Source organism: Dysidea avara, chromosome 9 (genome assembly GCF_963678975.1).
Source record: "Dysidea avara chromosome 9, odDysAvar1.4, whole genome shotgun sequence".
Taxonomy (NCBI): domain Eukaryota; kingdom Metazoa; phylum Porifera; class Demospongiae; order Dictyoceratida; family Dysideidae; genus Dysidea; species Dysidea avara.
Window position 1 is genome coordinate 16,564,585 of NC_089280.1, and position 131,578 is coordinate 16,696,162.

General features: G+C 37.5%; 7 protein-coding genes and 1 long non-coding RNA gene across 18 annotated transcripts; 4 read left to right on the forward strand and 4 right to left on the reverse strand.

The window, feature by feature from the left end:
* Positions 1-3,083: 3,083 nt before the first annotated feature.
* LOC136267524 (uncharacterized) lies at positions 3,084-7,722 on the reverse strand. The gene is made up of 2 exons (XM_066062690.1): positions 5,862-7,722; positions 3,084-5,785 (listed from the first exon to the last, which is right to left on the reverse strand). The coding sequence occupies exons 1-2, from the start codon at positions 7,720-7,722 to the stop codon at positions 3,084-3,086; spliced, it is 4,563 nt and encodes a 1,520-aa protein (XP_065918762.1).
* Positions 7,723-7,738: 16 nt separating this feature from the next.
* Positions 7,739-8,659, reverse strand: LOC136267525 (uncharacterized). Its single transcript, XM_066062691.1, has one exon. The coding sequence runs from the start codon at positions 8,657-8,659 to the stop codon at positions 7,739-7,741; it is 921 nt and encodes a 306-aa protein (XP_065918763.1).
* A 3,240-nt stretch (positions 8,660-11,899) lies between these two features.
* Positions 11,900-12,983, forward strand: LOC136267526 (uncharacterized). Its single transcript, XM_066062692.1, has 2 exons — positions 11,900-12,944; positions 12,976-12,983. The coding sequence occupies exons 1-2, from the start codon at positions 11,900-11,902 to the stop codon at positions 12,981-12,983; spliced, it is 1,053 nt and encodes a 350-aa protein (XP_065918764.1).
* Positions 12,984-13,924: 941 nt separating this feature from the next.
* On the forward strand, positions 13,925-16,800 carry LOC136265705 (sentrin-specific protease 1-like). Its single transcript, XM_066060607.1, has 15 exons — positions 13,925-14,009; positions 14,066-14,400; positions 14,931-15,003; positions 15,056-15,097; positions 15,149-15,318; positions 15,371-15,463; positions 15,522-15,578; positions 15,633-15,743; positions 15,793-15,837; positions 15,889-15,975; positions 16,046-16,114; positions 16,172-16,324; positions 16,384-16,434; positions 16,485-16,532; positions 16,595-16,800. Exons 2-15 carry the CDS (start codon positions 14,278-14,280, stop codon positions 16,649-16,651), a joined length of 1,179 nt encoding a protein of 392 aa, XP_065916679.1. The 5' UTR covers positions 13,925-14,009; positions 14,066-14,277; the 3' UTR covers positions 16,652-16,800.
* A 15,563-nt stretch (positions 16,801-32,363) lies between these two features.
* LOC136265709 (uncharacterized) lies at positions 32,364-60,905 on the forward strand. Its single transcript, XM_066060611.1, has 4 exons — positions 32,364-32,540; positions 44,783-44,848; positions 51,747-52,019; positions 60,685-60,905. Exons 1-4 carry the CDS (start codon positions 32,504-32,506, stop codon positions 60,744-60,746), a joined length of 438 nt encoding a protein of 145 aa, XP_065916683.1. The 5' UTR covers positions 32,364-32,503; the 3' UTR covers positions 60,747-60,905.
* Positions 60,906-66,592: 5,687 nt separating this feature from the next.
* Positions 66,593-69,021, reverse strand: LOC136265712 (uncharacterized). 11 transcript variants are annotated; one of them, XR_010705694.1, is made up of 9 exons: positions 68,626-68,994; positions 68,365-68,571; positions 68,223-68,317; positions 67,925-68,029; positions 67,606-67,874; positions 67,517-67,545; positions 67,334-67,426; positions 66,856-66,920; positions 66,593-66,796 (listed from the first exon to the last, which is right to left on the reverse strand). XR_010705694.1 is itself a non-coding variant. In XM_066060619.1 (9 exons), the coding sequence occupies exons 4-9, from the start codon at positions 67,933-67,935 to the stop codon at positions 66,748-66,750; spliced, it is 312 nt and encodes a 103-aa protein (XP_065916691.1). In that variant the 5' UTR covers positions 67,936-68,029; positions 68,223-68,317; positions 68,365-68,571; positions 68,676-69,017; the 3' UTR covers positions 66,593-66,747. The 11 variants fall into 11 exon arrangements, 10 of the variants coding, with proteins under 10 accessions (XP_065916691.1, XP_065916696.1, XP_065916689.1 ...); XM_066060619.1 differs by having other exon boundaries at positions 67,606-67,670; positions 68,676-69,017; XM_066060624.1 differs by having other exon boundaries at positions 67,334-67,466; positions 67,606-67,670; positions 68,626-69,009.
* A 37,252-nt stretch (positions 69,022-106,273) lies between these two features.
* On the reverse strand, positions 106,274-117,394 carry LOC136265717 (uncharacterized). The gene is made up of 4 exons (XR_010705700.1): positions 117,117-117,394; positions 111,769-111,834; positions 111,288-111,368; positions 106,274-106,464 (listed from the first exon to the last, which is right to left on the reverse strand). It is a non-coding gene; the product is annotated as an uncharacterized lncRNA (long non-coding RNA).
* A 1,736-nt stretch (positions 117,395-119,130) lies between these two features.
* On the forward strand, positions 119,131-120,389 carry LOC136267527 (NLR family CARD domain-containing protein 3-like). Its single transcript, XM_066062693.1, has 2 exons — positions 119,131-119,624; positions 119,801-120,389. Exons 1-2 carry the CDS (start codon positions 119,131-119,133, stop codon positions 120,387-120,389), a joined length of 1,083 nt encoding a protein of 360 aa, XP_065918765.1.
* The last annotated feature ends 11,189 nt before the right edge of the window (positions 120,390-131,578 follow it).

Below are 131,578 nucleotides of genomic sequence, written 5' to 3' on the forward strand. Positions count from 1 at the left end.
CTTAAGGATCAAAAAGAAGAATTAAGAATGATAGAAGATATTCAGGTATTGATAAAACGGCTTAGCAAAAATGGGACAGGCTACATTCCAATGTGTTGCTGCTGGAAAAGGTATCACACCTTTTTACAGCTAATAGAAAACAAAGCAAAGTAGTTCTTTAAACAATGAAACTCCCAGATTGTGCTATAGCTATAGGTTTTTGGCGATTATAAAATTAATTTTGGCAACTATTTTTATACTAGTTTTAGTGAAACAGATATTTGGTGTTTTTTCTTTAAATAGTATGCTTTTGACAAGATAATAATTATGTTTTGGAAAAATATGTGCTATGCTCATGGGCAGAAGTTTCAGTGACAAACCAGTTTCCCAGTATTTGGAGGGTACATAACATGTGTATACACATTATTCCGTATGGAATTACCCAGAGTATACATTACTATTGGGCTGCATCAATATCATGGTGTACTAAGAAGCACAAAGACAAGTATGAATTGCCATAGGTCACATAGTCATTGTGATCGGGAAAAATTTTAAAAGAAAAAATTAGTGTATATAGCAGATTGTTTTGTACTTACTCAATCATTATAAAACACCATGATACACACAATGAATGACGCATTCTTATAGGCATGCATGCATTAAGGTAACAAATTTATTTTGTATGTGTGTACTGTACATGTATTACCATAATTTTCTTTATTTTCATGCAAAAAAATTGTGATAAAAATTTTCGTGTAAAAATATTTTCGTATGATTTACATGAATGACTGCAAGTAGTCCAATCTTATGTAAAAATTTTCTTACAATTTTTGCATACGAAAATTATTTTGCAATGAAAAAAAGCAAATTACAGTAATGTGATTAAGTGACTTCTTTTTATTGGCTGTTGGCATACACAACAGTGGTATCCCCATCCCTTGGACAAATTCAGTGCAATGTAGTTGAGGTCTCAGCTGCAGTACTGTGTATTTTTCTGCAATGCAAGAAGCCTATCATTAGTCAAGTACATGTTTTAGTGATGAACATGCAAATTGATTAACCAATTACAATAACCATCATTAATGAAATCATTGAAATGATAATCTTACACAACAAAAACTACAGAAAGGTGTGCACACCAGAAAGTGTCTACTCAGTGGGCAAATAGCATGATGCAACATGCTGGTCCAGTATAGTTAAATCAAAATTTCTGTCTGGTATATATTTCTCAATGAAATTATATTACAACAAAAATATATATCCCACATGGAGGCAGCATTGAAATTACTTTACATGTGCTTTTGTTATTGTCTTTACTGTGAGCTTAATTTAATTGTTGATGCTGTGTTAAATTGAGAAAAATTTATTACTAAACAGCATTCCACCTAATGCAGCTGTACTGGTAATAAAGATGAAACCTTAAAATGAATGTATAATGTGATATTGAAATAAAATCCATGTCAACTATATGTTACATGGATGATACACAATAAACCAAAGGAACAGCAATAGAATACCAGCGCCATATAGTTTGGCATGTATTTAGACTTTAATAACCACACGATGGTACATTAGTTGTCACTCGGGCCACACACAAACTGAGGTTATATGGAGACAAATTTACCATGGGTTTCTTGCATGTGACATACATGCTATGCATGCATGTGTTTTACAGCAAAATAATTATAATATTTTTGGTGCAGGAATTTAGTTTTAATGCCATCTTCAATGCATTTTAGTTTCAAGAGCTTTAGTTGCAGCTATCCATACGGTACCATTGTAATTGTAATATTTAAGCAGGGAATATGCTGATTTTCAGTGGAGCCCTGAAAACAACATACAGAAATATACACCCAAAACAAATACCATATAGTACTAAATATGATCATTTGGTCTTTTCTGGTCAAAAATAACACTGCTGCACGTATACCCATCATCGACACAATAGATCTTGAAACATTTAAGAACGCTGTAAGTAATATAATATAATATGTGATTGTAATGCTCATTAGCGTGTTGCCCCTAGTGGGCTTTGCTAATTAACAATAATAATAATAATAATAATCTTTGTACGGCAGTGCTGCCAGTGTAGTCGGCCTATTCCAAGAGGGCGGTTCTTCAGAACCCCCTCGCTACGGGCCTGGATCAGTCACAAGCCTACAAGTTCTGCTAGCAAGAAAGACCGGTGGGATTTCATGCAATACGTGGCATTTGAATTTCGCCGAGTGAAGTGAGTGAACATGTCATCCTGTCCGCAGTGTGCTAGGACTGCAACACAAGCCGTGGCTAACGTAACTTGTATTAGCACTAAAATATTAACAATATAGCTCTACCGGACTGTGGATGAATTTGTGGAGTACAGTTGTGGCACGTGCGATGATGCTCGACAAATGAATCATTGATAAAAGATAAGCAATTAATACTGAAGTAGTTACGTAGCTAGTTGTGTGAGCTGTAATAATACAACACCGTATGTTGGCTAGCCCACCATTGGGTCATTAGCCCTTTTTACGATCATGAATGATTTTGAGCGTTTCATGGGGGCATGCCTGCCCCTCCATCACCTTCTGGCTAGCTACGCCCCTGACCACAACAATGAAGTTTGCTTTGATACCTAACTCCTGATCAATTCATTATTAGGGTAACTGTAGGCATACATTCCATGTAGAATGTTACTATAGAAACCTAAACATTTATCTGTTACCATAGAAACCTAACCATACCAAAAAGAAACATTGAAAACACTCAGTATAGTGTTTTCAATAGTCTTGTAATCCATATGTAAAATAGTACAAGGTTATAAGCTCTTTGTTCTTATAACGATATAGCTCAGTAAATATCAGAAAACAGCTGATAATACCTGTAGCTACTATTGTAAAATACACTAAGAATCGTTCTAGGGGCTTCACTACTGGTTCGCGTCTAACACGAGGTTCAACAACTGTTCATCACGCGATGTCAACCAAAAGTACATGTGATACATTACATAATCCCTATAGATATCCTACACTCCCCCCATTGACCAGTTGGTCAATAAGGGATACTGTTCTAAATGAAATAGGTGTTACAATATCAATGCATGTCCTACCATGTGTGCATGTGAGTCAGTCTGTATCGTCACTCATAACAGCTCTAATGAACTCATTAGCCTTCCGTGCTGCAGCTCTCTTTGGCCTGTTTGTGTTAGGTGTACGTACCTGCTGAACTGCCAGATCTGAACCAGTGTTCGGTGTCTCATCAATCCTTCTATCAGTCTCAAGCACATTCATACCAGATTCAGCAGTATCATCTCTATTACAGTCCACTTCCAATGGGTACAAATACTGTAGTGGTCTCCTTAAAATGTTACTGCCAGACTCCCCAGAGGGCAACTGCAACACAGCACCTCTAACTTGGCCATCTCTACTTCTCAATATTTGCTGCACTCTTGCCAATTTCCACAACCCCCTGAGTTTACTATCACTCCGTAGCAGCACAACTTCACCAACCTTCGGCTCTCTATTCTTAACACCACTCTTGTCATAACTATGACACTCCCTCAACTGCAGCAAGTACTCAGTTCTCCACCTTCTCCAAAAGTGGTTGAGAGTACAATTAAGGTGCCTCATTCTTTGGTTCACTGTTTCATGGCACACATCTACTCGAAACTCACTATCCTCGGTTGGTCTTCGGTAATGAACCGCATCTGGCAAGCTCAATAGTCTTCGTCCGGTCATCAAGTGAGAAGGTGTTAATGGCTCTTCAATATCTTCTGTCGATACGTAAGACAATGGTCTGGAATTTAATATCATTTCTACCTCTGTCAGGGCAGTCAGCAGCTCATCATAGGCTAGCTTGGCCTTACCAATTGTCTTCTTCAAGCAACGTTTGGTGGACTTCACCATACGCTCAAATATGCCACCCCACCAGGGGGCTCTCTCCAAGTTGAAAACCCATTCTGTCTTAAGCCCTGTCAAATACTGTTGCACCTCTCGATCATCTATCACCGATCGTACCATCTTGGCTGCTGACTTGAAAGTCTTAGCATTATCCGAAATCATCATCACTGGAAAGCCTCGTCTGGCTGTGAACCTCTTAAAACTTCGAATAAAGGCTTCAGCAGTCATTCGAGGAACTATTTCTAGGTGTACTGCTCTGGTCACACAACAAGTGTACAAGCAGATCCAGACCTTGTTATTTGTGTTGATTCCTTTATCCTTGATGTATAGAGGTCCTGCCAGATCAACACCAGTATATGAGAATGCAGGGGCCTCTCTTACTCTAAAGTCAGGTAGTGGGGATGCTGGCGGTGCTGGCGGTACTGGATATGGCTTACATTCTGTCTTATGACAAACTGTGCAGTTAAGTAGCACTTGTCTAACAAACTGCCTACCTCTGGCAATCCAAAACTTTGACCGTATTTCCGTCAAGGTTTCCTTGACGCCATTGTGGAGTACCCTCTTGTGCGCATTCTCAACCACCAACTGTGTGAAACGGTGCTCCTTGTCCAACAATGCGGGGTACCTCGTGCAGTACGGGACTTGCGCATTGTCAATCCTCCCCTTACACCTCCAAACTCCACTATCTAAGAAGAGGTGGAACTGTTGTTCCCAGGCTCGGAAACTCTTGTGCTGCAGTAAGCTCCCTTGGGATTCCTTCACCCATAGATCTTCAGCTCTCATCAGTTCAGAGGTCGTCAATTCCATTCCATTGTCCATGTTATTTCCCTTCACCTTAAAGAGATTGGCAAACTTGATAACGTAGGCTGTGACCCTTAACAGACGACGCATTTGGCTGAACTTCTCACAATCAACTAACTTCCCAATATTGCACAAGTCCCAAGTGGACGAGTTACATGCGAGATAACAGTGAGTAACTCTCACCTCCTTAGCGCATTCTTCAGGCATACACAGCTCCTCCTCTTCAATAATGAACCTAGTGTCCACAAGCCAATCTGGTCCGTGTCTCCACAGTTTGGATGTCACTAATTCTGTGGGGGCAATTCCCCTTGAAGGGAGGTCTGCAGGATTTTCCTGTCCTGGACAATGCTTCCAATACTCTGACAGTACTAATCTCCTCACTTCGTTTACCCTGTTCTCCACAAATGGCTTCCATTCCTTGGTTGTCCCTCTAATCCAATAAAGTGCTACCTTCGAGTCAGTATAACAACATGGCTCTTGCAACAGAAATTCTGTCGTTAGTGCCGCAGAGATGTTAGATATAAGGTTCGCTAGCAATAATGAAGACAGAAGCTCAAGTCTTGGGATCGATAGTTTGCTAGTTGGCGCCACCCGTGTCTTTGATGCCACAAAATTTGCAACTGTGCCAGCACTTCCTTCTATTCTTAGGTATACAACTGCTGCATAAGCTGCTGATGATGCATCACAAAACCCTTGCAGACTGCAGCGGCTCGAGGCCTTATCTAATAGTGTGAAGTAGCATCTGGGGATTGACGTTGTAATTCCTTGGAATCCTGACACTAGTGCTCTCCATTTATCCAGTAAATGGCCTGACAATGGCACATCCCAGTCTACCTTGCTACTACAGAGTTCTTGGAATAGAATCTTAAAGCGAACAATGACAGGGGACACAAATCCAAGCGGATCATAGAACTTTGCTGTCACACCAACAATGTGCCTCTTCGTTGGCTCTATGGTGCTGATCAATATTGCCAGTTCATTGAGGTCAAATAGTAGTTCATCTTGGACATAATTCCACCGCACTCCTAGGATTTTCTGTTCATTGTCTTGTTGCTCTAGCCTTCCCCCCAAAAGGTGTTTGGTGTAAGTCTTGTCTTCTTCCTTAATTGGTCCGCCTTCTGCATCGACTGTAGAATGACTCTTTCATATTCATTTTCTGTTGTAAGTTTGCCGAATTGGTGATGAACTTTCTGAGGTTAAAGCCTCCCTCTGACAGTATCTGCTTGGATCGTAAATACAGTTCATATGTGTCATCATCACAATCAGCACCAAAACTTACATCATCAACATACACTGACCTTAGAAACCTCTGTACAAATTCTGGGTGGACATCATTGTACTTCTCGAGATGGTGTCTGATGGTAGCATTTAGGAGGAAGGGACTTGATGATACACCGAAAACAACACGACTGAAACGGAAAGTCAGGACCTTGGGTGTTCTCTCACTGACACTATCCACCCACAGAAATCGGAGGGCATCTCTGTCCTTAGGGCAGACCGAAACCATTAAGAACGCCTTTTCAATGTCTGCAACTAGGGCCACCTTGTGAGACCGGAACCGTACAATAATGTCCATGATCTTCTGTCCAAACTTAGGGCCTGTATACAGACAATCATTCAATGCCGGACCGTCGGTTCTGGCTGAAGCATCATATACCACCCTGAGTTTGGTAGTCTCCTTGTCACTCCTAATGACAGCATGATGGGGTAGATAGTGCACTTGATGACTGGGGGCCTTGAGTTCATCCACTGGTTCAATAATTCCCCTACTTAATTGGTCCTTGATAACTGCATCATACTGACACAGTACACTGGGTGTATGTCTCAAACGTTTAAGCAACCCGCCTAACCTCTTTAGTGCAAGTTCATAATGATCTGGTAAAGTTGGGTGAGATTGCTTCCATGGGAGAGAGACCTCATACCTCCCATCTCGAAAGGTAATATCTTTCTGAAAGTCTTGATAAACAGATGGCTCGTTCTGCTTTACTCCGAGTGATTCCAAATCCCAAAACTTCTTAAGGGTACGGTCAAGTTCCTGTAAACTATCATCCACAGTGCACACATCCACTAACAAGGTGTGGGTGGTAACAAGATTCACGGGAGTCGCCGTACATAATAATCCGTGCACTGGACCAGATAACACCCACCCAAGTTTAGTATTAACTGCTACTGGGCCATCTGCTTCGCGAAGGGTCTGTCCAGTAACTAGCTTCCAATAATGATCACACCCAATCAAGATGTCTATCTCCAAGCAATCCTCTTCGGAACAGTGGTCAGCAAGATCCAAGTGTGATAAGTATTGAAAGGTCTTGCTTGCATGTATCACAGGTTGACAGGAAAGAGGCTCACAGATTGAAGGCACTGACAGCAGAGAAACCTCAATCATACTCTCATTCTTCGTGTAAAGTCCAATAGAGACCACATCACATAACTGTCTTTCACCCTTGCTGGAACCAAACGTTTTAATTATCATCGACTCGGCTTGTCTTGGTCTCAGAGACAGAGCTTCCTTTAACTTGTCAGTGATGTACGATCTCTGGCTTCCACTGTCAAAGATTAACCGTACATTCCTTGTGCCTTGTGGGTGATCAGGTCTAAAAACCTGGGCTTTAGCAGTTTGCAACAAGACTGGTGTTTTTAAACTTCCACAATAAAGTGAAGCTGTGTCTGATGTGAAGTTGGATGTTGAATTACCGGAGGGCGGGGCTGTCTGAGGTGCTGGGGGATTTCTTGCCCGGTCATGTGTAGTCAGGCCTGAATCGACAGGGGCTTTAGGTACCCGGTTTATAGGTCGTGATGTTTCAGAGCAGATGCTGACATGGTGTCTGCCATTACAATTGCTACACCTTAAACGTGATCGGCAGTCACGGCTCATATGATACTTCTTCAGGCACACAAAGCACCTGCCTGATCTTCTAAGCACAAGTTTTCGTTCAGCCACGTCTGATACTGTTGAACATGAAGCCGAAGCATGTGATTGGCGACAAAAACAGCAACTAACTATTGAAGGTCCACCTCCTGCCATCAGTGCAGCAGTAGTAGGAGGGGGTGCTCTAACTGGCATCTTGTTAAACTTTGCGTTAGTGCCGGATGCTCTCTCTAGCTTCTATCTCTCCTTCAATAATCCTCATCAATTCATCCAACTCCCACTGTCTGTCCTTCACTTCACGGCTAACAATGAGGCGTAGCTCAGGAGGAAGTTTGTTCATGAGCACAGACGACAAAAGGCTGCCATAAGAATCTGATTCTATACCCAAGGCCTTCAAGCCTCTAACCTGTGCTTCAATTGAGTCATACAACTGACGGAGAGCCTTAATGTTATTCTGTGAAGCGACAGCATCAAGATTTATCAAAGTGTCCATGTGCTTGGCGATTATCTGCTTCTTGTCGCCAAAACGCTTCTGCAGTATAGCAATAGCTCCATCGTAGTTTGTAGCTGTGATTCTCAAACCGGATATTGCCTCAGCTGCTGATCCTTCCACCAAGGAGTTCAAATATGCAAACTTATCGATTGAAGACAAATCCGAATTCTGATGTATTGAGGATTCAAAGGAATCCCAGAACGTGGACCATTTGGTCAAGTCACCATTAAACCTTTTTAATGACAATTTTGGTAACTTAACTCGGGTTGTTGCAGTTGGAAGAGTAGGTGGTGGTGGTGGTGGTGTGACAATGGATGAGTGCCCCCTTACTGGTACTTCCTTTGCTGTAATTGCACTTGTTGCATCAATGATTGCCCTCTGTACCTTCTCTTTAAAGACATCGGCCTGATCAATTTCATTTTCTACATCAGTTTCGTCCACCTCATCAAGAATATCAGCATCAAGCTGTTTCACAGTATCTAGCTTTTCTTCAAGCGCCGCCTTACATTGTTTAAGCTTAGTCAAGGTTGACTCCGGGTTGTCCGGGTGTTCTATCGCATCGAGTACCTGTGTGACCATTCTAGTGGCTGACGCTCGATGGCCTCCACGGATTTTCTTCTTACGAGCTAATTCCGCCATGGCTTCTCACAGCTGTACAATTTATTAATAATCTCTACACACTGTTAATTCCACAATATCAATCACGAAACCAGTAGAATAACTAGAGTTCCAATTGACGCCCACTTTAAATCTAGATAAACGAAAAACAGCACACAAATAACCGTTCGGATGAAAAGAATTTACTCGCCTTCCGGGGTACCGTTCGCCCGGTACCAAGGATTTTGCGTTTCTGGTTAGAAATTTCAACGCCGAGTTCTGGCAGTATCCACTTCAAAGACGTTGAACGGTATCCGTTGGTCGCTGGTTCGCTGGTAAGGTTCGAAGGACCATGTAAAATACACTAAGAATCGTTCTAGGGGCTTCACTACTGGTTCGCGTCTAACACGAGGTTCAACAACTGTTCATCACGCGATGTCAACCAAAAGTACATGTGATACATTACATAATCCCTATAGATATCCTACAACTATTCAGAAAACAGTATGCAATGAATCAAAAATCCAACTAAGTACGTACAATCAATAATAATAATTTACTAAATTTTACTGTATATGAAAACCTTAAGTAATATTAAGTAGTCTATCAAGTGTTGTCACTCTCAGTATTAGCTATCTAAGCAGTTACAGAGCTCTGTGCACTACCAACCAGCTTTTCTGCATGAACATCTACCACCACAGCTCTTACATTTACATTTGACTAGTTCGCTGCAAGCTTTAGCATATGCAGTAGGTATTGCGCTCCACACTGGAACCCAGACATTGCATTCATCAAGTGTCCACCACAGCCTTCTGGAGGTGGGATTTGTTGCATGTACTTTGCTCCATATTTCAGCTTGGTATGCCACTTTTTTGGTATGCTGCAACAGTGTGTTGGGGGTAGTGTCTCCATCATCCTACCCTTGTGGAAAAATAAAGCTTTTCTAGCTTCATTCACACATTGTAGCTCACTTGTTTTGTCATACATTATGTTCTAGCAACTTGAAATGTGGAGAATCAAGATCTATAGTAGATAAAGGATGCAGTGCCACATAGGTGAATCATTATTGAAACAATTCCATGCCTCCTATTCTGATCTCTTACCCTTACCGTAAAACAAAGATGTAGTGTCACAACCTGTGAAACTTTTTGTATGAAAAACTGCTATATAGAGCAATGGACCTCTCTGTACCAAGCTTTTGACATATGGCACTTAATTATGTGATAGTAATTATTAAAATGTTTGTCAGCACCAAAGGCCAAACAGTGCAGTTGGTGTGGCTATTCATAAGAGCTTTGGATAACCAGCCTTGTGTCAGCTTCTATATTGATTGTTAAAAGAGACAAATTCAGACTTTTGGCTGTGGTACTTGGAGGATTGTGACCAAGGTTGTCAAGTGCACCAACAGTAAACGGACAAGTTAGCTGAATCAACAACTCCCTTCTCTCCATATTCCTTACAGACAGCAGTTGTTAACTGGCTTTCTATTTCAAGAACCCTGTCATAGCTTAAACACTTAGACCAAATCATATAGATGATTTACTATCTTTTTAGACCTATATAGTTTCTGTGAATTTTTATCCCAATAATAGAGAGGCAATGGAGGTTGTCTCTCCAATAAAAGACGACACTTAACAGTAGCTGGTGTGTGCTTACTAAAATTAAAAAGGAGTGTTTGTGAGATTATGTGGTTTACCTGTGAATCAGTAGAATCTTGATATTGTGAGTCAACACCATTAAGTATTATGGATTCTAGAGTCTTGAAACAGGATGGCACTGACAGCCAGGTGGGAACTTACCATGAAAGAAAAACTTTTGTACTACCTGTAATGTCTTTTCACACAACCTTGGCAGCTTTAGCCAACAATACCATTTGATCCTGTGTGGTAGCCTGTTTTAACATATCCTGTATCAAGACACACGGTAGTGCGGCCCTATTTTAAGAAGGGGTTCGCTATATTTACTCGACCTGAAGTCCGGAAATGATGTAATGCATAGAAATTAAAGCACTGCGCGTTCTACCAAATACCGTTTTGGCGCGAATCTTGGTGAGGGTTCAGTTTCTCCGTAGAAATGTACCGGTAGAGTGATGGTCTGGCTAGTTCTGGGCCAACTATTACACCGGACTTGTAACGAATCTAGAGGAGACTTTGGAAGTTCACAAGCAACAGACCAAGAGCTGTTTTGGTACGCCGGAGATCGACTGTTAACAAGAAGCCGCTGGATGTGGGTTTATGTTAAATAGCTAACTCTTGTATCTGGTGCCTATATTATCTCATTAGCTGTACAGCATATGTGGTAGTCTCTTAAAATTGAACAGAATTTGTATAGCTTTCCATACACAGTATCATAGGTGTCTTGAGCCAGTGTAGCTAAGCTATAAAATTATTCAGACAAAGCCTAGCTACAGCTACTGGAAATGTCAGTAAAACTGTATGCCAGACAAAGTCTTTACTTTACGGAAGTCATGAATTCAAAACATGCATGCATGGTGCACTTTCAAATGGAACTAGCCATGACATGCATAATGTGATATTTCCTGGACATATCTTTAATGGAGTATTTAGCTATACCAAACTGTAAAATTATATCAAGTACTGTATCAGTAATATATATATGGGTCAAGTACTGTTTTATTAATGGAATGTACCACTATGTACACAGGGGAAATCCTTGGGTATATTCATAGACAGACATTTAGTGAATTCATTGCCAGTTAATTTCATTGTTGCAACCAATGCTACTAATTATTGCAATCAGTCTGACAGACATGCACCACTTACCACTCAACATTTTTCAGATGTATGGAATTTTTAATGCATGGATCCCTGTTACTAATGTGTGTGTTATAAACTGAAGCTAAATAAATAATCAACTGTAGTTAGCATTAAGTTTGGTACGATTTCAAGCAATGAAGAAGTGTAGTAACAGGTTGCAGTATACTGTATAGAGGGAAACTTTGGCAGGGATGAATAGCTGAATTTGGCAACATAAACTTTGACAAAATGTTTAGTTATAAAGATGCTAATCTGAGTATTTGGCGGGTTAAACTTTGGCAGATTTGTAGCAAATTTCCAAATTTGTAAAAGTTTCCCTCCACCAAAGTTTCCCTCTATACGGTAATATACTTCTGATCACTAACCTTTTCATAGTTTCTGTAATAATTATACAGGATCACATTTATTTTGACAGGAATCCACACGAATATTTTGGGAACACACTATCCATGGACAAAAGGTATGCTTTGAGAATACTCCATTTTATGTGTCTGAAATTAGAAAGATGGACTGCCAGTTTGGAAGCCACTATTACAAAGACAAGAGCACTGGCAAAAGAACATGTCTACAGGGAACACGGAAAAGAGGTTGTGCTGCTCACATTGAAGTCCATGTGATTTCCCTGTTTCCAGAATATAAACTGTCCTTTTCTGATGGCATGACTGGAGTGAAGAAGGTGAAAGACATTAAGCAAAAGAAATTGCAGAAACTCAAGAGTAACCTAGCAGAACCCACATCAACTGTGTCCTCAGAAAGTTGTTATTTTGTAGTTTTGCCAAAGGAGGAGGCACACTCTTGTGACATTGATGGTCCAGCTTTATATGGCCAACGAATCCATCCAAAGCTTGTCTCTAAAATCTATGAGCTGGTTGCAGAAGGTATTACGAATGTACAAGAGGTGAAAAATCATCTCAAGTGCTATGTATTGCATGTTTTGTATGTTCATCAAAGACCAGATCTTACAGACAGAGCTTATTTTCCTAACACTAGTGATGTCAGAAATTATGTCTATCTTGCGCAACGTGCATGTCAACTGTCTAAGTTTGACCAGGAAAATTTGAGGCTTAAAATTGAACACTGGAACAAGATAACCCAACTGCATTGTATTTCATTCATAAGTTCTGAATACACCAGCAGCTCATCAGAGAACAATAGCAACCAGACCTTGCTCTTTGTTCACCAGGAGGCTTGGCAGCAAGATTTGCTATCTAAATATGGAAACACAATTTCCTTGATGGATGCTACATACAAAACAACCAAGTATGAAATTGCACTATTTTTTGTCACTGTTAAAACAAATGTAGGATATAGTGTAGTGGCAGACTTTGTGGTGCAATCAGAGTCAAAGGAGAACATTTCAGAAGCCCTCAGTCTGTTGCTTTCTTGGAACCCAAATTGGAATCCACCTTTTTTTGTGACAGATTATTCAGATGCTGAAATTGGTGCAATTGAAGCTATATTTCCAAGCTGCAAAGTGTATATCTGTGATTTCCACAGAGAGCAGTGTTGGGAGAGATGGGTCAAGGATAGGAAACATGGACTTGCATCAAGTGAGGCAGATACTTTGTTGAGTTTCCTCAGAGACATAGCTAACTCGCCATCACCAACATCCCCAGACCTATCAGTTGATTACCATTACCAGAAGCATGTAGACAGCCTGAAGAGTGGAAACATATGGAAAAATAATTTACAGCTACGGGAGTGGTTAGAGAACAAATGGTTGTCATGTCCACAGGTAAGTACACTTGTAAAATGAATCATGAATATAACACTACAAACGTAGTATGGTGCACACAAGCACATGCACATGGACACATACACATACTACACGGATCCATGTATAAACACACATATTTGCTTTTATACTGCAATCAGAGTTTAGGAGAACAGTGTTCTTATACTCATGTACTTATATTGTACTTTAATCATAGCGATGGGCAAGAGCATATCGTGATAGAGATTTCCATGCTGCTGTTAACACCAATAATGGTACTGAAGCTTTGAACAAAGTGTTGAAATATAATTACCTTCCTCACAACAAGAATATGACATTGTCTGCTACTGTTACTCTCATTGTAGAGAAGTTTCTTCCTGACAGCTATCAGAAGTATCTATTCTTGAATTACAAGCAAAATGACATGTATCGTACTTACAAAAGCTTTGTGCCCAGTTACCTACAAGGAAGACCTTGATCTGTTATTTTGCATTGCTTAGAAAGACGCTCTAAAGCCTTAAAGTATATTTCCTCAGATGTAACTGTGCTTGATGAAGCAACAGGCAAGTTTGAAGTTAAAGGTTCCAGTGAAAAACACCATACTGTTTTCTTTGAGGATCCTTCATGCACTTGTCGTGACTGGACAGAATGGAACTTACCATGCAAGCACTTCTTTTGCATATTTGAACTTTATCCACAATGGAACTGGGATCGTCTACCTGACCGATACACCAAGAGTGCATACTTAAGCACCGACCAAGCCGCACTGAACAGCTATTTTTCTCCCAGTGTAGATCAAGACGCTGCATTTCATGACAGTAATGTTGATAGTAGCAATGATGACATCAGTGAACTACCTCCTCCAATGGATGGTTATAATGAAGAGGTACCAGCAAAAAAGGTATGTATCACATAAAATTTATTATATATTTTACTAGGATTCTGCATCATTTACAGACCTATTCCTGTTCACTAAAGAGAGAGAGCGTGCTAGAATTGGTTTAAAAGCCCTGGAAACTTTGACATATTGTTGTGTTAATCCAGATGATTTACATGAAGTAGGAAATAAGATACAAGATATAATCACCTTTTTAAAGGAGAAGCTTCCCAGCTGTGAAGGTTTGATTATTAGGCCAGAGCTAAGGAACACTGTAAGGAAGCAAGCAAGAATGCAAGCACCCAAAGTATGCCAGAAATATCGAAAGCTACCATTGCGGAGTAGACGTGGTCCAGCAGCAAAAGATTGGCGGTATCGCAATAGGGTTGGGATCAAGGCAGACAGTCTTAGAAAGGTACATGTTTTGTTGTAAGGTACGTAAATTGGATCTGTTGCATTGCTGCTTTTCAACTGGGGCTTTTTCAATGCAAAAGTAGTTGCTAATACTCCACCAATGCATATACAGTGTATGGAACCTGATTACTGTTAAAATAACATACACCTACTAATTATTATACTGTAGCACATGGTGGTTTCCGCTATAACATAAAAGTGTGTTAGTAACCTCTGTACAAAGACAAATTCCAATGCACTTCATTGTAACAACTAATGGAGAACTTACAAATTACTTGTTTATAATTTACAAACTTACAGTCAACATGTACTGTAATCATTTATACTAATAGCTTACAGGGTCATAATATACTGAATTTGCTGGCTGGCCACTCTGATGCCAGCTGAAGATCTGGATATCTCTATTATCATTTTTTGTCAGTTTTAGCATTTGAGTTTCAATTTGCTAAAATACATGTTACAGTGCATGTTACCTCAGGACAAATTGGACACTACTGGGTGTATATATGTATTAATAATTTTTTCTTCTAGGCAGCTACAGCTGAACAGATTTTGAAGGATGCAACCAATAGGTTAAGGTTGAAAGTTGATAACAAAGGAGAAGGTAAATAATTTATGTAACTTGTCTATTACTGATGTATGACTATACCATTTAGACGTACCCAATACAAGTGTACCATCCAAACTAAAATCAAGTGGTATGCTCATGTGTTTACTGTGATTGCGTGTACATACATACATTCATGCAGCAACAAGAACAGGAATGAAGAGAAAGCGGTGCGGAGACTGTGATGGATGCCAGGCCGCAAATTGTGGAGAGTGTACCAACTGTTTAGACAAGAAGATATTTGGTGGCCCTGGCATCAAAAAGCAGTGTTGCATGCGCCGCCGCTGTTTGACATTCTTAACCCCATTACAGGTACTAAATTAGTAATAGATCATTGTACATACTTTATACACCTGAAATCTAGCAACTATCACAGAGAATATTGTCCAGCAATGAGAATGTTGAGAAGGAGACAGATGCATATCATGTGGATGATACAGTAGGAGACACTGAGAATGTATGTGATGTCATTGTTATGCACAATCACACATCTGTGTTTTTGCGTATATGGATAGTGGGTGGATGTTATGAAACAAGATTGGTATGTACTGAGTAAGAAGCAGAAAGAAGAGGTTTGCCATTGTAAACAGATGGATGATAATTTATGTACATACTGTATGAACAAGGTTTACAAGATATGGAACAATGCAAAGAAGAAAACACTGACAGTACTACCTAGTGGGCTCTCATTAAATGATGTCTGGTCACTATTTTTAACTCACTGGCTCACAGACAAGGTTTGTAAATATTAGTTTTCAGTATGTGACTATTTTGTTATTCTCACAGGTGATCACAACGTTTTTACAAATTGCCTTGCAAAAGTATTCAAATGTTAGTATGCAATGCAAATGCAACTGAAGGTATTTAGAAGCACTTGTTTAGGATACGAGAAGAACATTTGTCGCATTGACCTTCTTATGCAACAGCCTGAATCGACATTCTGAAGTAACAAGAAGGTGGTACCAAAAGGTATACTACAAATTTTTTTTGATAATTTAATTAAGGGCCTTCTAATGCATTTTTGTATGACTTGCTGTAGGTTAATTTCCAGGAGTACAATGTGTGCTTGTTTCCAGTTCATGTGCACAATAATCACTGGATACTTCTGGTATGCCTATAGAGTACCACTATAACATACAATTAACAAAGATTTAATACCAAATAGGCCTTGCATATTGCTGACAAAGAGCTCTTAGTGTATGATTCACTTGGTCGTACACAGTACAGCTGTGTAGAAGCACTGAAAGGATGGATTTTGGAAAAGAAAGAAATAATAACAGAATGGGATGATGTGAATTTTAGATACATACCTGAAAAGGTTCAGTTCAAGTTAAAGTACTGTACTGCAATAACAGTACTTACTTACTGTATTGTTAGGAAGTGCCACGACAGCAAAATGGTCATGACTGTGGTGTATTTTTATGTGTAGTAAGTGAATACATGACGTATGACATTATTATTTTATGTTTTCTCTATAGTACGCCTTACATGAAATGTTGGGGATTAAGACTTACAACTGTAATGCGGTAAGCTGATATCTTTATTATAGTAATAACAAGATAGTGATGAAGTTAAACACTTTTTTTAGGGTAACTTTAATCATATTAGAGAATGGATGACATGGATGCTGTTTAATACACATTGACAATGAACACTGTATACAACACATGGCATATAGTATGTACATATGTATATTAACTCTATTCTTGTACGAAGCCCATCTTTGAGTTTGAACACACATCATACGTATCTTCACAGTAGTGTTTTTAAAATGCTTGATGGGATTTCTGTAAATAAAAACCATGTTTCAATCACCAGTGCAAAAACTTCACAAGTAAATGACTTAGCCCTGGAGATCCATACAAACTATAAAAATTCACAACTCTTGCAAGCAGGCATGCAGTCCACACACACACATTGACAAAAAAAAATCCCTGAACAGTGTTGTATACAAACCTCACAAACAATTATACTTGCGTGCACTATGCTTATATCTACTGAGTTGCAAGGACTTATAATATAGTACCTCATTAAAAAGTCAGACCAGGAGCCCCATTAATGGACTAGAAATTGACCAATACTAATCCTTGACAATTTTGTAATACGAATACTAATATGTACGTGACTTTGTCTGACAATACCAGCCTTAAGCTTTTCCAGATCTACAACTTTTCACAACTCATAACTTCCCAACCCTTTAATGAATCTACTTGAAACTTAGCCACACTATTGTGGTGACTACTCCACACTGGTCACTGGATGAGGTACTCTTCTTATCATATAAACACCATCCAAACAAATTATCAGACGACAAACAAGACCTGCAGCTACATAATATTATGTACAAAATAAAAATTAAGACACATGATATTGTACTGCAGAGTATATACGACCTGCTGAGTGATAACCTGACCTGTTTGCATAATTTTGTTTTTGAGATAAATGCCATTGATATACATTGGGTAAAAAACGTGTGCTTTTTACACATGTTTTATTCGCTTCAGTAAACCGTGAAAGAAGACCTGAATTGAGATATCTGATATAGAAGTGCCTCTGCAATCAATCCAGTCACCATGGAAAATATGAATGATTTCTGTTTACAGATGTACTGTAGAGAAACCATGCACCGTGCTATCATGAATCAACACCTTGGACTATCATCAGCAAAAAGAAATGGGACACAAAGAAGGACAAACATAAGTCCATGATGTGTGCATTGTATGTACTATGGTATGCCAAAAGGCACGTCTTAGGATGAAATGACGCCGAAAAGTGAGAAAATCAAGTTTGTAGCCTTAGTTGTTATCAAGTTACACTTGCCTGAAGGCAGGCAGGCAGGCAGGCAGGCAGGCAGGCAGGCAGGCAGGCAGTACAAAATTCCATTGAATTATTTTTTTTAATCTCACAATGATCTATTGGAGGCATTTAGGGTAGTACTGAAGGCACTTTTGGGCTTGGTTATAGTTATAATAATACTGCCTAGGTACTAGCATGACATTGTGAAGCTGGTTTTGGGTGATATTGTTGGTCAGAAAAACCCAAAACTCAAAAATTAATATAGGGATCCAAGCGATAAAAAGTAGATCAATGATGGTATTACATACAACATAGCTCTGTGAGAAAATCCCTACATTGGCATGTTATAGCAATAATTTCTTCAATGCCAAAGTAGGTATTTTCCTACAGAGCTTTGTTGCAATACCATCATTCATCTCCCTTTTCACTACTTTTTTATTGCTTGGATCCCTACTTCATCTTCAAATTAATAATCTTTAAATGTACTACTTTTTATAGCTACAGCTATAGTCTATTCACATTTACCTGAGTCCTTGTCTCTTGTTGCATGGGCCAGCTGCCCAAAGATTATGCAAGGGCTATAAACTGACCCAGGTTTAAAGTACTTCACAAGACAAGTTATCATTTGTCAATATATGAAGGCTATAAGACTGGTTTTGTCACATACAAGTACTGATTCAACTCTAGTGTCTATAATACGTATTTCAGTGCCTGTAAATTCTCCAGTTATAGTACCCTGTGCACTTGGCTGCATGGATTACAAGGCTATATCACATGTTTCTGTGCCTGGCTATAGATAAGTATTTCAAACCTTCTGCTATTACTTTAGTTTTACGTCAAACCATTTTTCAAATGCTAAACTTTAACATAAAGCATATACTGCAATGCAATATATCCCATGTGATTTATATTATACCCATAGTCCAGCGATTTTAGCCTACCATTGATTAGCACTCTTGGCAAGAAGGGTAAAACTAATACTCTAGGAAAAATTATGTACAATGTTGGCTGGGAGAAAAAAATTATATGCAATATTGGCTGAGTATGGGAGACAGTGTGGCATTCATGTCCAACTCCCATATACCCTACTACTGTACGTAACCGTAGAAAGGTATAATGTGATGCACACAACACTCGAACATAACATCAATTGTAAGCATACATAACAATGTAGCTAGAAACTGAACTACTCAAGCATCACTGTCACAATGAACTAATCATAGCTTAGAGGCATTTTCACTAGGATATATTCATGAATGGGAATATGCACGTGGTTGCCACTGACAGTATTTAGAATACACTCTCTATAGGGCATATAAGAGTAGGACATCCTACTCAGAACATAATATATTAACTCTTGTAGCTAACTTTAGCTGTGGGGAGTCTGGGGACTTGCCTTTACCAGAGAATTGCCTTTAACCTTTTGGGTGCTACTGCCTTTGTATTAATTGAACACACCACTTAGCGACTTTGATCACAACCCAATACATGCATTGATAAATGGTACAATTTGTTGGGATGTGTGGGGATTTATGGATTTACACCACCATTACTACTGCCTCAGTAAATGGGAAATGTAATTTTCAATGTCCCAAGCCCCCAACTCAAGTGGTTGTATGGGGATTAGATCTGGTACGTTATTAAACTATAAAAACTCACGTCAACAGATCATCTTGTTACAAAGTGAAAACGTCAGATCCGCTATATAGATTTGCGATAGTAGCAGTAGCCAGCCAGGGCCATAGATAGCCACACTGTAAAAACAAAGAACGAGTGAGCGCAAGTAGTAAGAAACGCGCAGTGCCTTACAGTCGTATGCTTTACGTCATTTCCGGACCTCAGATCGTGTGAAAATAGAAAACCCCATTTTAAGAAGCCGGCGCGCAACACCCGTGAGTACATTGACAGGAAGAACGAAAACGCAATTTTCGCACCTCCGTAGCCCTGTGCTGCCTTAATGAAACAAGACGATTTTTGCTGTGGACACTCCTTCCAACTTCAGTACTCCACATTCCAAATTTGAGCGAAGTCGCTTCAAGCGTTCCCGAGATATGCGACTTAAAAAATTGGCTTAGTTTCTTCATTTTCTTCCTCTTTTCGCACACTTACAAAAACCGCTATAAAACGCGAACGCATATCCGATTGCCTTGAAATTTGGCACACAGAAGGGGGGTATAAAGGCGCATCTCTGTACCAACTTTGGCTGGAATCAAGACACACGGTAGTGTGTCGTGCGGCCCAAGAAGCCGGCGCGCAACCCCGTGAGTATATTGACAGGAAGAAAGAAAACGCAATTTTCGCACTTCCGTAGCTCTGTGCTGGCTTGATGAAACAAGACGAATTTTGCTGTGTACATTCCCTCCAACTTCAGTACTCCACATTCCAAATTTGAGCGAAATCGCTTCAGGCATTCCTGAGATATGCGACTTCAAAAATTGGCTTAGTTTCTTCGTTTTTTTTCTTCTTATTTTTCTTCCTCTTTTCGCACACTTACAAAAACTGCTATAAAACGCGAACGCGTTATCCGATTGCCTTGAAATTTGGCACACAGAAGGGGGGTATAAAGGCGCATTTCGGTACCAACTTTGGCTGGAATACGATAAACAGGCAAAGAGTTATGAGCGATTATGCACGAAAAATAACACCAATATGTTGTCACGCCTACAGGGTAAACCGCGTATGGGAAGAAGCTGAAAATCGGTGGGTGAATAGGTTAACTATTGAACCTCAAACCTTTTGTGGTTTGAAAGAAATCGAGCTAAAAACCAGGAAGATACAGCGAAAAAATCAACAGTGTGTAACAATTACGCAATCGAGATTAGCTAATAAAAACGACTGCTTGCCACGCCTACCAGATAAACCGCTTGGGGTAATGCTTTGAAAATTGCTGTACAGATGGAGTTATCATCTTAGAAAGGCTCTTCAATGGTGTAGAAGAATCAGACTTAAGAGTGCTCTGTACAGTCCGCTTATATGGCTTCCCATGAAATTTAATTTGTACTATAACTTACAAATGGTTTTAGCAAATGTCCTGTACTTTTTTACTGGATATAAGCTAACACTAGTACACAGTTTAGTCCAAACCCAACTGCTAAATTTGCTTTAGAACATGAGTTACAGTTTTTCCCTTTATACTAGAACTAGTCCTACAGTTTACACACTAGAACCTTGATACTTTTATGATACACTATGTTAAACAGCACAAACCATTGTGCATTTTTAGTTTTGTCTTTTAGCTTCTCAATCATCACATATTTATCTTTTGGGTTGACAGTCCCAGAAATCCTTGTTCTACTTCTACGTTATTCATCATCTGAACTTGCTATTTCAAAATGGCAAACGCTCTTCTTTGGCAAATTTACTAAAGTAGCTTGTGTGAAAATTTCATGTCTATTGGATTAAAAATGACGGAGTAGTTCTAATTTAAGTGATAGGGTGTAGAATAGCAAAATCCGTGTGCTTGTTGCTATGGGATACCTAATTTACAGGTACTAAAATGCGTCAACATGTCACAGACTAATAATATTTCTTTTAGTGCAAAACAGACTATGTTTTGGGAAGCCTTGTACGAACTGTACAGAGCACCCTTAAAGCCACGGAGTTATAATACGAAATCCAACTTGGTGCAACAAGTGCGAGATCGAGATACTCTAATAGAGCAGTCATCCTAATAGAGCAGTCACCCTGAACAGAATTCAAGAGATCAGTTAGAAATAAGTAACCTGTATAGAGATCAGCTACAAACAAATCACCCTGTAGAGAGTTCAGCTACAAACAATTCACCCTGTTCAGACATCAGTTAGAAGAAGTTTTCTTGTAGAGAGTTCAGTTACAAACAAATCACCCTGTTGAAAGATCAGCTAGAAGAAGTTACCTTGTAGAGAGTTCAGCTACAAAGAAACCATCATGTAGAGAATTCAGCCGAAAACAAATCACGTGTAGAGAGTTCAGCTACAAACAAATCTCCCTGTAGAGAGATCAGCTAGAAGAAGTTTCCTTGTAGAGAGTTCTGCTACAAACAAATCACCCTGTAGAGAGATCAGCTAGAAGAAATCACCTTGTAGAGAGTTCAGCTTCAAAGAAACAATCATGTGAGAGTTCAGGTACAAACAAATTGTCCTGTAGAGAGATCAGCTAGAAGAAGTTACCTTGTAGAGAGTTCAGCTACAAAGAAACCACCATGTAGAGAGTTCAACTACAAACAAATCATCCTGTAGAAAGATCAGCTATAGAAGAAATCACCTTGTAGAGAGTTCAGCTACAAAGAAACCATCATGTAGAGAGTTCAGCTACAAACAAATCGGCCTGTAGAGAGATCAGCTAGAAGAAATTACCTTGTAGAGAGTTCAGCTACAAAGAAACCATCATGTAGAGAGTTCAGCTGCAAACAAATCACCTGTAGAGAGTTCAGCTAGAAGAAATTACCTTGTAGAGAGTTCAGCTACAAAGAAACCATCATGTAGAGAGTTCAGCTGCAAACAAATCATCCTGTAGAGAGTTCAGCTAGAAGAAGTCACCTTTTAGAGAGTTCAGCTACAAAGCAACCACCATGTAAAGAGTTCAGCTACAAAAAAATCAATCACCCTGTAGAAAGATCAGCTAGAAGAAGTTACCTTGTAGAGAGTTCAGCTACAAAGAAACCACCATGTAGAGAGTTCAGCTGCAAATAAATCACCCTGTAGAGAATTCAGCTACAAACAAATCACCCTGTAGAAAGATCAGCTAGAAGAAGTTACCTTGTAGAGAGTTCAGCTGCAAAGAAACCACCATGTAGAGAGTTCAGCTAGAAACAAGTCACCCTGTAGAGAGATCAGATAAAAACAAGTCACCCTGTAGAGAGTTCAGCTAGAAGAAGTCACCTTGTAGAGAGTTCAGCTACAAAGAAACTACCACGTAGAGAGTTCAGCTGCAAAAAAATCACCCTGTAGAGAACTCAGCTACAAACAAATCGCCCTGTAGAAAGATCAGCTAGAAGAAGTTACCTTGGAGAAAGTTCAGCTACAAAGAAACCATTTTGTAAAGAGCTCAGCTGCAAACAAATCACCTGTACAGAATTCAGCTACGAACAAATCACCCTGTAGAGAGATCAGCTATAAAAAGTTACCTTGTAGAGAGTTCAGCTACAAAGAAACCACCATGTAAAGAGTTCAGCTGCAAAGAAATCACCCTGTAGAAAATTATGCCAGAAACAAATTGCCCTGTAGAAAGATCAGTTAGAAGAAGTTACCTTGTAGAGAGTTCAGCTACAAAGAAACCATTCTGTAAAGAGCTCAGCTGCAAACAAATCACCTATACAGAATTCAGCTACAAACACATCACCCTGTAGAGAGATCAGCTAGAAGAAGTTACCTTGTAGATCGTTCAGCTACAAACAATTCACCCTGTAGAGAGAGCAATTAGAAGAAGTCACCTTGTAGAGTGTTCAGTTACAAAGAAACCACCATGGAGATTTCTGTAATCAATATATGTGACCGGATTTGCGAAAAGGGGTCTTCCACACACATCCAATTCCGTAAACGTTGGAGACTATAACTCAGTGTTCAAGTAACATATTAACCTGAAACTTTCACCATGCATTCAGCTATAGTGGTGCTCACCACTGCCCAAATTTCAAGGCAATAGCTCTTTCCAATCTGAAGTTATCAATTATCAAAGTTGGCAAATTGGATGTGTGTGGAAGACCCCTTTTCGCAAATCCGGTCACATATGTATTATATATATAATTTGTACATTTACTGATAAAATATTTAAAGTACATCTACTTCATCTTTTCTTCTTCCTGTGGTAAAGAAAAAAAAACATAGGTTAAAAAAGTACCAAAGCTGGCCATAGGCCGGCTTTGGGGTATACAAATACAAAAAGAAATGAAATCTAATCCAAAACAGCCAAGCTGTAAAAAAAGTGTGCGGCCCTCAGAAAGGCTATGGTGAAAAAAGATGTGAAATCCAAGGTGGCGGCCAAGAAATGGCTGTGATGGTAGGTTAATGGTAAAAATTTTAATAACGACAATTCAGGTGAATTTGGTCTTGGTACAAAATTCACCTGAATCGTTGTTATTAAAATTTTTACCATTAACCTACCATCACAGCCATTTCTTGGCCGCCACCTTGGATTTCACATCTTTTTTCACCATAGCCTTTCTGAGGGCCGCACACTTTTTTTACAGCTTGGCTGTTTTGGATTAGATACGATAAACAGGCAGAGTTATTAGCAATTATTCACGAAAAATAACACCTGAATATGTTGTCACGCCTACAGAGTAAACCGCGTACGGGAAGAAGCTGAAAATCGGTGGGTGAATAGGTTAACTATTGAACCTCAAACCTTTTGTGGTTTGAAAGAAATCGAGCTAAAAATCAGGAAGATAGAACGAAAAAACCAACAGTGTGTAACAATTACGCAATCGAGATTAACTAATAAAAAACGACTACTTTCCACACCCACCAGAAAAACCGCTTGGGTAATGCTTTGATATTCGCTGTACAGATGGAGTATTCATCTTAGAAAGGATCTTCAATGGTGTAGAAGAATCAGACTTGAAGCCACGGAGTTATAACACAAAATCAAACTTGGTGTAGCAAGTGCGAGATCGAGATACTCTAATAGAGCAGTCACTCTAATAGAGCAGTCACCCTGAAAAGAATTCAACAGATCAGCTAGAAACTAGTAACCTGTATAGAGATAAGCTACAAACAATTCACCCTGTAGAGAGATCATCTAGAAGAAGCTATCTTGTAGGGAGTTCAACTACGTAGTTCAGCTAGAAGAACTCACCTTGTAGAGAGCTCAGCTACAAAGAAACCACCACTGTCATGAAACAGGACACCTTTCTTTTATGTTAGTTAAATAATAGTTTCTAACATGATAGCAACACTCATAGCATTGTTCTGAATTATGATTTTAGTGAAAAGATCGAGATACTCTAATAGAGCAGTCAGGTAATATAAACTACTCTAATATAACAGTCACTTAGCTGAAGTGGAAACCCCTTTTCAAAATTCCTGCGTACATCCCTGTGTAGAGTGTTCAGCTACAAACAAATTAACCTGTAGAAAGGTCAGCTAGAAGAAGTCACCTAGTAGAGAGTTCAGCTACTAACTAGTGACCCTGTAGAGACAACAGCTAGAAGAAGTTACCTTGTAGAGAGTTCAGTTACAAACAAATCATCCTGTAGAGAGATCAGCTAGAAGAAGTTACCTTGTAGATAGTTCAGTTACAAACAATTCACCCTGTAGAGAGATCAGCTAGAAGGACTCACTTTGTGGAGTGTTCAGTTACAAAGAAACCACCATGTAGAATTCTGTAATAAATATATGCATTATATATATATGTTATACTTTTGCCTCGCACTATGGCACCCTTTCCTAAATATGTATATCTTTTGGCATATATTTCGAATACAATGATATCTGTAGTATAATATGTTAATACAACATCTCATCTCCCACTTGGAAGCAGTAACAGCAATTTCTAATGTTTTTACAGTAATTCCATGGGATTAGCATGCTCAAGGAGTATGCACATGTGTTGCAGCCTGCAATCTTCTTGAAAATTGGTCCAATATTCCATAGCAACTGTTGCTAGGCAACAAAATTTAAACCTGACCTAGTTATATGCCTTTTGGTGGTTGCTTAGCAACCGTTGCTATGGTGTCAAAAATTTTTTTAGAATTAGTAGTGGTTGTCTAGCGACGGTTGCTAGGCAACAATGTTGTTGCTAGGTAACAGGTATTGGTTACTATGGTACCACAAGTTGTCAAGTCGGACATGCCTAACTGGTAAAACAACTAAACACTCAGTTTTTTTAGCCAATTAGATGCGTATATCAAATGTACAATGATATACTGATTCTATTGGCTAGTTTGCTGTAGTATATCAAAAATATACCACAAGCTGCTATTGGAGTTTTTGTACAGGACATGATATTGATGTTGTATTAGTATAATATGTTAATACAACATCTCGTCCCCCACTTGGAAGTAGTAACAGCAATTTCTACTGTTTTTATACCATTGTTAGTACTGGTAAGTAATTCTTTGTGATTAGCATGCTGAAGGAGTATGCACATGTGTTGCAGCCTGTAATCTTCTTGAAAATTGGTCCAACAATTCATAGCAACTGTTGCTAGGCAACCAAATTTAAACCTGACCTAGTTACATGCTTTTCGGTAGTTGCTTAGCAACCGTTGCTGTGGTGCAAAACCATTTCTAAACTCAGTATCGGTTACCTAGCAACGGTTGCTAGGCAACAATGTTGTTGCTAGGTAACAGGTATTGGTTACTATGGTACCAGTAGTTATCAAGTCGGACATGCCTAACTGATAAAACAACTAAACACTATCAAAAAATTTTAGCCAATCAGATGCGTATATCAAATGTACAAGTGATATACTGATTCTATTGGCTAGTTTGCTGTAGTATATCAAAAATATACCACAAGCTGCTATTGGAGTTTTTGTACAGGACACGATATTGATGTTGTATTAATATATATATATATTAATACCATACCTGTTTCACTGCCCATACAAAAGTCTCAATAGTAGCAGTGAAATTTATCCCGTATTTCACTGACAGCAGTGAAAAAGTTGTAATTGTAATTTCATTGGCTAGAATTTATGTTAACAATGTAGCGCCAATTAGTGTCGACACGTGTTTAGTGTGTTTAGTACATAGTGACAAATTGCGTACATAGCAATGCTAATGCACAGCATGCGTATATGCAGCGAGTATGGTATTAACTGGGAATAGCATGGGTAGCAGTGAAATTTGGGATAAATACCACTCTTGTTGTATTGGAAATGGTAAATTTCACTTGGCTTCGCCTCGTGAAATTTATCCCCATTTCCAATACAACACTCGTGATATTTATCCCAAATTTCACTGCTACCCATGCTATTACTAGTACATATATGATATCTGTAGTATGATATGTTAATACAACATCTCGTCTCCCGCTTGGAAGTAGTAACAGCAATTTCTACTGTTTTTATACCATTGTTAGTACTGGTAAGTAATTCTTTGTGATTAGCATGCTGAAGGAGTATGCACATGTGTTGCAGCCTGTAATCATCTTAAAAATTGGTCCAACAATTCATAGCAACTGTTGCTAGGCAACCAAATTTAAACCTGACATAGTTACATGCTTTTTGGTGGTTGTTTAGCAACCGTTGCTATGGTGCCAAAATCATTTTTAGAATCAGTAGTGGTTGCCTAGCAACGGTTGCACGGTTGCTAGGCAACAATGTTGTTGCTAGGTAACAGGTATTGGTTACTATGGTACCAGTAGTTGTCAAGTCGGACATGCCTAACCGGCAAAACAACCAAACACTATTGAATAAATTTAGCCAATCAGATGCGTATATCAAATGTACAAGTGATATACTGATTGTATTGGCTAGTTTGCTGTAGTATATCAAAAATATACCACAAGTTGCTATTGGAGTTTTTGTACAGGACACGATATTGATGTTGTATTAGTACTAGTAATAGCATGGGTAGCAGTGAAATTTGGGATAAATATCACGAGTGTTGTATTGGAAATTTACCATTTCCAATACAACAAGAGTGGTATTTATCCCAAACTTCACTGCTACCCATGCTATTCCCAGTTAATACCATACTCGCTGCATATACGCATGCTGTGCATTAGCATTGCTATGTACGCAATTTGTCACTATGTACTAAACACACTAAACACGCGTCGACATTAATTGGCGCTACATTGTTAACATAAATTCTAGCCAATGAAATTACAATTACAACTTTTTCACTGCTGTCAGTGAAATACGGGATAAATTTCACTGCTACTATTGAGACTTTTGTATGGGCAGTGAAACAGGTATGGTATTAATATATATATAATTTGTACATTTATTGATAAAATCATAAACATTTAAAGTATTCATCTGCTTCATCTTTTCTTCTTCCTGTGGAAAAGAAAAAAAAGATAGGTTAAAACAGTCCCAAAGCTGGGGTGTATAAATACAAAAAGAAGTGAAATCTAATCCAAAACAGCCAAGCTGTAAAAAAAGAGTGCGGCCCTCAAAAAAGCTATGGTGAAAAAAGATGTGAAATCCAAGGTGGCGGCCAAGAAATGGCTGTGATGGTAGGTTAATGGTAAAAATTTTAATAATTACAATTCAGGTGAATTTTGTGCCAAGACCAAGCGGCACCAAAATTCACCTGAACTGTTGTTATTAAAATTTTTACCATTAACCTACCATCACAGCCATTTCTTGGCCGCCACCTTGGATTTCACATCTTTTTTCACCATAGCTTTTTTTTAGGTCTGCATTCTTTTTTTACAGCTTGGCTGTTTTGGATTAGATTATATATACATTATACCTTGCTAAAAAACCATAATTTTATTATTGCCATTGCTTTGATCTTGTGTTTGTGGGAAATATGCTAGAATTTTCTCCCTAAATCAAACTCTGTTTATCTCCTTCTATACATGTCATATAACTTCTTTCCATACAATTGGTAAGATAAGTAAGACAAGACAGGACCAGCATTGATGGGACTTCACAACTGAAATACTGCTTCCTACAGTACTTTCCTTAGCTTGAATTTGGGATGCTCTCTTTAATTTCTCATTGTTAATTTTACATAACAAGACTTATGCCATGCTGACTAGTTCTTCGGTTGTAATATCATTATTGTTCTTTAGGACAATTGCCAATGTTCACGCACAAGCACTAATATTAGCGAAAAATGAGTTGTATGCAACTGTGGTTCCTGTCTTTTGCTGACAGATGAGCAGGGGTGTGCCTAGGATTTTCCACTGGAAAGTAGATCCAGGATGCAGCGTCAGGGGTGCAAACTCCCAGATCTAATTTTGTAGATTTTCAAATGCCAGTGGTCTGAGTGCTCAACACAGTAAAAACAATCTAGTGAAAGTCACTAGTGAGGTCCTGAAATTCCTAACAAGCTAAGTGCACCCGTGAAACAGGGGCGTAGCTAGCCAGACGGTGGTGGAGGGCAGGCGTCCCCACAACTCGACATCGTTTATAATTGCACAAACGGCTAATGACCCAATCATGGGCTAGCCAACATACGGTGTTGCATTATTACAGCTTATGTAACTAGCTACATAACTACTTCATTACTGATTGCTATCAGTTATCACTTATCAATGGAAATATTTTCATCGAGCATCATCGCACGTGCCACAACTGTACTCCAACAAATTCGCCCACAATCCAGTAGAACTACATTGTGAATATTTTAGTACAAATACAATGTGTCACAGTCACTTACGTTAGCCACAGTCTGTGTTGCAGTCCTAGCACACTGGCATAGTATGACGAGCTCACTCAATTCAGCCGGCGAAATTCAAACGCCATGTATTGGCACGAAATCCCAACTCTATACCTTTCCTGTTAGCAGAATTTGTAAGCTTGTGACGGATCATCTGACTGACTGACAAAGTGAAAAAAATAGACATGTCACTACACTGTACAAAGATCCAGTGTGACTAACTCGGGAAAATAAAGTTGGCCCATTTAACACTTTATCACCTCGTAGGTTTGTAGCATCATTGCATATCACTTCTGAGTTGCGACTCTTGCGAAGTCACTTCGAGCGGGTTACTGTCTTTAGATTCGAAAAATGCACTATCACGTGAGTAGTGTAGGCTAAATGTAGAATTATGTCTAATAGTTTCGTTCGGTGAAGGCATCTCTAGTGTCTATAAGGGGGAACTCGGTCCTGGTATTCGCTTCCTGGCTCTGGGCACGGCGCTAAGTAGGTTGAGTTTACCATTTGTTACCATGTTATTCTCTCGCTCTGCTTCTTGAGTTCTGATCCTTTGATGCGCACTTATTGGAATGCCCGGACGGCGTAAGAAGAGCCGTCGAAAACAACCAGTTGATCTGTCTAATAACGTCGATGTTGCCGATGGAACTATTTTTTTCGTGTTACTTGTTCTACAGACCTTTTCCTTCCTCTTGAACATTTTGTTAAATCTGTTTTCCTTCCTAGTCTATTGGGTCGAACTGTCCCTGGTGATGTTGAGAGAAAGCTATTTGCCTTGCCTGTGCGGCTAGGAGGCCTTGGTGTGTTTGATCCTTCGATTGTTGTGTCACAGCAGCGTTCCTGCTCTGTAGAAGTAAATGCTGGTCTCGTTGGCTTGATTATCTCTCAGGTACATCAACTAGGTGACTGTCTTGATGCACAGGTTCAGTTGCGATCCAAGTTTCACTCTAGGAGCCATCAAGAGCAACTTCAATCTGCCAATCATTTGTTCGATGAACTTCCTCCTAGCATGCGTTCCTCAGTCATGTTGGCTCAGGAGAAGGGTGCATCGAATTGGCTCTCTTGTCTTCCATTGAAGTCGCATAATTTTGTGCTTCATAAAACTGCTTTTCGTGATGCAATTGCGCTTCGCTATCATTGGCTACCATCTGCCTGCCCTACTTCCTGTGCCTGTGGTCACTCTTTTACCATAGAACATGCTCTGTCTTGCTGCATACCGACGTCATGACAAGGAAAAGAGACGTGAATACCAACAACGGGTTCATGAAGTAGAGAATGCCTCATTTACTCCCTTAATTTTTACTACTACTGGTGGAATGGGTGATGCTGCTACTCAGTTTTATAAGAGATTGGCCAACCTTTTGAGTGCAAAGCGCAGTCTTTCCTATGGAATAGTGATGGGATGGCTGAGATATAAATTGAGCTTCTCTTTGTTGAGGTCTGCAATTATGTGCATTCGCGGTGCCATGCAGGTCCAGTTTCAAGGGGGTTTCACGTAGGTACGCGCTGTAGGTAGATCTGCGACCGCGGTCAAAGTCTTGACCGGCCGAAATTTCGCTTTGACCTGTGACTAAGAGCCTTTTTCGACCTTTGACCGATGACTTAGCTACGATATTTCAGCACTTTTCGATTGTGGGTTGGAAGCTTTTACCCTTGACCGTTGAATTGGCACGATTTTGGTGGCTTTGACTTAGACTTTGACCGCGGTCGCAGATCTACCTACAGTGAGTGCCTGTGTGTCACCCCCTTGAGTTTGCGCTGTCCCATTGCTGAGGCACCGATTGCTGTGCAAGTCGCTGAGGCCCATATGTAAGATAATTTGTTTTTGTTTATTATGTACTGTTTTATCTTATGTCATTAATTTGTAAAAAAAAATAATAATAAGGGGAACCCCTGGGGATTCGGGAATACCTTATTTTTAGCGCATCGTTTTATTAATTGTTTGTAATGTGCAAGAAATCATCGTATTATTATCATTACTTTCAAACGAGTTGAATGTTGTGTGCACTCGCGTGGTAGCGCGCACAAACAGTAATTTGGAATGCGTGTCAGTTAGTACTGGAAAGCTTGTGACGGAAGTTAAAAAAACATCACTTAGTGACGGGGGGCAAATGCCTCCCCGTGCCCCCCCTTGGCTACGCCACTGCCGTGAAATAGTGCTGCAGATGCAAGTTTTCACACTAAGCAACTGTAGAATAGTGTTACATGTGATGACTGTTCTATTAGAGTATTCACTGACTGCTCTATTAGAGTATCTCAATCTTTTATAGAAATTATTGTGTTTGAGGAGGGAGGCTGTGCCAGTGTGCCCCCACAGATCATCATTGTAAGATGTAGATTGATGTACTTGTGTTGATACTGTGCTTGCCAACAAATTAAATCAGCAGCAACACACTGGTCTGAGCTTTCTGCTATACTGAAAATTTCAGGAGGGGCTTCCTGAAACCCCTGGAACCCCCCTCAGCACGCCCCTGGATTAGACACATACTCCAATCCATATTTAAAACTTTAGTTCTACTACATTTGTTTATTTAACATAATGTCAACATACAGATAGGCTATTTACTTTAGAAAGTATTCAAAATCTCAATCCCACAAATAAAAGGTAGTTGTCAATGGTAACCATTTGTGTTGTCAATGACAACCATATGTGTGGCTGCTTTACTACAGTCATTATGTTATTATAATGTTGATACTATGATGAGAAAACACATGGGAACACATGTAGCTATGACGAGTGGTGACTAAATAAACGTTTGCTTGGTTTTATATATTAAGTGCTATTGCACTAGGGACCTGTGAGAAGGCTAGGCCTGTAAATACAGGGAGTGAGAAACATGTTTTGTTACATCAAGTACATTAAATACACAAATAATTGGGAAGCCATATTGTGTAATCTGGTTCTATCAATTGAAAGGTGATAGGGTAGACTACATTTGGAGAAAGCTTGGTGCTTTTGTCCGGAATGTCCACATACAATCAAAATTTACAGCCCTATTGCAATACCTCAAAAATTCTTGAATCTCTTATAATCATATACCCAATAACATCACCACATGCCAGTTTGGTGGATTCCTGCCTGGCAGGTCCACCACCCAACAACTCTTATTGCATTTAAACTTTACGCGACATTTATCAGCTTATGAAATAAACTACCATTCATTGATCTCAGAATATTATGGGAAGGGGGTGGGAGGTACTGTATAAGGAATTCAGGGGATCAATTTGGGGAATGTACCCGGGAATGTACCTCATTACTCAGCGTCATCAATATTATGCAGCCTACGCGGACGTCACGGGACGTCACATAGTTTAGTGCCATAAACAGGAAAGGATCGTATGTCACTGTGTTCATCATCGCGAGGGTGAATCATCTGTCTTATCCAAGGTCCTATCAGGCGGAGAAATATCCTAAGTTAGCCGTGATTTTCACGAAGCAATGAAATGGCTGAAGAAGAAAGTGCCAATCGCTCCAAATCTGGTAAGCAAGCTGGTGAGCTGAGTCATAGATAGTATGGTTAAGCATAGCTTTCGATTAGTTCTATCATAGCTATTATCTTACTGACATTGAGTCAGTACTGTAGTACGGTTTTATCATGACAAGTTCAACACTGAGAATCAAGACTCACGTGCACGAAGCCGTCCGTCACTGGCGTCAGTGACACACTTTATATGCTTATGTTATGGTAACTAGCTACTATCAAGGACATTTGCTACAATAATTTGTTCATGGCAAAAATACCAGCTGGAACATGTCCAATACACTTCGATTAGAGATTTCCAACGTATCAAAATTTCACGTATATTTTTGCTAATCAAATTACACACCTTCAACAAACGTTTGATGAGCTACTGTCATAGTATGTTGTAGTCAAAGCTTCATACTTCGTAATGAATTTTACTGAATTAAATTTCATGCAGTATTTATTTAAATACGCGAAATCAAACTTGGAGAAAAAAAATTTCCTCATAGGAAGCCCATACAAAAATAATCGTATGCAGAATTCTACGAGAGTTTACGGCACCATTTATAGTCAAAAGTTGTCGAGTTCTCTGTGAGTTTCTGTGGCCGGTGAAGCTGAAAGAAGTGACCCTGGGCAAAGTAGATAATAAAATTATGCTGATTTCAAATTTACCATTGGTGAAAAGATGTTTTCCGGTGGTTCACGACGAAAATACACCTTGTAAAAAGATATACCACCATCTAGGACTGTTCAGAATCCTGCGTAACAACCACCCTGGAATTCAAGGCATCCATCAGCATCAATCCAAGTGTACGTAGTTCAAAAGTGAGCAGTGTTTTATGTTGTGCGGAATTGCTTTATAGCATGCATGGATAACTTCTGAGAAAACAGTGTTTAGCATGTAATACAAACCTTGTAAGGCTTTACAACCACCTGTTGAGATACACTGATGTACCTACTCCTGTTATTGTCAATTAATTGTGGCTACAATGACTGTGTTTTTGGTTAGAGGCAGTTTATTATTGCTCTTGATTATGTAGTGATGTCATCATAATTATTTAATAATTACCATCCTCCATACTTTTATGTGGCAAGTAAAGGAAAGTGATATCCAAAAAAATGCAACCTTACAATAATATTGAATGTTACTGATTGTATATGTTGCAATATGATTGTCATGTTTTATAAAGTAGTTGTTAGCTGTGACCTGTGATGCCGAAGTTCACTCTGTTATGCAATATCACTTGTTAATTATCTCTGAATACATGTGGTGTATGTGTGTATTATTAATTCTGCACAGAACATGCAAAATCAAACATATTACTTTTATTTTTTATTAATGCTTTACAGCACAAGTGCTGAAGGTCTGTAGCACACCTGGTCCTACAGCCTGCTCAAAGACTTTAGCTACACAAGGTGTATTACGTTTGGTCATTCTACAGAGGAGTGGTCATTCTTGAGAGGTTTTACCTAATTCATGCATTGTACTACACTAAGTGGTTTTGTGATGAAAATTTCATGTCATTAGGAGTTTCATATTCAACTTTATGACTCTTATGATATTGTACTTGGTGCCATATAATGTACAGAAAATCCCTGAAAATGCCGTATTCAAAAATCACCGATCTATCAACTTCTTTTGCTAGTACTTCTTGATAAGAACCATCAATTGAGGTGCGGTTTGCATTGAAATGATTCTAAAAGATAGCACAATATTTGCCATATCAAAGAATGTAAGGAATGTAAATATTTTAATTTGGTTGGAAATCCCTACTTTAATTGAAAAACCATTAAAAATTTAACATAACTCTGTTTCTGGTCCTCAGTACAGCACAGAGAGCTTACAAAATATATGGCTACTTAGTTCATTGTTAATTAAGAGTTGTTCAGTCTCTTTTAGTTTACAAATAGCACACAAATACAGACTCGTCATGGTTTCCTTTGAAGATAAACAGCTTGAAGGTGATGATGAAACCACTAAGTAGTAGTGAATATAGGATGGATGCTCTACATGGATTTGAGGTTTAAGTAATTAGTCAAATGTTGGAACCACTAGTATCACACTCCTTTACGCCTTCGGCGCTTATAAGCTCCTGTTATTGTGTACCGCCTACCTCAAGTCTGTTTAGTAGAAATTCATTACAATACAGCTAGCAGTATGGACATACTGTAAACATGTCATATACACTTAATGTTATAATATCTATATCTACAATGACATCACAGCTGCTATAGTGTGGGAAGTCTACAGATGTATATATGCTGAAAAATATTGTTTGGCTGTGACAACAGTTTAGTAAATCCGAAGTAGTTACCATGCAGTGCAGATCCATGTACACGATACTGGGGGAGAGTGTCTAACTAGTGTACATTCAGCAAAGGCACTGCTGCAATATCACCTCAGGCTACTTTTAGAAGAAAGGATATCAACCCCAATCACCACCTATTAACAATTCCTTGTCATCAGTAGAATCAGGCTAGAGGTGTACATATGAACTTGCAGTAGTATGTTTGTACAGACCATACTTGCAGTTAGACATTCTCCCCATACAAATATTATGAGCTCTTGTTTAACATTCTATTCTTGTATATACTAGGTACTTTAGTAGGTCACAGTGGCTAGTCTCACATAGCCAGACCACTCTTGCTTTGTCACGGTGCCTCGCACAAAACACAAAATCAATTAAAAATCATAGTACAATTTAAATAAAATAATTAATTGAAAAAGGATAGGGCTTCAGTGATAAAAACTAGTGAAGCAAGAGGACCACAAAGGAGTAGGCATGGCCCACAAAATAACATCACCCAATAACCAGCCTCAATTTTCCTGATGATGATGAGGCAGTATTGGTTAGGTAAAATAAACCCAAAAAAGCTTTCAGATTGACCAAAACGCTTTCAACAAGTTGCTATGATTTTTTTTTAAATTATTTAATGGAATTTTCTACTGACTGCCTGAATTTACTGTCTGACTGCCTGATGCCGAAGCATAACTCGATAACGGCTAAGGTTACGGGCTTGATTTTTTCACTGTATGACGTTGCTTTGGCACGAGAGGTGCCTTTTGGCATACCACAGTATGTACAATGCATTTTTCATGGACTTACCAGTGTCCTCCTTTGTGTCCCATTCATCTTTGCTGACAGCAAAAAGTGTTGATTTGGCGGTAGCACATGATGGCTTCCCATCATAATGGAAATCGTCCGTATTTTTCATAGTGGCTATTTTGATTGCAGAGGTGCTTTTTGAACAGTTCTTGATTTGTACTGCTGTGTAGCGGGTTAAACATAGCCGACAACGAAGCATAATGGATACTTCACTTTTCAGACAATAATTGATATAACTGGGGCGCACAGCACCATTTCTTTCTTTCGGGGATTGCAAAAGTGCTTTTCAAACAGTTCTTGATTCAAAATGCTGTGTAACATACAGGTTGAACATAGCTGACAATGAAGCATAATGGATACTTCACTTTTCAGATGATAATTGTGACCTAATTTTAGAAAACCGTCAATATACACACATTTATCAAAATCCGTTTCATTGGTTTTTTGCTGTCTACAAGGACAGAGGAATGGATTGGCTAAGTTTCAGCTTCATAAGATAAGCAGTGTGGCAAATACAGCAGCAGGGGCATAGCCAGAACCTGGGCCCAGGCCCGGGCATCAATAATTCGAGATACTCTAGTAGAGCAGTCAGATCGAGATAAATCAGTCTCAGTATTCAGAGAAGCAGTGTAGCAAGCTACGTATGTAGTTATAAATAAGGAGGTGAAGTTGGTGGAGGGGAGAAGATCAATGGCGTAGCCAGGAGGAGGGATCGGGTCGGACGAACCCCCCCCTTTCAGAGGCAGAATCTTTTAAACCTAAAAATCACATCAAGTCTTATACAGCCCTGGAGCTGTCTGGTAGCTACTTGCACACTAGCGTTCCTCTTTACTACTCTTGAGGGTCGCATTGCATTAATGCTGAACAAATTATCGAAACCTATTGCATCACATGATCAGTAGCGCATGTGATGCATGGTGGAAATGGCGAAAGATTGTTGATTGGTTGAGACAGACACATTACAAGGGAGCAGCTGCGATAAACTTGAGTGGTCGTGTTATACATGTGTCAGGTGAGCACAGACTGTGAATAGATGATGTATATATATTTATCTGATGAATGGTTTGTTTATTTCACATGTTGCGGGCACGTGATGTCTCAAATACATTGGAGTACAAGCCAAGTCTCAAGTTACTGACCATCAACAGGAGGGCCGACTGAGAATACCCGGAAGGAAGTATTGACAACTAAGTGACTCGGAGTGTGGAGGATTCCCATGTGCTAAAAAATTTGATATTGGCTGTCATGGTTTGGAAGTGAAGATTAAGTATTATAGCTACAATAGGTTTATAGTTTCTATAAGCTGCATAAACAGCAGTGTGTAGATTTTAGCTAGTTAGATGCACAAACGGCACCTTTTAATGTTACTGCCTAAGGGCACATTTTGTGTATGCATCATTTTTGTTCAGACGTGGTCTAAGGGGAAGCACCCAAGACTTCCCCCCAAGAACATTCCACTCGACTTTCTTTTGTAAGCTAGGCCCTGGCATCACCAAAAGTCTGGCTACGCCCCTGTACAGCAGTAGACACCTGGACGAGCGAATAAATCAATATGTACAGAAGACATCGAGAAAATAATCTACAGGCATTTACATAAACCACCATAACTTACTGATACAACAGGGTACAGAGTTGAATCTTTGCTCATTGTATTCGCCATTAATTTGTACACCCACCAAGGTATAGTTTTTTCCAAAGATATTCTTCTGTGATCTGGAAGGAAGGCAAGAAAAAAGAAAAATCATCGGAAATTCTTTCGTCACCACAGCATAAACAAACGTCCGTAACTCAGAAACCCACCTGTGTATGAAGATGAAACATAGATTTTTGAACTTCCTATGAATAGGGGAACACGATGCCCAGGATTTATCCACTGGTCAGGAGTGTCAATTCACCAACCAGCAAGGCAATAAAAACTTGCGTAATTTTTCCTGAAGCTTGCGTTTTTTTACCCACTGTTTTTGAATGCGTTTTATTACAAAAGTACTATTGTGCATATATCGATGGTTTTCTAAAATTAGATCACAATTGATATAGCTGGGGCGCACGGTGCCATTTTAGACGCAGTATATGTGGGTTCACCAGTCATAATAATTATTTACAAAAAGTTACCAAACAACTACACAGAAATATTTGGAATTTTCAACTAGAGTAGGGACCATAGCACATCAATAAAAGGTATTGAAACAAGCTGGAGTAATGCGCGACATTAAATCATAGTAAAACAATAAGAAGTGTTATATCCCTACTGTGTTCAAGATACCATAATGGAAATGCACAGTAGGGATATAACATTTCTTGTTGTTTTACTGTAGAAGACAAAAGCATGCACTTTACAATTATACACTGTACAAGAAAGATGACAAATAAATTAATTTATTTTGTGTTTAGATTGAGATACTCTAATAGAACAGTCACAATTCTAATGTTATCAATTGATACTACTTAGCCTATTTTAACTTAGTACACTTAGCCTATTACTTAGCCTATTTTAACAGGTAAAGTGCACACTTTTTTAGCTAAATAGTTATCAAAATACTCTCAAACTAAGGAGGTATAATTTTAAAAATAATTTCTTAGAAGATATCCAACTAGAGTTTTAGAAAATGTATACCCTTCATTCATCCAGCTATACCAAACAAAATTTTATAATATGTGTACTAGAGCTCCATTCTTCTGTTCTTAGTGGAATAAAAACTGTTTTATTATAAAACTCCTATTTAAATACATCCTCTAAGGAAAGTGTCGATATGGAATTAATGCCTTGGTATAGTATCCTTGCATAAAGAAAGTAACTGTGTACTTGAAGATAAAAAGAAAGGCAAAGCGCAGAAGGCAGATACTCATCAGAACCAGAGAAGATACATGCCACCTGTGAGTTTGCTACTGTGGCATGAAGTGGTGGCCATGCACCACTTCATTCTTTAACTTGCAACTGTGGTCAGGCAAGCAGGCAGGCTGACCAAAAACCTGGTTTTGGTGATTATTCTTTAATTCAGTATTTGGCTTTTAATCCTGGATTTGATGCTAGATGCACCAATACTCTTCCTTAAAGGTGCCAGCATAGGACCGTAGGCTACTCATTCTCATACCTCCAGCAACTTGAATTATTATTCAGGGCTTGGTGTTAACGAATTTTAACAAGTCTGTTTGTTAAGCTGCTTGTGTAACTTATAGTGATTGCTTCACCAGAGTTATCACCTTGAAGATTTTGTTTGCACAACATTTCTGAGCTTAATATTGTATTTAAGCAACATAACAGATTACTGTGCTCATTGTGCAACACAAGTGGCCAGCTGCAGACCCTTTTACAGAGGCACTTATAATTTCTAATTGAAATGAACATCATGGTAGTTTTTATATGCAGTCCATACAGTTGCATCAGTGTATAAAGTTTATTACTCACTGTTTTTTGTTTGAAGAATTGACAAAGCACATCCCACATCTTCGTAGGGGTTTGGAATCTCATCAGCATCAGCGTGAATCTTTGATCGATGCTGACTAAAAAGCCTTGCTCTTGTAGTCTTCAATTCCTGGTTAGCAGTACCAGTTGCAAATTCCCATTGTCCTGCTGCATCCAGCGCATGATGTACTTGAAACTTTCACACCAGCAAGGTCCTTTCATTGAGCTGTGGAATATTTGCAAATATCCTCTCATGAGAACTAGCCATGTTTCTCCAGTACACCCCTTCTAGGGGCCAATACACAGTTGTTTGCTAAGCAATACAAAGCTTCAGTCTTTACACTGTCACTGGGATCCTTACAAGGCTGATGCACAGATCAAGCACTCTTTTTCATGCTATTACTGGGCTGGTTCATTCAGTGACTGGGCCTATAACCTGCTAGAGAATACAGAATACCTGAGCAACACACAAAACAAGGTGATTTGTTATTGAATGAAAGATTCAGTAACATATACAGAATTTACAGTACAATTACAAGAATGTCCTAGAATGTGTGGGGTAAACTGCAATTGTTACAATATAAATTAAGTATTATATTACAATAAACAACTATACGTAATCATTTATTACAACATTTACAACTGTAGCTTTTCTTTTCACCGATTGTGATATTCAATGGGCTGAATGCAAATGAATTTTCCTATAGCAGTTCTGTTGCTTTGTCATACTGTCTTTTTTTCTTTTGACATTGAATTCCTCTACTATTTTCAATCTGGTTTCAAAAGTTTGCTGGGGGGATTGGTAACTTGTGTCCTAGTTTTCATGAATGCAACTTTTTTACTAGACTATAGTGGCCTCCTTCTGTTGGTGTGTTGCACCATACCAGTATTGCCAGATTTATGTCCATGTTGTCTTTGGGCACCTTTTCATCATTTTTTTGTTTGCAATTTTCACTGCTGAATCAGCCTTGTAATTGCTTTGGCTGTGATATGGGGAGCTAGTATGCAATTTATTTCCCACTGTTTAACAAGGTCTTCATATTGTTGAGCTCTGAATTGTGGTTCATTGTCAGTGATTATACCGTTTCAGGTATGCCATACTGAGCCTTGGTAGATTTTGTAATGGTATCACTTGATGTGTCATTGTGTCAGTTACTATATCTAGTTTCCAAAAATTACTGAAATAGTAGATGGTGATGAAGTATGATGTTCCTGCAAATGTAAAGAAGTCTTTTGCCACATTAGCCCATGGTGTAATTGATATTTCTGGTGACATTTTGTTGTTTTAGCTGCATGATCATTTCATATGAAGCATCAGCTAGGTGCAAAAATTTTCTTTGCCATATCAAGCCAGAATATGACATCTTTTGCTTGTCTTACACAGGCTTCTGGCCCTTGGTGACTCAAGTACATTCTTTGCAGTGCAAGAGAGCACATACTTTTAGGGAGTACGACTTTTTGTTTCTTTAAAAATAATGTTATTGTTGACTACCAGTTCATCTCTGTAAGGTCAATAAGTTCTAATGGAGAGTTGTAAATCCTGCTTGAGTTCTGGTCATCCATTGTGAATGACTTTAGTAAGCTTCTTGAGTGTGTCATCATCCTTAAGGGTAGCTTCTCTGAGGCTAGCTAGTCCATTCTTACTGAGCCTCACATGCTTAGCTAGATTGATTTCTTCTTGTACAGCCTGCTTTCCTGAAAATTATAATCTGCTCTGTCTGTTTTCAGCCATGAAAATACTAATTGAATTATTCACATGCAAGCACAATAACAAGGCACTCTTTTGTGCATAATTCTGTTCAGCCTTCATTAACAAGTGTGATACTAACAGGTTGTCCATGTTGTAGAAGTGTGGCCCCCAAGCCCTTTTCTGAAGCATCACATTGTATTGTAACTTCATCATTCACATCATGAAACTTCCATGATTCAGTCACACATTTGGTCATGCCTACAGGTCAGTAGACTAGTATCACATCAAATGACATCTGTGATAACCTCCATTCCATGTAGACCCTGTAGGTCTGTGTGCATTCTCCTTTGAAATTCTTCAAGAGCAAACGATATGCCAAATGGGATGTGCAGGTAAAAGTAGCAATCAAATGGGGTCCAGAATGTTGTTAGGTAAGAGCTGTCATCATCCAACCAGACCTGGTGGAAGCCATGTTTGACTTTTAACACCATAAATACCCTTTGAAAATATGAGAAGGAGCTCTTCAAGTATGGGGATTTGGTACTTTGTACATTTAATTGCCCTGTTTGGGTCCTTGGGGTCTAAACACAGTTGAAACTTGCCAACATCATAATTGCCACCATGATACTAGTCCAAGAGGTTGGCTATTCTACCTTTGTCATTGTACCTTGTTCAGTAAGCTCTGTTAATTTTTGCTTCAAAGGCTTTTTCACTGCCACTCCTTCATTACATTGCAAGTTGCTTTAGTTTCTAATTAAGAATCAATGGTTGAGAGTCCCAGCTCATGTATAAAGCATAGTGGCACAAAGAATTCCCCTTTGTAATCGTGTTTGACAACTCCCACTTGTTCAATAGCAAAGAGTTCATCCTCACTCGCTGACACTTCAGATGGCAATTCCTGTACTACAGATATAGGCTTGACACCTACTTTTCCTTGCAAACAGACAGTATGGAAATGACTGGCCTTTTCACACTGGTGGCAAGTCTTCCCATAGGGTGGACAGTTTGTTCTGTCTAGTTCCTGTTTTCATCCACAGTACTTGCGGGTTGGTTGGGTTTCTTGTATTTGGTAGCACTCTGTTTTAGATTCACTGCATTTATGGGAATTGGGTTGCCTTCACTGCCAATGTCTTTCAGTTATTCCTGTGTTGCTTCACTGATTTCAGCGCTTCTAATGCTTTTTAAGAGTGCAGTCTTTTTTCGGAATAGGTGAGCTATTACATCTTGGTCACAGCAGCCTAAGACAAGGCGACCATGCAGCATCTCATCATTCAAGTTTCCTAATTGCATGATTGTGTCAAGTGTCGTAGATTAATTATATACTGTTCCACAGTCTTGCTTTGCTGTTGCTGGGCCAAGCAAAACAAGTATCATTTATACAAGATGTTCCAGGTAGAAATCAAATATTTCTCTAACTTTTCAAGAATTTTATAGTTTTTTCTTGTCTTCTATGGTAAGTTCTAGGTGCGAAAGGATTTGTCTGCACTCTCTTCCCATCACTGTCTTCAATGTAGTATGTCATCTTTGGTGGTTAGTTGTGTATTGTGGCAAAGTAATTGTAAGCTTCTATGGATGCTTTCTGATTCACTACAACATTTCTGGTGCAGACCCTAAGGTCAGAGGGAGGACATTGACAGTTTGCCTACTCTACTTTGTAGTCTTAGAATCACTTTACTCCTGACACCATGTTTCACATGTTCATATTTCTAATTAAAAGTACAACTGCATTAGTATAGAGCAGCTAAGCAACAAATTTTGATGAAATCGTTCACTTTGTGATAAAAGCACCAAAATTTCTGCGGAAGTTGAGTAAGGTATTCGAGATATGGTGCCACATCAAATCATTGCCTTAGGACATGTTTGGAAACTTTTAAACTGGGTTATAAGGTCATTTCTAGCTGGTCAGGAAACCATACAATGTATTCCAAATCTTTGTTTTTACTTAAATAGCTGGAATGTATTTCAAATTTACAAGTGCAATCAGAAAATCTTGGTAAAATAAACTGAGCGATAAATGGTTTAATCCTAACAAATTGGTTTCCTATTTTAGGAACTCACTTTTTGAAGTACATTGTTTGGGTTATCTGAATCTTCTATTACAGCTTATTGTAACAAAGCTGACCTAACTTCAGCAGTAGCACCTACTTTACTGAGTTTATTGTTATTGTACATGTAAACATTAATTAATGTAGTCACCTGATGATGTAACTTAGTCATCTGATGTTGTAATATAGTCACCTGATGTTCTGGTATAAGAAGGTGTATGCTGTTTTAAATCATTGGAGTCTTTAATCATGATGACAACCAAAGCTTGGGGTCAACCTTAATCATCGGAATGGATATGTAACAAAGCTGACCTAACTTTAGCAGTAGCACCTGACTTTACTATTGTACATGTAAACATTAATTAATGTAGTCACCTGATGATGTAACTTAGTCATCTGATGTTGTAATATAGTCATCTGATGTTCTGGTATAAAAAGGTGTATGCTGTTTTAAATCATTAGAGTCTTTAATCATTGAGTCTTGAAGTAGTTCTGTCGTGATAAGCTCTGCAGACGTGTTTGAGGCTTACTGGGCAGGCGAAAACCCTTACATTATCAATATTTTTGCAATTTTTAGAAATATTTTGGCCACATCTCATTTTGAGGTGGGACTCTTACCCCTAGCCCCTCCTTTCTACCACCTATGTTGGTACTAATCTACTAGAAGGGTGTCTGTATAGCTACTATTTCATGTTACAGTACAGTGCACCATCTCCTTGCATGCCTATTCTTTTCTGCCTGATAGATGGCTCTGTTCTTGATCTTCCCCTACAAATCACAAGGAAATGATCTGGTGATACACAATAGAAACACTTGGCAGTAACATATGTGACTGATCAGTCACTAAGAGACTTGAAAATGCTGCTATTCATTTATGCTCTCAAAGGTGGCCAGAGCTCCATCAAGGCCATAGACTGTTTGTATGTAAGCAGCCAAAAAAAGCAGACCACTTATCTTTTACTCTGACTGATTTTGACAGTGAAATTTTATTAAATGATAAGACTGATTTTCCTGAACTGTTAAGTCACATACCATCTTTTCTACCAGTTAAATGAGTAATAGTTGTAGCATGGGCATAAGGGATTTGCCTGACACATATGCCCAAAGCTGAGGGCTGCGGGCATACACATCAGGGAATCCCAAGTGCCCATGTTACAGCTAATATGTAACACTTCTGTTGCAGGTTAATAGCCTGCACCAGGTGAGTAATCAACCATGCCAATACAAGTGTAACCACTGGTTTCATTTTTATATTCATGCCTGAAAGATTTGATTATGGTTAACATTGTAGCTACGTTTGTTGTAATGAACGAATGAGTCCTAGGGATATCACGGAGTTTGGCGAACCATAGGGAATTTACAAGTGTTTAAATGCTATTGAGTTGTTTAAAGTGTATACTAAAGGCCTAAAGGGATAAGCTTTGTTGTATATAGAATGGTTAACTATAATGTGTGTGCAGTCTGTATTCAGAAATGCGTTGAAATGCTTGTGAATGTGCTACAAGACTAGTTCTCACCTTTAATTAGCATTTCCCAACCTGTAGAATGGTGACGCCTCCATCTGAATGTTTCTTGTAGTAAGACTCCAATTCGTGATAGTAGTCACATGAGCATTAATTTATTTCCATATTCAATTTCAGTCTGAGCCTTTATAAAACAAACAGGGTGGTACCACTATACCTCATCTACATCAAGGCTATGCTTGCTTTGATGAAAGTGGCTTGCTCTTTTGAAGTGCAACCACTTTCCCATGATACATTTCAAATGTTCACCAGTATACATTGAGATGTATTCCTGTGAAGAGGTGTACGTGGCAAATGTGTCCTCTGGAATTCCTGTGATATGAGGTGTGAAAGTGGTTTACATTCATATCAAGAACTTATGTTGTATCATCCTTGTGGTTCATTAGGCATGATCTTAATGGGTTCATTTTGGTCTAAACTATACGTTTCTTATAGAATTTGTATTGATTCAAACAAACATTTTTGCATGTGAATTGTTTCATCCCTTACAGCCAAACCAAAAGTCACAACAATGGTGTTGGTGGAGGGTGCAGTACTGATTGATAAAATCAAGAACAGTGAGTAACTTGTGTAAAATGACAATGGGAGAATTTTAGCACTGAAAGTATATACCTGTGTTCCAAGCTACCCAAACTGTGAAACAGGGTGTGGAAAAGGCCATGGTTTTCAGCTTAAATAATTATGAAATTTAAAAAGCTGTTTTGATATGGGTATCCTTTTTTTATCGGCGAATCCCAAAGCCGCTGCATTTAGAGCTTGCATTTGTGTTTGTCTTCTCTTCTACAGAAATGTAGTGGTTGCCTACACTTGTTTGTATAGTCAACACTAGGGTTGGGAGATACCGAATTTGTGACATGTGATTATATTGCATGAGTCATTTAATGTGATTATTGCAATATTGCATGTGAAAATTGAAACACAACCACATACCGTATATGCTGAATAATTGGCGGTTAAAATGTTTGGCGAAAAGATGGAAAATTACAATTGGCGCCACTTTAATTTGGCGATACGGGAGACACATGAAGTGGAATCGTGTGGCATACAAGGTTACTATTTCTAAGGCAATATTTGGATTCCCAGTGTTGGCGATTTATTTGCCTGTTAACTGTAAGATAACTTGTACACCCGTATGACAGCACGAAGACTTGGCGGCCTCTGACACTGCTTCTCTTTCAGCTATTCCAAGTATTCAGACTTAAGTCTTAAGTCTTTGCGCTGTCGACTAGTTCACATAAATGCCCCACTTTGAAGTGAAATGCTTCACTGCATTTGTTGGACTGTTTTCAGCAGCATATTTGGCCCTGTTGTCAGGCTCTTTGCGGCATGTACGAGTTGTATTTCCTGCACTGGCGAGCACCTTTCTCTGTTGCAGATTGCAGTACATTAGTAACTTCCTTGTTGGCTGCTTCCATTTCTTTTCTCAAAATTACTGAAGTTCCTGTACTATCAGGTAACTTATCTTTAAGCTTAAAGAAGTAATAGCGCCATTCTGCATGAATCAATAAGAATATAAGCAAGTCATTAATATGGCGGGAATAAAATTTGGTGGTCACTCCAAATACCGCCAAATCACCAAAATGAAAGCATAGCCAATTATTCTGCATATACAGTAGTTTAAAAAGTCCACATGAGTGCTTGTTTTCACTGAGAATTAGTTTGCAAACATAATTTCTTTGCTAACAAGTCAACCAATTGACATAGTTAGCAATAGTATGCACAAAATGTATTAAATATGAGGTCTAGAAGAGACACAAATTAGATGATATATGCAATAAATATCACAAAATGTGACAATATTGTGAAGGCAAAATACACATGATAATGACATTATGAGCACTTGCTTAGGTGATATTGGTGATTTATTTAAATATTGCCCAACCCTAGTCAACAGACTGTATCACTGCTTTCTATGCTTACCACTACAGTAATCCCATTCTACTACCACCCAACTTTGATTAAATGTCAGGCGTCGGTCGGACCATTCAAAAATAAATTCCCAGTCTCAAACAAAGGCCCTATTCGTTTACAGGCTAATCCAAAAATGTTTGGAAAGATAAAAAACCCGGGATTTTATCCAAGAAAATGCAGTACTCTCTAGAGTTAATGGTCGAGTACTCACGAATACTAGCTACGTACATGTAGTCATACCCATGTGACATGTTTTATACTGACTTTAAGCAGTTTACAGCTTTTTCAAGTAACAACAATGATACATACACTGTATTAAAGTAATGATGTTGGTGTTCCTGACAAGAAATTATACCAATCAAACTCTATGACCTTCATTGTGTCACTCCCCAATGGCAAATTCATCATGTGAGCTGGGTCATTTGATCTTAACAAGTACTTGAGTACCAATTTTACTATCCAAGTACCAAAATCCTTAATGAGTACTCGAATATACTTGCAGTATTTGTTTCAGCCCTACCTAATTTGATGCCATTTTATAATCAGTATTTCAGTCCAGCAAACAAGCCTATCCCATGCGCCACTGTGTAAAACAACTAAATATAGTGGGTTCGCATTCACCTGATCCCTTGTTTCTTATTAATCGCTGTGAAATCCTTTAATTGCCAGATATTTATATCAAAAAGTGCTTTGATACATGCAAGAACATGTGAGTTATGAGGCTTAAAGAGTACCATGTACATTTAGTATGAACAATTCAGGTACGCATACTTGTTTACAACATGAAAATGTGCTTGTTTCAACTGTTGGACACATGTTCATCTCTTCTAATATTACTGTTTTGGGCTGGGGCTCAGGTGAACATGAACCCTACCTGTAGCATACCAGCACTACTGTGGCTTTTCAGATAAACAGTCTAGCCTCAAGCCTTTATAAATTCATTACTAGTTATGTAGGCATTCATTATTCATCTGCTTTCTTCGGTTAGCAATCCATTGCATCTCCATACAATGTCATACCAATATCAGTCTCTTAATTGTTACTGCTCAGCAATATTTTCAGTGCTTGAAGCAGTGGATGGAGTCAGTGTAGGATCACATCCTGTAGTTGCGAGGCTGTTGAAGGGTGCTTTTCATCGAACACCACCCAAACCTAGATATTCATCCTGTTGGGATGTAGGTACAGTAATTAACTACCTCAAGAGTTTGGATAACAATGAGGGACTGACCCTTGGGCAACTAACACTTAAGACTGTGATGTTGTTAGCCTTGACTAGACCTTCTCGATCAGCTGACCTATCCAATCTGAATATTCAAGGAAGGTCTTATCGGTCAGATGGGGTGACATTCCAGCCAACTCATTTAGCAGAGCAGAACAGGTCATCTACGCACATACCAGATTTTTTCTTTCCATGCTTCAAGGATGACCCTATATTATGCCCAGTGGTGACACTAAAGGCTTACGAAGAGTGTACCAAGGAATTTAGAGATTTTCAATCATCTACACCAAAAACTTGTTTGTTTCTCTCTTGGATTAGGAAGCACAACCCAGTGACCTCCTCTACAATTGCCAGGTGGCTTAAGGAGACCATGAAGGATGCTGGGATAGATATTAGCATCTTCAACTCACACTCTGTACGTGGAGCTGCCTGCTCTAAAGCAGCTGGAGCAGGTGTTACAACTAAGCAGATACTAGAGGCTGCGGACTGGTCCTCAGAAGGCACCTTCCAGAAGTTTTATCATAGGAATTTGGATAGGGATGACAAAACTAACAAGTGTTTTGGCATCCCATGGTGCTTCAAACCATACACATGTTGATATGAAACAGAGCCTTCCGAAATGTAATTTATGAATGTCTCAAGGCACGAAGTGCCTGCATGCTATTTGGAATTACATAAGGAAGGTGAAGTTGAAATATCAACATGTCCCTCCCACCTCACCCTGTTTTATTTTTTAGTTGATGTGTTCTCCTAGGTTAATTACAACACCTGCACAACTGCATGCCAGCAGAAAATTGATGCTGAGTAGGTCGATCACTAAGATTTCAATCAAAGAACTACAAAGAAGCCGATGAGATCTGACAACGTGGCCCTTTTATAGGGGAACAGTCATGTTATGTCATTTATTTTTATTTTGTCACATGTACTTTCTTCAAAATGGCTGTCATTGTGCCAAATACATGTTGATATTTCAACTTCACCTTCCTCATGTAATTCCAAATAGCATGCTGGCACTTCATGCCTTGAGCCATTCGTAAAATACAGAGTAATCCGGACAAGTCTTTAGGGAGCATGTATAAAATTTTTGTGGTGCCTGATTATCTGGGTAGTGTAGTAGGGGCCACACACCATAGGTAACCCATGCTCAATAACATCACTTCTGTTGCTACTATACTGATCATACTGTATCTGGTTCACATGGTACCATAACCCATCTTGCTCCACCACTTGGTCTAGTCTCGTGCATTAAAACTGATTATTTAAAATTTTTAGAAACCCCTTAAATAAGGACACCTCCATATAAAGGACATATTTCATTTCCCCAATGGTGTCCGTCTTAGAGGGATTCCACTGTATATATAAACTACATGTAGCTAGACATATAAAGTAAACAAACTAGCTATTAAAAAAACTTAAAAGGAAATAGGGATTGATATAATATACATGCTACAAAAAATGAGGAAACAGGTTCAAAAATGTTACAGCTGAAATGAGAAATGATCCAGCAATAAAAAGTAAGGAAACAAGATTAGACAACTACTTACTAAAATGAGACACACTTAATGCCTACTTTCGGCTAGCATCTTAAAATGAGACCATCAAATCAGCCAAAATTAAAGTGTGTTTCATTTTAGCAAGTAGTTGTCTAATCTTGTTTCCTTACTTTTTATTGCTGGATTGTTTCTCATTTCAGCTGTAACGTTTTTGAGCTTGTTTTCTTACGTTTTGTAGCATGTATGTTATATTTAATCCAAAACAGCCAAGCTGTAAAAAAAGAGTGCGGCCCTCAGAAAGGCTATGGTGAAAAAAGATGTGAAATCCAAGGTGGCGGCCAAGAAATGGCTGTGATGGTAGGTTAATGGTAAAAATTTTAATAACAACAATTCAGGTGAATTTGGTGCCGCTTGGTCTTGGCACAAAATTCACCTGAGTTGTCGTTATTAAAATTTTTACCATTAACCTACCATCACAGCCATTTCTTGGCCGCCACCTTGGATTTCACTTTTTTTTTCACCATAGCCTTTCTGAGGGCTGCACTCTTTTTTTACAGCTTGGCTGTTTTGGATTAGATTTCACTTCTTTTTGTATTTGTATACCCCAAAGCCGGCCTATGGCCGGCTTTAGGGCTTTTTAACCTATCATTTTTTCTTTACCACAGGAAGAAGAAAAGATGAAGCAGGGTGATTTCTTTGTAGCTGAACTCTCTACAAAGTGATCCTTCTAGCTGATCTCTCCACCGGATTACTTGTTTGTAGCTGAACTCTCTATAGGGTGATTTGTTTGCAGCTGAACTCTCTACAAGGTAACTTCTTCTAGCTGATCTTTCTACTGGGCGATTATTTTGTTTGTAGTTGAATTCTCTACAGGGCGATTTGTTTGCAGCTGAACTCTCTACATGGTAATTTTTTTGTAGCTGAACTCTCTACAATGTGACTTCTTCTAGCTGAACTCTCTACAGGGTGACTTGTTTCTAGCTGACTTCTCTACAGGGTGACTTGTTTCTAGCTGAACTCTCTACAGGTGATTTGTTTGCAGCTGAACTCTCTTACATGGTGGTTTCTTTGTAGCTGAACTCTCTACTACAAGGTGACTTCTTCTAGCTGATCTCTCTACAGGATGACTTGTTTCTAACTGAACTCTCTACAGGGTGATCTGTTCATAGCGGAACTTTCTACTGGGTAATTTGTTTGCAGCTGAACTCTCTACAAGGTAACTTCTTCTAGCTGATCTCTCTACAGGGCAATTTGTTTGTAACTGAATTCTCTACAGGGTGATTTGTTTGCAGCTGAACTCTCTACATGATGGTTTCTTTGTAGCTGAACTCTCTATTAGGTACCTTCTTCTAGCTGATCTGACTACAGGGTGACTTGTTTGTAGCTGAATTCCCTACAGAATAACTTGCAATGTAATATAATTGAGTAAATTATAAATGCAGCTGAATGCTTTATTAGGGTGACTGTTCTATTAGAGTATCTCGATCTTGCATTTGCTACATGTAGTTACCTTTCGGAGTGGTTTGTAATCTGATTCTTCTGTACTACTGCAAGTACTTTCTATGATGATTATTCCAGCTACATACTGATTTTCAGCTTGTTGCTCTAAGCGGTTTACCTGGTAGACACGAAAACTAATAGTTTTTTTTATTCATAAAAATCAATCGCGTAATTTTGACACAGGTTGGGTTTTGTGTCATATCTCCATGGTCTTTATCCCGATTCCTTTCAAACCACAAAAAGGCACTCCTACGATGGCTGCTCCATTTACATATCAATTTTCAACTGATTCCTCCAAGGGGTTTACCCTGTAGGAGTAACAGACCTTCGACCTTATTTTACGCAAATAATCGGTAATAACTCTGTGAATGTTCATCGGATTCCTACCAAAGTTGTTACGGAGATCTGCCTTAATGAGCCCTTTAAGTGTGCCAAATTTCATCCCAATCCGAGCACGTATTCGTGTTTTATGGCAGATTTTGCGAAGTGTGTGAAATGAAGATGAAGAAAAAAACGAAGAAAGTAAAATGAAATTTTGTTCACTCGTATCTCGGAAATGGCCGGAGCAATTTTCTTCAAATTTGGTATGTAGACTCCCCTAACTGGCCGGCACTTCTCCAGCAAATTTATTTCCAATCGGATTAGGATCACAGAGCTATATAGGTGTGAAAATTGCGTTTTCTTTCTTCCTGTTAATATACTCACGCCGGCTTCTTGGGCCTCACGACACACTACTGTGTGTCTTGATCAATCCCTACTCCCTTTTAAATTAAATTTTTTTTAAATAGCTAGTGTATATATTGCATTTATTTATTTTTATTTCTGAACAGTATATGACTGACACAGAAACAGATGTGTGTAGCTGCCATATATTGCAACTTACATAGCTATGATCAAGCATAATATCTTCTTATGATTGTATATTATGTGTTGATATGTGCAACTTTGTGACTTTATTGTGTGGAATGTTTCCACTTAAACCAGTTGTAAAGCACATCTTTACAATTACAAAATGTTGCTTTTTAATATTGTTAGCCATGCTAGAATTAAACTTATCAGTTGGGTGGTTGGTTGGCCATTAGAAAGTTCCATTTGAAACCCATTAAAAGCGTTTCAGGTTGCTCTGAAGACAAGTTTATGCTTGACCAACACTACCACAACTTGTTGTTAATTACAGAAATAAGGAATACAAGGCCAGTTTTTAGTTGATTTTTTTTCTTCGGGGGGGGGGACCTTCATAAACTCTATTTATAGCAATAGTGTTGTGGTACTCAGTCTTGTCTCACTAGTTGCTACAGTAGTTTCTGTCATGTGTATTTGTGTAACCTTTAGAGAATGATACTCCGACTATGAGAGACCTCAACAGATATGTTGCTAAAAAGTATGCCTTAGAATGGGAGGAGATTGGACTAGAATTGGGATTGGAACTTTGTGTGCTTAAAATTATTGCAAAGGACAATCCTCAGCAGAGTGTGGCTTGTTGTCGAGAAACTCTGGACAAGTGGTTGAAATCAACTCCCAGTGCTACATGGAGAACATTAGAAATTGCTCTGACTAATGTAAGACGGCTAAATCTTCAGCTTGATCCAGTTGATGATTTGTATGGTGAGAAACTTATATGCAAACAAGCCTATTACAAATTTCATATGCCTACAGGAAGATTTTGACTGGGGTTTAATTCTTCCACAGGTGTAAGAAAAATTAGCAATTTTACGAGCTATTAGGATCATTACAAATATAAATGCTTAAACAAGAGTATCGTACTACTTGAAGTGCAAATTTAATTCCTACTTTTGCCCGTATAAGTAACAACAAACCAACATGGCAAAAGAGTAAATTTTCCTTCAGGTGATACCACCCCTTGTTAAAGCACTTGCTATTGTAGTGATCCCTACTAGGTGTAAAATTGATTTTTCATTACACTTGTGTTGTTCACTCGGTTAATTTTTTGTAACACAATTTGAACTAAAATATAATAGACTTAAAATAAGTATAATGCCACGTAAAGGAAAGAATGACACTGGACTCTACAACCATATGTGTGCCCCTGTAATAATTTTATGTAGTTTTTTACTGTTCTGCTTGTTACACTTGGAAAACAATATGAATAAGTAGCCTAGCTACTGTAGTCTTTGATTGTTAAAGGCATGATCATTTTCTCTTTCGTATGTAATAGACAGCACAAAACCGTTGTACAAATCAGTACCTTGCACTGTCAGTGGAATGATCATGAAATGGGGACACAAAGGGGGACAAAACACATTTTACCTATATATCAGTATGCCAGTATGCCAAAAGACACTGGTTGAGCTGAAATGACACCTAACAGTGAAAGATCAAGCCCTCAATTTTAGCCAGTATAGAGTTATGTTTGTTTGAAGGAAGGAAACTACTAAAAGCAATATATAGCCATGCAGATACCAGGAAGTGAGTTGGTAAGTCAATTGTCTGAAGTCAATACGAAATTTCAATAAACTTCGTATCGGAAATGTTTCAATTTACACTAAAAGAAGTAACTTTTAGGCTTGAATATGCTGTACCTAACCAATATTGTCATGAAGGTATCATGAGACTGGTTTCTTTCTGGTTAATATTTTTTGTAGGAAGGTATAATTCTGTATGATTACTACTATACTGAATTACCGTACTGCATAATTTGTAGAGTCGATCCACAATATGCTAGTGTATTAAAATTTTTAAAATGAAAGCAGTGAAATAAGATAATGGTATTGCAACATGGTTATGTGACAAAATCCGTACATTGGAATGTTATTTCAATAATAAAGTAAAGATTTTCCGAGGGGTCCGACACTCTTGAAATCTTGTATGTTTCGTCAGAAATCACATTTGAAATCATGAAATCAGACACTCAAAAGAAATCAGAAATCACACTTTTTGAAAACAACAGTCGTAAAACTCCATATATTTCCGTAAATTACTTATGCATTTGAATGATGCGATATTATTAATTGGAACATAACAGAAGTGATTTAAGGCCCGAATCACTTGATCTGGCACTGGTTCGTCTGCCAATCTCTTGAACTTTACAGCCCAAGCTGAGTCCACTAATGGTCAAAAGCTTCCATCACTGGAGCCACACGAGTGATCTGAGAGTTTATCTCGGAATCTATTCAGTGTTAACTAGCAATTTAGGCTCTACTCGCAGCCATAAGTGACAATACATGACTGCATGGATTAATGATGAAACGGGTAAACCATGTAGAAGGGCTGCAAACTATAAGCACACTTTTGCAAAGAAAGTAGTTCCACACCACACACAAGTGACATTTTAAACTGTTAGTATCTAGGGAGTTTTCTTGGGTCATCCCAGGATGTAATTTGTGTTTGTTAACTTATCAGGTGTTGTACCCTTATATGTATTCCATGCTTTATTTAATTCATGAACTGCTGAGTGGTTGCTCAGTGTACAGGAATTCTGATCCAGCCCTACTATCAGCATTGGGCGCTGCCTAGGGAAGACTGGACTGGTGATCCAGTGGTGACTAGCTAAACAAGCATTAGCTTCAGCACAAATAATCGTGCAGCTTGTCTATAAACCATGTATGTCAGTAGGTACTGGTTAGTAACTAGCTACTAGGTGTAACTTTTCATCACATATTATGGTTCTGCTTGTTCAGCTGACCCACTAAACATCTTTGCACAACTCGCAAGCAAACATTTTATATAAAACAATCCCAGCATGCATGCACAATGAAGACCATGCATGGATGTGTCCAGATCAGTCAACTGTATACTTAAGTGTTTCCTGTCACTGTGGTTGTTAGTCAATATGAAATGAGATCAGGTTTGTTAACAGCAAGCCATTCCAGTTTTCAATACCATTGTGAAGGAAGGGATGTGCACGTCACTGATGTTAGCAGAGATATTGTTTATGTCAACTTTCAGGTGTGATTTAATCTATTGTGTATTATCAAACTGGTAGGTAATACATACAAGTAGCTGTCTTTCAGCATATAAGTCAGCTTTATGCAGATTAACTACATCACATATTGATCAGATGAGGTATGCATTCTTATTTCTTACTCAGTGTAATAGCTATTTGTGAATATACAATCATTGTGCTGTATGAGGTTTATAAGTTCTGCTAAATTTTGCAGGTATATTCATTGCTGGCAATGCATCATACTGGTTTGCATTATATTATCTGAAGAACTGATAACGCAGGATGGTTGGAGCTAACAGTGTATAGCACATAAATTTTGCGGAGAACAATTACCTAATCATTACTGATTGAATCCAAGTCAATCTACCTACCAAAGATACTGTTTTAAAATTCACCATGACTCAGTGATAAAAGTGTAACTGAAATCATGTGGACCCACAGATGACATGCAACCATGTAATGGTAACCAATTCCAATATACTTAATTAATTACAAGTATCACCATCAGCTACTTTTATATTATATTACTGGGCATGCCGATATGCCAAGGAGTGAGTAATGCTCCAAGGAAAAAAAATTACACAAGATAACAACAGTACTGCTTTATTGTGTCTACCGGTAAAGACAATGGCTATACCATTTTTACTTTACAGCACAAGTATGTAGTAGCTGTATGCTAATGCTTTCTGACTCAATCACTGAAGTTGGCAGTCGATGACAGCTCTTAGAAAGAAGGAATGCCGGTTGAAGTGGAAAGGGTAGTGGTGTCCAGCTGAGCATTGTGTGGCTAAGAGGATAATGGTATTGATAGGCCAGATAAGTTGTGGATTGCCTCGTAAAAAATCTCGTTAAAATGCTAGCTTACTATAACCAGGCCAGTGCGGCATTCCTTGATCCACGCCCACCCTTGTTAGAATATAACTTATGCACGAAGGCTTCTAGCAAATTAAATCCATTTTTAGACAGCCTCTTTACACTGTTAGCTTGCCTGTTAATCACCAGCACTACCGTACGACCACAACCCCACGAACCATCACCGCTACTGGTGCCTGGAATCATCTCAGCCAGCCGGCTATGGCCCCAGCATCTTTGCTTCCCAACTAGACTCTAGTGAAGATATAACTTTTACCATCCAGTTTACTGGTGACGAAAATTCTGAACCTGTTCTAGCTCCATGAGAGTCAACCATGGTGAAATCACGGAAATCACGAAATCAAAATTGAAATCACAATTGAAATCACAATTGAAATCATGAAATCACAAATGAAATCATTGATTTCAGAGAAATCACTGTGATTTCAAAATCTCGTACACCCTTCGAGAAAGTGGCGGACCCCCCGAGATTTTCCCATGTAGCTATGTTGTAATACCATCGTTCATCTATCTCGTTTTTGCTACTTTTTATTGCTTGGTCCCTATAGTATATTTCATTTTAAAACTGATACACTTGTTGCTATATTATCAGAGTGGCTGACTGTTCTATTAGAATATTGTACAGTACACGTGTACATGGCTGTGGTACTGCTGTATTAGAGTATCTTGCTCTTGCTGCTGATGTTGAGTGAGCTGTGCTTTAGGGAAGACCCTGGTCATTGACTACGTATGTAGTGTCAGTCACTCAAAGTACCATTATTATCAATCACAATGATACAATGAATGTCATAGCTAGTAATTACGTTGACTTTCTCTTCGTGGGTGCTTTCCTGCTGGCAAACCAGTTCTTCAGTTATGCAGCCCTTATTTTGGCTAGGTCTTCCACAAGGCTCTCCATCTTAGCAATTCTTGTTACATACACATGCTCTTCCAATGGTAGTTTTTAGTTGTACTTGCATATACACACAAATTTGAGTGATAGATGTATGCCATTTTGCTTAATGTTTTGAACTCTCTTGCAACATAGGTGTACCAGGAAGCATGTACATAACTGTGAAACCAGTGCAAGCTTTTTTCAATAAGTACATTTTACAGCATTGCCGTGAGTGATATATGGATATTAAAGCATGAGGTGCACAGCCAAGATACTAATGAAGCATGAGATGAAGCTGACTGCTTTATTAGGATCAAGGCCAAGCGTCAAGTGTTTTATTATTCATGTAGCATAAACAAAACGGTGCTTTAAAGTATTTATTGAATGTTCTAAGCTCACTACACATAATACACTAGTGTTTTAGATGACTATCCTGTTAATCAGTGTAGTAATTGTAAAGCTGATTACTAAAGTCTGGTATAATGCTGGCCTGCCAGCTGTCCTGAGTGTTGTTGATAACAAACCGCTGATGCCTATGTTTTGATTACTGTCATAACTGTGCTTCATTAAGCTTTGAAGTTTCATACAGTTGGTGGGCAATAAAGTACAGTTCACACCTCCACTGTACTTATGGAAAATAGGTACACTTTTTTTGTTTGATGTCGCCCACTCAAAATTCTATATCACAGTATGAAGCGTACACAGTTGTGAAGTGGTCATAATGTTGTTTTCTGTAGTGAAGCTGGTTATTGTTATGTGCAGCAGCAATTGTATAACTTTCTTCTTTGTGGTAATAGTATATGCAATGTACAGTAGTGGCTAAATTATGTTTGTATTTTCTTGCATATGCATGCATTCTGTTCTTCAAGTAGTGCAGCTGTAGGGTCTGCTTCACATTATTAAGCATTGCAAGGCTTCAATAAACCATTAAAGATTTGTGTTGGTGGATCTTAGGGTTTTCTAAGGGAATAGATCACATTGGAACTGAAGGGGATTTTATGGCTTATAACAGCCGGCTCAATTACCTCATGAATATTTCACAAACTGTCAGGATAAATAAAACCAATAGAAGTAAGTAATTGTAGCTATTTTATTATCTATGTATTTGTGGTGTACGGCTGTACGAATGATTATACAGCTAAAGAAATGGTTCTTTGGTAGCTGAATAAACAGTCGGGAAGCTGTTGACCAAGGTGAAATATCTAGATGGACTGCAAGAGCTAAATTCAACTGCCTTCAACACTTTTAGTGGACTGAGACAGCCTAACAATTATAATATGTCCACAAAGCTAAATTTAGTCGTCTAAAATAGTTAGTGCTCATAAATTATATCCCTGTGTAGCTGACTATAGCCATAAGTTTATGTGTGATAGAAAACAATTTACAATACCCAGCATCTGGCTCAAAAAAGGCTGAAGTTATTGCCACAGGGCCACAAGCACTTTGACAAAACATGTAGATGAAATTTAAAAATTTGGATTGTGCATCACCAAGCAACAACAGTATCACTTATAAATATCGCAATACAATATTGTATCACAATATTTTATCATACAGTATGGTAGCACTGTATAATAGGGATCATGCAGAACTGGGCTTTTACAGCCCAAAATATCATCCTAAAATCAGCCTCAGTTTCCCTTCATGACAACTTGGCGGGATTGGTTAGGCTCAGCCAACCCCAAAAACGTCTTCAAATTAACCCCAAACCCTTCCAAAAAGTTTCTATGGAATTTTAAAAATTTTCTATTTAACAATTTTATTCTGACTAACTGATGCCTTCAGCCAAGTATAACTCGACAATGGATATAGCTACGGGCTTAATTTCTTAACTGTTCAACATCACTTCATCCCGAGATGTGCCTTTTCACCAACCGCAGTATGTACAATGCACGCATCATGAACTTTCCTTTGTACCCAGTTCTTTTTGCTGACATGCAACACAAGGTGTTCACTTATATACGATAGTGCATTAGTGTGCTAATAATTTTAGTATGCACTGCTGGACTTCTGTGCTGGCCGCCACATTTGTTTCTTGTGTGTTTGAGTTCAACTGATTGTTCCAGATGATGGGTGGAGGATAAGAACTCACTCTTAGCAAAAAAGTAGAACAGGCACGTGCTGATTAGTCGGCACGGTTTAATCGCTTGCGTTTCTTAATACACTGCTTTGCTGTACATGTAAGTTCTTTGTTCTAAGGTATTTAATTGTTTGTTTCTCCCGTGTTGGTGTTCAACTAACTGCTACAAATGATGAGTGGAGGATAAGAACTCAGTTTTAGCTACGTAGAACAGGCACGTGTATTCGGGTGGCCTGCATATCAAAGTTATGGATTTTTTCAAACCCCTTCTAGGTATTTGTCCCGTTAGTCAATGATTTTTGCTTAGGTTCCTTGGCTCGTGGTAAACACTTCATACAGGCTTTGCCTCCAGCATTCACCCTCCAGTGTCTAACTGGTAAAGCAAATTTAAAAAAAAACAATTTGTTAGCACAGTTTAATCGCTTGTGTTTCTCATTAACGAACTGCTTTGCTGCCCATGTAAGTTGTACTAAGGTGTTCATTCTACGAACACTGTTGTTTGTTTCTCGTGTGTTTGAGTCCAACTGACAGTTCCAGATGACGGGTGGATAATAACCCGTTCTTAGCAAAGTAGAACAGGCATGTACTGATTAGTCTTGTGTGTCTGAGTTCAACTAACTGTTCCAGATGAAGCCAGGGTGGATAAAAACCCATTTTTAGCTAAGCAGAACAGAGACGTGTTGATTAGTTGGCACTGTTTCGTGCTGCTTTACTGTGTAAATTCTTTGTACTAAGCTATTTCATTCTGTGAACACTGATGTACTGGCCTGTATGCCCAGCTTGTTACAATTGAGATTGGTTGCTCAGGGCATACACCTGCAATGCTGACCAACCTACGTATCTTGTGCATGCAAGTTACCATTAAGCCATTGTTTAATCAAGCTGCCAGAATTGTAATATCCTGCTCATACTGACAGAATTTTCAGTGCTCGCTCCTCAGATCTGTGGGATCTGTAAGATCTAATTAATTTAACGTGATAATTGATGTATGTGTGTGTTTTGTTTCTTTTGTGTGTGTGTTTACCTTGCCAGGGCTCCAGCTGCTTTAAAACTTGGTACCCTTGCATCTAGGTCGCTTATTTATTTCCTGTACACTTGTCTTAAACCATATAAGACATATAAATCAATTAAATCAGTTGTTGTAGGATATCAGTACACCAATCTATGTGCAAAATTACAGTTTATGTTCAACAAAAAAATTGATGGTGTCTTCTTTGATTGTCTTCTCATAGCTACATCAATTCATCTTTATGAAACGAAGTAGTTATGTAGATTGGTCACCAGTTCTATTTAAAAAACAGAAACAAGTATAAAAAAATTAGGAATTTTAAATTAGAGTAGGGATCAACTAGAATATAGTGAAACAAGCTTGAGTTGGTATATTATGACAGCAAATTACTGTAACACAAAAATAAGTGAACAAGTACACAGAAAAATTTGGAATTTTCAACTAGAGTAGGGACCATAGCACATCGATAAAAAGTACTGAAACAAGTTGGAGTAGTGCACAATATTAAATCACAGTGAAACAATAAAAAGTGTTACATCCCTACTGTGCATTTCCATTATGGTATCTTGAGCACAGTAGGGACATAACACTTCTTATTGTTTTACTGTGAATTAATATCATGCACTACTTAGCTTGTTTCAGTACTTTTTATCGATGTGCTATGGTCCCTACTCTAGTTAAAAATTACAATTTTTCTGTGTACCTGTTAGATAACTTTTTTTGTAAATAATTATTATGACTGGTGAACCCACGCATACTGCATCTGAAATGACTCCGCACGCCCCAGCTATCGTCTGAAAGTATAGTATCATTGTCAGCTATGTTCAATGCGTTACACTGCATTTCAAATCAAGAACTGTTCGAAAAGCACCTCTGCAATCCGTGCATACCGAAAGAAAGAAATGGTGCCGCTTACCCCAATTATATCAATTATCATCTGAAAAGTGAAGTATCCATTACACTTCTTTGTCAGTTACACGGCAGTACGAATCAAGTACTGTTTGAAAAGCACCTTTGCAATCATAATAGCCACTATGAAAAATATGGATGGTTTCCATTTCGAAGGGAAGCCATCATGTACTACCGCCAAATTGACACTTTTCGCTGTCAGCAAAGATGAATGGGACACAAAGGAGGACACTGGTAAGTCCATGAAGAATGCACTGTATGTACTGTGGTATGCCAAAAGGCACCTGTCAGGCCGAAGCAACGTCGAACAGTGAAAAAATCAAGCCCATAGCCTTAGCCGTTATCGAGTTACGAGGCATCAGTCAGTTACTCAGTTACTCAGTCAGTCAGTAGAAAATTCTGTTAAATAATTTTTTTAAATTCCGTAGCAACTTGTTGAACGTGTTTCAGGTCGATCTGAAAACTTAGTTTTACCTAACCAATACTACCTCATAGTCATCAGGGAAAATTGAGGCTGAATTTTGGGTGATGTTATCCTGTGGGCCACGCCTACTCCTTTGTGGTCCCTACTACACAGTACTATCGTACTGTATGATATCCTACTGTGCATTTCAATTACAGACACTCCACAGCACAGTATGGATATTCACTGCTTTTGGTGTTACAGTAATTTGCTGTTGTAATATACCAATTCAAACTTGTTTCAATACTTTTTATTGGTGCACTATATTCTAGTTGATCCCTATTCTAGCTTAAAATTCCTGATTTTACTTGTATAATTTATGTGTAGTATATTATGATGAGTTTGTAATGTTTTTTCATAAAAATTACGAGTTACTGAAGTTATTAGTAGGTGAGGCTACAGAGTAATAAGAGTATATAAGATCATACAAATGAACTACCTCCAAACAATGTGGTTATAATGATACAAAACATTCAAAATAAAGAATACAATAATGATACCTAGTCATGTCCTAGTGGGAGGTTGTGTGAAATATACTGAATATGTGTTTTGATGCAGTCATTGGAAGCCTTGCTCTCTTCTTTGTCACGCACTACCAGCAGCTGAGAACACTTTCTATGAAGAAACACCAGGCACCGAACCATTCTGACTAGTTAAGCTAGTAATGAATACTGGCACAATATACTATTCTACAGTGGACCAGGATCCAAGTCAGTTGTTTCTTTATCTTGATTGTGGCTCACTTTTGACAGTTTGAATACTACTCAATTGCTTTCTGTTAGGCCATGAGATACCTGCAAACAATGAAGCTACTGGACCAGATTTTGACTTTTTGGAGCTACGTAGGTGCACTTACATTTTCTTCATTGTCATCGGGATGAAGGGGTTTGAATTGTGGATCCAAAAATGCAATAATTTTATTAATAGCAGGAAATATATATATATCTTGAAAGTTCTCCAACATAGTTTCTTTAATTTTTTTCAGGTTTGTGTTGTCATCTTCGTTAACTTTCAAGTCACCTCACAAACTTGGCACAAGAGTGGGCTAGTCATGCAAATTGTTGGGTATTTCGAGCCACTCATATCATTAATGATTTCTTCAAATGGCTTCAGTATAGCCACAAGATCCTCTAAAAGATTCCATTCGAACCCATTAGGAAATAGAGAACAAACAACTTTGTCTGCTTTCAAGTAACACTCTATACACACAGCTGGCTGTTGTTCCTTGACACATTGGAACATATACTAGACATTGGGTGGCCTGCAGTTCAAATCCTGGAGTAGGAGGCATTTTTTCCCTTTCTTTGGCCCTTTTCTGTTTCACTTTATTGTTAGCTAGGTTAAGTAATCATTTAAAGTCTCCAGTTCTTGTTAGGTCCAAAGGCTGCAGCACATGTTGCTGTTAGACCTTCAGCGCTGGTTACTATAAAGTGCTAATAATAATAATAATAATAATACAGGATGGAGTTCCATCGGGTGTCACATTGCTGTATCAGCTCATGCTGTGGTGATTCCAAAAGAACTTGTTTATCGTATAGTAAATAAGTCTCCTTCATAGACCTTTTGAAATGTTCAAACAATTTCTTAACTCTTCCTAGAAGCCATGCAACTGAGATAAGTTGAATTTGGTTTATTCACATTTGACTGTAAAGTGTATCCAACACAGCCTAAGTGGTGTAATTCCATGCTGTCAACAATAACATTTCTTATGTTTTGGGCATTGTCTGTAGTTGCAGCACCATAGATTCTATATCTAATGCCCCATAGGTTTAGCACTTCTTCAAATTCATTTGCTAAATTCTCTGCATTATGTGCCACAGAGACTTCCTGTGTAGTGATACAGTGATGAGGAATCTTCCTATTAGTATAATTGTAATGGAGATGTACACTTGACAGTGACACCCTGTCCACAAATCTGAATAATTATATTCAGCTGCATCTACTGTACCAACATCATGGAGTGTATCTTTTACTTACTGTGCTTTCTCATATTTTCTTGGAATAGCCATACAGTGGAACTCGGACCCCACTTATCCAGATTCTCGGTTAATCGAACTATAGAAATGACTGCTCTATTAGAGTAGTGACTATTCTATTAGGGTAGTTGAAAATATATAATAAGAATAATATTTTAAAATATCTACCAATGTTCTTTATGCTATTTTATACACAGTTTCAGAGGTTCCACACAGGTTTGTTTTGTGTTTTGCATGTAAAACATTTTGTGATGGCAAGCTGGTCTTCATCACAACTGGCAGCAGCTGCTTTAGAGGTGATTTTAGCAGATCCTTACTTCACACTGCAACATTCAGTGAATTGTCCAGGATGCTTTTACTCCAGGTGATAAGTTAAATTCATTGTAAAGGATGATGTCATATTTGCAAAGAGTGCACTTTACCCGTGCTTTGTTCACTATTGCACCAGCTTCATTTGTCAGGAACCCGGAATGCTTCCAAACTTTGCTCCTTGCTCTAGGAAGTGGCTTTAGACATTCAATACAGTTGCTCATACTGCTACTACTCATGATGCTGTTGAGGGATTCCATATCACTCAGCTAGTGTTCCATTATCACATTAAAATATTAAATTTATGCAATGTGCATGCATAGTTATACATGCACAGCATATTAGTATCATGATAGTTAAATATATTGCACACCCCTGGTGCTCAAGTCTTTGTGCTTGTGCATAGCTTTTCCTAATTAACTCCAACCATTCAAGGGGCTTGTGGTCTGTTTCAAGGGTAAAACTTGTCCTTATTTATGTAATAGTGCCTTAGCTTCTTCTGGCCCACACAATGGCCAAGCACCTCTGTACTTTCTCTCAGCAGCAGCAGTCAGTACAGTACCACATGAAGTCGAGTGCACAGTACTCAAACCATGTTTAGAGGTATCTGTTGTCATTACAAAGGTGTTAGACTTCTAGAGCTGTGAACCTGATAACCAACGCAAAACTAGCTGCCAATAACTGGCAGTTAACTGGGTGTTGTTGTAAAACATGTAAGTGCTGGTAATCCTTCCACCATTCCAGTGGCTTCCCCTTCATTCTAGTATCTGCTGTAACTTGTGATCTGGTAAGCCTAATAACTGCCATTTTTCTTGTAGGAGAAGACAAGATTTGTTAAAATATTCCACTACCTTTTTAACTATGGCTAGAACTGTGTGCTCTTCTGATAATGCAAAAGCCTTTTGTACAGACAAGTTCAATGTGTGGCCAGCTCAAGGTAAGTTAAGTATCCTGAGGTCATCTTTCAATGACTGTTTAATGTTACTTCCATTATCTATTACAAGGGCTACAACATCTTTGTCTAGTTGAATGCACCACTCAGACAGAACACCAGTGATTGCTTCACTAGTATGGGTATGATTATGCTTATCTGGCAATGTTGGCACTGTAACTGATTATTGAACATCTCAACTTCTCAGTAACAAAATGCACTATGAGTGAAAATAGCCGTCACCAGCCCTTGATGTCCACATATCATTGGTAAGTTCCACACACTGCTGTCCACTCAGTGATCCTTGAACTGAGTTCTCTAGTTTACACTACTTCTGGTCAATTAAATTCAATACAGTTCTTCTACATGGGATGATGAAACAAGGTTTTGCTATATCCATCAGGCTTATAAACACAGCCCTGTCTACAACACTCACTGACCTTAAATCTCTAGAGACAAACTTCACCGCAGCATTGGTTTGCTCAAGCCGAATTCTGTGGTAACCTTTTCACACCAGACGCTTGAACAAAATTATCCAATGTAGGCTGGTTGTCATCAGTTTCATATAATTCCTCATACTCTTTTCTATGATGATTTGTTTGCAAATGATTCTTTAAGTTCATAGTGCCACCACCATGAGCAGGTTTTTGAGCACAAAGCATGCAGGTAACACACTTCTCTGTCTCAGTGGGCACCACTTCTATTCCTTTCAACACTGAAATACTTCCACACTGCTAACTTCTGTCAGGAAGAGTACACAGCTGCTGTAAGTCTAGTGCTGGACTACTTATTTTTGTTTGATTAATTTTCCACTACAAAATGTGCATGTACACCAAAGAATAACCAGTTAAACTAGTTTATTAACTGGTTACTGGTTAATTGCAATTTATTTATTAACCGGTCAATAACCAGTTTTCACAGCACTACAGACCTTCTAGAGACAGGTGCAGAGAGGATGAAAAGTAGCCAACTCCATGAATGATTTAAATTCCTTCTGAGAGCCAATCAATTATCACCTGAGTCTTCTCTGCATTAGGTTTCATGCCATCACCAGTGTAGACAAATCCAAGCTGAGTTGTTGAGCTCATTCCAAAGTAGCATTTGCAGCTGCTGTGGTTAACTTCTGCTGACTGAAGTTGACCCAGGACATGTTGCAGGTGGTCAATGTGCTAATATAAAGTATCAGAAAATATGATGCAGCCATCTACAGTACGTGATTGTGTATAAACGCATGCAATTCTTAGAGTCTTTCAAGACTTCATCTAGTCCACCTTGGAATGTCTGAGTCACTCCACTTACCCATAAGGCATCACAGTAAATTCCCACAGACCATAACCAGGGCCTGGACAGAAGGCTGTCTTCTGAGAACTGCCAATATGCATGGACTTTAGAGATCAACCTTAAAAATTATTTTCATTCTAGTAAATTTCTGCTGGAGCCCATCTGCCCATTGCACAGGTAGGAGTCTTTTTTACTTACTTTATTAAGGTGAACAAAACCGTTGCTCTTCAGAACATACGTGGCTGAAACACGCCATGGACTATTGCTTAGTCTTATGATCTCTTCTTTTTCCATCTCGTATACTTAGTTGTGTACTTGTTCAGTGTAGTGAAAAAGGAATGGAATGCGATGGTAACTTCACTGGTGGGCTTCACCTATATCCATCACATGTCTAGCAACATCTGTCTTGCCAAGTTGACATCTAAACAAGACTTCATGATCCTTCAGCATCAACTCCAGAGTCAGGTGATAGGTTTTTGACATGTCATGCAGTGTCAACTTAAAAACCCTGTTGTATTAGACAGGGCACAGCCGTTATCAAGAAACTAGCATGTTTGTCTGTATGTTAAGCCTTTCAGACTGGACACAAGAGTTCTTACAGTAAAATGTGCTTTTGCCATAGTCCAGCAACACATCATACTTAAGGAAGTCACATCCTAGTATCACAGGAGTTATTAGGTCGTTGTCAACAATGAAGTTTTTACGTGTGTCCAGGCCATTATCAAGACTCACGGTAGTGAGTCGCGCGGCCAAGAAACTACAAAGCGCACGCCCAATTAAAAGACGCGCGGCTACTACTGTGAGTTATTTACGTGTAGGGCCGGTTTCACAATATTAGCCCTAGATTATGCAACATCTCTCAATAGATTTGTATTGCGTTACGTGATAAAAAAATCTTTAGGAGTCGTCATCATCATAGTTTTCTTGCGACCTCGCTAAAATAAAAAAGTAACCATCGCAAAATAAAAAATAGGCGCATTTCACTTTATTTCTCTACCCTATGTTACAACTACTGTCACGTTATACCAGTCAACATAGCCGTGTTTATATAGTCCATCTAGCACTGACATTATCCAATCCTGGTTTGCCTATACGCGTATTTTCTTCAATCAAACCTCTATTCCCTACAATAACTTTTAAAGACACGACGTGGACACAAACTCTAATGCCTGATAAACAAGTTGTGATAGCGTGCTGAACCGTAAGTTCCCTAGGGATGGAGTTTTAAGCAAAAATCTTTTAAATTCGATTTAGTGCCACACCCCATGCGAGCGTATATAAATCGCCAGTTGTCTTATGGTGTGAAGAACAAAATCACTAGCGAAGGTGCTTTAAGCATACTCTTCAATTGTCTATTTACATGTAATTTTTAATAGATTAACCACAAAGGCTGGTAAGGTGAATACAAGGCTTTAGGGGTTACCACCTCTATGTATAGTGTGTACCATGTAGCTTGTGTTGTGGCTTTCGTTAAGTATTATGCACACACAAATGGTGCAACAAAATTTTGTAATGGATTGCTCGGATGTGCATGGTTCGTGGTGTTGTGACTCGAATGAGGTTCGTGGTTTGCCAGTGACCATGTATGAGTTGGGGTTGTTCCACACAACTTACACAATATTCAAATTTCATGATGGCCATGAAAATTTCTTGCCATATGGTAAACATACAACAATGTGTAACAACGTTAATCAACATCACATCAAGACTTGACTAAAAATAGTTCAAACAATAGTGATGATTTCTTGTATGTCAGCATGACGATACTGAAACCTGTAAAAGAATAAGCAGGTACTGAAGTTAACCTTAAATTAAACACTCATGCAACTGACCTGGAACATCGGTTGCAACACCAAAAACACTTGTTTCGATATCTGATGACACAATCCAGCAGGCACTGAATTAAAAGAGAATGTACAAAAAATTAATATGCCGGGCTGTATCAATAATAGCATGGATAATCAAAATGAACAAAAATTATATCCCGTGAATGAATAACATAACTGTTGGGTAAGCATGTCAAACCTGAACATTAGGACATTAGTCAAACAAAAGTACGCTATCACAACTTGGTCATAATACAATGTTTGTAACACTGGACTTCACACTGGTTGCCCAAAAAAATTGTGCCATTCCAGGACAAAAGCATAATTATGAAACAAATAGTTACTACAACACAGAAGACTTACTGTTGCACTGTCTACACTGATATACCATAATTTAAAAACATAACAGGTGGGCATTAAATACAATACACTTAACATCTAGGTACTAGGAAAAAATCACTAACATCACAACATGTAAGCTGACCTGGAAATTAACACCCTTGATGCTACTACAGTCTACACTGGATATTTGTATGAACCCATCAACACTATGCCCGATACATCTGAGTAGACTGACCTGCAAATTCACATCACTAGTATACAGTGATAATTGATAACTACAAAAACAACAATTGTAATAATACAATTCTTCTGTACGTCAACTGACCTGAAATTCATGACACTCGATACCGAGACCTGTAAAAGAATAAGCAGGCACTGAAGTCAACCTTAAATTAAACACACATGCAAACTGACCTGGAACATCGGTCGCAACACCAAAGACACCTGTTTTGATATCTGACAAAACAATCCAGCAGGCACTGAATTAAAAAGAGAATGTACAAAAAATCAATATGCCAGGCTGTACCAATAAAGGATGGATAATCAAAATGAACTAAAAAATATATATCCCATATGCAGGTTAAGTGAGTAACATAACTGTTGGGTAAGCATGTAAACCAGAACATTAGGTCATTAGTCAAACAAAAGTACGCTATCACAAACTGGTCACTGATAATTGATAGCTACTAAAAGAACAATTGTAATAATACAATTCCTCTGAACGGTAACTGACCTGAAATTCATGACACCTGTATCTTTGTTCTTGCGTGGTCTCAACTTACATATGTACCATGATCACATTCAACTGCTAGTGGATAAACCAGTATGACCAGATGGCCTGCAAAAACCAACAAGCAGGTGTTAAATACAATACACCTAAAGCCTGGAATATGAAAAATATAAAATATCATATAAGCATTATTCCACACTGATATAGTAATAGATTATAGGATGTTGTGGAACTTGCCTAAACGTGTAAACTTGAACAAGAGGACAACTGCATAATCTGGACACTTGGAATTGTCCAATACCTGATGAACAAGTTGGTACTAATGACATTCACTTCAACATTTTATCCCAGCTGGTGAATCTCTTGTAACTGAGTAAAAAGGTTTTTATTTTCCACCTGTAACCAAAGTTCTACATTCTGTGGTTGAGTGTACATAAACTGACCTAGAAAATCAGTACGCCATAGGGGTATGGAAATGGTTCCTTTCCTTCTGTTGTGACATTACTTACAGCTGACTGGTAAATGATCATCGATGTCCCCGTGGACCCCAACAATGAGTATATCAATAACTTCACAAGTTGGAATGAATTTCCTTTCAACATGTGGTGGAATGAATTTCCTTTCAACATCTGGTGGACAGGTCAAAAACCCTATCGCACAAACACGGTGAATCAGTGTGTGGCGATATGACATGTTGCACAAACTTCACTCCTCGTTTCGTTAGCATTCAAGACCGGCATATGTCATAGAGTACCTCAGTATTCTTGACTCTTACTTCTTCAAGCGTTGCTCAAGCGATGTAGTTTCTCACGAGGGGCTCGAGTTTCTCATTAAAGTCGAGCCGATTAAAGCACGCCTCACCATCCAATTACATTCTTAAACCATTCAATTTAAAACCACGTATCACGAGTGTCCGCTTAAGGTAATTAGGGACTTTTCACGAGATTTCCCCTAAATAGATCACGTGTTAGTTGTCAATCCGGTGGATTCTGGTGGTATACATGGTTCAACAATGCGGTAAGTGTACTTTAATATAGTATAAGCTGTCAATAATTGTTTGTGCACTGCTAAACTAAGTCATTTTTGTGTGATAAGCATGCTTGAGGAAGGGTCTGGGGGACGAGACTAATGTTTTTACAACAGTTGATGATGGCCAGGCAAAGAACTGCGAGAAGAACTACTGTGATAGTGTGATATAGGGAAAAATTCCACCCCTATAGCTAGGGGCATTAACTAGCATTATCTACAACTACTGTATTATGTTGCCGATATGTACATCCGGGCCAAGAATAAAGGTGAAAGTGGTAGTAAGGCTCAATCCTATTATTCTGCTGAACAGGCAAGGGAGTCTGGGACTCTGGGGACATGCTCCCAGGAAAGTATAAGTACTACAACTTTTTTGTTTTAATTGCTTCAAGTATAAAAATTTCAGTCAAAAGGTGATGATCAAGGCTCTGGTCTTATGCACTGGTTGGAGTGGGAGTTTGTAAAAGACGGAATAAGGAATAGCGGAATAACGGAATAACTCGCATCACAACGAACGGGCATTTATATGGCTTATGCAATGTTAGGGTGATGAGCCTTATCCGCAATTACGTCACAAAGCAAAAATGGCGAAAAGTGTGGGGGCCTTTTGTACAGAGAGCCATTGGGAAGAAACCAAAAGCAGACCGTAGGATTGCTCGAGAAGTACGAAAATGCGTGTCCCTACATAGTAAGATAGGTAATAAGCCTCACCAGAGTTTTCTCATGCTTTCTTCATGTGGAACATCTCGAAATGTTATCCCTTCCATACAAAGTATCCCACTTGGCCCCCACACTTTTCGCCATTTTTGCGTTATTTTCGCGTTGTGACGTAATTGCGGATAAGGCTCATTGTACTGTTACAGCTGTGAACTCATCCTTCGTAGATATCCTTACAATGTTAGGGCGATTGCGTGTACTGTTACAGTTGTGAACTACACTGCTTCGTCGATCATAGCCGTCCTAGCGAAGTGATTAATATATGCTCTTACTACTACTGTATGTAGCTAAGTATCATTGCGCTAGCACAGCTAGAATATACAGTAGTTAGCTATTAGTTTCGTTTTAAGTCTTCATCCTTCCAGTGGAGGGATGAAACGAAACGGCTGTCACACCCCCTTTTGCTTGCGACATTGGTACCATACTTTACATACAGTAGTGGCTAGTAAGAGCTATAATCAAATGTAATTTTGCACTTCGTAAGTGGGTACTGTATGTTAAGTATGGTACCAACGTCATGAGCAAAGGGGGCATGGCAGTCGTTTCGTTTCATCCCTCCACTGGAAGGATGAAGACTCGAAAACGAAACTAATAGCTAACTATTGTATATTCTAGCTTAGTTACATACAGTAGTAGTAAGAGCGTATAGTAATCATTTGGCAGGTTATATAGAGCCGGTACCGGTTACACTGTTTTGCCGGCTATTTTTCCGGCAGTGGAGGGTATAATACTTAGAATGTTACGTGCATTAAAAAAAAACTTGTACAAAAAACCTAAGAAAGCGAAAAAAAAAGTTGTCTAAGCGAGGGTTCGAACCCGGGCATCCGTACTCATAAGCAATGTTTGTAACGATTATACCACCGGTGCTGCAGCTAGTCATATTATTTAGTTTCTACGTTATAAACATCCGACTGAAGTGACTTCTATATATAACAAGAGTGAAGAAGAAACCAAAGCTGAACCCTAGCCTACCCCTAACGCTAAGGAACTACTTTTCGCATCCCCTAAAGTTGAATGCTCGGGGCAACCTACTAGACGCGTGCCCTAAAGTTGAATGCTCGGGGCAACCTACTAGTGCCGGCACAATAGCCGTTAGTGTTTGCAAACCGGTACCGGCTTCGTAATCATTTCGCTAGGACATCTATATGAGTGACGAAGCAGTGTAGTTCACAGCTGTAACAGTACACGCAATCACCCTACATTGTAAGGATATCTACGAAGGATGAGTTCACAGCTGTAACAGTACAATCACCATAACATTGCATAAGCCATATAAATGCCCGTTCGTTGTGATGCGAGTTATTCCGTTATTCCGCTATTCCTTATTCCGTCTTTTACAAACTCCCGGTTGGAGTGGTTGCATCAATACTGCACTGTGACATCCTTGAGGGGTTAGTGCTGGCATTGTCCATGGCAATACTATTCCATCTCCCCAAGTCTTGATGATTGAGTCCTCCATTCCTTTCTCTGCTGCTCCAATCCTGAAGTTGTGACTACAGTCAAAAGGTGACGATCGAGGCTCTGGTCTTGCATCTATACTGTACTGCAACACCCTTGAGGGGTTAGTACTGGCATTGTCCATCGCAATACTGTTCCATCTCCCATATACAAGTCTTGATGGTTGAGTCCTCTATTCCTTTCTCTGCTGCTCTAATCCTGAAGTTGTGACCAAAATATTAAAAAATGGTTATAACATGATAAATTATTATGATGATAACAATTACAAATGTATTTATAGCTGTGTAGCAACTGTGAACTAGTTAGGCACTTGCAAGTTTAATTAGGTGTCTGAAGCATTTAACATGCACAGATATGAGATTATATTCGTCACATGCAGGCAGTAAAGATAGATTAACTCTAATAGAACAGTCATACTACACTGTAAATTCATACTTCCGAATTTACGGTGTTATGAAACAATCATTATTATGTTTGGATTTTACTGACTCTCCAAGACAATATTCTGCATTAATGTTAATTGCTCATTTCCAAAAAAAATTACCTTTTAAACCAAATGTAGAGTCTATCACTGACAAAAATGAGTGATATCCACCCCAAAAACACCTTCGCTGTAAAAAAGGCGCGCCCAAGAAACTACAAGTGCCTGGAACCCAATGTAAAAAAACAAAAAGAAAAAACAGCTCAGCTAAAGTGAAAAGTAACTGGTAACTTAAAGAGCTGATATCTGAAGCGGCCAAGAATACAATTACTAAAGTTTAATCCATGCAAGAACACCTTGGCTATAATACAGGTGTGTACATGAAAGCAACTGGCAACTGAAATGGCTGATATCTGAAGCGGCCAAGAATGAATGGTCATATACAACTAATCCAAAAATTTAACACTGAACCTTTATAATTCAGCTGTGTTCTATATTCACTCTTGCTGCATCGTAAAGTAATTTCTTTTAACTCTAATTGGCTGGTAATTTGGCCGCCTTTTTTTGCTCTATTATACTGACTATTAAAAAAGGCGGCCAAATTACCAGCCAATTAGAGTTAAAAGAAATTACTTTACGATGCAGCAAGAGTGAATATAGAACACAGCTGAATTATAAAGGTTCAGTGTTAAATTTTTGGATTAGTTGTATATGACCATTCATTCTTGGCCGCTTCAGATATCAGCCATTTCAGTTGCCAGTTGCTTTCATGTACACACCTGTATTATAGCCAAGGTGTTCTTGCATGGATTAAACTTTAGTAATTGTATTCTTGGCCGCTTCAGATATCAGCTTTTTAAGTTACCAGTTACTTTTCACTTTAGCTGAGCTGTTTTTTTCTTTTTGTTTTTTTACATTGGGTTCCAGGCACTTGTAGTTTCTTGGGCGCGCCTTTTTTACAGCGAAGGTGTTTTTGGGGTGGTATTATTTACTTGTGCTGTATAGTCCCAACTAGGGAGAGACTGCTTCAATCTGCATTAATCAGTTTAATGGATATAACTGGCTGTAATTGGAACAGACCACAGAACATGATGCTCCCAAGTTTAATAAAATGTCAGTACAATTCTCATTGATACTCTTAGTTATGTATGTTGTTTTCCTTGATATGGTTGGTGTTGAGATGACAAGTGTGTGTTCAACGATATGAACATTGTAGCGTATGAACAGGGATCCCTCCCTGCTTGGGAAGGGGAAGAGCCTTATTGGCTATTTCCCTGTTGTATGCAATTCTTGCCTCTCCTCCCAAGTTAAAGCATTTCACTTGTGATGTAACAAATGACCTGCAATTTCTGCCAATGTGTCCAGGTTGTCCACAGTTACAGCACACTCTACTGGCAGCATTGGGTGGTTGATTGACACTTAGTGAAGCAAGGTGTTGAGACATGTACATGTACTGTGGTTTCAGTAAAGTTGATGTGCATAAAAATATGTTTAAACCTAGCAATAATAGGCTATGTACCTAGTCATTAGACTAAAATGACTAATGACACATGCACGTGTGCATGGCCACACACATGGCTGTGACTTTGTCCGCGTGTGCAAGGTGCATGGGTTTTGATTATCTGTGTGTGGCATTTTATCCACACTGAAAAATGCATAGTTACCATGTGTAAAATGCCATGCATGTGTGAAGTTGTATAAGTGGACTGTACTGTATTAGATCAAAGCAAGCTAGGGTTGCATCCCGCCATACTTAAGTTGTTTCAATCGGTATCAGTAACTTGTGGTGGCACTTATTGACACTGACAGTCTGTGTCAATCTATTGCATACAAAAAAATCCAAGTCTCAACCTCAAATTACTAGTTATAAGTATTGGGGTTTAACATTTGCTCAGCAAATTTCATTGAGCCTGACAGTTGAAGAGCAGCATAAGTCCAATCATACAAGTATAAGAAAAAATTTGGAATTTTAAATTAGATTAGGGACAGTGTATAATGCTGCAATAAAAATTACTGAAACAAGCTGGATCGGAGTAGTAACGTAATGTCCAAATACTGTAAAACAATAAGAAGTGAATATCTCTACTGTGCTACACTCAATGCATAGTAGGGATATTCACTTCTTATTGTTTTACAGTATTTGGACATTACGTACTACTCTGATCCAGCTTGTTTCAGTACTTTTTATTGCAGCATTATACACTGTCCCTAATCTAATTTAAAATTCCAAATTTTTTCTTATACTTGCATGAGAAGTTTTTTTGCAAGCTCATGCATGACCACTAAGTATCTGCTGAGTTACTCACAGCACTATTATACTAGATTATGACATATACAATAACAACTGATCAGTGGGCGTGGCTCTACATAAGCCTGCAGACAATAATGGAGATGGATTCATGCATACCTACGGACTGATGAATGGGCGTGGCTACCATATGTCTACAGATAGTAATTTACGTAAGTGGGCGTGGATTCGTGCATACCTACACACTGATGAATGGATATGGCTACCATGTCTACAGACTGTAATTTACGTAAGGGGGTGTGGTTCACGAAAGAAGCAGAGCTACGCTATGACATGTAGTAACACGTCCACTTTTAATTTAGCACGTGGGTCAGACCCGAATAATCTATAAAGCAGGACCTGGATGACCCGACTCGGTTTAACACTGTTACTAAACAAAGACTTACACATTACTATATAGTTCGCTATGAGTTGCTGTCTCTGATCAATATCAACAGCAAGTCACGTACGCGTGTGTTTTTGGTGCAACCGGCGACCATGTGTATTCAAATAGTTTGATGCAATATACACTGGTATAGAAGCCGTACTATAGTCTATTAACACTCAGCGGTAGAACCTTGACTGATGGCCATGGTAAAGAAGGATAAAAGGTAAGACAATAGCGCAAGCATTGTATGCTTATCAATATACCAAAGGTTTTTTCTTAAGCAAACTAGAAACGTTTCTGCAAAAAAATTAGGGCTGTAGCTACTTTTCCGCTACACTTGACTGAAGGCATCAGGCAGGCGGGCGGGCGGGCGGGCAGACAGGCAGGCAGGCAGTAGAACATTCTGTTTAATTTTTTTTTCTCAAAATTCTGTAGCAACTTGATGCAAACGTTTCGGGTCAATCTGAAGACACTTTTGGGCTTGGTTTTACCCAACCAATACTGTCATGTCATCGTGAGGAAAAATCGTGGCAGGTTATTATATCATGGATTGCCCCCACACCTTCGATGTCCCTAATATACAGTACTATCGTACTGTATGATGCTGTGCACTTATCCCTTTTCTCTGTTCATGTAAGTAGTCAGCGTATTTCAAAAAGATTAGTTTAAAATGTCAAGAAATTCAAGTATCGTTCCTTCAACAAAACTTTTGGGTAGTTACATATCAAGACTCACAGTAGTGAGGCGCGCGGCCAAGAAACTACAAAGCGCACGCCCAATTAAAAGACATGCGGCCACTACTGTGAGTTATTTATGTGTAGGGACGGTTTTGCAATATTAGCCCTGGATTATGCAACATCTCTCAATAGGTTTGTATTGCGTTACGTAATAAAAAAATCTTTTTTCGTAGTAGTAGTTTTCTTGTGACCAGTATTAAACGTGTATTTAGACATAGTTCACTTTATTTCTCAACCTTGTGTTACACCTAGCGTCACCTTATACCAGTCAACTTACCCGTGTTTGTACAGTCCATCTAGCACTGACATTATCTAATCCTGGTTTGTTCATACGCGTATTTTCTTCAATCAAACTTCTAATCCGTACAATAACTTTTAAAGACACAATGTGGACGAAAGCCCTAATGTCTGATAAACAAGTTGTAAAAGCGTGTAGAACTGTCACAGGAAAAAAGTGACATTTCTGGAACAAAAATCAGCATGGAAATGTACAGCAAATGTAACTGTTGAATTTACTATATCAAACCTGGGGTAAACCTGTATACCATAAATGTCACATGTTGTGACATTTCCTAAACACATTGGAAATTTCATGTGTCTGGGCATTTCCTCTGCCAAAAATTTGACGTGTCGTTAGATTTCCTGCATGTATTCAGAAATTTGACATTTTCATGAAATTTCCAAAGTGTTTTTAGTCAACTTGTCTTTTTAGTCAAGTTTTTCAAGGACACATGGCATGTAGTGAAATTTTAGTCCAAGATTGTCACTCAGCTGCTGTCATACTTGACTACTGCAACACTTTACAGATTAGGATAAGGTCTCTGTGTAACCTTTGTATTTGGAAATGCAATATAATTATATGGTACATTATAGAGGCCAAGGACACATCATGTAAATTTCAAGAAATGTCATATTTACTAGACATTTCCTCCATTAACAGGAAATGTGATAACCCAAACCCACAATGAAATAATACCTTGGTAATATAGGTATCTTATACATTTTGCAAACTCTATTAGAGTAGGTAAGTTAGCTAGTTGTAATGTACTAATACTGTCTGTTCCTTGCCATTTAGGAAATGTCCATAAATGGAAATGTCATGTGTCCTGAACTGGTGGAGAGGGTAATGCACACTGGCACCATACTGTCCCCCATCCATACTGTGTTTAGGAAATGTGTTGACACATGAGTGCAGGAAATGTCAAGAAATTTATGAAAATTTGATCTTTCCTGTATTTCAGAAGTGTCAGTAAATTTCATATATCCTGCATTAGGAAATGTCAAGAAATACCATCAATCTTGCTATTAGGAAATGTCATGGAAATTTTGCCCTATGCTACTTCAGGAAATGTCAAGGAAATGTGCAAATTTCATGAAGACCGGAAATGTAAAGAAATATGGAATTTCTGGGGATTTCCAAATACCTGAAATGCAGCTTTTCTTCCTGTGTGTAAGTTCCCCTAGGGAAGGCGTTTTAAGCAGAAATCTTTTAAACTCCATTTAGTGCAAACAAGGTGTGGAAGTGTAAAGAACGTACAATCACTAGAGAAGGTGTTCCAAGCATAATTCTTGTTGCCACACCACACATGGTGTATTAAAATTGTTTCATAAAACTTCTGGTGGTGCTCAAACCAGCTTGTTACATAGCATTACCCACCCTAACACCAAGTAGTCACTCCCATTGTGGTTTTCATCATGCATGTCACTTAATACACATGTTACATGACAAAATATATTAAATTAATTGTTTGTGACATTAACAATAAAATGGGATAGTTACATAACCAGTTTAGTCCCATCACAACTGTACGCCCCATCCTGGAAATTCAGAAGATTATAATCAACTAAGATATGCTAAGATCTTACCAGGCCAGATGAATCTCATCGTCCATGTACACTTGACAATTGAGAACCAAAGAACACACATAACATTATAAAATTCCTCTGTCTATAAACTTACTTCCTGAATCTTGATCTTAGTTGCCAAGTTACGTATGTACCACTGCTAGTGAGAGAACCACATGTCATGACCAAGTACCCTGTACCTGTAAAATCGACAGGCGGGAATTAAATACAATACAGCTAAAAATCTGTCACGTTTTATGCAAATGACAGATTTGGGGACCTGAAAAGTCATCACACCCTTGAGGTAATACAAAATTTCTTAGTGTACACAGAATGACCTGGAGATCCACAGCGTCCTTGATGTTACTACAGTCCACGCACACTTGACAATTGAGAACTACAAAAAGCACACGTGTACATAACATTATAAAATTCCTCTGGAGATAAACTGACCCAAACCTTGATCTTAGTTGTCAAGTTATGAATGTACCACAACTGCTAGTGAGAGAACCGCATGCTATGACAAATCACCGCAAGCAGGCATTAAATACAATACACCTAAAATCTATGTCACTTATATCTTTACAAATGACACATTTTGGGACCTGGAAATTCATGACACCCTTGATGTCATTACACTCTACGTAAACTGATAATACAACACACCCAAAATCTATGTCACTTTTACACAAATAACACATTTGAAGTTGGCAGGGCAGTGACCTTACTAGTTACTACACATGTACAGTGTCCTGATTAGACAGGTTTCACTGTATATAATATTTAGTTATTTAGACCAGTATGCAATGTGGATTAAGTATTATTTTGTACAAGCATCGTACATTAGCTTACTTCTTTCACCTACACTTCCAGGACTTCTATAGAGTGACAATAATGAAAGTTATTTGGTCTGTACGAGTACACCTTCCATCCATGAGATAATTCCAAGCTGGATTGTACTGGTATTTGCTGCTACTCAAGTTGGTACCATCATAACTAGGTCTCAATGAATTTGCACTAGTCAGTGCAGACATCTGACACCAACCACATAAACGCGGTTAATCAGTGTGAGGCGATGGGGCACTTTACATATACTAGCCTCATCTTTCTTCACTTCTCCTTTCGTTACTGAACCTTCACTCCTCGTTTCATCACTGAATCTCCACTCCTCTTTTCATTACTGAACCTCCACGAGGAGCTGGGTACATCATTCTCGACTCTTTAATATCCATTCGACTTCTTCAAGCGGTGTAGCTACATATATTAAAGTATGTTTCACCACTCCATTGAAATCCAGTTACAATATGACAAATGTTTATCATTCGTACTTCCCTCTCAAGACATGGACTTCCATCAATAATTAATGTAAACCGCGTATCACGTGTGTTCACTTGAGGTGTTACAGGGACTTTCCAAGAAATTTCCCCTATAGGTCACGTGCTAGACATGGACATAGATTATATATAATCTATGACATGGACCACCATCAATAATAGTATGAATCGCGTATCATGTGTGTTAACTTTTCACTTGAATTGTTACTGCCAGGGACTTTCCAAGAGATTTCCCCTAAATAGGTCAAGTGATAATTGTCAGTCAGGTGGAACTTATTTATTTCCAGTAATGCACCATGGAGCTTGTGTTGTGGCTTTCATTAATCATTATGCACATATCATGGTGCAACAAAATTTGTAATGGATTCACAAGATTAAGTGAGACCTGTAAAAGAACAAGCAGGCACTGAACTTAACCTAAAATTAAACACACATTCTGAAACATTGGTCGCAACACCAAAGACACTTCCTTGGATATCTGACGACACAATGCAATCTAGCAGCTAGGCACTGAATTAGAGAATGTACAAAAAGTCAATATTCCAGGCTGGTAGATCCTCATGGCTTAACTATGGAGTGACATGTGTAATTAATGAGCACTAAACAGAATGTACAACACAATTTTCTTTTCTGCAAGACTTTTTAACACGTAGTAAGGGCAATACCAGCTCACCTACAAGAGCATTTCAAGAAATGTGATATTAACTTGTTTACATCAAGTACAACCAATATATGGTGCATGCATGAACATGCACGTACAGTGTTTGCACCTTTTGTGTGTGTCTTGTACCTGTATAATGTAAGCATATGTATGTAGTGAAATAAAAACAATAGTATGATGTATGTGATCTTTTTTAAAAACCTCAGCAAAGCATCTTGCTCTATGAGTGGCAAACCAAGTTTATAAGTTGTCCTCAGGACACAGTGGCCGTAGCAGTTTTATTCATTGAAAAGTACAGATTGATTGATATACTCTAATAGAACAGTCATCAAACAACATAGCTGAATATCTACATCTCTGTCTGAAAACACTCCCAGATCCCAGATGCAATCTCAGAGTTGCTATTTCAAGATGGTTACATTCCCCAAGATCACCTAGAAAAACATGCTTTGCAAATAAGTGCTTTACACACATCTTTGATAACCCTCACTCTAGCTATTACTTGGCCTGATCAGTAAATTGCAGTAATTTCCACTGGATCTTGTCCTAATAAAAATTAACAGCTACTATAGGATTGTATGTTATATGCTCACCACTTATCAGCAGATTTGTTCTTGGTTGCAACACCTCTACAAGGCAGAATTCATCATACACCCCTATGACTTCAACATCGAGTCTATAAATTATATAACTGACAAAAATTAGTGATAACACCTTTGCTGTAAAAAAAAGCACGTCCAAGAAACTACAAGTATCTGTAATCCCATATAAGCTCAGCTGTTGAAATAGACTCCATGAAATGAACTTGTAACTGAAAGAGCTGATATCTGGAGCGGCCAAGAATCAATGTTACTACAACTGACTATGATTACCAAAGATTTACCAAGTCCATGCAAGAATATCTTGGCTGTAAAATAGGCAAATAAAATTAACTGGCAACTAAAACTATTACAGCTGATATCTGAAGTGGCCAAGAATAAAAGTTGAGTTGATACAACTAACCACAATTATTAACTTGCAACATTAAATCTTGATCATTCAACTGTGTTGTAGAAATCCACCCTTGCTACATCCTAAATTAATTCTTTGTAACTCTAATTGTCTGGTAATTTGGCCGCCTTTTTCAATAGTCAATGTAAAGAAAAAAAGGTGGCCAAATTACCAGCCAATTAGAGTTACAAATAATTAATTTAGGATGTAGCAAGGGTGGATTTCTAGAACACAGTTGAATGATCAATATTTAATACTGCAAGTTAATAATTGTAGTTAGTTGTATCAACTCAACTTTTGTTCTTGGCCACTTCAGATATCAGCTGTAACAGTTTCAGTTGCCAGTTAATTTTATTTGCCTGTTTTACAGCCAAGGTATTCTTGCATGGACTTGGTAAATCTTTGGTAATCATAGTCAGTTGTAGTAACATTGATTCTTGGCTGCTCCAGATATCAGCTCTTTCAGTTACCAGTTCATTTCATGGAGTCTTTTTTAACAGCTGAACTTACATGGGATTACAGATACTTGTAGTTTCTTGGACGCGCTTTTGTTTATAGCAAAGGTGTTTTTGAAGGGATTACTATTACAAAATACACTATTCAAGCATAATGTGCTGTGGACTTATGCGATTCTTCATGTGACTAGCTCATTGTTTGTGGGATAACTATTGAGTGCAGTGAAGCTTTTCTAAGCTATGTAATTGTTAATCTGTTAAATAAAATTAATTATACAAAAGAACAAGGGCTTTTATCATCGTCATTGAAGCCATTCGTCTTCACATTGCACTGCTACTGCCAAAGTAACATATTGGGCTGAGTTGTCAGAATGCATTTATTAATTCATGGATGGAATTACACAAGTTATTGCAATTTGTAGTATATACTGCTAGAAATATTTCAAGCTCTTTATTCAAATGTTTGACACTTTATGTATGACCATTCAAAGTTTTCACCATGCATTTCCTATGGGGAAGCAATAAAAGTCTGTTATGACCCTTTCACAAACTTGTAATGAACTATGCACATGTCTGCTCTTCACACTTTTACTGTATTGTTTAGTTGGCTGAAAAATCCGCTTTTCTTTTAAACTGTTTTCTTAGGGCTCAGCCCACATGTACATACTATAAGCTGTGGTTATCTAGCTACATGGGTAAATATACATGGCACACATATATCACAAAGAGGTATGTAGCTATAATTAGCCCTTTGAATATTTTACAGGCTGGCGCTTATGAATTTATTGTTGAGTAAATTAGCCAGATTATGATGAAAATTAACTAAACCTACTATTGCAAATTTGATGGTGGTTTGTACCCTATAGTCTTGCTTATGTTACATTTGGTACTGTGATTATCATTTCCATTGATGTTCCTTTAGTAGTTTATACTAGTTGGAACTCTATAAACATGCCACCAGTGTGTCTGTTATTTCAACATTGTGTGATACATCATTTAGCTTTCAACTGCATGTGATCAGAATGGTAGATAAAAAATTACTTTCCAATGTTAGTGCTTGTGTGAATACTAGACTTGATGTCATGTCAGATACATGACAACTCATATTTTAAAATAGTTTAGTGGTGACAGTTTTTTGAATTCCATTTATTTTGAGGGATTCCTACTATTGAGTACTATCTTACTTACCCAGCTCTTTGAGCAGTTTTTAACTATTCATATAACTGTATTTTCAACAGAAACTGTACTAGATATGGGAGAAAAGAATCTGACACTAAGTTCTAAGAGGCGTAGTGTATTTGATCTAGTACTAGATGAGCTACACAAAGATTATATGGAGAAAAGAGAGGTTAATCAAGATGATGAGTGGCCACCTAACCAGCCTAGAACTATAGTTAATGTTGCTTTAATACACTACAAAGGTAGACGAACTCAACAAGAGTTAATTGAAATATGTAGTCGCTACAAAGTTGGCACTGATGCTGTAGACGAATTGGCAGGTGAATTGTCTGGGAAACATGACAGTGCCAAAAAGGCTGCAAGCTCTATAGTGTCTCAAACTTCACATTCCAGAATAACAAAAACTATTGGTGATATATTTGCAATTGACCTTGCACAAGATGTTGCTAAATCATCAGGGAACCCACCCAAATGTATTTTGGTAGAAGGTGCACCTGGAATTGGAAAGACTGTATTGGCCAAAGAAATAGCTTACCTTTGGGCTCAAAAGAGGCTACTAGAAGATGTAGCTATTCTACTTTTATTGTTCCTCCGGGATCCCCAGCTACAGGCAGTCCAATCTAAGACCCAACTAGTCCAGTACATGCTCAATACAATTAACTTAGCCCTTAATGATGAGCAGATAGAAAAATTCATTGCAAAGTTGGAGTGCCTACAAGTATGTGTAGTAATGGATGGTTATGATGAGTATCCTGCGAATGTGTATGGAAAGCCGTTTATTGCAAAACTCATTAGAGGTAAAATCTTTCGTCATGCCATTGTGGTTGTTACCTCACGACCAACTGCTACTATACACTTGCACGACGTTGTTGACCGAAGGATTGAAATCTTAGGGTTTGCTCAAAAAGAACGTGACGAGTACATTAAAAGTTTATTGAAAGATTCAGTAGATAAACAAGAACAATTAAAAGTCTACCTCAAGTATCATCCCATTATTAATGGTTTAATATATGTTCCACTTCATTTAGCAGTGCTTCTTTTCCTGTTTAAATTTCAAAACATATTACCTGAAACGCTTACAGAAATGAATGAGTCATTTATTCTACATACAATTTATCGAAATATGAAAAAGTGTGGGTTACTTCCACCTAGTTGCATAGATACAGCACGCGCAGTTGGTAGTTTAGAAAGCCTACCTAAAGATATTTTCACTATTGTATACAAATTGTCAGAAATGGCTTATGGAGGAATGCAAAACAATCAACTCGTCTTTTCATACAATGAAATTAGAAACTATTGTCCTGAAATTAATAGTATACTAGGTGGTATTAATGGGTTTGGATTGTTGCAAGTTGTTCAACACTTTCCACAGAAAGGACCAGGAGAAACTGCTTCTTTTAACTTTTTACATTATACCATGCAAGAATTTTTGGCTGCTTTTTACATAACTAAGCTTTGTCCTAAGCAGCAGCTGGCATTGCTAAAAGATACTTTTTGGGAAGGTAGATACAATTTCATGTGGATGATGTATGTTGGGCTTAATGGAGTATCATCAGAAGCATTTACTCAATTTTTGTACAGGACTCAGTTTAAAAGGGACAGGTCACTGGCACAACATATAGTGATAGATAAATCAAAATGCTTACATTTATTCCAATGTTTCATGGAAGCAAAGAGTACAAAAGTGCCTGAACAAATTTCTTCCCTATTTGAGAACGATGAAATTAGTTTTCGTGGTATTGAAAGATTGCATCCTCAACACATTTCATCACTATTATCGTACATTTCCAAGTATGATGTGCAAGTGCAGGTACTAGACTTTAGAAATTGCCATATCGGTGATATTGGCATGAGTATATTAGAGCAGTTTTTTATTCTACATCCTTTCAAAGCATCAAATTTAAAGAAAATTGACCTCTTTGGTAATGATTCTGTTCTTATGAGTAACGTCTACCATTCTATATATAAGCACAAAGATCATAAGAAACTAGACTGGTCATCCCTTGGAAGAGTAGATATTCAGGAGATTATAACTTTTCTATTAAATAACACTTTAATTGAATCACTGAATATATCTGGTAATCATTTAAAAGATATAGGGGCCAAACAAGTGGCTAATGTTTTGTGTAACAGCTGTAGATTAGTAGAACTTGATATTTCAAACAACAACATTAGCATTGCTGGTGCAGTTGATATTAGTGAATCTGTTAAATGCAATCCTAAACTTCAGTACTTAATAATATCATGGAATATGCACTATATAAATACAAAACTTACATCTCTTGATTTTTCCAACACACACTTCAAAGATGATGGGGCACGAATAGTAGCTAATATTTTATGCCACAATAGAACAGTGACCAGTCTTGACTTATCAAATAATGAACTGACAGATGATTGTGCAGTGTACATGAGTGAGTGTCTTAAGAACAACTGTTCATTACTAAAAATAAATTTATCTAAAAATGTCATTTCTAGCAAGGGATTAGTAACATTGACATCTGCTTTGCACCTTAATCAAAGTTTGAGAAGCTTTAATGTTTCACACAACATTATATGTGATGACGGAGCAGCAACAATTGGTGAGTGTCTCAAAAGTAGTAGGTCATTACAAAATCTTGATTTGTCAGAAAATGAAGTCACCAGTAAAGGAATTTTCAATATTATAAAAAATGTTCAATTTAAATCTTCCTTGCAATCACTTGATGTATCTTACAACAATGTTTCTCTGTCTGGGCTGATAATGATCACTAGTGTTTTTAAAGCACTACCACACATCTTTACTCTCTATATTTCATTTAATAGAATAAGTTTTGACAATGAAAACTATGTCATTACAGCCAGTGAATTTTGTTTCAATAATAATGCTGCTTGCAACCTTTCAAAAATTGCTGCTACTAAAAGGACTATAAGCATTTCAAACAGAAGAGGAAACTACACAGCAGAAGTTGTTAGTTGCTGTCTTAAAGAAGTTTGCATTGTTAAGTCTCTCAATTTATCACATCGTGGCATTTCTTGTGAAGGAATAAGGAAATTAACTGATGTAATGAATACAAGTAAAATGATGTTAAAAGAGTTAGATATTTCAAACAACTACATATCTGATGATGGAGCTATAGGTGTCAGTGAGTATCTCAGAAACAGCAACTCAATTCAAATTATTGATATGTCAAGAAATGAGCTGACTTGTATTGGGGCTAAATTAATTGGTGATGCCATTGTAGAGAGCAAAACACTACAGAAACTTGACATTTCACACAACAAAATATTGGATGAAGGAGTGGTAGCTATTAGTGAACACATCAGGAAAGATGGTTCATTAAGAGAATTAAGGATATCATGGCATAACTACCATCTCTTTTTAGATAGGACTGTTTACTCATTCAGTGTATTTGAGACAAACTTTGGTGACACTGGTGCAATGCTTATATCATCATTTTTGTGTTGTAGTTCTACCATTATTAACCTTGTGATTTCACAAGTTAATTTATCTGATAAAGGAGCTGTGTGCATTGGTGAATTCCTCAAAAGAAACAGTGTAATTCAATACCTTGATGTGTCAAGAAATAAGTTTACTTGTAATGGAATTAGAATCCTTTGTAATGGCATAAAAGTAAACAGAACATTGCAAACACTTGACATTTCACACAACAGCATATCTGATGATGGTGTAATAGCAATTAGTAAGTGTGTCAAGGATTTTATCACATTACAAAAGCTCAGCTTTTCATGGAACAACATACATATTGTCTTAAATGCTGCAGTAAAGTCATGGAATTTCTGTAAAATAGGCTTTGGTAATGCTGTAGTAATTCTAATATCTTCATTTTTATATCGCAATATTGCAATAACATATCTTGATGTTTCACACAACAGCATATCTGATGATGGAGTTGTGGCTATCAGTCAGTGTCTTAAACACAATAATACCCTTAAAACCTTTGACATTTCTAAGAATAAGATCACAAGTGATGGAATTTGTAAGCTGTTTTATGGTATTGAAGTAATCAAAGCACTACAAACGCTTGATATTTCATATAACTGTTACAATATATCTGAAGATAATGTAGGATCGATCAGTAAGTGTCTTACAAACAACAAAACATTGCAAAAACTGACTATACAAGTCAATGAAGTAACATTTGTCCTAAATGCTGCAGTACAATCACTCAAAATTTCCAACATGGGCTACGATGACATTGTAACTATTCTTGTATCATCACTATTGTATGGCAACACCACACTGATGAATCTTGACATTTCAGACATCAACATATCTGATGTTGGAGCCACAGCTATCTGTGAATGTCTTAGGAACAACAAAATGCTTAAAAATCTCAACTTATCAGTATATAAAATAACTAGTGTTGGAGGAGAAAGAGTTGGTGAAGCAATTCAGGCAAATTCATCATTAAAACAGCTTGATATTTCATGGAATGAAATTGATAGTGATGGCATACTTACTATGATTAAGGGTATCAAGAAGAATGATGCTTTCAAACTAAGCATTTTGTGGAGTGATCATCACATTGTTCTTGATGGTACAGTTCAGTCATGGAAAATGTCAAATAAGGGCTATGGTGACACTGGAGCAATTCTTATATCAGCTTTTTTACAAAACAACACTACAGTGCAAATATTAGATCTGTCTTATAATGATATATCTGATAATGGGGCTGAAGCAATCAATGAGTGTATTAGGAATAATTATTCATTACAAGAAATCCACATGTCAGGAAATTGTATTACTAGTATAGGAATTAATGGAATTCTTGATGGGGTGCAGTACAATGTTTCTGTAAATTTACTGAATTTTACATTTAATAACATTTCCATATCTGGACTGAAATCGATCGCTAACAGGTACAATACACTTAAGCACAAACCCAAACTTCATATATCATTTAATGCAATTGATAATTGCAATGAAGATGCAGGTTATGTAGTTAATACTACAGTATTGTGTTTAACTGATGAGGTTGATTGTGATCTTTCAAAAATTGATAATTTTAGTAAAACAATTTTTGACATAACACCTTTAAGCGGAGACAAAAAAGCAGCATTTGTTAGTTGTTGTCTTATAGATAACACCACTGTGAAGAATCTTGATTTATCATATCATGACATCACCTGTAAGGGAGTAAGGAAGATTACTGATGCATTGGTATTAAATATGTTTGTAGAAACAATAGATCTGTCACACAACAATGTACTTGATGATGGAGCAATAGCTATCAGTGAGTGTCTTAAAAAGAATTCGGTGCTCAAAAGTCTTAATATGTCAGACAATAAGATAACTAGTAATGGCATAATGGCTTTGAGTAAGTGTCTTGAACATAACACCACACTCCAAAATATCAACATATCACATAATAAGATTACTAATAATGGAGCAAAGGGAATTCTTAAAACCATTGAAATAAACTTGACAGTACAGTCCCTTGATATTTCGTATAACAATATTACTGATGATGACATAATAGCTATCAGTGAGTGTCTCAAGAAAAGCAACATTTTACAGAAACTGATCATATCATGGAATGCCCATCACATTGTTCTTGATGGTACAGTTCAGTCATGGGATATGTCCAATAAGCACTATGGTGACACTGGAGCTATTCTCATATCAGCTTTTTTGCAAAACAACACTTCAGTGCAAATACTGGATATGTCACATAACAATGTATATGATGATGGAGCTGTAGCTATCAGTGAGTGTCTTAAAAGGAATACTGTGCTCAAAAGTCTTAGCATGTCAGAAAATATGATAACTAGTGTTGGAGCAGAACAGATTGGTAAAGCCATTCAAATAAATTCAACACTACAACAACTTAATATTTCTTGTAATAGGATAACTGATGATGGCATAATAGCTATGAGTAAGTGTCTCAAGAAGAACAATATTTTACAGAAACTGATAATATCATGGAATAACAAGCACATTGCTCTTAATGGTACAGTTCAGTCATGGGATATGTCCAATAAGCACTATGGTGACACTGGAGCAATTCTTATATCAGCTTTTTTACAAAACAACACTACAGTGCAAATATTGAATCTGTCACATAATGATATATCTAATGATGGAGCTATAGCTATCAGTGAGTGTCTTAAAAAGAATACCATGCTCAAAAATCTTAAAATGTCAGGAAACAAGATAACTAGTGTTGGAGCAGGAGAGATTGGCAAATCCATTCAAATAAATTCAACACTACAACAGCTTAATATTTCTTATAATAACGTTACTGATGATGGCATAATAGCTATGAGTAAGTGTCTTAAGAATAACAATATTTTACAGAAACTGATCATATCATGGAATGAATCATGGAGTGATCATCACATTGTTCTTGATGGTACAGTTCAGTCATCAAATATGTCCAATAAGCACTATGGTGACACTGGAACAATTCTTATATCAGCTTTTTTACAAAACAACACTTCAGTGCAAATACTGAATCTGTCCTATAATGACATATCTGATGATGGAGCTGTAGCTATCAGTGAGTGTCTTAAAAGGAATAATGTGCTCAAAAATCTTAACATGTCAGAAAATAAGATAACTAGTGTTGGAGCAGAATGCATTGGTAAAGCTATTCAAACAAATTCAACACTACAACAAATTAATATTTCTTATAATAAGATAACTAATGATGGCATAATAGCTATCAGTGAGTTTCTTAGACATAGCACCACACTTCAAAATCTCAACATATCAAATAATAAGATTACTAATAATGGAGCAATAAGAATTGTTGTAGCCACTGTAACAAACTTGACAGTACAGTGCCTTGATATGTCTTACAACAATATTACTGATGATGGCATAATAGCTATCAGTAAGTGTCTCAAGAAGAACAGTATTTTACTGAAACTGATTATATCATGTAACAACAATCACATTGTTCTTGATGGTACAGTTCAGTCATGGGATATGTCCAATAAACACTATGGTGACACTGGAGCAATTCTTATATCAGCTTTTTTACAAAACAACACTACAGTGCAAATATTGGATCTGTCCTATAATGACATATCTGATGTTGGGGCTATAGCAATCAATGAGTGTATTAGGAATAATTATTCATTACGAGAAATTCACATGTCAGGAAATTGTATTACTAGTATAGGAATTAGTGGATTTCTTGGTGGAATTAATTCTGTAAATTTACTAAATTTTACATTTAATAACATTTCCATATCTGGACTAAAATTGATCATTAACAGTTACAATGCACTTAAGCACAAGCCCAAACTTCATATTTCATTTAACATGATTGATAATTGCAATGAAGATGCAGGTTGTGTAGTTAATACTACAATATTGTGTTTAACTGATGAAGCTGATTGTGATCTTTCAAAAATTGATAATTTTAGTAAAACAATTTTTGACATAGCACATTTAAGTGGAGATGAAAAAGCAACATTTGTTAGTTGTTGTCTTAAAGATAACACCACTGTGAAGCATCTTGATTTATCACATCATGGCATCACCCGTAAGGGAGTAAGGAAGATTGCTGATGCATTAGTAGTAAATATGTTTGTAGAAACAATAGATCTGTCACGCAACGATATATCTAATGATGGAGCTATAGCTATCAGTGAGTGTCTTAAAAGGAATAATGTGCTCAAAAATCTTAACATGTCAGAAAATATGATAACTAGTGTTGGAGCAGAACAGATTGGTGAAGCCATTCAAACAAGTTCAACACTACAACAATTTAATATTTCTTGTAATAAGATAACTGATAATGGCATAATAGCTATCAGTGCATGTCTCAAGAAGAACAATAGTTTACAGAATCTGATCATATCATGGAATAACAAGCACATTGCTCTTAATGGTACAGTTCAGTCATGGAATATGTCCAATAAGCACTATGGTGACACTGGAGCAATTCTTATATCAGCTTTTTTACAAAACAACACTTCAGTGCAAATATTGAATCTGTCATGTAATGATATATCTAATGATGGAGCTATAGCTATCAGTGAGTGTCTTAAAAAGAATACCATGCTCAAAAATCTTAAAATGTCAGGAAACAAGATAACTAGTGTTGGAGCAGGAGAGATTGGCAAATCCATTCAAATAAATTCAACACTACAACAGCTTAATATTTCTTGTAATAACGTTACTGATGATGGCATAATAGCTATGAGTAAGTGTCTTAAGAATAACAATATTTTACAGAAACTGATCATATCATGGAATGAATCATGGAATGATCATCACATTGTTCTTGATGGTACAGTTCAGTCATGGAATATGTCCAATAAGCACTATGGTGACACTGGAGCAATTCTTATATCAGCTTTTTTACAAAACAACACTTCAGTGCAAATATTGAATCTGTCACATAATGATATATCTAATGATGGAGCTATAGCTATCAGTGAGTGTCTTAAAAGGAATAATGTGCTCAAAAATCTTAACATGTCAGAAAATAAGATAACTAGTGTTGGAGCAGAATGCATTGGTAAAGCTATTCAAACAAATTCAACACTACAACAAATTAATATTTCTTATAATAAGATAGCTAATGATGGCATAATAGCTATCAGTGAGTTTCTTAGACATAGCACCACACTTCAAAATCTCAACATATCATGTAATAAGATTACTAATAATGGAGCAATAAGAATTGTTGTAGCCACTGTGACAAACTTGACAGTACAGTGCCTTGATATGTCTTACAACAATATTACTGATGATGGCATAATAGCTATCAGTAAGTGTCTCAAGAAGAACAGTATTTTACAGAAACTGATCATATCATGGAATGAATCATGGAATGATCATCACATTGTTCTTGATGGTACAGTTCAGTCATGGGATATGTCCAATAAACACTATGGTGACACTGGAGCAATTCTTATATCAGCTTTTTTACAAAACAACACTACAGTGCAAATATTGGATCTATCTTATAATGATATATCTGATGTTGGAGCTATAGCAATCAATGAGTGTATTAGGAATAATTATTCATTACGAGAAATTAACATGTCAGGAAATTGTATTACTAGTACAGCAATTAGTGGATTTATTGATGGAATGCAATGTAATGTTTCTGTAAATTTACTAAATTTTACATTTAATAACATTTCCATATCTGGACTAAAATTGATTGCCAACAGTTACAATACACTTAAGCACAAGCCCAAACTTCATATTTCATTTAATGCTATTGATAATTCCAATAAAGTTGGAGGTTATGTATTTAACACTACAGTGTGGTGTTTAACTGATATGGCTGATTGTAATTTTTCAGAAATTGATAATTTTAGTGAAACAACTTTAGACATGGTGCATTTAAGTAGAGATGAAAAAGCAGCATTTGTTAGTTGTTGCCTTATAGATAACACCACTGTGAAGCATCTTGATTTATCACATCATGACATCACCTGTAAGAGAGTAAGGAAGATTGCTGATGCATTAGTAGTAAATATGTTTGTAGAAACAATAGATCTGTCACACAACAATATATGTGATGATGGAGCTATAGCTATCAGTGAGTGTCTTAAAAGGAATTCAGTGCTCAAAAGTCTTAACATATCAAAAAATACGATAACTAGTGCTGGAGCAGAACAGATTGGTAAAGCCATTCAAATAAATTCAACACTACAACAACTTAATATTTCTTGTAATAGGATAACTGATGATGGCATAATAGCTATGAGTAAGTGTCTTAAGAAAAACAATAGTTTACAGAAACTGATCATATCATGGAATGAATCATGGAATGATCATCACATTGTTCTTAATGGTACAGTTCAGTTATGGAATATGCCCAATAAGTACTATGGTGACACTGGAGCGATTCTTATATCAGCTTTTTTACAAAACAACACTTCAGTGCAAATATTGAATCTGTCACATAATGATATATCTAATGATGGAGCTATAGCTATCAGTGAGTGTCTGAAAAAGAATACCATACTCAAAAATCTTAAAATGTCAGGAAACAAGATAACTAGTGTTGGAGCAGGAGAGATTGGCAAATCCATTCAAATAAATTCAACACTACAACAGCTTAATATTTCTTATAATAACGTTACTGATGATGGCATAATAGCTATGAGTAAGTGTCTTAAGAATAACAATATTTTACAGAAACTGATCATATCATGCAATAGATCATGGAATAACAAGCGCATTGTTCTTGATGGTACAGTTCAGTCATGGAAAATGTCCAATAAGTACTATGGTGACACTGGAGCAATTCTTATATCAGCTTTTTTACAAAACAACACTTCAGTGCAAATATTGAATCTGTCATGTAATGATATATCTAATGATGGAGCTATAGCTATCAGTGAGTGTCTTAAAAAGAATACCATGCTCAAAAATCTTAAAATGTCAGGAAACAAGATAACTAGTGTTGGAGCAGGAGAGATTGGCAAATCCATTCAAATAAATTCAACACTACAACAGCTTAATATTTCTTATAATAACGTTACTGATGATGGCATAATAGCTATGAGTAAGTGTCTTAAGAATAACAATATTTTACAGAAACTGGTCATATCATGTAACAACAATCACATTGTTCTTGATGGTACAGTTCAGTCATGGGATATGTCCAATAAATACTATGGTGACACTGGAGCAATTCTTATATCAGCTTTTTTACAAAACAACACTACAGTGCAAATATTGGATCTATCTTATAATGATATATCTGATGTTGGAGCTATAGCAATCAATGAGTGTATTAGGAATAATTATTCATTACGAGAAATTAACATGTCAGGAAATTGTATTACTAGTACAGCAATTAGTGGATTTATTGATGGAATGCAATGTAATGTTTCTGTAAATTTACTAAATTTTACATTTAATAACATTTCCATATCTGGACTAAAATTGATTGCCAACAGTTACAATACACTTAAGCACAAGCCCAAACTTCATATTTCATTTAATGCTATTGATAAATCCAATAAAGTTGGAGGTTATGTATTTAACACTACAGTGTTGTGTTTAACTGATATGGCTGATTGTAATTTTTCAGAAATTGATAATTTTAGTGAAACGACTTTAGACATGGTGCATTTAAGTAGAGATGAAAAAGCAGCATTTGTTAGTTGTTGCCTTATAGATAACACCACTGTGAAGCATCTTGATTTATCATATCATGACATCACCTGTAAGAGAGTAAGGAAGATTGCTGATGCATTAGTAGTAAATATGTTTGTAGAAACAATAGATCTGTCACACAACAATATATGTGATGATGGAGCTATAGCTATCAGTGAGTGTCTTAAAAGGAATTCAGTGCTCAAAAGTCTTAACATATCAAAAAATACGATAACTAGTGCTGGAGCAGAACAGATTGGTAAAGCCATTCAAATAAATTCAACACTACAACAACTTAATATTTCTTGTAATAGGATAACTGATGATGGTATAATAGCTATGAGTAAGTGTCTTAAGAAGAACAATAGTTTACAGAAACTGATCATATCATGGAATGAATCATGGAATGATCATCACATTGTTCTTAATGGTACAGTTCAGTCATGGAATATGTCCAATAAGCACTATGGTGACACTGGAGCAATTCTTATATCAGCTTTTTTACAAAACAACACTTCAGTGCAAATATTGAATCTGTCACATAATGATATATCTAATGATGGAGCTATAGCTATCAGTGAGTGTCTTAAAAAGAATACCATGCTCAAAAATCTTAAAATGTCAGGAAACAAGATAACTAGTGTTGGAGCAGGAGAGATTGGCAAATCCATTCAAATAAATTCAACACTACAACAGCTTAATATTTCTTATAATAACGTTACTGATGATGGCATAATAGCTATGAGTAAGTGTCTTAAGAATAACAATATTTTACAGAAACTGGTCATATCATGGGAGCATAACTTTATATGGAATAGCAAAGACATTTATATTGTTCTTAATGGTACAGTTCACTCATGGGATATGTCCAATAAGCACTTTGGTGACAGTGGAGCAATTCTCATATCAGCTTTTTTACAAAACAACACTTCAGTGCAAATACTGGATCTGTCACATAACAATATATCTGATGATGGAGCTATAACTATCAGTGAGTGTCTTAAACATAACACCACACTTCAAAATCTCAATGTATCACATAATAAGATTACTAATAACGGAACAATAAGAATTGTCAAGGCCATTGAAACAAACTTGACAGTACAGTGCCTTGATATTTCATATAACAACATAACTGATGATGGTATAGTAGCTATCAGTGAGTTTCTTAAACATAACACCACACTTCAAAATCTCAACTTAACATATAATGAAATTACTAATGATGGCGCAATAAGAATTGTTGAAGCCATTGAAACAAACTTTACTGTACAGTGCCTTGATATGCCATATAACAACATTACTGATGATGATATAATAGCTATCAGTGAGTTTCTTAAACATAACACCACACTTCAAAATCTCAACTTAACATATAATGAAATTACTAATGATGGTGCAATAAGAATTGTTGAAGCCATTGAAACAAACTTGACAGTACAGTGCCTTGATATGTCATACAACAATATTACTGATTATGGCATAAGAGCTATCAGTGAGTGTCTCAAGAAGAACAATATTTTACAGAAACTGATCATATCATGGAATGAATCATGGAATGATCATCACATTGTTCTTGATGGTACAGTTCAGTCATGGAATATGTCCAATAAACACTATGGTGACACTGGAGCAATTCTTATATCAGCTTTTTTACAAAACAACACTACAGTGCAAATATTGGATCTGTCTTATAATGACATATCTGATGTTGGTGCTATAGCAATCAACAAGTGTATTAGGAATAATGATTCATTACGAGAAATTCACATGTCGGGAAATTGTATTACTAGTATAGGAATTAGTGGATTTCTTGGTGGAATTGAATGGAAAGTTTCTGTAAAATTTACAGCACAAGCCCTAACTTCAAATTTCATTTAACATGATTGATAATTGCAATGAAGATGCAGGTTGTGTAGTTAATTATGGGGTGCCGTTTGTATCAAAATTATAACAATATAATAAGTATAAAAAACTAGGTTATATGTGTTTGCTGTACATGGTTTATATATATGTACATTTTCATAAATAAATAATGACTCTTTTTAAATAAATATTTTACATTATTTAATATATAATGCTCAAATGACAAGATAATGACTAGCATCTTCTCTATTATGTGCCATTTGTTGTCCTGTTACACATTTTGGCACAAAACCTGAACTTTTAAATGCCATTTGTATCAAAATTTAGGTTTTTAATTACATTGCCAAAAAAGAAATGGAAATAATTTTCCTTGATATTGTTTACCCAAAAATGTGCAAGATTTCTATAGTACTTTTCATTATTTATTAAACCATGAACATTATTTGTTAAACCATGAACATTATTTGTTAAACCATTAAATTCTTTACTTAATGTACATTAGTATACCGTTAATCTTAACAAACCCTGCAATCAACATCTACAACAGGTTATACAGGGTTACACGAGGCTACACAGAGTTACATAAGGCTACATTGGGTTACATTAAAGCTACAAAGATTTATGATACTACACATGGTTACATGCGGCTACACTGGGTTACATTAAGCTACACTGGGTTACAGGATACTGCACAAGGTTGCATGAGGCTACACTGAGGCATTACAAAGGCTACACTGGGTTACATGAGGCTATACACAAGCTTACATGAAGCTACACAGAGTTCCTGAGGCTACACAAGGTTACATAAGGTTATACGCAGTGTTACATAAGGATACATTGGTTTACATGAAATTACACAAAGTTACATTGAGATAATTATATGAGGCTACACAATGTTATATGAGGCTACACAATGTTACATGAGGCTACACTGGATGATATATATGAAGCTACACAGGGTTACATGAGGGTACACTGGATTACATGAGGCTACAATGGGTCACATGAGGCTACAATGGGTCACATGAGGCTAAACTGTACTACATGAGGCTGCACAAATTTACATAAGGATACATAGGGTTACATGAGGCTTCACAGAAGTTATACATAGGGTTACATGAAGCTACACAGGCTTACACGATGTTACATAGAGCTACAAAGAGTTACATGAGGCTACACGGAGTTACATGAAGCTATAAATTGGGTTACTTGAGGCTACACTTGGTAACATGAGGCTACACAAGGTTGCATGAGACTGACATGAACAGTTACATGAGGCTACAAAGGGATAATTATATGAGGCTCCACTAGATTACATGAGGCTACACAGAGTTACATGAGGCTACATTGGATTACATAAGGCTACACTAGGTTACATGAGGCTACACCAAGTTACATGAGCTGCACAGAGTTGCATGATACTACATTGGAGCCTCATGTAACCTTTTGTAAACCCAATGTCGCATCATGTAACCCAATGTCTCCTCGTGTAACATTTGTCTAGCCTCATGTAACCTAGTGTTTCCTCATGTAACCCAATGTAGCCTCATGTAACTCTGTACAGCCTCATGTAACCCTTTGTAGCCTCCTGTAACCCTGTGTATTGCCCTGTGTAACCCTATGTAGCCTCATGTAACCCTGTGTATTGCCTCATGCAATTCTGTGTAGCCTCGTGTAACACTTTGTAGCCTCATGCCTCATGTAACCCAATGTAGCCTCATGTAACTTCCATGAGGCTGCACAGAGTTACATGAGGCTACACAGAGTTACATGAGGCTGCACAGAATTACATAAGGGTACAAAGGGTTACATGAGGCTATACAGAGTTACATGAGGCTACAAAGGGTTACATGAGGCTACACAGAACTACACGGGGCTACATTGGGTTACATTTGGTTACATGAAGCTAGACATGGTATGGTTACATGAGAAGACATTGGGTTACATGAGGCTACACAGAGTTACATGAGGCAATACACAGGGTTACATGAGCTGCATGGTATTACATTGGAGGCTACACAGCCTCATGTAACCTTTTGTAAACCTAATGTAGCATCATGTACTTCTGTGCAGCCTCATGTAACCCTTTGTAGGCTCATGTAACTCAGTATAGCCTCATTTAACCCTGTTTAGCCTCCTGTGTATTGCCTCATGTAACCCTGTGCAGCCTCATGTAACCCTGTCTATTGCCTCATGTAACTCTGTGTAGCCTTATGTAACCCAATGTCTCCTCATGTGATCATACCATGTCTAGCTTCATGTAACCAAAAGTAGCCTCATGTAACTCAATGTAGCCTTGTGTAATTCTGTACAGCCTCATGTAACCCTTTGTAACCTCATGTAACCCTTTGTAGTCTTATGTAACTCTGTGCAGCCTCATGTAAGTTACATGAGGCTACATGACGCATGAGGCTACAAAGTGTTACACGAGGCTACACAGAGTTACATGAGGCTACGAAGGGTTACATGAGGCTGCACAGAGTTACATGAGGCAATACACAGGGTTACATGAGACTATACAGAGTTACATGAGGCAATACACAGGAGGCTACACAGGGTTAAATGAGGCTACACTGAGTTACATGAGGCAATACACAGGGTTACATGAGACTATACAGAGTTACATGAGGCAATACACAGGAGGCTACACAGAGTTACATGAGGCTACGGAGGGTTACATGAGGCTGCACAGAGTTACATGAGGCAATACACAGGGTTACATGAGACTATACAGAGTTACATGAGGTAATACACAGGAGGCTACACAGGGTTAAATGAGGCTACACTGAGTTACATGAGGGCTAGACAGGGTTACATGAGGCTGCACAGAGTTACATGAGACTACATTGGATTACATGACACTACATTGGGTTACTTGAGGCTAGACATGATATAGTTATATGAGGAGAAATTGGGTTACATGAGGCTACAAAGGGTTACATGAGGCTGTACAGAGTTACATGAGGCTACATTGGGTTACATGAGGCAACACTAGGTTTCATGAGGCTAGACAAGGTTACATAAGGAGACACTGGGTTACATGAGGCTACACAGAGTTACAGTACATGTGACTACACAGGATTACATAAGGATACATAAAGTTACAGGAGGATACATCTGGTTACATTAGCTTTACATAAGGGTACACAAAGTTGCATGAGGCTATACACAGAGTTACATAAGGATACATTGGGTTACATGCTTGAGGCTACACAGAGTTCTATGAGGCTACCAAAGTTACATGAGACTACACTGGGTTACAACAGGTCAAACAGAGGATAATATCTATTGTCTGGAAGAACCACAGGATTACAACAGGCTACACAAAAGGTTACAACTATATGTATTAGTATTACTACTACTACCTTCGCAGTGTCAAGCACTAAAGGTTGACGGTCTTTGAATTAACTATCTTAATAAATAGAACGCTTGAGAATTTGCGAACAGCTCAGGTTACACAGGCTTCACAGGGTTACATGAGGTTACAATGAGCTACACAAGGCTGCATTGGGTTACATGAGGATGACTACACTGAGGCTACAGGAGTACAAAGGGTTACAACAAGCTATGCAGGTTTACAACATGCTATACTTGGCTACTACACTGAGGATATACGCAAGGTTGCACCAGACTACACAGGGGTTCATGAGGATAAGCCTGTTAAATGAAGCTACACTTGGTTGCAAGTGGATCTGTGGATACACCTAGGTAATAGTGGATCATGATACACTGGGCTACAAGTGCACATTACTACACAGTCACTTCTATAGAGGATACACTGGGTTATGTCAACTGAGTTACAACAGGGTTTCACATCGATACACAGTAGGTATACTTTGTTACATGAGAATACACTGGGATACAAATGGATGTACTGGGTTACAAAATGGATACTTGGGTGTATACATACAATCAGTATTTTTCCTATAATACAGTGCTGTAATTCACAATAAACTTGTGCTAGTCTCCATTTAACTGGGTTTTTAGCACAACTATATAGATAGAAATGGCTTTGTTTCTTCCATATGCTCTAAGTTGTAAGGCTTTAGCAGGTTACTAAACAAGTACATAATAAGAATACAGATTTATCTTTATGTACCCTTGCTACACTAGTGGGAAAGGTTTAGTTACTCTAATAGACCAGTTACACAGTCTATTCATGATCAACCTCAACTCTATAGCTGCTCTTCACTTAATTTTTGATTTGGTTATTCCCCTCAACATGTATCTATCACAAAACTTCAATGTGAATAATAGTCATGTGAAAGCAGCAATAAGATATTTAGTAAATTGTTTAGTAAAAAGGTGAAAAATTTATCATAAATGTTAAGCCCAAATATGAGTAAGGCAAATTACAGTACACAACAATACACAAGAAAGTTTATGTAGTATATGTGGAATCACATCAACCATTAGGTATTTGTAACTTTAAATTTATAACCACAACCCTTGATAAATTTACTCAACTTTTTTAGACTTTAAAGAACCCCTAAAGCTCATTTAAATATTTAAAGCTGAAACACAGTTTAATACACTATATACACAATCTCCTGCATATCTGTAACCAGGTGTAACCCTGTGTAGCCTCATGTATGTAACTGAGTGTATATATCCCATGTAACCCAGTGTATATAGCCTCATGTAACCCTGTGTAGCCTCATGTAACCCTGTGTAGCTTCATGTAACACTGTGTAGCTTCATGTAACCCAGTTCATCCTCATGTAACCATTTAACCCGTTGTATCATCATGTAACCCTCATGTAGCTTCATATGTGATTGAAAATGGATCTTCCACACACATCCAATACTATGAACTGTGAAGATCACATATAAGCCTGAACTTCTTGCCAACCATTAATCCATGCTGGGTTTCTACTGAGCAAAATTCAAGTAACTAGCTTTTTCTCAGCTGAAGTTATAAATTGTCAAAGTTGGTAACTGGATGTGTGTGGAATACCTCTTTCGCAAATCTGATCACATATGTGACCGGATGTGCGAAAAGGAGTCTTCCACACACATCCAATTCTCTGAACTTGAGAGCTATGTTGGTACTCACTACTGACCAAATTTCAAGTCAATATCTTTTTCCAATTTTATAAGTTATTAATTGTCAAAGTTAGTAAATTGGATGTGTGTGGAATACCCCTTTTCACAAATCCGGTCACATATAACCAGGAACTCCGTGTATAACAATAGCCTCTTATATCCTCATGTAACCCAGTGTAATGCTGTGTAGCTTCATGTAACCATGTTGTAACCCTGTGTAGCCTAATGTGTATATCAACATGTAACCCAGTTTAACCTTCAATGTAACCTGTGTTGCAATCCTTTGTAGCCTCCTAGCCGAATGTAATGCAATATATTCTCATGTAACTCTGTGTAGCCTCATGTAACCCTATGTAGCCCCATGTAATCCTATGTATCCTCATGTAAAGCTGTATATAACCCCTCATGTAATTTGGTGAAGCCTCGTGTAACCTGTATAATTATTCCTTTGTACCCTAATGTAACTTCATGTAGCCCTGTGTAGCCTCATGTAACCAAGTGTAGCCTCATGTAACCCTTTGCATTGCCTCATGTAACTGTGTAGTCTCATGTAACCCTGTGTATTGCCTCATGTAACTCTTTGTAGCCCCATGTAACTCTGTGCAACCTCATGTAACCCTTTGTAGCCTCATGTAGCCTCATGCAACCCAATGTAGCTCTGTGCAGCCTCATGTAACCCTTTTTAGCCTCATGCCTCATGTAACCCAATGTAGCCTCATGTAACTTACATGAGGCTACATTGGATTGCATGAGGCTACATGAGGCTACAAAGGGTTACATGAGGCTGCACAGAATTACATGAGGCTACATTGGGTTACATGAGGCTAGACATGATATGGTTACATAAGGAGACATTGGGTTACATTAGGGTACACAGCGTTATATGAGGCAATACACAGGGTTACACGAGGGCTAAATGAGGCTACACTGAGTTACATGAGCCTACAAAGAGTTACAAGAGGCTGCACAGAGTTACCTGACGCTACATTGGGTTTAAAAAAGGTTACGTGAGGCTGCGTAGCCTCATGTAACCCAATGTAACATCATGTAACTCTGTGCAGCTCATTTAACCCTTTGTAGCCTCATGTAACTATGTCAGTCTCATGCAACCTTGTGTAGCCTCTGTATAACCTCGTGTAACCTTATGTAGCCTCATGTAACCTAGTGTAGCCTCATGTAACCCTTTGTAGCCTCATGTAACTCTGTCAGTCTCATATGCAACCTTGTGTAGCCTCATGTAACTCTGTGTAGTGTCATGTAACCTCAAGTAACCCAATGTATAACCTTGTGTAACTCTGTGTAGCCTCATGTAACCCTTTGTAGCCTCATGTAACCCTGTGTAGTTTCATGTAACCCTATGTATAACCTCTGAGTAACCTCATGTAATCCTATGTATCCTTATGTAAATTTGTGTAGCCTCATGTAGCACAGTTTAGGTTCATGCAACCCAGTGTAGCCTCATGTAACTCAGTGTAGCCTCATGTAACTTGGTGTAACCTCATGTAACCCAATACGGTGTAATGTTGTGTAGCCTCATGTAACTCTGTTTAGCCCCATGTAACCCAATGTATCCCTATATACAAGCCTCATGTAACCTTATGTAGCCTCATGTAACTCTGTGTACCCTCATATATATAATAATCCAGTGTAGCATCATGCAAAACTGTGTAGCCTCATATAATTATCCCAATATAAATTTGTGTAGCTCCATGTAACCCAATGTATCCTCATGTAACCCTGCGTATAACCTCATGTAACCTTGTGTAGCCTCAGGTAACTCTGAGTAGCCTCAGATAACTCTGTGTAGCTTCATGTAAGCTTGTGTAGCCTCATGTAATCCTCATGTAACCCAGTGTAGCCTCATGTAACCCTGTAAAGCCTCATGTATCGTAGCCTCATGCAACCTTGTGCAGTATCATGTAACCCAGTGTAGCCACATGTAACCATGTGTAGCATCATGTAATTCTTTGTAGCTTTAATGTAACCCAGTGTAGCCTTATGTAACTCTGTGTAGCCTCATGTAATCTTGTGTAGCCTGTTGTAGATGTTGATTGCAAGGTTTGTTAAGATTAACAGTATACTAATGTACATTAAGTAAAGAATTTAATGGTTTAACAAATAATGTTCATGGTTTAATAAATAATGAAAAGTACTATAGAAATCTTGCACATTTTTGGGTAAACAATATCAAGGAAAATTATTTCCATTTCTATTTTTGGCAATGTAATTAAAAACCTAAATTTTGATACAAATGGCATTTCAAAGTTCAGGTTTTGTGCCAAAATGTGTAACAGGACAACAAATGGCACATAATAGAGAAGATACTTGTCATTGTCTTGTCATTTGAGCATTATATATTAAATAATGTAAATTATTTATTTAAAAAGAGTCATTATTTATCTATGAAAATGTACATATGTGACCAGATTTTACAGAACCGATCCAAATCGCACATCACGCAAAATCAAACTAACACCACCAGTGGATAGCTACACTATCGTACTACAAGTTTTGACCCTCAGCACTACTCAAACTACACGAGGCTGGTTTTTACACACGTCTTTTCTGGGTGGTGTGGAGTGCTCATATGGCGGTTTCAGGCCTTGTGAAGGACCTGGCTTGGCAAGAGTCAGTGGTTTACTGGTGGACAGCCTTATAATGTTGGCCAGACGTGTTCTCTGTTGATTTTGCTACATATCAGCCACTAAGGAGCCAGCACAGCCCTGTAATCTCGTGTCTGGACTCCAATCGTGGTCTGCCTCCATTTTGAGGTCTATCTCTTGCCCTCCCATATCAAAACATATGTATGGGATTTGTCAAATCAAGCATTTTCAGGTGGTCAACATTAAAAGTTTTCAAAACACTGGGTTAAACCCTTAAAAATTAATAATTATGCATTAATTAAATTTAATATCAGTTTAATATCTTTTTTGAAACCTCAACTTGGTAAAACAAGCTGATTATAAAATCTCATCATTCCCTGTCATTCGTTGTCCAATGCAAAATACATGTATTTTACACTACATACAAAAACACTAATTTACAACCTTTAGCTAACTCACAAAATCTCTACAGCACACCATACAATAAAAGAAAGCCCTTGAATTTCTCTATCCAATTCCGACCGTACAAATGGGAAAATGTCACCATAGCGACAGTTATTTACTGTTGATGATGACATAATACGCGCTCCATACGTTAACCCATTGGAAAATTTAATGAACGCCATTATGCAGCGAGAAGCCCCTCGCGAAATTAAAACTAAAATCACGTGCATGCATGAATACGTAATAGTAAATCGCGCGCGAACCATTTGTTTAAAGTCCGTCTGACGATGGAGAATCACCTGAAATCTCACTCAGGGGATGAAACCGATGAGTGTACAACGGAAGAAGATCAGACAAAGGACGGAAAGGTTGATCAAGTTAGTTTACCTGGTCATTAGGCACATCATTCGTGTTCGTGCATAGTTAACTAAATTCATAAGATTAATCATTAACAATTGGCTGGAAGATGCAGTAGGGAATATATAATCTATGATATAGCATAGCTTAAAACATGGCTAGTTTGTAAGTACCATAGCCAAGTAACCTATGGCTTGAAGGCTACATACTTGCAAGCTTGCATACTTGTAGTTACATGCAAACTACAGATGTAAGCTTTAATATTAAGTTGTCAAGTGATGCTCACTATGCAAGATACAACCGTACTATATAACACACATAGGTGGAACAATCACAGCATACGTGCTCCAGATGTACAAAGTCCTTCAGAAGGAAGTACCGTCTGAATAAACATCTTTAAACAGTCCATGGAATAGACAGTGATGAATGTACAAGAAACTTTCGTTGTCCTTTCAGCTGTGGAATAAAGAATTATAGAACAAACAAGGAGCTGATAAGTCACTGTGAAGAAGTTCATGATCATTCACTAGGTAGATAGATATACAGTAATGCTGAGTATTGCAGCACTTTTGTGGTGATTATTATTTTATTTATTATGGTGGTGTCACTGTTCTAGGTTATACACATGCACCTGGTTATTTTAACGTGTATCCTAATAATTATATGACACACACCCTCATATTATTCACATGCAGAGAAGAAGAGTTTGAAGTTTACTACTAGCAGGCAGGGTTTCATGCATGGAAAGAAAAGGAAGAAGAGGCATCTAATACATCTTACGTCAAGAAGCAACAAACATACCATCCACAATCTGAAGGTAAAGTGCATAACATGGACATGTGCTATACATGCACACCTACATGACATTAACACAATATTCTGTATCATTGCTACAGCAATCAAGGAATGCTTCTTTTATATTTGCTGTCGAAACGGAAAATATGAGAACACCAAACCTAGGAGTACTAGCAAAAAAGATTTAATCAGAAGAACAGCAGAAAGACAAACAACACATGTCTTTCACGTATGTATGTGGACAACTTTTGTGATGGTCATGTGGAAGTGGAGTATATTCCAGCTCATACTGGGCACACCCTTTTCCATAAAAGTGAGCTACAAAACTACCATTACCAGCTAGCTCAAAAGAAGAAGTGGCAATGAAACTAAGCCTTGGAGTAAATCCAACTCGAATTTTAAGTGGTATGCATTATGTTACTATTACATGCAGTGGAGTCTCTCTTAACAAACTCTCTGAATAGAGGACACAATACAAAAACTCTCCATTATATGGACAACAATTTTGGTACAAACAGGTCCGTCTCCATACATTCAACCTCTGCAGCAGCTCTGTTACAGAGAGCATATTCTAAGCAAGATGACCTGAGCCAACATGTAAAATAGTATAATTATTATGTATAAGTGATCACTGTATAAGATCGCTTGCTTGGATAAATAAACATACGTAGTTTAGAAGGGTGCATCACTATGACACAAATTTACTGCATTTATATATTGGATATATATTTCACCTATAAGTACTGTATAGAGTACAATATTCATGAGAAATAGTGGAAAGCTCACTGTTTATTTTAGATATTCGAGCAGGAGTTGGAGACAGGACCAATCGTGAGACATTTGACAGTGATGTCAAAAGGAAACACTTTTTAAGCAAAATAGATACTAACAATATACAAATAAAAGTCAAAGATTTTGGGATCAAATGGCATGAAGATGATGCTACCTCTGTCAATGTCATGGTGCAAGAGCTCACAGAAGAACCATTTAACCCTGTCCTCATTTACAAACCTCAGGGTATGAAAGAGACTCAGTATCCAATGGTACCAGAAGGTACATTTATGTTGGTACTTCAAACTCAATTCCAGATGAAACTTTACAGACAGCATGCCTCAACCATCTTGTGCATTGATTCTACACACGGTACAAATCAGTACAGATTTAAATTGATCACTTGTGTTGTACCAGATGACCATGGTAAAGGTATGTATGTCACAGCATCAAAATGATACTACTTATCACATGTAGGTCAACCTGTTGCATGGTGTTTATCAGATCATGAATCAAGTGAAGTCATCGAAGCATTTTTGAGTAGCATCAAAGCAAGATCACCATCTACCGTCATAAATGTCATGATGACTGATGATGGTAATTTCAAACCACACACACACATTATCAAAATTAATATTTCAGATAATACCGGTTGGTCAGCCGCACGAACTGTGTATGGTGACATTAGACATTTGCTGTGCCACTGGCATGTTGATAGGTAAGATGAACCACATATGTGACACTAGCATCCATACAGAGTATGCCAGCAAAGTGACCTTTAAGGGCAAGTACACAAAGGTAACAGTGACAACAAGCCTTAAACTTTTCTGCCTATTAATTTAAAAAAAATATTATTATGGCTTCACAGCACAAGTACTGAAGGTCTGTAGGACACCTGGTCCTACAGCCTGTTTAAAGTTGCTGCAGAAAGTATGTTTGAAAAGGTGGAGAAAAACATTGTCACGGTGTACTTTTTGTCTTTGCATGATACATGTGGGAGGAAGTGTAAATGCGTGTAGGTGGTCAAGTTCTTATGAACAACCATAACATATGTATGTATACAGTTTTAATGATTTTCACGTTGGTTGTTTACAAATTCTTAAGTTCTCAAAAATTATCTACAAAATGCACACACACATATCACATGAACACACACGCGCACGCATGCACCACACACACACACATACAAACACACACATAATTATGCATGAAAACACAACACACACATACTACACACACACACAGCGCACAAACTTGATTGGCAGTGATAACAAAAGTGGCGCCTGAATAAGTTGGTCACCTATAAACTTCTCACTTTAGACATTTAAAATTGGCCTTTATAAAGAAGTGGCCTTTCTATGTAGTTGGCCAGTTTCCAGTATTATTTTCATAGTAATACGTACGTTGTAATCCACAATATCCAATGTTCATTGATTATCCTCAGAACATGAAATCCTTCTTCATGATAATTAATAGATCACAACAGGTCTATTATACAGGTTCTACTTTTATTGTACAGGGCATGGAAGGACAAACTCAGAGCAGTGTCACCATGTAATCAGAAGGAGCTCTATCAAACTTTGTGCATTTTGCAATCAGAAATGGATATAAATACATTTCAAACTAGGGCAGCTCAATTCGTAAAAGTTTGGTTATCACAAGAGCCAAACTTTGTGAAATATTTCACTGAAAATTATCTGAGCAGAGCAGGTAATTAAACAATTCAAGAAAATTGCTGCTACATGTTCTTGCTGATATTATACAGAAAAGTGGGCAAAATGCTATCGTCACTTTAAACATGGAGACACAGATACTAACATGTACCTAGAGAGGTATGTATATAAAAGATACATACATACTGTCATACATAATAATATTATTATGTTGTACAGTTTTCACAACCAGCTGAAGACCACATAACTGAACGGAAAAGTCAACCGTAGAGTGGATTTTCTTATCCATCACCTCTTGCAATATGAGAAGGACGCATTTTTTCATTATAAAATGAATCGGTTGCTACCACCAGCATTACACAAGAAAGTGAAGCAGGAGATGAATCATCATCAGCGAGGTCTTATGATACCTGCAGCAAAAGTGAAGGTTTGTATATGTATTAACAACTATGTACATATACAATAGCACAGTGAGAAGTTACTAAGTACACATACAGCAACATAATTATGTAGTATGTACAGTGTAATACTATTAAATAACTTGATGCTAACATACAGGTGAACCCAATAACTACTATCATTACATTACAATTCAACACTGTATTAGAGAATACACTAAATAAAATTTTTAGAGGGAGAATTTGACGAATTGCTATACAATTATTGTTAAATTCTCTGTTATTACATTATATAGTATCACAAGTAATCGTCTGCACGAATTTGGGATTGTGCATTATCAAATGAGTCTTGTTTTAGTGCTTTTGATTGAGGCTCTACTAATGTATTAAAGGTTTCAGGTACTGTATGTACCACAGCCGGCCAAAAGTCTATTCAGTAATTCTTTTGCAAAAATAAATAGTGTGTGTTCTTGTATGTTTGTCCACAGCACTGCCACAATCCTAGACATTTATGGCCATGCAAGTAAAAAAATGCACATTAAAGCAACTAGTACATGTGAGAAATGAAGGCTGTTTAAATACTGTAGTAACCGGGCTGGCCAGCTTTAGTGGTGTGATATAACAACCACACAACAACACATCTTGTACCACACCCATTCTGTGTTGAAAAAAGATCCCTTGTACACACAAAAAGAAGAGCAGGGTCAGGGTTTTGTCATACAAAAAAATCTGAAAACACAATAGACAACCATACAACAGTTTGTTGTTTTTCTGTTCTTTTAAGATTGCAAAAGTAGTTTTTGCTAATTCACAGAGCTACATACCAGTCTTCTGGTACAACTTAGAGGTTATCTAATATCCTTACCTGCTCAACTACATGGGACCACAATACAGGTTAAGTGTCACCCAAGGTTACTACATATATGAATATATCAGCAGAACTAAATTATGGTATATTAATGCTCTTTGTTTCAACACTGCATGCTGCAAGCAGCTGTCAAGAGCATCAAGTTGTACTCTAGACTTCAAAACACAGGGTTCTATTAGCAACACAAGTGGTAATTCACTGAAATAAATGAACACGGAAATGCATTGATGTTACATATATGCATAGTAACAGGGCCAGGCCTTCATCTAGGAAATTACTGTCGGGGGGGGGGGACAATAGTTTTAGCAGAGTAAGGGGCGACAGTGTAAAGATCCATGTCCCTTATTGCTACACATGTGACATCTACAATGCCCTGGGAAAATTATTTTAGACTCTGGTGCATTCTCAGGTACGTACTTGAAAATGAGCAGAAGTAATTTCAGGTTATTACTGTTCCTGATGCATTCTCAGGTACTTAGCTATACTGTAACTGACTAAATGCACATGTCCTGTATTTCATTCATTATTACAATTGTTGATAATTATTGCTGATGTACACCGAGACTTTCGTTAAAACTTGCATTCTCCTCTCCTCCTAAATAAATTCATGCCCAGAGTGTTATAGTTTTTCTTATATCATAAAGGAAGAAAATCCATCCCTTCTGGAGGAAATTGAGTGTGGCGCTCAACTAGACATTGGGTGGCCTGCAGTTCAAATTTGCAGTAGGAAGGATTTTATCCTTTTTTGGCCCATTTTCTGTTTTGCCTTATTAGCTGTGTTAAATACATATGTTTATGTTGCAGTTTTTAATTCGTGTTTACTAAGTTAGGTATGTAACTTGAAGGCTGCAGCACAAGTTGCTGTCAGACCTTCAGTGCTGGACATGGTAAAGCAGTAATAATAATAGTTTATAAAACCTTTATTATTTTAGGAAGTGGACAGTGGTATATGTGGCATGTTGAAAGCATATCAGGGAGTACCCCAGAGGAATATACTATTACGCTATGCCAAAATGATCCTTGTGAAGAGTGTTCATCAAATCAGATGATTTGTACAGCAAAGGAATGTAGCTGCCTCTGTATTCATATGTACAAATGTGACAACAGATGCTACAATTATAACAATGGCCACATCTGTAGGCACATCCACTGTGTGCATTCTATTCAACGTAAGAAACAGCAAGAGCAAACAGAATCAGCAGTTCCAGAAATTCCAGAAGAGCAATATGACAGAATTGAGGATGAAGAAAATGGAAGCATAGCTTATACAGAGTTGGCAGCTTATGCAGAGTCAGTAGCTGATCCCCAGAGAGGTGCATAGTGTACATAGATACTGTATACGTACATATTTTTGAGGTATGTAATTTTTGTGGGTTGACAAATTTCAGCAATTTTATTTTCATGGATACTCATTCTTCACTGAGGCTTTTAGCATAGGGGCTAATCTTGATAATATTTTCGAGCCCTGCCCTTCTATGTTGTTCTTAGTTTGTAATGCTGTGAAACAGGCTAACCATACTGGTTTTAGGGTGGTGTTTTTAGCTGGAAAAGCCCGGTTCTTTGTGGTCCCTAATATACAGTACTACCGTGCTGTATGATGATTAATTTTGTGTCTGAAAACACTCAATTACTGAATAGTAAAGTTGTCAATTTCAACTATAGCCTCGATTTCCATTTATGACAGCTTGGCAGCATTGGTTAGGCACAGCCAAGCTCAAAAATGTCTTCAGACCAACTCCAAACTCTTTCAAAAGTTTTTATGGAATTTTAACTTTTTCTATTTAACAAAATTTTACGTTGATTGAATAATGAACTGATTCCAGCCAAACATAACTCAACAATGGATAAGGCTACAGGCTTGATTTGTTCACTGTTTGATGTCGCTTCATCCCGAGATGTGCCTTTCACCAAGTGCAGTACGTACAATGCATGCATCATGGACTTGCCTTTAAAATGCTGACAACAGTTTGCGATAGCATTATGCGGCTTCCTTGTGGCTGTGTTGGTGCCTGTATTTTTCCGTAGTGCCCCCAAAATCAACATAATTACACAACAGTGTGTCATGACACATAGTTATCATTATCAACAATCAGCTTTGTTTATGAAGTCAAGTACTGCTTAGGATAGAAGCTGGTTAAACTACACCTATATGCTTAGGATATGATTGTTATCATCACCTCAGCCTCAGCCTGAAGCTTTGATGATAACAAGGACATCCTACTCATGTTGGGGTTTAACTGTAATGTATTGTACTCTTATTCTACAGACTATTCAATTCAATTCCAAACATTCAACACCCTACAAAAGGATTTGCAGTCTTATGTTAATAGCACCAACAGCAAAATTCTGCCACACCTAGATCACATCAATGCACTTCTACATCAAGCCATATCAACATGTATTGCTGCTACCAAAGTCACAAAGCCACCAGAGCCTATAAGGAAAAAGGAGAATTTACCACCAGGAAAGTGTTTGGAGCATCAACGGAGATTTATTAAGACAACAAAATTACCCGGTAGGAAAAGGAATGGGAATGTTTTAAGGTACGTAAGACATAATTAATAAAGGGTATACAGTGGAGCCTCTCTTCTGAATTACAGACACAGCCTAAAAAACCTCTCATAATACAAGTCTGCTCAATACGTATTACTTCTGAAAGAGGAAATCCTGCAAAGAGTCTAACTTGGTCCCCAAGTGTCCATTATGGAGAGTTCCACTGTATATGTACTGTATGACAGAAAAGTTTAATGGGACGAAAATTTTACAAATCCATACTCATCAGCTTTGATGAATTAAAAGTTATCGAAATCATAAATCTACATAAGTTAACACATACTTCTAAAGGCACTTATGGATGTTTGACGAATTTATCAATTTTGTCAAAATGTCATGTCTTACGGTACACTATTAGATTACCAAGAGCTAATATGTTAAGGAGAGTATCTACCTTGTATAGTCCTGTAGAAGATGTTTGTGCAAAACTTTAAACAGCTTCCTTTCTGCGTAACATAGACTGGTTACTATAGTTTCACATTTAACTGCAAAGATCATCTCAGACACAAAAGCACGCATCAATTCAACTGGGCCTAGTAAAGACATGACTTATAACCTGAAGGATAACTCCATAAAAAGTGTGTCTAATAAATCAATAATAGAGAGCGGAATACTGCCCAAAATTTTTGACTTTGCATGTCATTACGTTAACAAGCAAAACCTGCATTTGAGCATTCTGAAATTGAAAGAGTGCTAGTCTATTGTATATTCTTTAGTGGTGTGCAAATATTGTTGTGATAATTGTATTGATATCTTGTGAGCATAAATCATACATTCTTACGTATCTCAAAACAACGTTACAATTGAAGCATTTTTTTGGTTTAATTATTTCAACTACATGCTGTGATTTACTTACAAGATTTGTTTTGGTATGGCAAGTAGGATTAATAAATTAACAGTAAACCATACATCTTATCATTTGGCAGCTGAACTACGTAATTGCAATAAGGAAACAAACAAATACTACAAGTTTATGAAAATAAGCTTTGTCATCTTTTACAGCACAACATGGCGATAGATACCATATACATATGAATCTTGAAGGTATATATATACATACAAATTTTGCAGATCAACAGATTTTATTATTTTGTGGACCATTTGATTGTCTTCACTCAGGCTACCTGTATTATATAGCATGTGCATAGCTAATCTTAATTTTCAAGGATGAAAAATTTGCAGACAGTTAAGTAACTACAAAAAAAAGTGTCCTTCAAAATTTTGTAGGTATACGGTACTCTCCCATATATACATACGTATATTGCTTATGTGATTGGTGTAGGCATGCTGGTGCTGAAGAGAAAGAGAAAATTTTAGACAAGCTTACCAACAGTCAGATTGAGGTATGTATGCATACAGTGTATGTACAGCTATGCATGACTAATGGTGAATTACATAAGGATATGATACTCACCACTGATCAACGCAGCTATCAGGTCATGTGTACATACACTCCTTCAATGAAAGTGCTGATACAGTACTTTCGTATGATTTCCTGGAATGAAGAATAAGATGACCATTTAGTGCAGAATGTAGACAAAACTAGACATCACAAAAGGCACGTTCCACCTGTTATTGTGGTGTAAAATGGTGGCCATGTGCTGCTTTGTTTGGCCTCTAACCTTGACAAAATGATAGGTCTCAACATTTTTTTAAATTCTACATCTAGATGCCTGTAAGTGTTCTCTTGTTTTAATGGTATATTTCATATTGAATAGAGTCATTTTCATCACGTACAAATTTTCTATGATGGTTTTTAGATGCACCGTTTTTAGCGGTGCACATTATTTTAAGGGGGAACCCTACTAAACAGCACTTAGTCTACCATAATGTTTGATATACGTACTTACAGTGGTGTTGAAGCATGCACACTTACACGTAATACTGCCACTCACCAATTTTATGAGTGCAAATAGCAGTGACTTCTATGCAACTTGCAATATCCTAGGGTTATTTGCTACCTAGAGTATATATGCTACTATGAACAAATCAGTACATGTAAGCAATGTACTCATGATAAACTATATAGTACCTTTAAATTACACACACAATATGCTTACATTGAGCTGATATCTGAGAATATAGAAGCATTTTTGCTCCCTGGCTATCAATTACTGAAAAGTAGCTGTTACACACTATTACAACGAATGGTACAAAATGCAATCAGTCCACTTATGAAAGAAATACAGTTTAATCTCTATATAATGGACACCTTGGGACCACCCAGATTTCTGGTCACTTTGTGTGTAATATAGAGGGTTACCTCTTTCCAACCTGTTGGGACCAAAATTTCTATCCTTATTATGGAGGTGTTTTCTAATGTGTAATACATAATTAACTATTACAAACTGTGATGACCAGCACAAGAAGCAATTGACATGTTACCCACAAATACATGGAAGAAATGAGACAAAGAGGAAACGTAAATCTATGATACTGTATTGTTGTATAGCTGATGCGGTAGACAACAATGCACATCCCAAACTTAAATTGTTAACCATAGTTGAGTTATACTTGGCTGGATGTGTCTGTTAGTCATTAAATGTTTCGCTGGAAGAAACATTGTCTCAGGTTGCTCTGATACGTCAAAGGGCTTGATTATACCTAACTAGTACTGCACAGTAATTGTGAAGAACTGATTTTGCAAGTTTAGTTTATAAAATGGTGTCCAATACACAGCGCTACAGCGTACTGAAATACTTTAAGAGAGTGATTAGTGAGACATACTTTGAGCTGTGGTATTATTCATTCAACATTTGAGGTATCAGCTTAATGTGAATATAACTTTTGAGATACTCACACTACACGCACAATGTAATTTATATCAAAGGAATTAAATGCTGGTGAAGAAATGACAGAACAACAAGTAGAAGTCACAGGATTGTCCCAAGTTACTGAATCTCAAACAGAAGATGACTCAGCTCCACCATCACCAGCTCAAGTACCAACAGGTATAAATACACGAGGTGTCATGATGCAGAATTATAATTATACATATATATGCAAATACCAAATATTTCAGATAATAATCAGGATGCCAACATGAAGATCACCCCCATAACTAAGCAAACTGACAAGAGTACCACTGAGAATGCTGTCAAGAAGATCACAACAGGTATTTATTGGATACAAAATGATTCCATTGTTAATTTTCCAATAGGCCACAAACGAGCTAGATGTGGGGAATGTGCTGGTTGCACTGCTGCAAACTGTAAAATATGTAAATACTGTCATGACAGTACAAAATTTGGTGGACCTGGCAAGCTTAAGAAGGTATGCATCCAACGCGCATGTACAAATATGCAAACAACAATTAGTCAGACCCACAAAAACAATGAAGTGGACCAACCAAAGAAACCAGGTTACATATTATGTAAACAGAGCAGTCACCCACACATGTATACATTCATTTAGCAATAAAACCTGACATAGGGAGTAGTAAATATTCAAGCATGGATGTTATGAAGGTACTGTATGCACACGATTTATATCTTACTGTCTGCTATGATTTAAGTGTGTAGAAAATGTGTTCTCCGTTTCCAACCTTCCTGAAGCCACCTGGCTCAATGTACCAGACATGGTCATACCAGATGATATGGTTAAGCCTATGTCAGCAAACTGCTCTGCTACTGGTTATGCCATTTTAAAGCCATTTCTCAGTTCACAAGGCAGGGAAATTGACAGGGTTCTGGGAGATGGCAATTGTCTGTTTAGGGCTCTCTCTAAATCACTAACTGGTGTTGAAGACTACCATCCACATTTAAGGAAGGCCATGAGTGAATTTGAAGCTGACAATAAGTTATTATTTAAACCTCTCCATGAAGCAATTTACCAGAATAATTTCAACAGCCACCTTAAGAACATAAAAAAGCAGTACATTTGGGGAACCAGTACTGAAATTATCGTAGCAACAACTTTGCTGGAAATGGACATCTACGTGGCAAGTGATACTTACAAAACCGGTGTGCCTACGTGGCTCTTGTATAAACCATGACCATTGTCCTTGCATATCAGGAAGTTTGGCTCAAAAACGGAAGTTTGAGGCCAGCTGCAGGTGATAAGTCTAATTATAATCAAAGCAATTTAGCAGCTGCAATTATTTTTACTTGTTATATTTCATTGATTAAAGACTTTACTGTTGCTATTTTTCCACTTTTGTAGGTTTTGAGAGATTTCTACTTAAAGGAGTCATCACAGACTGTCTATGTTACGTATAGTGTATTCATGACAGGTGTAATGGAACATTAGAATTTTAGTACGCATACAGAACTTCTTTAATAAAATTGTTTTAAAGCTCTGTATTACTTCTAAGGAGTTATTTATAGTTAAAGACTTGCTGTGCGTTACTACTCAGACCTAGCCAGACGGAGTCCATGCCAAATCGAAGCAATAATCTCGCTCAGAATCACGCACATATTTAACCTCCAACTTTGCCATTGTTTTGACGAGTGATAGTTTACGCTACATGTGCTCACTATGGCTTGTTGGAATCGCTCAAGAATAAGCTAAAAGAATCTAGCAGCGAATCCGGGATAATCCAAGCATGTCACGAGATATGAATGAATTTATTGGAATAATCAAAATGCCCATTGGAAATGTATTGCAGATGATTGTGTTCTTTTATTGTGAAAATGACGAGCGGAGTTTTCATGTACTGAGCTTCACTTGATACCATCCTGTTCGTCAAGAGTTGCTCTTTCTCATGGTACTTGCGAATCTGAAATTCGTCTTTTGAGTGAAAAGATATGTGAGTACAAAGTGTCAGTACAATAGAAACTGTGCAACTTATAGTGAACAAATCGGTGCAGCTGGACCAAATCTCCGCAAACTTCTTGATATGGCTACTGAATCCCAACACAGTATCATACTTATGCACCTATCAATGTTTTGCCCCACTACTATGAACACGGGCAGAAGTGGGGGCTAGGCGGGGATTACTGGGGAATCGACCTCAAACCTTGCCCCAGGTGGTGGTGTATTTGATGCTACGAGGGCACGTAGCGGGTGTTTCGTGGTCTTTTACTGGGAGATAAGTGGGGGATTCGACATCAAAATAGCCCCAGGTAGTGGGGATAAGAATTTTTAAATGTTCAAATCCCCACCTATCCCCCACCTCTTCCCGTGTTCATAGTAGTGGGGCAAAACGTTGATATGCGCATTACATAAACACAAAATCTCGCACAAATCGACTGTCAACACAACTGGATATAGATAACTCACATGTCATCCATTCATTTCGACGCTGTAAAGCCCTTGAAAGGATGCAACCTTACTAGACCCACGCTGGAAGGGACTGAGAGTAGTGTTTCTAGTATTTTGTATGCTCAAATGCAGTACTGTATTTCGAAATAAGTATTAATAAATGTACACGTGATACAGGTTTTAATTTTGCGGCGAGGGGCTTCTCGCTGCATAATGGCGTTCAAATTGAACTATCTCGGAGGGAAAATCCCAATTTACAAGTTGTTATCCTCAACCAAATTCGCTAAATTTGGTATCATACTACGCAGCGAAGGATGCTTAATAAGACTCCGACCGTACAAATTGTTAAACAGGTTAGTTTACAAAGATATGCTTAAAAACACTTGTTTTTATGGGCATTATGAACATTATTATTATTATTATTACTAGGACCGCGTCACATATAACCAAGTACATACACCAACGTGACAGCTCCCCGGTGAGGCTATTAGGTGGTGAATGCATTATCCCCAAATCAACTCAATATGTCACAGTAGTGACAGATATAACACAATAGTGGCATCGTAACTAAAGGCCACCAGTAGCTAAGTGCCAGTACATCATTGGTGTGGTATAAATGGCACAGTGATGTGTACAAAGTATATGTATACAAAACATACAGGAGAGAACTATACATTATTGCAGTATTGTATGCAGCAATACATTATAGGCAACATCACCATGCAGATAAAAATTATTAGCCAATATACAGCAATGCATATCAACATCAACTAGAGCTAAGTAAGGTTCATCAGTGATGTAGCAATGGCACAGTGATGGGTGACACACTATAGTTATGCATACACAACTTGCAGGAGATAGCTACTCAATGCTGTAGGCGTATGCAAGCCAGATGAACCAGATAAAGGAAGACAGCCAAGCCACTAGAGCCTAGTAGCTACGCATATCAAAAAAGGCCAATGAGGATTGTCAACTGAACTACTCAGAGCAAAATCTTTGCACAGAACAAAGTTTTAGCCTCAATTCTTGTGATATATCCACCAAAACAGCCCAATGTCCATCTTGAATCCTTGTTGGCAGCCTCACATTGGTCAAACTAAATGTATGAATTTGTCATGAAAATTTTTGTAATGCCCGCTGTTCTTTTCCCAATGGAAATACATGTATTTACGCTAAATTTAGAAAACGCAAAAAAGCGTCCATTAGAATTCATAATTTGCCCGACACACCATACATGAAAATAAAGCCCATGAATTTATCTAATCAATGCAACCCGAACTTTTATTGTAGCGCTTTTATAGAGGCAGTTATTCACTGTTGATTCCGCCATCAAACACGCTCCATACATTTTTCCCATACAAAAAACCATTACCACAGCACGCAAACCCCAAAAAGGCGGCGCTTAATAACCAGCCAAATTAGTTAAACTTGGTATCATTCTACGTGTTGAATCACACTGATTACGAATCCACCCGAACTTTTTTTGTAACAGGCTATTTTACAAAGATGTGACAGAAAATGTGTGAAAAAACTGTGTTTTTTCACTACATTATTTCGTACCTGGATGCGTATTTTTGCTGTTTAAGGCCCTCCCTTCTCTTATTCCTTGGTCGTGTCTTAAAACTTTATATATCACAAGATGCGGAATTTATCAAGGAGTCTGATGAACAAAACCTTATCTCCGTAAATTGAAGTATGCGGAAGTTATGGCGTATTGTATAAAACACGGTATTATTTTCCGTAATTTAAATTCGTAAAATGTTTAAATGTATTGTTAATGCGTCATATTTATTGATATGGCCAGGTGAAGGCAAAAAAGATTAAGCACGTATTGAATTGCCTGACACCAACACAAAGAAAGTTCGCCATGCCAGCTGCACAAGACAAAATTGTTTACTTGTATTTTATATGTAACTGTAAGCTTATTGTAAAGAGCGTGGCATATGTCAGTTTAATGCCTTTCTAGTATTGTTTATTTACGTGAATGAATCCACTGGCAGCTGGCATGGAGACTTGAGATGTTACAAACATAAAAACTTACTTGTAATCTTCTTGTTTACACAAGTGGCTTCTGGCTCTCCTGCACGGGCATCACTAATCTTCTTCGCGCAATACGTGAGTAATTAAGCAAGGGTGTGGTACTGGGCGTTATATAGAATTACACGTATGGTCAAGTCATCAGCACAAACAAGAGCGACGATTATACGTTTGTGCCTTCATTCATAGGCGAATCTATCCCCGGTTAGTTCATGTCTCTAGGCCTCGTAGTTTTCTCAAACATTAATTATTAATTATTTATTTATTTATGACGTAATTTTAACCGCGTTTCGTATTATTCTTAGTACTTGGTTATATAATTAATACTTTACAATACAGCAGCGGCGGAGGAAGTAGTTGATATGAGGGGGGGTTCCGCTGAGCTGACCCAGACATATTTCTATAGTTTGGTAAGGTGAGACCAAAAAAAAAAAAAAAAGGTCACAACCAACTGACAAGAGGTCTCCACCTCACCAGCTACCATTTCCAGCTGATAAACTACATAAAAATCCTTACATAGCTCGCTACACACTGACTACTTTATTAGAGTGACTGCTCTATTAGAGTATCTCGATCTTTATCACGGTTTTCAGCCCCACTCCAAGAAAGATCAGTAATTTCGGTGTGATATCATTCTGAGGGGGGGCTTTAGCCCCCCCCCCTTTCCGCCGCCTATGCAATACAGTAAACGTATTGAGGGTCAACCAACAACCTGTGTTGGCAGCCCGAAAAAGTTAAAACTTAATTTACTTAATTACAAAACTAAAGTACCGAGAAATTGCTAGATAAACCTACGTTATAACAATTACTACATCTGCAACAAAAATGATACGTACAAGGATTGTCAGCTGAAAAATGAAGTGTGAAGTGTTGATGTAGATACTTGTAGATGTTGACTTTAATGACTGATAGTGGCTGGCTTAGATCGATGGATGGTAATTTATTCCACAGTCTTGATATTCTGTTGAAATAGAAGTTCCTGGTGTAATTGTTAGAAGTGTAGACATGGTTGAGTTTATTATTAGAGGATGATCTGGTGTTTGCAGTGCTATAGTATGTTCACGTTGAGCTGAATCCTGAAAAACAGCTAAAAATTAAAAGTGGATTTTTTCTCAACAGAGTTAACATTTCAGCCAATCAGATGATTATTGGTAACAACAAAGGTGTCAACAACAGACACGTACAGTTTGGCTCCATTACAAGTTCGGGAAAGGGCTGTAATGGCCACTGTATTTATATGGCTTCCCCATAGGAAATGTATTGTGAAAATTTTGATTGGCCGTAAATATTATGTCAAACATTTGAACAAAAAGATTTTGAAATATTTTTAGCGGGTCAAGCAGTTCATGTTTCCTTCTTCTTGAAACATGAACACGTAAATTTCGCGGTACAAGGCTCCTTTTTAGCTTCCCCTTCGTTACTACATACAAAATTTACGCATGAATCGAATCGCCTTTCATCAAGGAGTCCGATAAACCAAACCTCTTGTCTGTCAACCAGAGTACGCGGAAGTTATGGCGCTTTGTTGAAAAGATGGTGTTATTTTATATGAAACGGGCGTGACCCATTCGGAAATCCGGAATATCTTACGCAAGTTTTGATATGCCCCGCCACCCCCCAGCCTCCACCCCTTTGTGAGCACTCGTGATACTACTTCGCTCGTCCAACTGCTCAGATTTTCTATCTTATTTGGCGGGAAACTGTACAAGCAGCTACAAGTACTGCAAGTGGCTCGAAAGGTAACAGATTGATGCATCTTTTGTGTAAATTTCATACGCGTGCTTGCTATCCTTGGAGAGTTATGCTGGCTTCAATTCTTGAAAACCGTTTATCTCGGAACTTCTAATGTGCGATTTGGATCGTTTTTCCAAAATCCAGTCACATATATGTACAGCAAGCATATATAACCTAGTCTTTTATACTTATTATATTGTTATAATTTTGATACGAACGGCACCCCATAACTACATAATAACTATCAGTAAGTGCCTTTTAAGGGTACAGTTCAGTCATGGGATATGTCCAATATACATTATGGTGACACTGGAGCAATTCTTATATCAGCTTTTTTACAAAACAATGTTTCATCCACAGTGCAGACTTTAAATCTTTCATTAAATGACATATCTATTGATGGAGCTATAGCTATCAGTGAGTGTCTTACACAGAACAGTACAATTCGATATCTAAATTTGTCAGAGAATAATATCACTAATCTTGGAGGAATAACCATTTTGAGAGCCACTAAACCTAATTTATTTTTGCAAGTTTTAAACCTTTCAAGTAATGACATATCTGATGATGGAGCTTTAGGTATCAGTGAGTACCTCAAATACAATCACACATTACAGGAACTTGACATGTCAGGAAATTGCATTACTCGTAAAGGAATCGTGATGATCCTTGATACTTTTCAAACCAATTATTCTATAAATGTGTTAAAGTTTTTACATAATGTCATTTCCAAATTTGGAATGATAATGATTGCTGACCATTATGATTTCCTTAATCAGTAAGTCAAGTCATTAGATCTAAGTCCCTGAAATTAGGTTAGGTAATCCTAAGGCTGCAGCACATGTTGCTGTCAGACCTTCAGTGCTGGTCACTGTAAAGTGCTAATAAAAAAAAAATTAAATACAAACCTGAGCTTCATATTTCATTTAATGAGATCGACTATTTTAACACTAGTACAGGTTATGCTATTAATAGCACTGCGATGCATGTAGCTGATGGTAATTGGTCAACACTTACAAGACAAACTTTAGATATATCAAATAAAAGTGAAGTTTACAAAGCAGAAATTATTAGTTGTTGTCTAACAGATAACTATGCATTTAATTTCTCACACTATGATTTGACTTTTAAGAGAGTGTGGAAGATTTTTGATTCCTTAAATATGAACATGTCATTATCACTGAACCGTTCACACAACTTATTTGGTGATGGAGCTACTACTATCAGTAAAAACCTTGAAAATACGGATTCTGATACAAATCTTGATATATCACAAAATAAAATTAATATCAGAGCATCAAAAATTGATATATTTTATATCAGTGGATTAGAAATTGGTGTAGCCATTAAGGAAGACTTAATAAAATTACGACAAATGATTATTGCGTATATTAAAGTTTATGGTGATGACGTTATAGTACTACTCAGTGAGTGTCTTAAGAAGATCAATACTTTAAAGAAACTGTGCATTACATGGTGTACCGGACACATTGTTCTTGATGGTACAGTTCAGTCATGGAATATGTCCAGTAAACACTACTGATGCATATGGTGACACTGAAGTTATTCTTATATCAGCTTTTTTAACCAACAATGCAACTACACTACACACACATGCACATACACCTTAATAGCAGACAGTACAAGCATTGGATCTTTCATGGAATGACTTATCTAATGATGGAGCTATAGCAATTAGTCAGTCCCTAAGGAAAAATAGTACTTTACAAAACCTTGACATGAAAGCAAATGATATTACTAGTAGAGGAATCATTAGCATATTAGAAACCATTCAAATTAAATCCACTGTGATAGAAGTAAACTTTATACATAATATGACTCCTAAATCAAAGCTGATTATGATTGCTTACATTTATAGTATTCTTAAATACAAGCCTACAGTATATATTTCATTTGGAGTATTAATGTATGACACTGATAGAGATGAAAGTTATATTAAAGTTTCCATAATGTGTTTGGAAAATGAAGCTGCTAGCAATCTATTTAAACTTAAGGTTTACAGCAAAAAGGCATCATTTTGCATATCACACAAAAGTGGAGATTACAAAGTAGAAATTATCAATTGTAACTTTAAAGGAAACTTTTCAATCACACATCTTGATTTATCACATCTTGGTATATCCTGTAAAGGAGTGAAGAGGTTGTTAAATGCATTACAAGTAAATGTGTCATTAAAAACACTATTTCTCTCACACAACAACATATCCGATGATGGAGCTATAGCTATTAGTGAATATCTTAAAGGCAATAGTGTACTTATAAGTCTTAACATGTCTTATAATAAGGTAACTAGTGTTGGAACGAAAGTAGTTGGTGAAGCCATTCAAGCTAATTCAACACTATGGTTGCTTGATATTTCACACAATGCAATTACTGTTGTTGGCATAAAAGCATTCATTGAGTGTCTTAAGAATAATAGCTCTTTACAGAAACTGAGTATATCATGGTTACATTTTTGCCTTATTTGCTGGTATTTCCAGATCCATCACGTTTTCCTTGATGCTACTGTTCCTTTGCCCTGTAAACATTACAGTGACATTGAAGTAATCCTTATATCTGCTTTTTTACACAAAACACCTCATTACTAACAATGAACTTTTCATACAATGACATAATTGGAGATGCCACAGTAGCTACCAGCACCAGTGCACACCTAATCAATGATACACTCCAAAGCTTTAAGTTACTGATTACTCGTGCTCTAGCAGTAAGAGACAGAAAGGTGATTAACATTACCACCATCAACTCAGCATCACTACCTTTGAGGACTAGAATGTCTGATGATGGAGGTAAACTGGCTGGCCAATGATATATTATATATTAATATTGGGACAACTCCACTTGGTGAATTGGTTAATGAAACCTTGTTAATGACACAGCTTGATGTTGCGTGTGATAAAATTTTTGATGATATCATAATGGCTGTCAGTGAATATTTTCAGTATAATAGTACTTTACAGAAACTGGGCATATCATGGAGTGACAATCACCTTCTTCTTGATACTACAGTTTCATTATCTAGTAAGTCCAATAGTGATACCAGAAAAATTGTCATGTCAGCCTTGCTACAAAACAATAACACATCACTGTCATTGAATCTTTTCTCTAATAACATGTGGAAAGGTCAATCTTATTCTATCGGTGAATGTCTTAATGGAGATGTGCTTCAATGTCTCAATGTATTGGAAAACAAGATTACTCTTGTTCAAGTAATAAAAACAGGAGAAACCATAGAAGTGAAAGCATCGTTATCATTATCAACATCATTATTGGTGACATGTGATCATGTTAAGCAACAATTATGATACGTGCACGAATTAAAAAGCATTTCTTTTAATGTACTTGTAATGCTTTCAATATTGGACTCTCTAAGATTGAATTACTGATGTCTTGTGATATCGATGTCTCAGGTTTTATTGACTGTGAAACAAATGGATCTTGTAAAGCCATTAAAAATTCTTCCTCATTGTTTAGGGTTGCAAATAGATCTGTGAAAAAACAATCAAATAATTGGAGATATACTCACAGAAAACAACAGCAAACTACTCACAGAAAACAACAGTGGTTTGCTAAGTATAAACACTGAAGCAGCCAACACATTCTATGCTGTAAATATACCATCCCTTTTCTTCATTGTCAAATTAGACTGAGACAATTGTAAACTGTTATGAATTCCTATTTTTTGGTATGTAAATATCATTCATATTTGGTAATATATAGTAATTTGTGTGTGTGTAATATGTATGGAGTTATGCAAGTAGATAGCTAGCTGGCAGTGTGAAATATATATATCGTATAGCATTACACCTCACACCTTATTCAGCATCTATATCAACACTTCTCTATAGAAGTGATCAGATTGCAAGCCAATTGTAACAGGTATGTCTGTTTTCTGTACCTTGCTTTATTAGATTAAACCATTGTGGTAGCTGGTAAAATACTTCTGAAACAAACCATGAATTTAGTTTGTCACCTTCACCATGATATAAATAACTGTAGACCTAGACAGCCATGTTGGCACTGGCTAATGACACCATTCCCACACATCTATGAAGCCTCAAAACAACTTTATAAACTGTCACTCCATTCCATGGCTTATTAAGACTTTGAATGTTTTGCTCACGCCCTGATAGGAGCTCTCTCTTTCTATGCTGTTGTTGAACACTTAGGTACTTGTAATAAAATTAATGGTGTCTTCTATACTAGTATAGCATTAACATCATTTCTTGGCCATCACCTTTGATTTCAGTCTTTTTTTCACCCAGGCTTTAAAAGCCACACCATAATTTACAGCATCTGTGGATTTCACTTTTTGTATATACAGTGGTCCCTCCATTATTCGAACTCATTGGGCCTTCAGATAATTGAAAAATTCGGATAATCAAAACCCATTCATTTATATACAGAGCCTTGCTCAATTACTCTAATAGAATGCACACCTTATAAAATATAAAATACTCTAATAGAGCAATCATCGCTACAGTTTGGATGACTGAAAGTTCGGTTAATCAATGGCCGGATAATCGGAGGACCACTGTGTTGTAAATACCCTCAAAGTAGCGATTTCCAACCTACCAATTTTTCACACATATTTTTGCTACTTAAATTATACACCTTCAATAAACGTTTCACAAGCTGCCGTTCCAGTAAATGGTAGCCAATGCTTCGTACTTTGTATTGCACTTTACTGGATTAAAATCCATGCGGTATTTATTGAAATACAGCAAATCAAAGTTTGAGAAATAAAAATCCCCATAGGAAGCCCATACAAATAATTGCGTACGTAATTCTAATTGGAAGAATGTGGCACCTGTGATGGTCGAAGTTTCCGAGTGTTTCCGCGTGAATCTGCTGCTGATGAGGACGAAGAAAGTGGTTCTGGGCAAACCGTATATGCTGATTTCGATTTTTCCATGTGTTTTTTGATTGGAGGACGAGTTGGAGGACGATTGATGTTGGATTACGGGTGGAAATATGGCCCTTTTAAAGGTAAATCGCCATCTAACACTGCTCAGAATTCAGCATTACAATCACCCTTGGCTTCAAGGCATCCCCCTGCATCGATGCAAGTATAGTTTGAAGGTGAGCAGTTTGTTGTCTTGCGCGGAATTGCAAAATAAGGTTCAAGGTTGAGCATAATCTTTTCAAAAGTGGAGACTGGCATGTGATACCAACCTTACATGGCTTCACACGTACCTGTTGTTATATTCTGGTGTGTTTACTGCTGTTTTGATCCATTTTATAGCAGCTTCAGTGATTGTAATTTTGATCAGAAACTATTTATAATTTCTCTTTGTAGTACAGTGATGTCATTGTGTTATATAATAATTATCATCCTTAGTGCTTACAATGTGACAAATAAAGCTGAGCAGTGTCCAAACAAATCTATTTTTAAAAATAATGTTGCTCTTACATTGTGTTATCTAATTGTTATGTTTCCGAAGTACGTGTTAATTGCGACTTGTGATGCCAGTACTTGCCATTTATAAAATATTACCGATTTTTCTAGTTAGTTATCCTTGAAAATGCATTAAGTACCTGTGTATATATATTTAGTATTACATAATACACAGTTTTATTTATGCATCACTTGCTTTATTCATGTAATATTCTGAGTGGTCAGTCTACAAAGAAGTGGTCACTTTTGAGAGGTTTTACTTACTTCATATGCTGTTCTTCATAAAATAGATATGTGGTGAAAATTTCTTGTCGTTATTAGTTTTCTATCTAGATTTATGACACTTTGTATATTGTGTTTGGTGCCATGCAATATACATAAAAAGCATTGAAATGCTGTACACAAAAATCATCACACTGTAAACTTCTTTTCCTTATATCTTTTGATAGGAAACACTGATTGAGGTGGGGTTTGCACTAAAATGACCCTGACAAAATGCACAATATTGTTCATACCAATGAATGTATGGAATGTTAATTATTTAGTTTAGTTGGAAATCTCTACTCAAAGCCTGCCAAACTGGCTTTTGGACTTGTTTTTACTCAATTTCTTTTTACCAATATTCAAGCACAATACAATGATGATTATGGAATATAGTATTGCATTGTAGATATAATATTTATTTGATGATTTATAACCTGGCTCTGGGGTTTGTTTTTATCAAAAGTCTACCTGCAGGTACAATGATTAATACTGTGGTGATTCTGGAAGACAGAAGTTACAATAGTATATTGTATTTGTACATCATGTGATGCTGTGTTTAAAACAAAATAAATGAACTGATCATGAATCACCATAATGGCAGGTTGACTTAAATGCTGTACAAAGATTCTAATAAAATTATTGTGTGTTGTGGTTGAAGTGAATGGAATTTTGTGCTTCTAGAACTAATGCATGTATACAAGTCACTTATTCCATTAAAAATCTTTACGATCCACTTTATAACATGTTATTATAATTACTGTACTGTGAATTTGTGATACAACAGAGGAAACAAATATTCACACACAGTATCATAGTTTTAATACCCTGTGGTCTAGTTGTTTGCCTGTGGGGCAATTTAAATGTGATGCGAGCAAGTAGAAGGAGTTATGAAGAAAAGATGTCATATAATACATTTTTTTATGGATAATAATTCAATCACACATGCAATCATGAAAATATTGGTTGTTTCAGTACAAAACCATTGAAAGCAATTCAAATAAACCTTCTTTTATGTTATTGCAATAATTATTGTTTTTTATGGGGTTCAAGTAAATGCTTCACAGTAGACCACTTAATACATTCTCTAAAAATGTAGCCCACATTAAAATATATTATTGCACAGCTAGTCAGCTACGTATAAGTATTTTCCCTATAACTTTATTAATTACTAAAGGCAGACAGCACAGCTCATTTGCTGTGAGTGATACAGCGTATTATTCTGTTTGTTGAATATTAAAAGAGCACGTACCTAGGTTTTACAGTGGACACTAGTCATACACAACACAACTATGTATTAATTTACTGATTATTTATGTGCATATCACCAATGGCACTTTGGCAAGTCCTTTGAGGTTATAACTGTATACTCAGTACTGATGTGTATACACTTCTGTAGGATCACTCGTTATTTACTGCTGGCACATATATAATAAGCTCAGGGCTGACAGACACAAGCATGCAGCCATTTAAATTAACATTATGCATGCTCACACTCTTGATAACTGTACTGTCCTTCTAAATTCTAGTATATACATGCACAACTGAAGTTTACAAATGTAAATTTTGCTTGCTTGTCCAATATGTGAAGGGGAACTCTCAGTAAATCTTTGACAAAAGTACTAGGAGTCAGATAAAACATGTTCTGTTAATCAATATCAAAGCTCCTTGTGGGGCATGTACACGTATATTTTGTACATTCTGTTATTCTTGTTGTAGAGAGATTCTAACTCCCAATATAAAGGTTTAGCCTTCTCAGTGTGATATAAGATGTGTTTTTTGGAGGGCATCACCAGCTTTTTACAGTGTACGACTGTGTCAGTTGATTGAATTAACCTGACAGTTATAAACACTTCAGAACTGCAGATAAAATGTGAGGCAGCAAGGTTTCCATCTGAATTTAAAAAAGTATTACTGACTTTTGTGTCAGAACAAATTGGGCATCATAAAGGTATACCACTATATTACTTGGGAATTTCCCTCCAACTGTAGCCTGTATAACACTTTCAGTAAATGTTCAAATGATGCACCATCATGCATATGAGTAGAAAATGTTGAGGGATAAAATTTTTGCTAATTTCAAGTGACCGCTTTATGAATCTAGTTACACGTATCACCTTTGATTGCATCTAAAATTTCTGGTATCTAAAACATACATTTTCACTTCAAAAACTATACACCATATACAGAATTAGACCTCATTTTTGCTATTAGACTGTGCAAAGTTAAATATATGTTTCTGGTTCTACCAGTTCACCAAAATTGACCAGGTGACCAGGCATTATTCTTTTTCTTTTTTGATGTACACTGACATAGCAGTACATGGAATTATAGGGAAAAACAAAGTTAATGTATAAGGAAAGTATGTCTACACTAGGACAATCATCAAAAGGTGTTAGCACAGAATTATGGACAGAGGCATCCTTCTTGGGAGTTTATAGGGAGTCATCATCAAGGTCAGGTGTTTCCTACAGAATTTTACCTGAGCTAGTGCTAGTGAGCCTTGAATAGACAATGCAATGTTTACACCTATCTATAGAGGTATAAATTCACCTACTGTATGTCTGACATGTGCAGGAATACAAGACGTGGAGCACTTTTTTAGCCCACTCAATAGTACATTCACAAAGTGATTGTGGGTTTTACTACATTACACCAGTGCATCAGACAACCACCAGAAAAATAAAAGCACACAGTGGCTAGTTTGTGGGAGAACAAGTTGGTATGGAAATGGAGAGGAGAAAAACAATCAGTTTGATGTATTGTTTATAAAGCAACTGTACACAAACATGAGTTAGCTCCGGCACTAATCTTCATATGTTCAGGGAGTTGAAAGATGAATGGATTTTCAGTAGATTATTTTGAAAGTGGTAAATAGTCTATTTGCACTGGCCTTCTATCTCAAACCAGAACAATATCTACATGAAACTTTATCAAACCACTCTAAAGTGGACCTGTTAGAGATAGATGCAATCCATACCTATAAACAGTTACGACCCTTCAGTTTGATTTTTCTTTCAAGGATACGGAAACTACTGCAACTATAGTAGCACAGCAAAGTTTCTAGGAAGTAATATAGAACAGGCTTGAGAATAGTAACACAAGGGCTGAAGTGCTTCACCGTGACAATATCAAGAGGTTGTCATCAACACTATTAAACACTCTACTCATGGCTGTAAAGAGAGCAAATAATCCTTCGACCCCCATTAAACATTTTTACTGTAGTATAGCCATGGGTTATAGTTAATTGGAGTGGTTGATCAAGTCTTTGTAGTACAACTCAAAAACCAACCAGGATTACATTGAATAATCTTATATACCCATAGTGATCTAGTGTTCTGCAAGAAGACCCTCTAAAGCTGGAGACAGATTCCTACAACTTATGTTTAATGAAGACCACTCACAAAATTTACTACTACGTACTACAATTTAAGACATTTATTTATATACAAACAACTACTCTAGACAGAGGATCATTGTTACAATTAATACAATTTATAAAAAAGTGCTCCCAGATCCCTGCTTATTATTATTTACTGCTGTTCAAGGAATGACCTCTGGTAGAGACTTTCCTATTGTCCCACAGATACTTACTATATACCTGGTGCACTCCCTCTTTCTGAATTCTGGATCCACCCTTGAGTTGGATAATAATATTTATTAGAGCTACATAATGTATACAACCTATTTGAGTATTCAGCTATATATAGGTAGCTATGATAAATCCTAGCTATTTGGGGGTGATAAAACCTACAGAATTAGAGTATAATTATAGCTAGGTAAAATCCTGACTATCCTGTTATAACCATATAGGCTGGCTTTGGTAATATAAAAAGAAGTAGTTTAAGTAGCCAAGTTGGGAAAAAGTGTGTAGTCAACCCAGGGTGAAATCAAAGCTTAAGGTGGCATGCAGCTAAAAAATGGCTGCAATGATGTTAATGAAGCTATTTAACCCTTCAACCTGGGTTTGTAGGGAGGCTGCACCCAGCTTGGCTGTTTTGGTTTGGTATACAGGCTTTGCCTTTACCTGTATTAATTTTAATCATAATCATAATTCATAATATAGATGTAAATTAACACAAGTACCCTCATTGTTAGTGTCTACTATCCACATTTCAAAGTGCCATTTATGATTGAGAGGTGTACTTCAGAAAGATGTGCACACCAGAAAGCGTCTACTCAGGGGGCAATTAGCATGATGCAACATGCTGGTCCATCGAGACACACGGTAGTGTGTCGTGCGGCCCAAGAAGTCGGCGCGCAACCCCGTGAGTATATTGACAGGAAGAAAGAAAACGCAATTTTCGCACCTCCGTAGCTCTGTGCTGCCTTGATGAAACAAGACAAACTTTGCTGTGTACATTCCCTCCAACTTCAGTACTCCACATTCCAAATTTACGCGAAATCGCTTCAGGAATTCCTGAGATATGCGACTTCAAAAATTGGCTTAGTTTCTTCGTTTTTTTTTTTCTTCTTATTTTTCTTCCTCTTTTCGCACACTTACAAAAACTACTATAAAACGCGAACGCGTTATCCGATTGCCTTGAAATTTGGCACACAGAAGGGGGGTATAAAGGTGCATCTCGGTACCAACTTTGGCTGGAATACCATAAACAGGCAAAGAGTTATTAGCGATTATGCACGAAAAATAACACCAATATGTTGTCACGCCTACAGGGTAAACCGCGTATGGAAGAAGCTGAAAATCGGTGGGTGAATAGGTTAACTATTGAACCTCAAACCTTTTGTGGTTTGAAAGAAATCGAGCTAAAAACTAGGAAGATACAGCGAAAAAATCAACAGTGTGTAACAATTATGCAATCAAGATTAGCTAATAAAAAACGACTGCTTGCCACGCCTACCAGATAAACCGCTTGGGGTAATGCTTTGAAAATCACTGTACAGATGGAGTTATCATCTTAGAAAGGCTCTTCAATGGTGTAGAAGAATCAGACTTAAAGCCACGGAGTTATAACACGAAATCCAACTTGGTGCAGCAAGTGCAAGATCGAGATACTCTAATAGAGCAGTCATCCTAATAGAGCAGTCACCCTGAACAGAATTCAAGAGATCAGTTAGAAATAAGTAACCTGTATCTCTAGAGATCAGCTACAAACAAATCACCCTGTAGAGAGTTCAGCTACAAACAATTCACCCTGTTCAGACATCAGTTAGAAGAAGTTTTCTTGTAGAGAGTTCAGTTACAAACAAATCACCCTGTTGAAAGATCAGCTAGAAGATGTCACCTTGTAGATAGTTCAGTTACAAAGAAACCACCATGTAGAGAATTCAGCTACAAACTAGTGACCCTGTAGATACATCAGCTAGAAGAAGTTACCTTGTAGAGAGTTCAGCTACAAAGAAACCATTCTGTAAAGAGCTCAGCTGCAAACAAATCACCTATACAGAATTCAGCTACAAACAAATCACCCTGTAGAGAGATCAGCTAGAAGAAGTTACCTTGTAGATAGTTCAGCTACAAACAAATCATCCTGTAGAGAGATCAGCTAGAAGAAGTTACCTTGTAGATAGTTCAGCTACAAACAATTCACCCTGTACAGAGCTCAGTTAAAAGAGGTTTCCTTGTAGAGAGTTCAGCTACAGACAAATCACGCTGTAGAGAGATCAGTTAGAAGAAGTTACCTTGTAGATCGTTCAGCTACAAACAATTCACCCTGTAAAGAGATCAGCTAGAAGAAGTTACCTTGTAGAGAGTTCAGCTACAAAGAAACCATCATGTAGAGAATTCAGCCGCAAACAAATCACGTGTAGAGAGTTCAGCTACAAACAAATCTCCCTGTAGAAAGATCAGCTAGAAGAAATAACCTTGTAGAGAGTTCAGCTTCAAAGAAACAATCATGTGAGAGTTCAGGTACAAACAAATTGTCCTGTAGAGAGATCAGCTAGAAGAAGTTACCTTGTAGAGAGTTCAGCTACAAAGAAACCATCATGTAGATAGTTCAGGTACAAACAAATCACCCTGTAGAAAGATCAGCTAGAAGAAGTTACCTTGTAGAGAGTTCAGCTACAAAGAAACTACCATGTAGAGAGTTCAGCTGCAAATAAATCACCTGTAGAGAGTTCAGCTAGAAATAAGTCACCCTGTAGAGAGATCAGCTAAAAACAAGTCACCCTGTAGAGAGTTCAGCTAGAAGAAGTCACCTTTTAGAGAGTTCAGGTACAAAGCAACCACCATGTAAAGAGTTCAGCTACAAAAAAACCAATCACCCTGTAGAAAGATCAGCTAGAAGAAGTTACCTTGTAGAGAGTTCAGCTACAAAGAAACCACCATGTAGAGAGTTCAGCTGCAAACAAATCACCTGTAGAGAGTTCAGCTAGAAACAAGTCACCCTGTAGAGAGATCAGCTAAAAACAAGTCACCCTGTAGAGAGTTCAGCTAGAAGAAGTCACATTGTAGAGAGTTCAGCTACAAAGAAACTACCACGTAGAGAGTTCAGCTGCAAACAATCACCCTGTAGAGAACTCAGCTACAAACAAATCGCCCTGTAGAAAGATCAGCTAGAAGAAGTTACCTTGTAGAGATTTCAGCTACAAATAAATCACCCTGTAGAGAGTTCAGCTACAAAGAAATCATCATGTAGAGAGTTCAGCTGCAAACAAATCATCCTGTAGAGAGTTCAGCTAGAAGAAGTCACCTTTTAGAGAGTTCAGGTACAAAGCAACCACCATGTAAAGAGTTCAGCTGCAAAAAACTCAATCACCCTGTAGAAAGATCGGCTAGAAGAAGTTACCTTGTAGAGAGTTCAGCTACAAAGAAACCACCATGTAGAGAGTTCAGCTGCAAACAAATCACCTGTAGAGAGTTCAGCTAGAAACAAGTGAGAGTTCAGCTAGAAGAAGTCACATTGTAGAGAGTTCAGCTACAATGAAACTCCCATGTAGAGAGTTCAGCTACAAACAAATCACCCTGTAGAGAACTCAGCTACAAACAAATATGCAGTGTAAAAAGATCAGCTAGAAGAAGTTACCTTGTAGAGAGTTCAGCTACAATGAAACCACCATGTAGAGAGTTCAGCTACAAACAAATCACC

Coding starts and splice junctions, on each gene's coding strand:
- LOC136267526 (XM_066062692.1), top strand. CDS start 11,900: ATGGACTGCCAGTTTGGAAGCCACTATTACAAAGACAAGAGCACTGGC.
- LOC136267525 (XM_066062691.1), bottom strand. CDS start 8,659: ATGGCGGAATTAGCTCGTAAGAAGAAAATCCGTGGAGGCCATCGAGCG.
- LOC136265712 (XM_066060622.1), bottom strand. Junction 67,546..67,605: donor TGTTGCGACCGATGTTCCAG/GTCAGTTTGCAT, acceptor ATTCTTTTACAG/GTCTCGGTATCGAGTGTCAT. Junction 66,921..67,333: donor TCAAGGGTGTTAATTTCCAG/GTCAGCTTACAT, acceptor CTTTTAATTCAG/TGCCTGCTGGATTGTGTCAT.
- LOC136267524 (XM_066062690.1), bottom strand. CDS start 7,722: ATGCCAGTTAGAGCACCCCCTCCTACTACTGCTGCACTGATGGCAGGA. Junction 5,786..5,861: donor GCAGATACTGTCAGAGGGAG/GCTTTAACCTCA, acceptor GTCATTCTACAG/TCGATGCAGAAGGCGGACCA.
- LOC136265705 (XM_066060607.1), top strand. CDS start 14,278: ATGCAAGCACCCAAAGTATGCCAGAAATATCGAAAGCTACCATTGCGG. Junction 15,838..15,888: donor CCTTGCAAAAGTATTCAAAT/GTTAGTATGCAA, acceptor GCACTTGTTTAG/GATACGAGAAGAACATTTGT. Junction 16,533..16,594: donor AGACTTACAACTGTAATGCG/GTAAGCTGATAT, acceptor CACTTTTTTTAG/GGTAACTTTAATCATATTAG.
- LOC136265709 (XM_066060611.1), top strand. CDS start 32,504: ATGGCTGAAGAAGAAAGTGCCAATCGCTCCAAATCTG. Junction 32,541..44,782: donor TGCCAATCGCTCCAAATCTG/GTAAGCAAGCTG, acceptor CATCCCTTACAG/CCAAACCAAAAGTCACAACA. Junction 44,849..51,746: donor GATTGATAAAATCAAGAACA/GTGAGTAACTTG, acceptor TGTAACCTTTAG/AGAATGATACTCCGACTATG.
- LOC136267527 (XM_066062693.1), top strand. CDS start 119,131: ATGTCCAATATACATTATGGTGACACTGGAGCAATTCTTATATCAGCT. Junction 119,625..119,800: donor CATTATGATTTCCTTAATCA/GTAAGTCAAGTC, acceptor TTTTAACACTAG/TACAGGTTATGCTATTAATA.